Consider the following 144,179-nt stretch of genomic DNA (forward strand, 5'->3'; position numbering starts at 1 on the left):
AAAAATATTAACTTTTGGTAAGTCACTAGAATTTGCTCAGTGTCCTCATGCTATTAGCATGTATGCTATGTGGCCATATGCCATGTATTTGATAGCTTTTTGCTTAAAAACTCAATCCTGTTACTTTCAGTCCTGTAAAAATAACAGGAGTGAGTTAAAGTAACAGGAGTGAGTAGAGTCCTCTGTTTTGTTGATTTAATACTGTAAATATTAGTTGATATAATACTATTCACCTGAATTATGAGTTTTAAGGTTGCAATTACTTATATTGTAGACATTAACATTTATTTTTACAATGTGAACACCATACTTCCAGGAAGCCAGTCCAGCACGAAGTGACTTAAACGTTTTGTCATTATCTTTCTTATATTTTGTAGAAGATGGATAAAACCCATAATATACAGGTGCCAGAAACACCCACTAATGGCATATTGCAAGGGAAGGAGCGAAACACACCCGCAACCCTCTCTTTTCTCCCTTTTTTATCTCAACTTCCCTGTTTCTCCCTCCCTCTCTCTTCTTCTCTCTCTCCTTCTTTCTCTTTCCACCTCCTTCGCTGTGAAGGACTAGCACATAGTACACCACTTCAACACAGAATCCTTATGCACACACAGTCATGTACACTCTCTCTCTCACACATATGGACACTCATTCCTGTTACCCAATGTTCATTCATGTTACTATTTATTTATTTTATTTTTTTTCTTTTTCTATTTTTTTTTCTTTTTTGTTTGGTCCATCATTTATACAATTGTTTAATAAATTACATTATAAAAAAATTATAAACTTGAGGCTTCGGTCTTCTTTAAAATGAAAAAAAAAAGAAGTTTTTTTTTTAATTAAAATACACCTTGCCTTAATATATAGTGATATTTTTATTTATTTTATTTTTTTTGTCACAAATATCAATTATTTGAACAAATAACCAACAATTTCTTTAAAATAAACACTTTCTTGTGGGGAAAACAAAGGAATTAATTGACATGCTTTTAAACATGCTTTTTAAATGGCACATGACTTTCAGTAACAGGACTGAGAAAACATGCGTTCATCTTCTGCTTAGAAACCTTGTAAAAAATGTAATTAAAGTTGCTTGAGATTGACCAATACACATTTTGAATAGTTAAAAATGTGTAGTATTAGATTCAGTGTTAATTGGAAAAAGAAATCTAGCCAGTGTGTGTAGACACTTTTGACCATTTGGTATCAAGGTCATTTTTGTGGACCATGAGGTCAGTTTAAATCATTTTTTAAAACCAACCAAATTAATTAAAAGTGAGATAGATGACGGTATGACTATATGAATAGTCAAAATTTAAAAAGTTATCATCATGAATCACAAGCACATACACTTTGAGATAGGTAGTTCTCTCAGCTTATAAAATTTACTGAGTGAGCTGACAATGTGTTTTCAATTACGCACCACGCCAGCGCGCCTACAGTGAGTGTTTGCATTTGCGTGTGTGTGTGTGTGTGTGTGTGTGTGTGACGTCACCCTCACATCTCTCTCTTTCGCTCTCCTCTCTGTGAGAGTGTTGCTGCTGAGTCTCAGTGCTGCAGTTGTTCTCCGAGTAACGGGACAGAGGTGACTTATCCCAGCTCACATGCCGTATGCGCGCGACTGCGAGGGAATAAAATGAATATTCACAAACAGCCGTGGACTAAACAGCGCTGAACAACAATCGAGCCCTCTCTCTTAACCAGACGCGAGCTTTTAGTACTTTTTTTGAGGAGTTACTATTCAGTTTTGGAATAACTTTTTTGGAGTTCACTGTCACTACTGCAAGTAAGTATTTAATCTCAAGGTTTAATATATGAAAATGATACATGAGATTTGTTTTTCCCCGTGTATTAAGTATGCATATACAGCAAAAGCTAATTTCGTATCTCAGAAACAGTAACGCGTTGCAGTGTTCGGCAGAAGAGGCTGAGGAACTGAAAAAATATATATTTTTACCCTCTAATTAATGCATCCTCCATCATATTAGTTTAGTGATGCATAAATTAGAAGATATAAATCAGACCTTTTGTGTTTTTTTTTTTTTTTATAAAGCTTTTTAGGGGTATGCATAGGTGCCACCCTGTTCCCAAAAGGTGTCAAACTTCAGTGTTTGCCCCAATTTACACTAATACCTCCCCCTCACTTCCACACAGACTAAACACTCACAAGAAGATGGTAACATGTACCTAACAAAAGGGGAATTGTTTCATACTGTGTTGTGTGTAGGTACTGTTGTACCAACCAGTTCTGGTTTGAAATTCAGATTGATAGCAGTCAAACATTCCTGGCCCTTCTGGCCGGCTCCCAAAATACACGCCTTGTAGTATCTTATTTTGCAGTAAACATTATGAGTAGGTGTGTTTGGTCCCGATCTGAGTGGGCTGTGTAGGATAAAACGGAAAATCATGTCAAGGACTTCATTTATTTTCATTTCATTAGCCTGTGTCATGATGTGGTCACACTTAGTTGTAGTAAGATTACACATGAAACCACAGTTAAGCTGCCTAATGGACTGTACATTTGATTTATTAGGCAATTCATAGAGTGAACAGAACCTCATCAAAACTAAATGGAAATTTAAGGATAAAGTTTAGACCCCCCCCAAAAAAGCAAAATCTTCTATTTGACCTTCCTGGCATGCACTGTAAACCCTAACACTCAAAATATTTAATTTGTTTGAGTAGAGTAAACTTAAATTAAACAAATTAGTTCAATCAAATTGACTTATGAGATTTTTTTTGTTTGTTTTTTTACTTTCTTTTTCTTTTGAGTTCATTAAACTGACACATTTTAAGTAATCTGAATTGTTTTATGAACTTGTTTCTTTTCATTTAGACAAACTTAAATTTAGCTGAAACTGCTTTGATTTTAGCATTTACTGAACTAACTAGTTAAAGCTATAGCCAAGTTTCCTCTACTAAAAATATTTAAGTTGAGATCACATGATAATTTTAAGTTAAATGAATGAATGAATTGACTTACTCAAATATTTCAAGTTAGCAATTAAAATACTTGCTTGCTTAAACTTTTCTTAAACTTAAAGGAATAGTTCATTTCGAAATGAAAATTATGTCATTATTTACTCACCCTCAAGTTGTTTCAAACCTGTATGAGTTTTTGTCTTCTGCTGAACACACAAACAAGATATTTTGAAGAATGTCGAAAAAGATACTATGGAAGTCAGTGGGGTACATTACGACGTTCTTCAAAATATCATCTTTTGTGTTCGGCAGAAGAAATAAATTCATACAGTTTTGAAACAACTTGAGGTTGAGTAAATGATGACAGAATTTTCAATTTGATGTGAACTAATCCTTTTTTTTTTAATTATTAGCTTATACAGTTTTGATGTAACCGATCACCCAAATTTTTTTGAGTTTTGACAACTTATTCGGGTTTACATTGTGCAGTCAGGTGTATCTCAGACTTTTGATTGGTAGTATTTGTTTGAACCTAGTGTCGACTGTAGAGTTTTTTAAAATGGGTAGACTTAACATGTTTAGTGCCAAGGTTTTTGGTCTGACGCAAGCTAGACAGAGACAGGAAAGCCTCCCCTTTACAAAAAACACACATGGTACTCCATGGCCTCCCAGGTCAGGACTGGGAGCAGCTGTGGAGCCGATCGGAGCTGGGATGCCAGTGCTGGTTCCTGCCCTTCCTGCTGTGTGTCAGAGCTGCTGAAGGGAGATATCAAACTCCAAAATGTGTTCAGTGGCCTTCAATTATAGATGCAATGGCACTTTCTAAATAAATAGGTCGAAATGGGCATGGCTGGGAGGTCCTGTGACTTGTTGCAAGTTTTGGTTGATGATTGTGCTCTATTGTGTGCTATTTTAATGGCCACCCAGTCAGTGGTATAAATAAGATATTGTATTTTGATATATGTGATCTTTTGAGATGTGTGGTTTGTTGCTTTGAATGTTGCATCTATGCAGATGTCAAAACAGTTTAGCTCAGCTATAAGGTTTATTGATTTCTAAACTGTTGGTTATCTTCATAGGATAATGATTTGTTGTGGTGTTGGTGTCAAGCTGTTATCTTTAGATTGTTTTATGTCCTTACTGGAGTTTATGGCGTCTAGTCTGGTTAACTTCAAAGACAAGCTCACTGTATGTATTGTGGCAGGCTGTTGTAACTTTGTGATGACTTGCTTACTTGTTGGGTGTATCACACACACACACACACACACACACACACACACACACACACAAATGGGGTGTATTCTATACAGTATATAAACAAATATATATATATAAAAAAAAGCCTTTTGTAGGTGTAAAGAGAGATTTAAAAAAAAAATGTTTTTACAATTTTACATTATTTTCATGAAAATTAGTTAATGTTTCTCCCAAACTCTGTTCTGATTTTTGATTTCTATTTTTACAATTTATTTTAACCACATTGAAGTAAAACATTTATGTAATACGAGTTTTTTTTTTTAGTTTTTTTTTTATGTCAGCTTGAATTAAAAGCAGTGAAATACATGATATATAAAATCAATGCAATAAAATTATATTTACTGTAATATTAAGTTGCATCATAGTAATGAAAATATGATTTTCCCCACTGTGGTAGAGAATTATGAGAGGGGGTGGGGAATGGCAAAGTTAATGTTTATGAAAATAATGGTATAAAAGCCTAGAAAATGGAAATAATTATGAAAATAATTGCCTTGTGCAAAAAAGAAAAAAAGTAATGGTCTTAATAACGATATTAAAAATCTACCTTCTTTAGAAAATATAACCTGTACTTGACTGGTTTTCTGAGAGTCAAAGACTAATCAGTAAAACTAGTATTTTAATAAGTTGCAAGTTATTTGTTTGTATTAAAATGTGTGTCTCACTTGGCATATAGTCTATACAAGATGCATTGTTGGAAATGTTGGAGTGTTGAAGCCCATATGAATCCAGGACACACCCATACACAACTGTGACACAACTGTGATCTCATCCAGCCTCATGGTTATGGGGGAAACTTGAGTTTAATAGTTCAGAAGAGTGCATTCAATCACCTTTTGGCTTCTTCCTGAAGTTTTCTTACTTTGATGTCAGTGAATACTCTATTTAAATGATCTGTCATGCTTGTTAAACAACATATCAGGTTCATTAGATCACATTCATTTGTGAATCCAGCTGATTAATCTATTACCCATTTAAGTTATCCTCGTAAAGCTTCAAAAGTCAAGATTATAATTGTTACTGCTAGTTAGCATGTTATAATTCGCTCAGTTCTAACCGATGCCAGCTTAATGAGACCACGTTTAACTGGTTTCAAGTCGGGTGTTCTATAAAACTGTGAATGACACAGGAAGTCCCTCATCTCACGCGGAGATGTTGCCAAGAGAGTTGAGTCAAGAAGATTAACAAGATAGAGTAACTTGTGTTGGGTACACGTTTGACCCTACTTGTAATATCCTTAAGAATGAAAACTGAGTAAACAATTTTGACATATAAGGGTGTTTAAAATAACAGAACCACGTCATAAGGGCTAAAAGTAACTACATTAGAATAACAAATGCAGCTGCAGAGATGAATCACTAAGTTGACTGCCAATTAGCAGTATGTGTGTATAAAATGTCTTAATAACAAAAGAAAACTCGCAGTTCAAAGCAAACAGAGTTGTGGCTCCATGATTCACAACACCAAAATTGCCTCATTTGAGAAGGAAAACCTAATAAGAAATCTCAAAAATAAACATATTTACCCTCATGTTGTTCGAAATTACTTTCTTCTTCCATTTAACCCAAAAGGAGAGATTATGAAGAAAGTTCACGCTGCTTCTCTGTAATGGTTAACATTTATTGATGACACCAGGTTTGTCAATGATGACGGGTGACAACCATTGATGTGTGGTTGACGTCAAACCTGGTGTATTGGATCTTGACCATCTCATATTTGGTATGTTCCTCATGCAAATCCATTATATGGCTTAATACGACTTGGAATACAGTCATATAAACTTATTTTATGATACTTTTATGCCGCTTTTTGTCATTTGTTTGAGCTTGAAAGCCCCTATATCCATCCCAGGGTTATTATTGTTTACTAAAACTATTCCTAAAACTAAAATGAAACAAAAATAAATGAAACCTAAATAGTAATACTAATGACAAAAGCACAAGAAAAAAAAAAAAAAACTTGAAGAAAAAGAAAAAAAGCTAATAAAAAAATAATATTATTATTACTATTGAAATTATAATATTATAAAATAACACTGAACATCCATTCCACTTTCATTTAGATTTTTAAGAGTAGTCAGGGCATTTCTATATTCCTTTTCATTTCATTAAGAAAGATAGTCATATGGGTTTTGAATAAACAAAGACATAATTTTCAATTCTGGATTAACTATTTCTTTAATGGAGACAGATGGATACTTTACAGGATTGGTTATGAATACCACAAAAGTATAACCTCAAACTTACCACAAAATTGAACCCCCGTGACCCACTCTGAGCAAAAACTGAGCAATATCATGTCAGGGAGTAGTCATTTGGAAACCTCTATAGCTTTTTTTTTTTTTTTTTTTTTTTTTTAAAGGAGCACAAAACAATTATGTTTGAGTGATGGGGAAAATCCGAAATAATAATTTATCCTATTTCCTTCATCCAAGTGAATTTTCCAAATGTTAATCATTGTGTTTCATAATGATTTTGGCAGCCATCTTGTGGGAGTCATTAGGTCTGATGATTGTTTTGCAAGGTTTTATAGCTTCCATGGAATATAAGAGCACTTTATAGGACCAGATGCTTCCTATGCAGGTTTAAACACTGTTCGGCCATGACATTCCTATAATTCAGGGAGATAATGCCACCATACACAGCTAAGTTAACTTATAGGTTGATTGCATTCACCAAACAATTCCCATGTTCAGATCTAAAAATTATTGAACCATGAAGATCCAAATGTAGATTCCATCATCTGGACTTTCTGAAGAACTGGAGGATTGCATGCTTGAATTGTGTGATATCTCACTATACACAGTACAGGGCTTCCATGTCAACATTTCCAAAAACAACTGTCCATATTAAGGTTGGTTTGTTTTGACAGTGACTCACATTATGGCAGACAAAAGTTATTTTCGAGTCAATCCTATACAAATCTGAACGATTAGACTTTAGCAAATCTGTCTGAATCTATGGAATTGATTCAGATTGGTGATGCATTTTGAAATTGATTCCTTGACTGTTTGTTGAAAACCATATTTAAGGGTGATTTTACATTTGGTCTAATTGTCATGCTAAGTCCATGTTTAACTCATGCAATGCAAATAACATTTTAACAGTTTTGATTGGATTTGGATTTTGGATTTGGATTATTTCAAACAGTGATGAAATGTAAACACAGCAATGCATGGATTGTGTATAATGCTCTACGTTTGTGCATTTGTGTTTCCTTTATTTGGTTACCTTTTTTTAATCTGTGTATAACTGCACCAATACGATAAATCAATATGACACGAAGAGTACCCGAGGATGTAACAACGAAGAATTAGACACAAACAGTTGTGTAGGACGTCCAGAGCTCTCCGTTGCCCATGTAGGACTGGCTCTACAGACCCGGATATTACAGATTTTTGCACACCAATCATGTTCTATACTTTGGGAGGGCCACTGCCTCCCTTGGATCCCTACGTCTTTTTGGCGTGGTGTGCCACCAGACTAACCAACTCCATTCTCCAGTGAAGTGCCGCCACCAAGTGTTGCAAAGAGGCTTTTGCTGTAGCAATGCTGTAGATCAGGGATGTCCAGTCCTGCTCCTGGAGAGCCAACGTCCTGCAGAGTTTAGCGCCAACCTGATCCAACACACGTGCCTGGAAGTCTGGTTCAGTGTGGCCATCCAGGAGCAGGATTGGACAACCCTGCTTTAGGCAGATGGATGAAGCCCTTACCACACTGAGCCATCAGAAATTGCTTTGTGCAATGTTAGAATGTCCTTCGCTGATTTGCACATAAGAGATACTCTCTTCCCTTGGGATAAAAATAATTTTGAAATACATTTGATCTCCAGGGTGTTCATGATTTTAGTCGAGTCTGACCTTGACTGACTGAACAATAGAAATGAACCGCAGAAAATCAAAGAACCACACCTATACGTAATCGCCACAGACTCATGGTAGTTCAAGAGTGTTTCCCAGCTGGAGTGAACTTTTCTGGAAAGTTTGATTGGGCAAGCTCTTTAAAACTGCAGAAACAAAATGAAAATTAAAGGTTCTTGGTCACTTTGCTTTTTAGCAGTTTGGCCATTTTGCGGTTTTGCTTACTTATGTTTGAACCATGTTGTTAAGGTACTACTAACTAAATGGCTATTTAGCAGGCTGGTTGGGTTTCAGGTTTAGTTGCAATCCACTGGTTGGTAGAAGTGAGCTAGGTTAGGTTTTCCCATTTTCTCTTTTCTTGTGTTTTAGATGAGAATTCAAGGCCACCTAACTTCTAGTACTGAACTAACATTTCAAGGCCAAAACAGAAAACTACACTGAAACTGCCCAGAGTTCTCAGCAAACTCTACTGAACTTCAAAACGATTTTGTAACAGTCCACTCACACATTTGTGGTGCAGATTATGGTTTAAGAACATCAAACCCTTTCTTTAGGGGGATTTGATGCCTAACTTTGATGTTTGATGTTTCCAAATAAATGAATCAGGTTGTGGCTGGTTCTTTGTGACAAGCAATAATAAAGTTGGTACTGTTTTTGTGTAATTTATGCAGTCCATCTGTAATGTTGTAGCCTCTTCCTGAGGCTGTACGCAATACTTTTGATACTTAAGTATATTTTAAATCAATTACTTTTATTTTCCGGATAAGTACCTTTAACTTTTACTTCACTTTCCATGAAGGCATTTTTACTTTTACTCAAGTATGACAATTTGGTGCTTTACGCAACATTGCGCTTCCCTTATTTATTTATTTACACAGTATATGTATTTATCTGTTTTCATAGACAGAGGCTGTCTGAGAATCATGTAATATAGGGACACTGTATGTACTGTGTGCACTCCAAACCAAATATTTGGAGGCTTGTATGAGCCTAAGGGTGCTAGAGACAGTAGGTGAAAGAGACCATCAGCACATCTGCAACCGAGTCCGAGATAAACCTGAGGTTCAAGTCCATGGAAGAACATGTCAAAACAGGTTTTATGACACTTGTTGTCTTACAGAGTTTTGCTCCAGGGGAACAATTATGGTTACAATGTTCAGACTGAAACAAACAACTTCCCCCCAAATTAGAAGTGTCTAATGGGGTCAAATGGATGTGGTTTCTCATGAAACAAAGCAGAAGTTCAACAATTGCAAAGCATATATTTGGCTGGTATAATAATATATAGTATTGTATATATTTAGTTAGCATATAGAACAGTTGGTTACACTATTTTGATGGTCCGCTTTAAACATTCTACTAACTATAAGTAACTTTGCAACTACATGTCAACTAACTCTCATTAGAGTGTTATTTAGTATACTATTAGGTTAGTTATAAAAGTTATAAAGTTAATTATAGTCAGTATAATATCTGTTAAGGAGCATCAAAATAAAGTGTTAGCAGAAATTAAGCAGACAGTCTACTTATACTGAGAGTTAGTTGACATGTAGTTGCAAAGTTACCTATAGTCAGTAGAATGTATTAAGTGGACGATCGAAATAAAGTGTTACTGAACAATTAGTAAATTTCTGCATTATCCAAAGCAACTTGCAAATAAGGAATACAACAAGAGTTTGATACATTATATTACATTACATTAATTGTAATCGAGAGCTTCCAATTTTCACTTTATTTTAAGGTGATATTGTACTTACTCAAATAAGTAACTTACTCAAAACTACATGTACTTACTATAGAGTTATGGTTAGGGTTTGGTTTAGGTTTAGTTACTTGTAATTATGCATAATTTACTGTTATTACTATAGTACATGTAGTAATGTGTAACTACGTCACCTGAAAATAAAGTGTTACCTAGAATTGCCCTCAAAAAGTCGATTTGAATCCACCACTTCTTTACCTGAGTTCCTGAATTCATCCTCCTCATTGTTTACAGCTTTCACATGCCTGCCTAATTATGGCATAAATTAGTAACATTTGTGTCTGAATCACATTGGAGTATTGCTTCACAGAGCCTATGCACTAATGCGAACAATTTATTCTTTGTAAAAATCCAGTTTCATTGTTTGGTTTTTTTGCGTGTTTTTTTTTGATAGGATGGGTGCAGAACAATGCCTGCATTGTAATTTCAGTCAGGCAAGGGACCAATACTGAAATAATTCAAGACTGGTGCCGTTGCTCGTTCCCTAACCTCATTCTCAGAAAGTTTTCCTGCAGAGTATCTATATTGCATAGTATTGTTTGCTTGTGATGCTATTCAGTATTGAGGATTAAGGTCTTTGTCTCATTTATTTAAACTCTTGTATATATATATATATATATAATTTATTTTTTATTTTTTTTAACCAAGATTGTCATTAATATGTCAGTGTTGGGTGTATTGAAACTACAATGGTGCCAAAAAGTATTTGGACACTTTATACCATGTTTTACAAAAACACTGTATGAATGGTCAAAAGTAATTGCAAAAAGGCATCATTGCAAGAAGTCAAATTATTTCTGTAGAAAAGCTCATTTGGGTGAATCAACTGGAAAATGAGAGTGCAAAGTGACTGGTAATTATTTTTATTAATTAAATTATGTAGACCTAAACACTGTTTAGAACAAGTGTTTACTTTCACATAATGTTTCCTTGAGTTGCAGTCTTGCACTGTTGTTTTAGCAGGAGATACAGCCAAACTGTGAAGATACAATGTTATCAAATGCACTCAGCCAAGGCCGTTCTGGAATTTCCTTTTCTCTGTCTTTATCCATTGAGGATGGGTTCAGCAACAGTGCTGAAACTGTGGCTTTGAGCATTGCTGCAGCTGAGAGAGGAAGTTCACAGACATTTGTGCACAGACCGCTCTTGTTCATTGCTTTTAGTTTAGCGAGATCAGAGGCCTGAGGCTATATGATAAAACACATTGACACACAATGACAGGATCTGTCTGTCTGTCTCCCAGCACTATGGACCAATGTGTGGTGATGATAGCTTTAGAAGTACACAATAACTGTGGAAAGGTCATCCACTCTTGCTTGGCATTTGAATTCTAAACAATTGATAGCATGCTGAGCCTGAGATAGCCGCATGTGAGCTCAAAGAAATGTCTGTTTTGAAGTTTTAATAGTTACAATAAATGGTTCTATTTAAAAGTGTTCCTTTTTTTATGATATTCAATGCAACCAGGTTTTCAAACACAACCTAAAACCCACAGTTTATTCAGTTACATGTTGTTCAACTGGAAAACAAAGTGTGCATTTTTGTGAATACCTTGGTCACAGGAAATTTCAATACATCCAAAGTGACTAATAACTAACATCACATGTATGGCTTTTTAAGGATTAAAAGTAGTAGTCTGATCTAGTCCCTATCCATTGTAAATGCTGGTAAAAGAACAACCATTGGTAGTTTACTCAATTTATGTGTTGGTAAATGACAAAATAAAGTAATTTTAAAGGTTTAATAACTTCATGAATGCAATTTAAACAAATTTAGATATTGAGACTGAGATATTGAGACTTTAGACAAATGTTACCACAATGATTCTTGAAAAATAATGAAACCCTGCTGAACTTTACTGATTACTTTCTTACTCATAATAAGGGTTAAATTATCTTGCAATGCCCAAATGCGGCCTATATCCTGTGTCGGGTGTTTGGAGAAGAAGAATCGCCCAATTCAGTCCTGCATTGATGTGTTTAATAGTTAGTTTTGAGAGTTATGCTTCAGACTACCATTTTCCCCATTTGTGTGTTTATGCAAGCTGTAATTTTTTTTTCAGTGTTTAGTTGGCCTTTCCTGGTCAACATTAAGCGTTAGCATGCTAATAAAACAGGACCAGATGGAAACTGCATGCTAAAAAGCTGATATGTGAAACATTTCACTGTGTTCTGGACATACTGTTGAATTAAATAAGTGCACGTTGTTGAGAGGTTTATTACCAGTTAATTTATGTGGATGTAACATGCATTACAAATGCTCTTCTGCACTGTAAAAAACAAACAAACAAAAAAACATCAACACTTTATTTCAGAATCATTGTGCCTATGGCTCTAAATCAATTGGCATCAATGCATGTGGGTGGCAAGTCTACTGTGTATGGCATCAATGTGAAATTACATGTCATAAATAATGCAAGCCTTTAAGCCATATGTGACCTTTCATTAGATTTCAAATAATGCTGAAGCTCTAACACCTTTTTTGATATTTTTTTCAGAAACATAACCTTTCAGGATGGACGACGGACAATGCTACTACAATGAAACCATTGCCTTTTTTTACAATCGTAGTCACAAGTATCTGGCCACAGAATGGAACGCCGTAAGCAAGCTAGTGATGGGACTTGGGATTACAGTGTGTATTTTTATTATGCTAGCTAACCTGCTCGTGATGGTGGCCATCTACGTCAACCGCCGATTTCATTTTCCAATCTACTATCTAATGGCCAACCTAGCAGCTGCAGACTTCTTTGCGGGACTTGCCTATTTCTACTTGATGTTCAACACGGGACCCAATACGAGAAGGCTTACAGTCAGCACGTGGTTGCTTCGCCAAGGACTCATCGATACAAGCCTAACAGCCTCAGTTGCTAACTTGTTAGCTATAGCCATTGAGCGCCACATAACTGTGTTCCGCATGCAGCTCCATACCCGCATGAGCAATCGACGAGTAGTTGTAGTTATCGTCATCATCTGGACCATGTCTATCATCATGGGCGCCATTCCCAGCGTGGGCTGGAACTGCATCTGTGCCATAGATACTTGCTCCAACATGGCCCCCCTCTACAGCAACTCCTACTTGGGCTTCTGGGCCATCTTCAACCTGGTGACCTTCGTGGTGATGGTCGTTCTTTACGCCCACATATTTATGTATGTACGTCAGCGAACCATGAGGATGTCCCGGCACAGCTCGGGTCAACGGCGGAACAGGGACACTATGATGAGCTTGCTGAAAACTGTTGTGATTGTATTGGGTAAGTTCTGCTTTCATTCAGGGTTTCATCATTAGTACTTTAGGCTTGGAGGGCCAACACCCCTGCTGAAAAATCCAGCATAAACCAGCATGAATTCCATGTTGCTTGTTTATTAGAGCTGGTATAGTGCTTGTTCTTAAGAAAACAGAGCTGGTGTAGCAGGTCCAACAGCAACCAGCATCCCATGCTGGTCTCAGCATGCAAAACCTTATTCTGTTGAACAACAGTGCTGGATTTGTCTGCAGTGTTCCTGCATAGTTTAGCACCAGCTTTCCCCAGCATGGGATGGTGGTCCTCCAGGGAAAAATTGGACAATTCTGCACTAGCATATAGACCCTGATTCCTGACTCTTGGACGGCCACTGTCCTGCAGAGTTCAGTTCCAATGCTGCTACAGCACACTTCCCTGTTATGTTCAAGTACTCTTGAAGAGCATGATGAGCTGGTTCAGGTGTGTTTGATTGGGGTTGGAACTAAACTGTGGGATGGAGGCACTCCTGGATCAGGGTTGGACACCCCTGATATAGTCTAGATGGCCTAAATGCTAACAGACACAAACTAAAAATTGGAATTTTGTTGGGTATTAGAAGACTTTTTTTTTAAATTATTATTATTTTAGGACAAGATTTTAGTAATTTGTTCCTTTTTCTTCATATGAAGCAATTTGAAATACAGCTGTCTGAATAGATGAGGAACTTTGTTCAAACTTTGTTTGTTCAAACAAACTTTGCGACCATTAAAAAGTGTGTATGAATGTGTGTAGTATAAATTGAATATGTATGCACTTCATCCCTCATGCTGTCATTGTCATGTGACCAACCAGAATCAGTTTAATTGCTTCATTGTCATTCACAAATCTTTTCCCATGATGTCATAGTAAAGTGTCCACTAGATGCACACTTCAAAACCTTTGTTGAATTAGTGGGCCATCTGAGTACTTTTTCACCTACTATATAGTGGGGAAGTAGGTATATTTGAACGCAGTGTGGGTCAATTCTCACACTCTTTTACTTGCAGATTATTATGATGGTGCAATCATAAGCAGATGGCCAAAAACCACAATGACTTGATCAACAAACAAACTGTCCTCACTGATTTTTATCTTATTTTTAAATGTTGGGAAAAAATCATAAAGGTCAATACTCTTGACCACTAAATCTTTGCAAAAAAGCACATGAAACGATCTTTTTTGGTCAACCGCGTTGTGAATATGAGCATCATGGAGCCAAATTGCATATGTTCTCTGAGAATCTGTCCTTTAATGATGTCAGTATGACATGGAGATTTGCTCTGGGGATCAATTCACTCTCTACAATTGCTGTTCACACTCATTGCTTTTTTTTCTTTTTTTTTGGTGCGATTACATTTGTCCACTTCCTGTCAAGGGAGGTCCTTTAATGATACAAATTTACGCACCAGGCTCCAAGTTGTGGTTAAAAATAACCAAAAGCCCATATTTTTATATATATAAATATATATATATATATATATATATATATATATATATATATATATATATATATATATATATATATGTATATATATATATATATATATATATATATATATACACTACTGGTCAAAAGTTTTAGATCGGTAAGATTTTTTTTATGTTTTAAAAGAAGTCTCTTCTGCTCACTAAGGCTGCATTTATTTGATAAAAAACAATAATAAAAAAACAGTATTATTGTGAAATATTATGACAATTTAATATGACTGTTTAATATTTTAATATATTTAAAAATGTAATTTATTCCTCAGATGAAAGCTGAATTTTCAACATCATTACTCCAGTCTTCAGTGTCACATGATCATTCAGAAATCATTATAAAATGCTGATTTTATGCTCAAAAAACATTCATTATTATTTTCAATGTTGAAAACAGTTGTGTACATTTTTTTATTTTCAAAATTCTTTGATGAATAGAAAGTTCAAAAGAACAGCATTTATTTAAAATAGAATATTTTGTAACATTATAAATGTCTTTACTGTAACTTTTGATCAATTGAATTAATCCTTGATGAATAAAAGTATTGATTTATTTTATTTATTTCCCCCAAAAATAAAAATAAAATTCTTACTGACCCCAAACTTTTGAACGGTAGTGTTTAATGTTACAAAAGCTTTCCATTTCAGATAAGTGCTGTTCTTTTGAACTTTCTATTCATCATAGCATCATGAAAAATGTAAAAAAAAAAAAACAGTTTTCAACATTGATAATAATCATAAATGTTTCTTGAGCATCAAATCATCATATTAGAATGATTTCTGAAGGATCATGTGACACTGAAGACTGGAGTAATGATGCTGAAAATTCTGCTTTGATCACAGGAATAAATTACACTTAACTATATATTCACATAGAAAACAGCTGTTTTAAATTGTAATAATATTTCACAATATGACTGTTTTTGTTTGTATTTTTAAGCAAATAAATGCGGCCTTGGTGAGCAGAAGATATTTATTTTAAAAACATTAAAAATCTTATAAATCTATATATATATATATATCTATAGCTGCTTTACTTAAATGCTACGTAATATGTTACCCTTCACTCTATTGTGCCAACTTCAAGTCGACGAACAATGTAGCCCTTGAGTAGGCTGAGGAACCGTCATAGTGGTCTTGCGGCCAGTTCCACTGTTTGCCTTGCACTGCTTCAGTGTCATGCCTCGCCGGCTCCCCCAGCGAAGCCTGGCCTGGATGAAAAGGAAGCCAGTCATGGTGCTGTGCAGGAAACAGTACTGTTGTTGTTTGGACCAGGCAGAGCTTGTCTCGAACTTCTAGGGAGGATGGATAATAAGGGTTCTGGATGAAAGCACGGTTTGTAGACTGTGATCTCACCCTGGAGATAATAGATGTATGTGTGGTAATTACAGTGTGTAATTAATGTTTAAATAATAGAATCCTTAAGGTGTCATTGTTACAGTGTAATTATATATTTAAGTACTGAGTAATATTAAGCAACAACATGTACTTACTATAGGGTTAGGGTAGGATTGTATGTATAATTATGCATAATTTATTGTTATTACTATAGTAAGTACATGTAACATATGTAACAAGGACACTAAAATAAAGTGTTACCTCAAATTATACTATGGATCAAATATTTTTGTTTTGTTTTTTTGGTGTATATGCTATAGGCCAAATAGCACTTATTCTGACTTAAGTCACACTTTATTTTAAGCAGTCTTTGTTACAGTGTAATTATACATTTATGTACTGAGTAATAATAATTAACTACATGGACTTACTATAGGGTTAGTATGGAAGCTTGTTTCCGCAACAGAGTAAAAAATAAAAAAGGTAATTGTGACTTTTTTTTTCATCTCGCAATTCTGAGATAAAATAAAGTATGATATGATATATTTATGATTTAAAGTCGCAATTGTGAGTTTTAAAGTCAGAAATGTGTGATTATAAACTCGCAATTCTGACTTTTTCTCAGAATTGTATGTTTATATCTGGCAATTCTGACTTTATAACACGCAATTGGGAGATATAAAGTCAGAATTGCATAATATAAAGTCGCAGTTGCATGTTATAAAGTTTATTTTGTGAGATATAAACTCGCAATTCTCGCAATTATAATTGGCAATTGGGAGTTTATATCTCACAATTCTGAGAAAGAATTGCGAGTTTATTTCTGCGTGACTTTATAACACGCAATTTCGACTTCATATCATGCAATTCTTACTTTATATCTTGCAGTTCTGAGAAATTAAGTCAGAATTGCAAGATGTAAACTCTGTGAGATAAAAAGTCTCAATTATCTTTTAAAATGTTTTATTCTGTGGCGGAAACAAGCTTCCATAGGTTAGTGGTTAGGATTTGGTTAGGGTTAGTTGCATGTAATTATGCCTAATTAAATGTTTAATAAGTAACAATGACGCTGTAAAATAAAGTATAACAAATCATTGATTGAATTAAGAATAATGCAAGTTAAAAAGATCCAGTCCAATGAGACATTTTCCATATAAAAGTCTTAAAGGTACAGTAGCAGCTTGTGTATTGTGTAAACTGATAGTGTACATTACAACAAAATACCATATATGTTCCTCACCTCTGTCTCGATTAGTTCTTCATTATCCTGTGTGCAGTCCATATAAACTGTGAATGCTCCAGGAACTATGGAACAACAGAGACGTAACAGAAACGTTCGCTGGAGTTATAGGTGGACTTCAGGAAACAAAATCAAAGGCTAAAGTGTAGAATACAGCCTCTTTAAAATAAAGCCTCTATTTCCCGGCTTTGTCTGTATTAGAGTTCATTGTAATTTCCAAAAATTCTCTTTTGTGCACTACATTCACCATATCCATTAATTATAAATGACTTGAACTTGTTCTGTCAGACCAGGTGCTTGTTTTTCTAGTGAGATCTGCTGTAACATCACTGTGTAAACCAATGATACCAATCCAGGGTTTCATGATCCATCCACCAAAAAGAACTTTCCAGGAAACAATGAGACTCTGCTTCTCCCCACACTTACAAATAACCTCCACAAGCTAAAATGAAATCAGTTTTTGTTACTTCTCAAAGGCATGATTCATCCATTGTTTAGAGTTACTCAAGGGCGTATGAAGTATATTTGAATAACATAGTTACAGTGATGATGAAATCATTGGATCAGTTTCCGCTCCTCAAGAAAACGAGACATCAGGACTCGTGGGGTGTAGAACAGCAGGGTGCTTCATTCTGAACACATTTTGCCAGTGTTGAATTTTCATTTTCAGGCCATTGTTTCTTGCCTTATCAGCATTACTGGATCACATGACATACTCAGATATGCTTACATGGCATACAGATAATTTTGGGGGAAAAAAACACATTTGCTAGTCAATGTTATTTTTTATTTTTTCCTCATCCTAGTTTCTTGAAGGAAGTGACCAGTTCTGAAATAAAAACATAGATTATGATTAGCTGACCGTTGCATCTATCATGTGAAAATATTTAGTTGATTTTACTGGCATCTTGCCCCTTGTAAATCTCAGAAACTGCCATAATCATGATTCCTGGGAAATGTAAACATCACAGCCCATGAAGCAGCAATGAGTTGGAAGTATATCTGCATATCATCTTATCAACCATCCATTAAAATGGTGTTAAATCAGATTTCTTCAACTATGTCAGACAAAAACAACAAGCAACTGCCATATCTTGTTATGCAAGTGATGACTTCAATATCAGCTTCCCATTCACAAATTCAATCATGAAGTCAGTATTAAATTGTGTTCACAGCTCAACCCGATTCTATTCCATATGGAAGCTTGTTTCCGCCACGGAATGAAACAATTTAAAAGATAATTGCGACTTTTTATCTCACAATTGTGACTTTTTTTCTTTCTTGCAATTGCGAGTTTATATCTCGCAATTCAGACTTTTTTTTCTCAGAATTGTGAGATATAAGGTCCAGTTCGAGGGAAAAAAGTCGAATTGTGATTTATTAACTTTATAACACGCAATTGTGAAAAAAAGTCAGAGTTGTGAGTTAAAAAGTCACAATTACCATTTTATTTTTTGACACTATTATTATTACACTATAATTATTTTTATAATTACTTTTTTCCATAAAAAAAAGACAGAAAAAAATCAGCCCAAAACACAGTCATCTAATACTGAATAACCACATAAAATATCAGTTGACTTTTAATAAAACATAGACTTAATGAGCCAATTCCCCAGAAATTCCAAGGAAAAGCTAACTGAAGTGGGAGGGCAGAACAAATGCCCGTGCTCTTGGCAAGTCCTCCAGTCTGGAATCTGCTATGCAAAGCATGCACTAAGCACTTCCACAGGTGTCTCTGTCTCACTGAGTTCCCATCAACCTCCTGCTAATGCTGCATATTTTTGACCACAAACATTTGACCATGTGTTGTGGTGTTTGCCATGAAAAAGATAGCACTTGTTTTGCAGAGATAACTTCTACTCGTGAGTGGATAATGGTGATAGACACTGATTAGTTCTGCATTCTAGATTTTAAAGGTTACATGATGTTTGTTGAATTTGAGTCAGTGTTTGTCATGTGACAGTGAATCATGCAGTATTGTTGGAAGCAGCAGATAGAGGCTGTAAAATTACTACACAAATCAATATTATTTCTGACAAGTTGCTCAAATAACAAATTCTATTTTTAGTCTCATAAAACATGGAAGTTAAAAGTTATGATGATTTGCAATTTACATTTAGTACAACTTGCTGCTTAACCGTAACTTTGTTGCACGTCTGCTGTTTGAACCACGTTGGTTCAACAATAAAACTGTCGTTAATGACGTAATCACATCTTCTAATTAATCGGTTTGAGATCAAATTAATGTGGGGTTATTGTTGTAAATAACGAACACGGCATCTGTGGACTACTTAGCTATTTTTTGTTTTTATACTTTTGTTCTCCGTTGTTTGTTAGGCCGCATTACATGGTTGAGACCCAATTCTGATTGTTTTGTATATGACCCATGACCGTGTAAGCAGGAAAAAAACACATCGATGCCAATATTCTCAGATCGGTTTCAAGCCTCATTCATATGTGGAAGTAAATCTGATATGCAATCGATACGTGCATTTGCATCTGCCATGTAAGCGGACAGATCGTACGTCATTGAAAAAGTGACGGTGGCGAATTACGTCAACTCCGGTGAACACTAAGCGCGATCACATGACTCTCTTCAAAGGCACAGTGGAGGACGAAAGCTCATGCTGAAGTTTTATGTCTTTTGAGCCTTTGGGGCGAAGAGACGGTGACTTTTAAAGATGGTGCGGAAAACACTCCATTTGTGTCCGTTGCAAATTGTGCTGTTTTTCCTTCTTTTTTGGCCTAAGCTTTTCCATGTCAGTATAGGAACTAGCCACCAGGGTGGTTCCCCGGAACTAATGTTTCCCTTAGGAACATTTTCCTGGTTGCATTCGCACCGCAAGTAGGAACTGTGAAGTGACGTAAGATGCGCTTGATCTTGTAACTTTTATTTTGAAAAATAAAAATACAAAGAAATACAAAATCATGTTTGGCTTGGTCCCCTCAAAGTTGCGTTGGATTTTCTCCTTAGCGTAAAGGTTAAGAGGTCCATCTTTCACTGGTTTCCATGTTTGTAGAGTTAGTTTCTGGAGTAAATATATAGGCTATAATCTGCTTTTTTTTTTTAAATAGCGGGCGCTGTGTTTCACATGTGTTCAGCCAATCAGCGTCACTAACGTCACTGGTAGTTCCTATAGTGCTGGTTTAGACCAGACTCTGAAGTAGGAGGTAAATTAGTTCCCCCAAAAGGAGTTCCTAGAACTAAATTCGTTCCTAGTTCCTGCGGTACGAACATGCCAAAAATGGGTACTTCTGCCAATAGTTCTAGGAACTATGAAAAGGTTCCTCCGGGGCGAAAGCCCCTTTTGTCTACATTGGCTTGTTTCGCCAAGTGTATGGTGTAAATCCAGATGTTGGATATAGGTCACTTTTAAAAGAAGATTCAACCAATTGGAATTGGGCATCAACTGCAGTGTAAATGCGGCCTTAGTACCTTAAAATTACACATTAGTACCTAAATGGTGCATATTAGAACCTTTTGAAAAGGTTCCATCCCAGTGGCAGCTGTTGTACCTTTTGTGTTATTTTGCGCAAGACGTTTTTTTAAAAGTTGAACTTCTGAGCGGAGAATGTCATGTCATGTGCAAGATTCTGCAAAAGATCCGAGTCCAATTGTCCAACACGTCTGTCTAGAACATGTTGTAGTGGAATGGAAAAACACATTCTGCATCAGTTGCCCCTTGACGAGACTCTAGAACTCTCCAGCACCAATTGAACACACTAAAAATATAAAGTGGTTATTATTGTGTTGTAGGTCACAATTTAGTTTAGGATCCAGTTCTCACTAACTATTAACTATGACTTTTCCTTAATAAATTCCTAATTCCTACTTATTAATAGTTTGTAAAGTTAAGTTTAGGTATTTGGTAGGATTAAGGAATGTAGAACATGGTCGTGCAGAATAAGGTATTAATATGTGCTTTAATAAACAGCCAATATCCATTGATATGCATGCTAATCAGCAACTAGTTAATAGTGAGAACTGGACTCTAAACTAAAGTGTTGTAAACATGCTGAATAACCAGAAAAACAATAAATCGCTTGGCTTCTACTTTCCAACAGAATCAAGGCATGAAACCATGTTATCCTTTAGATATGGTCAGGCCCTTGCCTTTGTCAAGGAAAGCCAAAAATTGTTCCTAGACAAACCCAACATTCATGTGACTTGGCAAAGTAATTTCGCCTCTGAACCTGAATCTCTTGCAGTGTTCGTCTGAACACCCCAGTCATTGTGCCTGATGGTGTTAATAAGCATTTGCGGAAGTAATAAATCGAAATCCTGCTCTAAGATGAAGCAAGGCTTTGAGCAGCTGCCAATTTAAGCTGCTTATTCAGCTTGTAAGTGGAAGAGAGCTTTAATGGAGGGTGAGGGGTGTCTTTACGGCCCTGTTTGTACCTAACCAATATCCTGTAGTTACGACATACAGAATCTAGGTTGAAATATCATAGCATTACCAAAAAAGCAAAACTCCTCAACTGGGTGCTTTATTAAAGCTGAAATGTTTATTTGTAAGCATGAATCCATGAAGCATTTGGGGAATTATTCGTTTTTGAGGTCCAACATTCAAGGCTTTGAAGTCTTTCTAAACAGCAGTTTCAGTCAGTCTAAACTTGCTCAGTTTTACTCCGTTTAACTCGTCCACACCCATGGTATTGGCTTTCTTCGTATGTCTGTGAAGCACTGGGAGAAAAACTTACCCCAAACACACAGTTATCCATCAAACTAATTGTTATTCCATAAAACGCACTTTAAGGATACAGTGCATCTAATTATTACATCTAGTTGTAAGCGGAAATGTGGTGTCATATCACAATTATGCCACTTACAGAATCACTCAAAAGGGCTGAATTAAATCAAAATGGTGTTGTGGTGGATTCAATTCCAGTTTAACCAATGTCGAATTTCATCCTAAATTAGATAACATAAATATTACTTAGCAAAATCTAGTTAAATATTTCTGAGAGAGCATGTCATCAGTAGATTTACTGTATGCTATAACAGCAGGCTGACAGATTTGATATCGCAGTTCACCACAGTATAAGACCAAATTATTTGATTTTAAGTCAGGATCGAGTCTGAATCCACATGATCCCGACTCCTGAGTCCAAGGACTAACAAGGACTCGGAGTCCTGAACTCGACCAAGACCATAACATTTCTGGGATTTTTCTCTCTTCCAAAACAAGCTGATTCTCTGTTTCAAATTAGTTTTCTGAGATGTTCGTGTAAAAGAAGCTCTCGATGCTGCTTCCTTTCTCACAGCTGAACCCACAGTGAAAGTGCTTGTGATGGAAATCATCTTCGTTGCAAGTATATATTTTTATTTAGAGATTCATTATTCTCAGAAGAATCTAAAGTGGCATCAAGTTTCCGAGTAAAACCAACTGGACGTTTGGGTGTGGGGACCAGTACTGAGGAAACTACGGTTTTGCCTTTGACATACAAAAGTATCAGAATCTCTCACTTCAAACGCAGTCTTCAGTCCCCCTCGTTCACGTCTCTGGTGGGTTTGCTCAGAGAGAGTAAAACATGTGGCAAAGCCATGCTGGAAACAGCTTGCAGTTTATCTAACGGCTGAGAGTCTCCACATAACTTTCTAGTGATGTCAACCATTCAAGAGCAGCTGCGTTTGACTTAAAGAAGAGTAGCGCTTTTGCAAACGTATTTCAATCTTGCAAAATAACAACTGTGGCCACAATGTTCTTTTTCAGTAAACATTTTTTGTTTGTCGAAGTCATGTTAGGTTAGATTCATAAGGAAAGGATATGAAAGGAGAAGTTTGGCACCAATTAAATTTACTATAGGGATTTTTTTTAAACACTGGGATGCCTGCCTGCCCTTCTGTTAGTAATGGAAACGCCAGATATTCATTGTCTTATATTATGAGATATAGGCTCTATCCAAAACTTAGTCTACTGCCTATATAGGGAACTACCTTCTAAGACAGCATCCCTGAAGGAAACCTTCAAATCCTGTCTTCACATGAATCACATCTTCACTTGCAATTGGTTTCAATTCCATTTGATGTTAGCATGTTGCTAAGCTAATGCTATAATACTCTAAAAAGTATAGAAATATATCACACAAATATTGGCTATAATAGATAAGGTTTAATTGGACTATGAATACTTTTCAGCATTTAATAAATATATTTTTAAACAACATTTCTATCACATTGTCCCTTATAACAATAGCAGTATTATTCAAGTTAATTTTATTATTAAATATAAATTGTATGTAATTGTATTGTATGTATGTATAAAATGTAAGTATATTTTCCTCGTATAGGCTACTTTATGTACTATTTCAGTTCTCCTTGGTGCTAAATTGGGCCACTTTTTAGTTTATAAATGTATACGTTCAAGTGTACTTTTATTCTGGGAGCCAAAAGTTGCTTGGCTCCCAGAATATTTTGTTGTGGTAATATCTGAACATGCAATATATCAAAAGAAATAACAGAGCCTCTGCTTAAAAAAAAAAAAAAAAAAAAAAAAATTGTTCTCTTTTTTATCAACAGTTGAATGTGAGTAAGTTTCATTAAAAAAGCAAAATTTTGAAAAATCGCATTTTTGTAAAAGACTACGTCTGGATTGGATTCAGAACAATGATCAAAACATGGATCAAAAGATGGAGTAGATCGCATTCATCAACACCCCCAAAGCTTCACAGTCCTGTAGCTCGTCCTGGGTCGATATTTCATTTGGTAACATTAGGCAGTCTTGATTTATATACCGTCTAATATTGATGATCACGTTGGTATTGCTTGTTTCTGCTGCTTCTTCACATGTTTTTTGATCAGAAGATTCAGTACTCGATCAGAAGATGTGCAATAGCGCCCCCTACTGTATGTAAGCAATAAGGTACGAGAGGCTGTGACGTATCCTGAATAAAAGTATTATTCCTTGCTCCTCCCCCATCATGATTGTACACGCCCCCTACTGCTGATTGGCTACAAGCTCGGTCCGATCCACTTTCAAAAGCATTTCTCAGAAATCTCTTAGTGCACAGTTAAAGTTATCGAGCTTGACTGTGCTACTTTCACACATTGTACTTTTTACAATATATCCTGCAATTTCCTCAAATGAATTGCATCCATTTCCTTTTGTTTTTCAGGTGCTTTTATTGTGTGCTGGACGCCTGGTTTGGTGCTTCTCTTGCTGGACGTGGTCTGTACCAATTGCAATATCCTGACCTATGAGAAATTCTTCCTCCTTTTAGCGGAATTCAACTCTGCCATGAACCCTATCATATACTCCTACCGGGACAAGGAGATGAGCGTCACATTCAAACAGATCCTGTGCTGTCAACGTCAGGAGAACGTGAACGGGACTGTGGAGGGTTCAGACCGATCCGCGTCCTCCATCAACCACACGGTCCTGAGCGGGGCTCACCATAATGACCATTCAGTGGTCTGAGCTTCTACAGGGGCCAGGATCGACATAGTATAAGCAAGCAGAGACTGTGAAAAAGGCATTTTCATCAGCAAAAGACTTTTCTGTCTTCATAATGTTTTGTCACTATATTGAACTATTTAAAGGCTAATCCAAAAGGATTTAAGTAGCCAGTTTAACACAAATCATATTTGTTCCCGTAACGCCTTAAGTATGGTAAAAGGTTGGATGAGTATATTGGCTAGTTGTAATTTTTTGGCCAGATTGTTGTAAATCGAGGAGTTACACGTTGTTGTTTTTTTTTGTTTTTTGTTTTTTTGTCTTGTACAGCAGGTGTTGAAGTGAAGGACGTAGTGAAGTATCCAGTGAATCTGCACTAGAAAGTGTGCATGTAAGGGACCACTGGGAAATAAATTTGGTAAACTATGCGAAGTACTTGATTATTTTTTTTAATTTTTTTTTGCACTGCAGGTTCATCCCTTTGATACCAAGCTGGCACCAAATATAATACCCCAAAAATATTTCTTTCAGCCCATTGAATGATTAAGGGGTCCAAGGGGCTGAGAATGGAGATGAATGCTTGAAATTGAACATGATGAGGAGTATTAAATATTTATGTGAAGCTGGGTAAACTTATACCTCAGTAACTTGAAACAGCTTAATATACGCAACTTGGCTTTATATCTTTCCTGACACAAAACTTGCCTTATCTGTTGGTTATATCATTCCCAGTAATTTTCAATAGGGATCAGCATCCGTGCCTTATTACTAATAATATATATATATAAATAAAATATATATATATATTCATATCTGACACCTTTTTATGAATTATATTCAGTTTTCAAGGTATTCTGTTCACGTTTCTAAAACGCATAATACAAAAATAATAGTTCAAATGAAGATTATTTTTATGGATGTTCAATTTATTCCCACAGAATTGACCGATTCATTGAAGTGATGCAACGTACCTTGTGTCATGGCCATAATCAAAATGAAATGTCATAAAAAAAAATAATAATAATGGTTAAACATGACTGAAATTAAATTATCGAAAAGCGTCTTTACTTCATATACCAACGTATGTACGTATGTATATAATAAGTGTATATATTCATATGTTAGTCAAAAAGGGAATGTTTATTGTTTAAAGTTAAAACATTTGAACCAAGGTATAGCTATTTTTAAATATTTTTGGTTCTAAACTTCTTCTTTAAAATCTAATTTCATCATACAAAATATATATTTTTTGGCCAAACATGGAATGACAAGTGTTTTAGTATACAGTGGCCCAAAAAAGTATTTGGACATTTAGGATACATTTAATGATAAATATGACACTTTGTTAGTCTTTGTTACACGTCACATGTCCTTACTGTAGTAACATTATGCACAATTACATGCAACTAACACTAAACAAAATCTATTCGTAACACTAACCCTATAGTAAGTACATGTAGTTCATTAATGAATTACTCCGTACTTAAATGTAAAGTTACACTGTAGCATGGACACCTTAAAATAAAGTGCAACCCTTTATTTTTAGGTGTACTTGTTACACCTTGTTACAATTTTACATTTAAGTACTGAGTTAATGAACAACATGTTCTTATTATAGGGTTATGGTTACGAATAGGTATTGGTTTAGTGTTAGTTGCATGTAATTATGCATAATGTACTGTTATTACTACAGTAAGGGCATGTGACGTGTAACAAAGATGCTGTAAAATAAAGTGTCATCCAAAAAAGCCTCAGAAAAAAAAAAAAAATGCAATGAAACTTATTCATTGTGAATGAGACTGGTAAGTGTCCAAAACTTGTTGGGGCCACTGTTCAGTTCATAATCTAATTCTAACATCTGTGAAGTTAACAGTTTTATATGTTGTATTGTTTATAAGAGGGAACGCTATTCGTGAAATAACCTCCAGTTTAAAACTGATGTAAAATGAGTGTTGTAGAAAAAGGATTGTCCTTTTGTACCCTATAACATTTTGAACTTAATGACAGTATTGCTTTAATGTGTATTCATGTTTAAAATGGCATCGTGTGTAATGAGAATGAACTTTCCACTTTAATATGGATGAAATTTGAAGATTTGCACTCTGTAAATGAATTGAGGATTTTGGGCTGAGATAATGTAATTTTAAAACATATCAGTATTACCAGTTGTCATACAAAAAAATTAAATAAATAAATACTAACATTGTTATTATCAATTTTACACTGAATATAGTCTATGTGTGACCATTTGAGTTTCTTGAGAACTTTTCATGTTATTTGTCTTTCCAGGAAAACAACCTATAAAACCTCTTTTTTTTCTTCTTTTTTGTTTTGTTTACCAAGTAGCAAATGTTTCAGCATTTTTGCAAGTCTTACTCTGTTGCGCAAGCAAGTTTGAAGCAGTACAGTGCTCCAAATGACGTCCGTCCAGAAGAGACAGCTGTGCTTGACGAGTCATGGGCCATAGGTTCATTCTAGGTTGAAAAACGACACTATGTTTCCTGTTCATTTCAGCAAATGTGACCATATTCAAAAAAAAAAAAAAAAACAGATGCTTGGCTTTACTTGTTCTCTTAATGAAGTCTGAACTCTGAAATCCTGTATGATAACATTCACTTAACAATGTCATTCAATTAGTGAACCTTCTTAAAATAAATCTGTATATGAGTCAAATCCTCATCTGTTGTGCGTCATTTACACATACTTCTCATTTCAAATTACAATGTTCACTTACTTGAATATCAACACAGGCTCATTGGAAAAACATATCAGTGGCATTTTAGCTAATTTTGTTCTTTTGCAAGGGAAAAATGTGTCAGTTCCCCCATAATGTCTTGGCTCACAGTTGACAGATATTTTCCAAATTACAACAAAATGGAGCTTTCCACCTTTCCTGCAAACTGGTAGGAAATCCTTGTGTTCAGGCTGAAGAGTGATGGGGATATTACTCCGTCTGTGCTGATGTCACTAATACAAGAACTATTATAAAACCAACCCTCACCGGCCTCATTTTTGGACGCTATACGGAACATGCCTTATATCTGTAAAAACAATGACTGGTATGTGCAACATACAGCCAAAGAGATTCCACAGGACAATTGCAGTTTTTGCTTGGAGATAGCCAAGTTTATAAACCAGAGCAGCTGGGTTCAGAATTCCTCTGTATTTGCGTTCCTCTTTAGTCATGTGTGATACTAGACATGGAGTTTTTCAAACAGCTATGAAGGAGAGCAGTGTTCCTGTCACTTACGGGCCTTTTCAACACCGATGGCCTGTTGAATAAACGGCTTAGACTAGTTTTACAAGGCTGGTCATAACTTTTTGTCAAGTAAGTAAGTCAGTTACTTAGATTGGTCTAATTTAAATCCAAAAAGTAAGGTCAGTTCTTAAGACACAGCGGCTATGTTTATGCAACTGGCCACAGATGTTTTTTTTTTTTTTTTTTTTTTTTTTTGAATGTAAGGATCAAAAAGGTCACTAGTTGAAATATTCGGTAACACTTTATAATAACTGCACGCTATTCTATTTTACATTATTTTCTGATTCACCCTTGTGAAAAAGAAGTGTGGTTAGTGTGCACTTGTAGTGTACTTCTGTAAAAAAACTGTACTTGCAGATAATACTTTACTGTACATCATTATTTCTTGTTGGTCATGTGTTTGTCATGTGACTTGATTATAATTTTAACTGTAGAGTGTTATTCAATGTTACATTTAAAGTTAATATATTTTAAATGGGTAACATTTTATTTTACAGTCACCTTGTTTTACATTGCATGTACTTAATATAGAAACAACAGTCAATTATGCTTAATTACAAGCAACTAACCCTAAACCAAACCTTATAGAAGTACATTTGAAGTGTAACCTTTTAATGTTCTAAACTGCAACTAAATTATTATTGGTTTAACTTAAAATGTACTTAAAAAAATGCAGTTAATACAATGAATGAGATTGGTTTAATAAATAGAAACTCAAAATATGATGTTATCTGAACCACATTAATAAGTTGATTATACAAGTTGTGATAAGTCATTAAAATACTTTTTACAGGATACAGATGTGTAACTACAAATATATTTAAATATCATGACATACAAGTTTCAATAGAAATGACATTAAAGTATGTTTTATTAAATGCCATAAATGCTTCTCAGTGCATTATGTGTAATATAGAATATATACATAGTTGTAACTTTAACCATATTTGGAAGATAATCAAAGTAATTATGACATGACACATAAATGTATTTAAGTACTTAAGGTAAAAAAGCACGCTAAAGTTCCGCTTATTGCATTTAATATAAATTTACAGTACAATTTATTTTATTTGTACATTCAGTTCACACTTAAGTCTATATTACTATATTATTTCCCAACTCTTTTTAAAAGTATGCTATTGTACTTCTTTTTCACAAGGGTAATACAACATTTTTCATTGTAAATTGTTTTATCTGCATTCATTTTGAGTTTGAGAGCAGACTCTTTATATTATTAATAACACTATAGTCCTGCAGGAAATATGAATGAGGCAAGCACTGTAGCTGGTCAATTCAGTTCCAAGAATAACGCTTTATTTACCAAAAGATACATTTTAAACTTGTACAAGAGCGCATATATGCATGATGTGGTATTCATTAAGTAATTCAATAAGCTTTTAATACAAAATGCAAATATCCAAATACTACTGTTCTGACGTTTAGGAGACCACGGCTATACTAAGCTGTGCGCTCAAGTCCAAAATAAACGAACTGAAATGGGAACAGTCAACATACTGTCCACTTTCCAGGTTTATAATACTCCACCCTCTCAGTCAAAGACCCTGTGTCAGACCCCGAGAAACACCAAAAACTGGCTTGCGATGGTTTAGACTGAAATTGAAGGATAAAAGGAATTCTGTTTTAGAACAAAAAATCTCATCAGTATCTCAGTTGCTATTCCTAGACACCAGTGAGGTTACATGGCGATCAAACAGAGACTGGGAAGTCATTGAAGTTTCCTGCTTTCTCCTCAGAAAATGACCCTAGTAATCTCATGTGTTTCCACTTGACTTTATAAGATCTCAATAAAATATGAGCCAAATGATCTGGCCTATGTTATCTATACATTCATTCTACAGCTCATTCAACATTTGATTTTCTTCTAAGGGATTTTATGAGGAACATCTGAGATGTTGATTCTTAAATGAAACAACCTCAGAGCAAAACAGTTTTTATTCATGGCTGAAGAGAATAATGACATTTGTTTGGTTTCTCCCTTATGCAATCCTTAATGCTATCCAATTTCAATAGGACTTTTTTTATTTTATTATTATAGTGAAGAAAACAAAACCCAGCATTTTTTCTTCTTCTTTTGTCTTTTGGGGTGATCAGGATTCAGGAACAATCAGAATTTGGTGGTTTTCACCGTTACATCACAAGGGTCAGAGAGAGTGTATGGTTTGAATAAAAATCACTGAGGTCCAAATTCACCCGCTCAGTTTTGTTGTGGCCTCTCCGTCTTCTAAACGTTCTTGCTCATGAATCCATTCGTCACTTGTTTTTCCTGGCCTACTACTCGGACGTCTGTGGTTTTGCCTCGCTTACTCCTGGAAATTTCAGGGCCATTAAAAACACTCATGGCAAAGACAATGTATTTCTAGGATTATCAGATATGACCTGACATTCTTAGATGATAAATTAAATGCTGGAATAGAGAAACTGTCCCACACACGTTGAAAGTAAATCCTTCACCATCCCTCTTCATTAAATGCCAGCGTGATTTAATACTGTCTCAGTAAGTTCCTGTTTTGAATGCTTATAGCAAAAACTGGCTCAAATGCAGAGAAAGGTAGTGTCATAAATCATGCTCCATGAGGTCATTGTAGTTCCTGTGATGTAACACTGCCCCCTGCCTGCTAAATTGAAAAACAAGTGTACAACAGACTAGCGATGTCTTAACAGTTACCTATATACCACAAAGTGATGCTATTGGAATTGAAAGGTTTCAAGACAACACCATGAGAATTTTAATAAATAGTTTTATTTCAAGCAGATTCATATCCAACATCTATTCATATAGCTAATAAGCACTTTATTAACAGAGTTGGTTAAATGATGTAGTAATAATAATATAATAACATGATAATAACACAAAAAGTCATGCTAAGCGTGTATAATAACAAATTCTCAAAGCATATTTTTCTGAATTTTTGTCAAAACATCTGTCAAAGGTTTGAATATGCTGAACTGAACTGAAAATGAATTGGTGAGTTCTACCAGACACACAGTTAAGTGTCCAAAATACATGGAAAATTTCATGATTTATTTAACATTTTGGTCACTACATATTAAACATACTTCCGCTTGTGTTATTTCATAGTTTTTATTGCTTTTTACTTTTATAAAATGTGAAAACTGGTCATCAAGAATTCTGCCGTATTACTAAATTTTAAGCTGATTTCTTTGTCTCAATTCATGACAATAAACGGTTAATTCATACCAGTTTAATATTAGTGGATTATGAGATATGATATGATATGATGCAATAATGTTACATACACTTCTCTACAATATTGCCTGATACATTTTTCACTCACTTCTACTTACATCAAATATAATTGAGAACAAACAAATAACCATCTTAACTTGGAATATCAATTAGTGAAAAAGTAAATTAAACTATTCTGTTATAACATAACATAATAAAGTGATGATGTGCCACTTTGGAATAAGCTATTCTACTTAAATGTTTTAAACTTAAATTAAACAATAACAACATTATTCAGTTTACAGCACTATGGCATGTTCTTGAATGAACTTCTTTTATGAATATTACAAAACCATAACAAGATGCACATTACTCTCACAATTTAACTCAAAGTAGATCCAAAGCAAGAAGAAAAAAAAAAGCATTCATACTGTACGTCTCTGCTTGCAGAGATTTCAGTCTAGGTTCTTGCAGTGACTGCACTACATCCGCCTTATTATTAGACGTGGACCTTCTTTACTGGAGATCCTGTTAATTTGAAACCACCTAAAATCTTGACTATCTCTCATCTGATGCCTTCGTACATCTGCGTCATTGAAAGAAAACAATTGAGATCCTATGAACAGATGCAAGCATTCATCTTCAAAGACTTTGAGGGATCAGTATTCCTTAAGGTATGCAAGATTTTCCAAAAAAATGTAGGCTTCTTTCCTCAATGCTCCTCTGGGGTTTTTGAGTATTTGTTGGCACTTTAAGGTTTGTTAGGTCTCCTCTGGGTTGTCTGGAGGTCTTGTGGATACCTTAAAGTGTTTTATCCTTGTTCAATATCCCTCTTGGCTCTTTAAGATTCGAATGAGTTCCTGAATAGTTGCAGCTTTTTGATTTTTTAAACTGCATTTTTAAAAGATCCTCAAGATTTGAGCATCTGGTCATGCATTCTTTCCAGGATGCGGTGAATGCTAGCAAAACTAGGCCGGTCAGTGGGATGAGTGCTCCAACACAAACGCATGAGGTTATACAGCTCTTGTGGGCAGTTTTCTGGACTGGCAAGAACATTTCCATCCCTTACAAAGTAGATGACCTCCTCATGGGCCATGCCGTAGTAAGGCTGCATGCCATATGAGAATATTTCCCATAATACCACACCATAAGCCCACACATCTGATTCACTGGTGTAGCGGTTGTAGAAGATAGATTCGGGTGGCATCCAGCGAATTGGGATGGCATCATTTTCACTGGCTTTGTAGTAATCAGCCGCATAGATGTTGCGTGAGAGACCAAAATCTGCAATTTTCACGACCAAGTTTTCTGCTACCAAGCAATTGCGGGTAGCTAGGTCACGGTGCACAAACTTGCGCTCTGACAAGTACGCCATTCCTCCCGCCACCTGCTTGGAAATGGAGAGCTGCTCCAGGCAGCTGAGGGGTGGGTAACGCTCAGGTTCTGACACAAGACTGCTGCATGTCAAGGTATCCCGACTTAGACTGGGCTGCTGGGTTGAAGAGCGCCGTCTCAGAAATTCATTCAAGTCCCCATAGGCCATGTATTCAAACATGAGACACATGGGCTTCCCCACTGCACAGACTCCTACATGGCAGATACACAAATGACAGGTTTAGTTACACTTCCAACTGTTGATACCTAACCAAAAATAAACTTCTGTTATTCTAACACTGGGTCCTGGCATTGAATCTGGTTCCGGAATGCCATAGAGGGGATTGATCCAGGGTTATACACTGGGTCAACTCTGAAATGGATGAGTCGAGCTATTTTAAGGCTTTTTCGATTGCGGTACCCTTGGGGAATGGGCATACGTGTAATAGGAAGCAGATGTGGTTCATTTTAGGAGTGTCCGCAAGCAGATGTATTTTAAAAGTGCAAGCTTTTGAAGGCATACAATTGTGATACATTACCCAAGAGACGGACAATGTTGGGGTGATCAAACTCAGCCATGAGTGCAGCTTCTCTTTGAAAGTCATTTTGCATATCGGTTGAAGCTTCCTCTTTCAACATCTTCACTGCCACCATGGTGAATGGCTCCATCGGCGAAAGACAAGGGGCTCTATAGGACAGCAGGCACATTGGGAACTAGTAGTTACAGTTTGCTTGCATCAAATTTAAGCAATTTTAGTTAAAATTTGCTGATCCAACCAAGGGATTTGTAACAATATGAATCTGGAATATAAATCATTTGATGACTATTTAGGCAGCATTACCCAGCGTCTGAAGTAATGTACTAGGCAGAGCATTACAACTGTAAAATGACTGTCCAGTTGATAGTGACATGGTAACCCATACTTGGAATTTGTCCTCTCCATTTAACCCATCCAACTTAGTGCACACACATTAGGAGTAGTGAGCATTGAACACACACACACACACACACTGCAAACCGTGGACACACACACCCGGAGTAGTGGGCAGCCATTCACCGTGCCGCCCGGGGAGCGATTAGGGGTTAGGTGCCTTGCTTAAGGGCACCTCAGTCATTTCCTGCCGGAATTGAGAATTGAACCCACAACCTACGGGTTAACAGTCTGACTCGCTAACCATTAGGACACAACTGTTCCTGTACAGCCAAAGCAATGTGTTTATTTACACGCATGCACAAGCCTGCAGAGCTTGGCAGGCAGCATATACAATCTTTACTGTAATGATAAACACTTGACTCTGGGCAGTAGTAGTAGGCAATCCTCACTGATCTCAAACCAAATTCCTCCCTACATCTTGTCACAAATTGTCAAACAGGTCATAACGCCTTTTAAAATAGTTTAAATGGTGATGTCAAACTGTGGAAACAGCATCACAATGGCAGAAACTCAAGAACCAACTTAGAATTCCATTAAGATTACACTTCCTGTGCAGAAGGCTCCTGTGTGTTCCTGGAGAAGTAAACACTTTTCTAATGGGTGTCTATAAATAACCTCCCCAGCAGGGCTTGCTCACACGATAGTGTCTACAGGGAAGTTTCATATTGAAACACATCACATGTTTAGTGTGACCTATTCAGTATCTTATTTCAGGAGATAGCCATATGGTGTATACATTTTACCCACTGCTGTAATTCCCAGGGGTATCTATATACCTGATATAAGGATTACATTGTGGTTTGGTCTGTATACGTCAGACCTTTGCATGCTGATTTACAGTTGGTTCATTTGTTATTTTTTTTATTTTTTCCTAAATCTAAATGGTGAGTCACTAAAGAGTTCAAGTATTCAGTCATTTCTGTAAAAAGAAACTGGATTCATTTAATCATTCACACAATGTAAAAGTTAATTTTGATAAAACCATGCAAAAGAAAACATGATCAGTATAAACACTGACAGTGCCAAACCAGGACAGACATTAGCACCACTGGTGTTGCATTTGCTTGTAACATTTGGTAGCTCTCACCTTGCCTGAAACACCCTACCGAAAGCCCCCTCTCCAATGTCACGGACATATTCAATGTTGTTGCGTGGATATTCGAGACTGAGGAGCTTGGAGTTGAGAAGGAGAGGCAGCCGTTGGTACATGGGGTTGGGGTGAAGTCTGTCCAGCAAGAGCTCTGAGGGGAGGGTGGTCAGAGTAGGTGTATCCAGCACCCTACTGAATACAGAAAGCACAACTTTTTTGTTTTGATATGTTTACTAATAATTTAGGTCATGCAACTTCCAAAGCAACGTCAAGAACACTTTTGGTGAGAGTTTCCAGTAGTAGGGGTGTACTACTCTCAAGGAGGCTTCTGGAGGACCACCGTCCTGCAGAGTTTAGCTGACCAAGGTGTCCAGGGTTACTTGAACATTACAGGAAGGTGTGTCGGAGCAGAATTGGAGGTAAAATCTATATGACGGTGTTGCCAATCTTACCTCTGGAGGGCTACATTCCTGCGCATTTCAGTTTCAGCCCTGCTCCAATACACCTGCCTGTTATTTTCAACTAAGCCTGAACACTTTGACTAGCTGTTTCAGGTGGTTTGATTAGGTTTGGAGCTAAACTTTGCAGGATGGTAGTCCACTTGTGGTAGGCCAATGGTAACCTATGTTCTAGAGCAGGGGTGCTCAATCCTGCTCCAGTAAAGTTTACCTTCAACCCTAATTAAACACACCTGAACCAGTATCTTTCCAGAAATACTACAATCTTCCAGGCAGGTGTGTCGGGGCAAGTTGGAGCTAAACTCTGCAGGACAGTGGACCTCCTGGAGCAGATTTGGACACCCCAGTTCTAGAGTTACCATAGATCAGGGGTATCCAAACTCGGTCCTGGAGGGCCACTGTCCTGCAGAGTTTAGCTCCAACTTTCCTCAACACACCTGCCTGGAAGTTTGTAGAATGCCTAATAAGACCTTGATTAGCTGGTTCAGGTGTGTTTATTTGGGGTTGGTGCTAAACTTTGTAGGACAATGGTCCACCAGGAGCATGATTGGACACCCCTGCCTTAGATTTTGGGTGCTTCTTAATCGGAAGGCTTCATCCTACGAAGGCTGCAAATCTCGGTTGCCACGTCATCAAACGTTGCTGAAGGCCATCTCAATATGAAGGTTCCTTGGAAGGCAGCCTTCGTTTCACGTCCTATTTGGTCTGTTTTGAAGGACGCAATTGATGTATCCTTTGCGGCCTTAAATCACCCACAATCCTTTGCACATATTTAAATTCACGAAAATAAACTGATGGGAAATGAGTCGGTCCTGAGGTAGTCTGAGTTTATTATGAAATGTAAGACAAAAAATTATGTTTTCGGACATGAAAGTATAGATGTTATCTTTTGTTTTGCTGTAAATTAATAATTTAACTCTAAACTGCCAATAATGTAAGCCACTGGGAGACCACAAACGGTTGTCATTCACTGTACTGTAATAAGAAGCCAGTTAATATAAAGATTTGTAATACAAAGTATTTTTCCAAAATTAAATTTAAATAGTATTTTCGTGCGGTGACCGTGAGGTGAAAACATTTATGACGTAGCCATGCACACTTCCTATACCATCTCATTCTAGCGTTTAATGCTGAGGAGGACACTAGCCTATAAGCCTCCGAAGGACTAGACTAGGAAGGATGCAGCCTCAGTAGGATGCAGCCTTCTGTTTGAGAAGCACACTATATGTCTTGCTAGAGTTAGATTTATAAATAAATATGTCGGGATTATGATAGTTTAATAGGAAATGTTTTTTCATGACTAACAATAGATGTAGATACAATACACACCCTACTTGGTACATCTACATCTGTCCTAATGAATCAGCCTTTCTGGTGTTTGAGCCTTCAACCTTTTACCAGCGCAGTTAATTGTATGAATTCTATGAGTGACTATACGACTTAAATTAGATTAATCAGTTCATTATTCACCTTTTCCTCTTTTTCCACATTTTCTTTCTTCTGTGGCACATGAGGATGAGTATGGTAAAGAAGGCCGCCCCAGCAAAGCCAGCAATGACAAAGATGATAACGCTCATTGAGTAGGCTGTGGACACAGGGGGGGGTGGGTATAACTGGACTGGTTTTGGAATCGAGGGGGCAGTCTTCACACTGATAACTAAAGAAAAGAACAACAATGGTGATGCAGTTGATTTGGAACAGCTTTTGTTTTATATTGACTTATGTCAGAGTAAACTGTCAATCTAGGATTAGCTACTCCAGTCAACAATGTATATTATTAATTGCTTAGGTACACATTTATATACCTTCTCCACATTTGGGCACCAGACAGTACTCCCAGCGTACATTAGGGTTTGTGGTGTAGCACCATGGCCTGTCACTCTCTCCACCTGGGTTACGACAGTAGTTTTCTGCATTTCGCAACTCAGGAATTACATCTACAGAGAGTCTATGTTGATGGGGATCCTGAATGGGATAAAAAGAGAGCGGTCAACAAACAAACTCAAACCTGTGGTCACTCACATATCATCTGCGGCTAAATTCAATATCCCCATTATCCCTGATATTTCCAGCATTCCCAGGTTAAAAACCACTGCATGCATTAAACCTGTCACATTGTTTTGAAAAGAGACAAAATCTTCTCCATTCAAAACTTCATTTCAAAGGAAACTTCTGGATTTGTGTATTTTGACCCTCCATTGTTTTTGCTGTGAAAACAGTGTTTCCTGTGTACATATCGTTTGAAGGTCACTGAGCGCATGCCAACATGCAGCATTCGGATTGTTTGGGGTTAGGGTATTGTTTGAGGAAAGTGATGAAAAAACAAGTTAGTATATTTGATTACAGCTACAGGAGGAAACGATAGCATGTTATAATACATTTTTGTTTATTCATTTGTGCATTTTTAACCTTTTGTCCAATATTCTAAATCAGGCATGTCTCTTTACAAGCATCTCAACATACAGTGAGGAAAATAAGTATTTGAACACCCTGCTATTTTGCAAGTTCTCCCACTTAGAAATCATGGAGGGGTCTGAAATTGTCATCGTAGGTGCATGTCCACTGTGAGAGACATAATCTAAAAAAAAAATCCAGAAATCACAATATATGATTTTTGAACTATTTATTTGTATGATACAGCTGCAAATAAGTATTTGAACACCTGAGAAAATCAATGTTAATATTTGGTACAGTAGCCTTTGTTTGCAATTACAGAGGTCAAACGTTTCCTGTAGTTTTTCACCAGGTTTGCACACACTGCAGGAGGGATTTTGGCCCACTCCTCCACACAGATCTTCTCTAGATCAGTCAGGTTTCTGGGCTGTCGCTGAGAAACACGGAGTTTGAGCTCCCTCCAAAGATTCTCTATTGGGTTTAGGTCTGGAGACTGGCTAGGCCACGCCAGAACCTTGATATGCTTCTTACAGAGCCACTCCTTGGTTATCCTGGCTGTGTGCTTCGGGTCATTGTCATGTTGGAAGACCCAGCCTCGACCCATCTTCAATGCTCTAACTGAGGGAAGGAGGTTGTTCCCCAAAATCTCGCAATACATGGCCCCGGTCATCCTCTCCTTAATACAGTGCAGTCGCCCTGTCCCATGTGCAGAAAAACACCCCCAAAGCATGATGCTACCACCCCCATGCTTCACAGTAAGGATGGTGTTCTTGGGATGGTACTCATCATTCTTCTTCCTCCAAACACGTTTAGTGGAATTATGACCAAAAAGTTCTATTTTGGTCTCATCTGACCACATGACTTTCTCCCATGACTCCTCTGGATCATCCAAATGGTCATTGGCAAACTTAAGACGGGCCTTGACATGTGCTGGTTTAAGCAGGGGAACCTTCCGTGCCATGCATGATTTCAAACCATGACGTCTTAGTGTATTACCAACAGTAACCTTGGAAACGGTGGTCCCAGCTCTTTTCAGGTCATTGACCAGCTCCTCCCGTGTAGTTCTGGGCTGATTTCTCACCTTTCTTAGGATCATTGAGACCCCACGAGGTGAGATCTTGTATGGAGCCCCAGTCCGAGGGAGATTGACAGTCATGTTTAGCTTCTTCCATTTTCTAATGATTGCTCCAACAGTGGACCTTTTTTCACCAAGCTGCTTGGCAATTTCCCCGTAGCCCTTTCCAGCCTTGTGGAGGTGTACAATTTTGTCTCTAGTGTCTTTGGACAGCTCTTTGGTCTTGGCCATGTTAGTAGTTGGATTCTTACTGATTGTATGGGGTGGACAGGTGTCTTTATGCAGCTAACGACCTCAAACAGGTGCATCTAATTTAGGATAATAAATGGAGTGGAGGTGGACATTTTAAAGGCAGACTAACAGGTCTTTGAGGGTCAGAATTCTAGCTGATAGACAGGTGTTCAAATACTTATTTGCAGCTGTATCATACAAATAAATAGTTAAAAAATCATATATTGTGATTTTACTTTTTTTTTTTTTTTTAGATGATGTCTCTCACAGTGGACATGCACCTACTATGACAATTTCAGACCCCTCCATGATTTCCAAGTGGGAGAACTTGCAAAATAGCAGGGTGTTCAAATACTTATTTTCCTCACTGTATGCAAACATTTTTTCTTTGTCAAATTAACTACTTTCAAAGATTGGAAAGGCTGCATTACCTACAATGGTAGTCTAAAGCTATGCATAAGTAGCTACTTGGCTAACTATTAGCTAACATTATTTTCCCTACACATGTAGTCTAAGTGACGCCAGCCTTTGGTGAATAGGAGGTAGTACTAGTTATTAATTAAAGATTACGAAGACAAAACATCCTTTAGAGTAACATGTATTGAATAATCTCACAAAATATGAGCAGGAACATTTCTGAGAAAAGTAAATAGAGTCCATTTTGATTTTATGCTGACTTTAATACAAGCATTTACCTGCTGGTTCCATCGCTGACAGGGAATTCCAGATGCGGTGACATTGTGTGTTCCTTGGTAAAATCTTCCTTTGTCATTGTAACATGTTGCTATAGATATATAAATTACAAACGGTCAAGTATATTGAAATGTGTGTTTTGATTATCAAAATTGCTGAAAAAAAATTGTAGTGGAGTCTAAAGGTCTGAGGCTGTTAGTAAACATCTGTATTTTCGTAATTTCAAATAATTTAATTAATAATACTAATTATTTTACATTAATTTCAGTGTTTTTTTTAACAGAGGAATTCACATTCACAAGTGTAAATGAAAATAAATCTAAGATATCTTTATAGACTCTCAGACTTATAGAACCCACTATATGTGAAGATAATATAAAGTTAAACTCATACTTACATGTAACTTGATCTTTATTGATATCTGAATAAAACACAAAAAATAATGAGTTTTTCATTGAAATTCATTTTAATCATTAACCAGTTATGTTATCATGCAGGTTTCTAAAAGATATACACAACATAATACCCACTTTCCTACCATTTTTCATTACCATTTCATTGCCATTTCCCACTGAATTTTGCCGCTTCACAAGTTAGACAGCAGCTTGCAAACATGGCATGGAAACTTTTAGATGGGAACATTTACTCAGCTGTCCAACATCCCCTACTGATCCTTCCTCACATGCTTTGGCTATAAAACACACTAATCTTGTCCATCTACAGGTTCGCTGTCGTCACATTCCTCACGAGGCATTTCACATAAACAAACAAAAAAAAATCCTACAGCATTGTCCTGCCAAGAACCATACGTGGCGTTTTTTCCACTAACACCCATTGTTTTCATGGGACGGATGCTTTATGGACATCACTGACAATCAGCCCCAAAATATCACAGGCTTTTCATAACTAAACAAAGATCGAGCCGAATGTCACCCCACAGGAAGATGTACAGTTATGTAATAGCGTGTCACTCTTACCAACGTAAGGAACTGCAGTACATGAGGATGGGTCTGTTTGTTGGCTGGGTAGAGAGGTGCATTCTGGGAGACTGATGCTATGTGTGAACACTTGATGAGATCTTTCCTCAGCAGAACGCCACTCCTTATAACAGTACAGCTCTTTTACTGCGAGACAGTGCTCCCTGTGAAACAACAGCACAGTTTCTGTTTTATACGTATACTGTATGTACAGTATATATAGCATGGGCGGTGCTGTGGTTAAAACTCAGGGCTAGTATTTGAAAAGTAACTGGTTTCTGGGCCGACCACCATTGTTCCCTTAAGCATGATTTTTAACCTCAGGTTGCTCCACTACTGGTTAGTTATTTTGGATAAAGGCATCTTCCAAATGACTACTTACTAAATAGTGATATGGATCATTTTCTGCATGTGATGCCTGTTCTGTCCATGAGGAAAATCATGTCATTTGAAAATATGGACTGAATTTGATTATAACATTATATATATATTAATATATTTTTTTATTCAGTTTTTCTGAAGTTTTTTTATTCAATATAATGCAAATATACATTGAAGCCTGTATTTGTGAGATACATTTAAAAAAAAGAAATTAAGTCACAGTGACAAGTTAATAGGTATAGGATGTAGGAGTAGCGTAAGCTTAGGTGAGATTTGGCGCCTCTCACGGTTCAAACAAATAGGGCAACAAACTCAAGCTCCTAAGACATTTCTCTTCAAAAATTCCAGTTTTAGACTTCTAATTCATGACCGGTGTTTTGTTTTCCTCTGTGCTTCCGCGTTGGTTAATACGTCAGATGTCACTCTTTTACTGGAACTAGATTCGCGTACGGCCGTTACCAAAAACGCAAACACATATGTTATCAAAAACTTTACAAAAAAAATGTCTTGGCTTTAGAAGACCTTTATTAACCCCTCGGAGTCGTATGGATTACTTTTATGATGGATAGATGCACTTTTGTGGGCTTCAAAATGTCCCATTATTACTATTCACTCCCATTATAAAGCTTGGAAGAGCCAGGATATTTTTTATATGACTCTGATAAAAGAAAAAAGGAAAAAAAGAAAGTCATATACACCTAGGATGGCTTGAGGGTGAGTAAATTATGGGATAATTTTCATTTTTGGGTAAACTAACCCTTTATTTGCATGTATCTTTCGACAAACATACTGGTAATTATTAAATAAACTTTACATACTGGTAAATTAAATTTCTGGGTCTTTAGTGACCCTGATCTATATCTAACACGGAAGGATCACTAACTGCCGTAATAATATAAAACTCTCCTGATATTTAATAACAATTACAAAAGAATAAAATAAAGCATATTTGGTTTCCTTTTAGAACTTGGAAGGGTTCAACTGGAGCAGACGCTTTTTACCGGCATCGCTGTCATCGTCAGCGCTCATTTCCCAGTACATTCAGCATCTGGCCCATATTCATGATCTCAACCATCAACCAAAACTATCATTTTTAACTTCTTCAAAATCAATATTTTGATCGCTGACAGATTCTTCACCAAATCCACCATCAAGTGACAGTGACACTAATGTTTGACTGCGTATAGTACTTGCTAGTTAGGAAATTTGATCCAAGCTACTTTTTATTCAACACTTTTTATTCAACAATTGGTGAAAAGCCACCACATACAAAGAATGACTCATAAAACTCGTTTGTTAGGATAACTGTCCTATAGGATAAAGAGTAGAAAGGAAAAAAGTATATTCTACATGGTATATTACCATGTACCCCACAGAACAGAACCTTTTCATTACCTGCAGACAGGTTTAGGTGCTGGTCCTATTCCCGAAGGATTGCAGTCCTGGAAGGTGGCGTGGCAGAGCAGGGATCTGGCAGCAGGCCTGCAGAATGAGCTGACCCCGTCCAGCTCCCCCCATACACTCTGAGCCAGGTACTCCTGTGCATCCTCTGGGTTCGGGAGAGAGTAGTTGAAGAACACCAGAGCATTGCGACGGAGCAGGTTCCGACACACGTCGCCCCTGTATGTGCTGCAATAGCCAGCGTTGCCTTTGTACAGTCTAAATAGGATAAGACATCACAATGCAGTATTAAAGACAACACAATAATGATACAACAACTGTGTTCTGTGTGGTTTTCATAAGGTTGCTGTGGTTGCAAAGGCTTTTCAAAGGATGGTTGCTGTTCTTTATGCATGTTCTGGGTGATTGATTAATGATTCAAGTAAACCTTTGTGAAAAAGATGTGCGCTTAATTGAATTGAATGTGCTCTTGTAGCACAAACAATTAAAAAAAAAAAACATCATTTTCAACTAAAACTTTCGGTTTCACTTTATTTTGATGGTCCCTTTAACACATTCTGTTTACTATAATGTTGCACCTTCATGTCTACTAACTCTCATTAGAGTATTAGTAGAGTATTAGTAGACTGGTAGGGTTTGAGTTACTTATAGTCAGTATAATGTCTGTTGAGGAGCAAAATAAAGAGTTATCAGATATTAAGCAGACAGTCTACTAATACTCTAATGATAGTTAGTTGACATGTAGTTGCAAAGTTACCTATAGTTAACAGAATGTTCAAAAGGGACCATCAAAATAAAGTGCTACCAAACTTTCAACTCATTTACATGACAGCAGCATTTTGGGAGCCTGACAACTCAAACTTTTGAAAACTGGTTTCAGAGTGCAAGTTTTTGAAAACGACACCATTATCGTCTCCCTGTAAACTACAAAAAACGTGCTTTTGTGAAAATGGTGACCTCATGCGCATCCATATAGTCTATAGATGAGTAGTTTTTCTTTACAAAATTGACATCGCCAACTACTGGCATCGCATCAACAATACAGCGTTTTTAGTTGTTTTCACAGATCCATGTGAACGGGATCGTTTGGACAATGTTATCGTCTGTAAGCAAAAAACGCAAAATAAAAAAACATAAACCATAATGAAAAACCGTAATAAGAACTCGTTTTAAAAGCACGTTTAAGTGCACTTCTTTTTCACAAAGGAAAAAGCCAAGCCAATCTCACTTTGTACATATTTTACGTGGTGGCTAATTCGTACGAATTCATATGTTTGTCGAATTTGTACGTTTTTTGCTAAATCGTACATATTTCATGAGTTGCCCAATTCGTACGAATGACCTACCCCTGACCCCACCCCGAAACCTACCCATCACTGGGGTTTAGACAAATCGTACAAATTTGTACGAATTACCCACCTCGTACTCACTCGTACGAATTCGTACGAATTGGTCGTGAGATAGCGTTGAAAAAGCCCACCTTGAAATATTCTAGCTCCAATACATGACTTGGCTGAATACTTACAGTAAATATCTATTTTTTAATCATACCAGTTAAAACGTCTGATGGCTTTGAAATGTAACAGCTCAACTCTCCTCAACAAACCGCATAATCTGACGCATTAATCATGTTTGTAGTACAAATGGTGCAGGAAAAACCATAACTCTCTGAGAAATAATAACAGTGATGCTTACCCTAGCAAACTGTGTTTATGAGATATGTAGTAGGGTTTGGAAGTTGCCAAAGAGTAACTTTGCCCTCATCATTGACTTCTGCTAAACAGAATGGCTGTTTTGGACTCAAGTCATATAAAGATGTTGCTTCAAGGTTTCCATACACAACTCCGTCTCATGACTATGCGCTGACGCATGTACACACTGCGCAATTGACAAGAATAAAGTGCCGTTCTTACAATTATTTCATTCTGTTTAACTTTGCTCTAATTGCATCCAGATGCTGAATCTGAATCGTTTGGAAAATAGCTTGGTTTATTTAAGTTCATGTGTAACTTAGACCACATGGCGTGTCTGGCTTTTAGGGAAGGAGTGAACTGCGTTATCCAGCACATGTGTATACGTTTGCATTTATCATCTGAAATCAACAGAGACATGATGATTCAGTTTTAGTGGCTATTTCCAGTGAAAGAACTCCAGTCAGCGTAAACGCAAACTTCCGACTGACTTGAGTCACTACACTGTCATGATCTGTCTTTCATTTGTTTTATTGCATACAGGTTTCTTATCAATTATAGCTCCCCATCCAAAGATGATGTCATATTGAATGACAAGCCCTATTAACATGATTCACTATCAACCCTGAGTCTTAGTGTGGTGACTCGCACACGGACAAAACTTACTTACATCTTATCTATTTTAGTGTCCTTGTTACACATGTTACACATACTTAGGAATAACTATAAAATATGCATTGTGCAATAAATATGCAATAATTACATGCAACTATAGTCCTAAACCAAACCCTAATCCTAACCCGAACCCTATAGTAAGTGCATGTGGTCCCACTTCATATTAAGTGGCTTTAAGTACTATGTACTTACATTGAAATTAAATAATTTGATACAATAGACGTATGCATGCATGTTTTTACATTGTAATTATGTTTTAAAAATAGCTGCATGTATACAGCTGTAATTAATGTATGCATTACATTTGTAATTACACTGTTGACCCTTCCCTTACACCTTAGCCCACCCTTAAACCCACCCAATCCACCACACCTGACCCTAACCTTACCAGTATCACACCTCATAGCAGCAAAAGTGTTTTACAATACAACATCCACACAATAAGTGCACTAAGTTTTCGATGTAAGTACATAGTACTTAAAGCCACTTAATATAAAGTGGGACCAAATAAAGTGTAACCTATAATTTCTTATAACTTTTGATTTTGGGGTGATATGACCTACACATGTTTTTAACAGATTTTGTAAGATTCACTCAGGTAGGACTCATATACACTCTTAAAAATAAACCTTTCAAAAGAGTTTTTTTTTTTTTTTTTTTTTTTTTACAGTTATGCCACAAAAGAACCATCATGGGTTTTCTTGGTGAGAAGAACACTTCTGAGCTTTTTTTCCACTATAAAGAACCTTTTGCCCAATGGATGTTAAAGGTTCTTCATGGAACCATAGATGCCAATAAACAACCATTATTTTTAAGAGTGTATATATTATATGCTGAAGTGCCACTCAATAGGATCCAAATTTATTCTTACCTCCATTCTATGGGAAAGTGACAGGATCCAGAGACGGCCACCAGAAACAGGCCCAAGAAGAGAGAAAAGCACAAACAATATCTGTTTAATGTCCGAGAGTAACACATCCACTCTGTCGGCCTGACCATTCTCCTGTCATGCAGTGCTTGGCTCAATGTTTGTGTGTGTGAGAGGAGGACAGAGACAGAACTTGGGGGGTCTTTCTGGACATACAGCAGGTGTGAAGTTTAACAGCCCTCCCTGATTTCATGTGACAGGATTCAAGAATCTCCTCCACAGAATAAACCAGTCTGGCCAAGGCTATCTCACGACCAATTCATATGAATTCGTACTAGTGAGTAAAAGGTGGCTAATTTGTACGAATTCGTACGACCTCACTCGTAGGAATTCATACGATTTGTCTAAACCCCTGTGATGGGTAGGTTTAGGGGCGGGGTCAGGGTACGTCATTCGTACAAATTCATACAAATTGGGCAACTCGTAAAATATGTACGATTTAGCAAGAATCATACGAATTCGTAAGAGTGAGATCGTAGAAATTCGTACGAATTAGCCAACTCGTAAAATAAGTACGAACTGCCGTGAGATCGGGTTGGTCTGACGGTGTCTTTCTTCAAAACTTTTTTTTTTTTTTTTTTTTGGATAAACACCCATAAGAAATAAAACATTAGTCAGGCATTATCACACACGATACATTATTATATCTAACTTTGCAGATGCTGATTGACCAATAAGAGTCAAGTATTCTGGAGAGCCATGTAATAAGGAATATGTGGTAGAAATGAACATCAGATAGACACATATATTACTCAGTTAATTCAATAATTAATTCCAAATTGCCTAATCGTATTGAATACATTCTCTACATGGCTAAAGTGCCACTATAAAGCATTGTGGCATGTTTGCGCAGGGATGCTTTTCAGAGCTTTGAGGAGGCAAACGAACAGCTATGCAAACACAAGGCAAGCTAACTGAAATCCTGGCTCCAGAAACACAGCTGCTGAAACTTAGAGAGCAGTCTCACCATATTTACACAAAGCAGCCAGAGAAACATATGGCTGAAACAGTAGGTCACAGTGGGTGAGTGTTTTACGAAGCCCCGTTTCATGGGCCTTTGTTAACAGAAGCATCTCAAATTGATTTTGCTAAAACATTATGACTGGTGACATTACAGCCTTACAATAATATACTGTGGCAGTAACCTAGAACAGTGACTGTAGTAATGTGACGTACAGTATATCATATTGCCAAATGAAAATGTACCTTGTTTTTTATTTGCATGGTACACTACTGTTCAAAAGTCGGTACGATTTTACAAATCAATATTATAAATCAAACATACAGGAACAAAAGTAATATTGTGAAATATTATTACAATTTAAATAAGTTTTCTGTTGTGATATATAGTAAAATGTAATTTATTCATGTGATCAAAGCTGAATTTTCAGCATCATTACTCTCAGTCTTCAGTGTCACATGATCCTTCAGAAATCATTCTAATATGATGATTTGATGCTCAAGAAACATTTATGACTATTAATTGCTTAATATTATTTTAAGAAACCATGATATATTTTGTTAGTATTCTTTGATGAATAACCCATATAACCATTTACCGTAGTATCCATCCTTCATGCTAAATACCATAGTTGAATGTTACTACAATAAAATAGTTATTTGGTATCACCACTGCTGTCATCTAAATAATATTGCTGTTTACAGGAAGCCCCATTTTTATATAATTGTAGTTATTTTTTACAGTTGAGTATCAATACTTTGAGTAAAGTTGAGTATCAGACTTTTTGGGACAAAGCAGTAGACAAACTATTGGATATAGTAAGACTCCTTAAACTGACCTGAAACAGTTATTTTTGCTGTAACTTTGACGGTATTGGCTCCTCCGCTGTGCTGGTTAGTAGCCTGACAGGTGTAGAGAGCTGGTTTATGAACCACTACACGCAGAACAGATAGTATGACTTCGTCCACCAGCGTCTCCTCCACTGACGCTCCTGAAATCTGCAGATAACAAAATACCATCAGCAACAGCCTAACATGATAAACCATGATAAATTCACTGTAATGTCTGGCCTCTACATTTGATCAAATGCCAATATGTGCAATATAAAAAACACTACCGTTCAAAAAATGGTCTTTTTTTAAAAGACTTTAATACTTTTATTCAGCAAGGATGCATTAAATTATCAAAAGTGATAGAAAAGGCTTTACCACTGCTACAAAAATGTAAAAAATAAATAAATAAAAATAAAATAAATGCAGTTTGAACTTTCTATTAATCAAATAATCTTTAAATAATGTTTACACAAAAAAATATGAAGCAGCACAACTGATTTCAACATTGATAATAATCAGAAATGTTTTGTGAGCAGCAAATCATCATATAACAAAAATGTCTGAAGGATCATGTGACTGGAGAAGTGATGCTGAAAATTCTGCTTTGATCACTTGAATAAATTACATTTTACAATATATTACAATGTAAAACAGCTATTTTAAATAATATTACAGATTTTAACTGTATTTTTGACCAACTAAATGCAGCCTTGGTGAGCAAAAGAGACCTCTTTTAAAATAATAATAAATTTACCAACATCAAACTTTTGAACAGTAGATAATAACAACAATAACAATCACAAACAATTATTATGGCAAGTGATGTACCCACAAAATGTAGCAACTATAAATTAACATAGCTGAATTAATATACAGTTATGCTGATGTACGATGACAGGTGTGCATAGGCTTTTCAAATATGACTTATCTAATTAACTTCTTTTTAACTAACACATTCATGATATTATTTTTAATAGCACAGAGATTCCAGCATGTAATTGGGGGCTATTTGTATTTGTAATTATTACAAAATAGCCACTAGTGTTCTTCACAGTATATGTGCAGAAATGAATAGAATAGAATAGAATAGAATAGAATAGAATAGAATAGAATAGAATAGAATAGAATAGAATAGAATAGATCCGATGGGTCAAATGTAAGTCACATGATTATTCCAACAAATATAACAAATCCCTCTATTTATCGTTTGGATGTGTTAAGACTCCTGCTATTTTGCTAATGTGATTTGTTGAGTTTATGAGAACATTATGAGAGCCTGTAGGAATGTCAGTCTCATGCTGCGATCACGGCTCTATATTTGACGAAGTGCGCATGCAGCTGATTTTAGAAGGCACTTCATCTGGCTCAAGAAAACTAATGAGCTGAGAGTCCTGCCAGAATGACACTCAGACGGAGTAATTTTAATCAACGGTCTAATAACATCTCACAGGTTTCAGAGATGCTCTGAGGGTCAGAGGTGAAAGTTCATTTATCAATCATCATCATCAGCTATGACAGCTCAAACTATTTATCAGAGCAATGTTTTATGTATAAAATGTATTTTCTAAATTATTTCGTAACATTATCAGTGAAAAGAGCACTAAAGGCAAAGTACATTAATGGTAATGATTTGGTCCAAGTAAATTAGTGGATTTAAAAAAAAAAAAAATGTCCACAATTACCAAAAAAGGTATTGCATAGACATATTATTCTAATAACACATCATTATTGAAAGCTGTATTTGATGTGAAATCTTTTTAAACTGTTTTTTTTTTATTTTTTATTTTTTTTTATGCAACATAATAATGATGACATTACTATTATTTTGAAATGTTGAAAATATAAAATATTTAAATAACAAAACAATCAAATAATAAAAACTGCAGATGCTCAAACATAGTGAACATTAAAATGATAAAATGCACATAACCACAACACTAAGTTTGCATGGAAAAACGTGACTGTGATCTTGAATGAAAATTGTTGAGTTTTGTGTCTTTTAGTTTGTGTCATCTATGCTAGCTTACAACAACAAAAACACACTGTTTCAACAGGAAATATGTCAACAGAGTTTGCTCATGCGTCACCTTCATTGTGATGTGTATGCGATGTTTAATGGGACTTTATATACTTGACATCTCCAAAATGTAGACCATTAACAAATAGCGGAACAAGCTGTAAGTCAGTATGTTCATTTTTCTGTTTCTATACTGGCTGATGCTAAAAAGCAATGTAGCACTTGATTGTGTTCAAGGTGAAGCTGCCTCCCCCAGAGATTGTGTTCCCTAAGCAGGAAACTCCTTTTAAGTTCAATGGGTCGAAGCTGCCTCCCCCAGATATCAGGCTTTTTCTCTCTAAGTAGGAAGCTCCCCTATAGTAATAAGGTCGAAGCTGTCTCCCCCAGATATTGAGGTGCCCAAATTAGGAAACCTCCCTTATTTGTCAAGCTTGTAGCTCCCTCCCCCAGATATTTGTGTTTTCTCTCTAAGCTGGAAGCTCCCTTGTATCTCATTTAGGGTCGAGTGGTCTCACCAAACTTTTTTATGGTTTTAAGTGGTGTCCTCTTCTCCCCTTTGAGCTTCATCCTCAAAAGCTTTCGCCCAAGATTCGCAAACCCTTTTTGTTGTAAGGCACCTTTGGGAGTGCTGGAATCTTGAGATTTTGGATATTTTAGAGTTTCCTGGGTTGAACTTATGGCGCTTTTCCACTACACAGTACCAGCTCGCCTCGGCTCGCCTCGACTCGACTCGGCTTTGTTTGGTTTTCCACTGTGTAAAAGTTGTACCTGTACCTGCTTCCATGTACTTTTTTTTGTACCACCTCCGGCGAGGTTCTAAGCGAGCTGAGGCGATACTAAAATGTGACGTGAAAACACGGCAGACTGCTGATTGGTCAGAGAGAATCGTCACTATTCACTGCGTCATCATTGCACATGCCAGACGGAGTATCCTGAATAAAAAACAGCAAAAACAAAAACGAAAACATCCAAAAACAGCATACACTCGATTTCCTCCATTGTGTGTCTCGCGCATAGACAGTAAAATAAAGGTCTCGCGTAGAAGATTAATAAGTCACGGCAGTTTCCTGTGGCGTAGCTATGACGACCAGGTACTATTGTGGAGGTACTATCTGCAATGGAAAACGGAGTGAAAAGCGAGCCGAGCCGAGCCGAGTCGAGTCGAGCTGGTACTGGTAATGGAAAAGCGCCATTAGAGTAGTATCCTCCCCGTTTCTCAGGTCTTGAAGTAGGGTTTTCTGTTCCACATGTCGAGCTCTTCTGATCTATAGAACCCAATGGGAAGTTGCTTTTTCGCCCCAGTTTTTGAACACTTCATGTTGTATGGCACCTTCAGGAGCACTGGTGTCTTGAGATCTGGGTTAGATGGTGATTTCGTGTGGTTGTGGCTAGTGCTTTTTGGGCTCCCCTTGATTTGCTGGTCTTTAATATTCAGTGTGGAGTAGAACCCTTCCCCACTACTGGGGTTTTCTTTCAGTGAGTGTCCTCCGCTCCCTGTGAGAGAGCTTGGTGTGATTCCTTGAATACCATTTCTGATACAGCAATGTTTAGTGGTGTAGCTGCGCTTTTCTGCAAGCTCCCCTTAATTAGCGGGTCCTCAATGTTAAGTGTGGAGTTGAACCCTTCCCCACTACTGGGATTCCTTTCAGTACAATCTCTAGAACCCGACAAGCAATATTTGCCCCAGTTTGTGAACCATTTTTGTTGTAGGGCACCTTCGGGAGTGCTGGAGTCTTGAGATCTTTGCACGGTACTGCAGTTTCTTGAGTGGTTGTACAGTAGCTTAGTAGCTTGCACTTAGAGAGCTCCCCTTGGTAAGCAAGTCTTTTGGGTTGAGTGTGAGTGGTATTGCCCTCACTACCAAGATCGTCATGCTGAGTCCTCTGCTCCCAGAGATACCCATCTCTGAGCTCCGATGAGAAGTGGCTTTTTGCCTTTTTGCATCCCTTCTCATTGGCAAGCACCTTCGGGAGTGCATGGTCTCTTGAGATTGTGACTGTAGTCAGACAAGATGTGAGCACTTTTCTACTGAGGTAGTATGATTTCTAGCTCCCCTGGGGTGTCTAGGGGTAGAACTTCTGATAATGATAGTGACAGGCTAGGAAATTGACTTACTCCCTGAGCCAGTATTCATTTAAAAGGTAACATCTACTATATATATTTATAGCAATACCAGACCTAGTTATGCCCTTGGGACGAGCACTTTCCTTGCATAGGGTATGACGCGTGGGTGGTGGCCATAGGGAATATTGTCACTGACAGTCCACCGGTTACCTGAGTTGTGGAATTTTTTGACTCTGGCATCTAAGAAAGATATTGTTGCTTTTGAACATGTGCTTCAGACACCTACACGCTCCAATAGTGCTACAGACTGCAGTACTGGGTACTCCTCAGGGCTGGACTGGCCATCGGGCATACCGGGCACTTTCCCGGTGGGCCGACGTGCTTTTTGGGCCGATACATCTCATACTCATACATCATTTTTATTATTATTATTATTTTATTTTTTATTTTTAACGGCCCATAAAATGTGTACATCGGCGGCCCATTCGTTTTAATTAAGCCCATTCGTGCTTAATTGGCGGCGCTGGGTTTGTGCCGGTGTAATGCATTGGTTATTTTTTTTTTTCTTACAGACCAGCCCATGAAACACGTAGATCAGCGGCCCATTGGTTCTTTTCTTGATTGACACTGGGCTGGCCCAATCACAACTTTAAACGAGTGAGCGAGCGTGCAGCAGTGGCAGTGTGTGTATCTGTCAAAATAGTCAGCGAGATGGAGAAGAAACGCAAGGAATGTGCAGAGAAATAGTGTGAAAAAATAGAAACAGGCCCTTAAAGCAGACACTGTAAACTGTGTCAACATATATGTTTTCTGACCTTCATCAGCTCCAGTGGCAGATGATGATGGTGAGGAGGATCAGGAGAGAGATGAGAAAGTGTAGAGTCCGCCGTAAGCAGAACTACTTTCAAAACACTTAGGCCATGTCATGAGTGTAGGAACCCATAACCCAGTTACAGATTATTTCCACATCTGCATAGTTGACGATTACCGCAATTCACTAGAAATTTAACGAGAGGCGTTTGTAAACCATGTTTTCCGCCAAAATAAAAGCTTGATGCAGTTTGCGTCAAAATAAAAGATCATGTGCTTATCTCTTTCAAGTATAGAAATGGGTACAAAACTAATTATGAAAGTTTCCTTTATTTTTTAGTGCATTTGTTTTACAAAATATGTCTATTACTGTCATAGGATTAATGTTATAACTATTATTATGTAGTGTAATGTAAATAGACACTGTAACTAAAAGAGGTTTCTTTGTTTAATTTGCACTGAATATGGGTTGGAGCTTTTAATTTTGAACTCTCAAAGTGCACCAGATTGATGAATTTAACATTAAAATGCAAAAATAATTTCTTACGGGGTGGATCATGCCCCCAAACCCCCCTAGAAGGACCGAGGTCCACCCACCACAGTTTTACCAAAAATCCTGTAAGAAACACTGGTATTGCTATGCCAATGCATTCATCACTGTGGAGTATAGTTCAACTGTATTAATAAATGTCACATTTTTACTTATTTCATCTGTTAACTCTCACTTGTTCCTATACTCACTCATTACCTGGCATTAGTGGTTTTAAGGAATAGGAGATGGTATGCATATATTTAAGGGCGTGCAAAGATGGGTGGTATTTATGATCATATAGTGGGCCAGTCTGGGCCAAAATGCCCGGGCCGATTTTTTGTCCCAGTCCAGCCCTGGTACTCCTGCAACATAAGCAATGACATACATCTGAGTGAAAGAGACGCCGGGAAGTTAGCGAGGGAAGGATGCTAGTTTACAAAAAAAAAAAATCCTGTATCAATAGGAAACATGTCAACACAAAAGGAAAAAAATATATTTTTGCACAAGCATGGAAGCAAATCTTGTGCACATACTAGTGCAACTGAATACATTCTGCAAAACAAATGTTCAACAGAAAAGCAAGTAAAGCAACAAGCAAGAACCCATCAATGAGAATATCATGCAAAACAAAAATAAAACACAAAAGAGTGAATAGTGTTGTCAGATTTACAGAAAATAGATTAGTTTGGGCAGTCAAGGGTTAAACCATTCTGCGTCTATACAACCTCACCTGAGAGGTCAGTCTCTGCTTTAGTCTTTACTGCTCACACTGTTGTTCCATATCGTGCCAAAAAATAGAAGTTTCAACCACCGTCGCTTAGCCAAACCAATATTTATCTACGCATATCTAAAAAGTATTCAAATATGATTGCCAGTATCCAAATGAAAACAAAGAGAGCACAGCTTGTTCAGATCTACTCTTTACACCCCCTGACAGAAGCCTGAGAAATTTGAATCTTGGACTCTCCAGGATTTAAAGACTTAAACGCTTGTTTGCAGACAATATCTTCACCTAAGACTGCTGATCAGTTTTCGAGTTCCCTTTGTTTCTGTCTACCAAAATCCACATCCAAAAACGATCCCAAATAATGATAACAGTGCAGAGGTGTTTTGAATTCTTTTCTTGATCTTGATATGGCTTAAACTTTATTGCTGAGGTCTGATCAGCGCCCTGAGAAATGATTGTAGTTTGAATCCTGATAATAGTGACACCGACCAAAGCATTTACAGAACGCAGGCCTCCCATCATTGTACTGGCAGCACATTTGAGATATGCCGTCTGACATTTAACGTGAATGAGCTCTGCTCTCTGTTCCAGTAAGACGAGATGAAAGTACAATTAATTTGCTTCATAGAGCCAAAGCAAACATGAAGAGCAAGAAATGGATGTAGAGGAAAGATGGGGAAGAGAGAGAAAAAGTACTGTAGAGTATCTTATAAAGTAGAGAATTTACCGTATTGCCATTTTCAAGCCAAGTTATAGATGGGATTGGGTTGCCAGTGGCATTACACTCTAATGTAACCTCTGATCCGATCTGAACTTTCTTCTCCCTGGGAACTTTCAGAATCTTGGCAGGAGCTATGGGAGAGACAATGACAAATTAGAAAACAGAAAATATTTTAAAAAGCTTAGAAATCTACCATTTGTATACATGTTGGTTTCATATAGTTTTGAAAAAAAATGTATATATATATATTAGGGCTGTTAATCAATTAAAAAAATTAATCACGATTAATCGCATGATTGTCATGAGTTAACTCGCGATTAATCACAATTCATCACACATTTTTTATTTGTTCTAAATGTACCTTAAATTAATACTTTTCAAGTTTGTAATACTCTAAATCAACATGGGCATGGATAAATATGGATGCTTTATGCAAATGTATGTTTATTATTGAAACCATAGTCAACATAGAGCATGAAGACAAGACATGTTTCAAAGGTCATAGATGTTTTTCAAAGAACTTGTTTATGTCTATTAGACACATGTAGAAAGAACAAAGAAATACCAGGTTCCCATTACTTCTCTTTCTTTGCACTGAGCAATTTACTAACACAAACATGTTTAGATTTTTGCATGACAGGGCAGCTCTTCTGAAAATGCTAAATGTACATTTATTATTTATTATTACATTAGTTTGTCTCTCTCTGTGCCCATTTTGATGAAGCTAAATTCTGAATAAAACTGTTTTCATTGGTATATTTTACTGTTTCTGTTGTCAAACAACGGAATGAATATGAAATAGTGACTGAAACGCGACCCAATAAACATAACCAGCTCTCCTCCAAGACGTTAATCTGCACAAAAATCCTGATAATCGAGCCGTCATCTGATGAAATCAAATACACATAAGATAAAGACAATATTTGTTTTGTGATTTCAGCTATACTTGCATGTAAAATTAGAGAAGCAACATAGTATCTGTGTTTAACTGAATTAAAGCGCTGCTCCTCTCTGCAGCGCGACGCAGAGAGAGAGAGAGAGAGAGAGAGAGAGAGAGAGAGAGAGAGAGAGAGAGGTGCGCGCGCGTCCTGGGCGAACAGTACCGGCGTTTCTCAGAAACTAAATAAGGTTTGGGCGCTTTTTTGAAGGGGAAAAAAAATCGCTAAAGGGGTCTGCAATGTCCTAAGTTGGCAACACTGTGTATCTCCATTTCTCCAACTAGGGGTTGGGCCACGGGTCAAACAGAAAATACGCGCTGCGTTAATCGCCCGTTAAAAAAATTAGTGCCGTTAATATGATTATGCGTTAACGCGTTATTAACGCGCTAACTTTGACAGCACTAATATATATATATATATTCTTGTAAAACATACTCCAATAATCCCCGATTATAATACAAAATGTGATGTGGTACAGTATAAGCATCAACTTAAATGTGATAAGATGTTAGCACATTGTAAAAATATACAATTATAAAAAAAAAAATATATATATATATATATATATATATATATATATATATAGGCCTATTATATCATCAGCATTATATCATTGCATTATATCATTGACTTATAAACATAAAGTGACCCAAAAAGTATTTGGACACTTAACTCATAATTAAATTGCCTGCATTAGAAAATCTGAAGAGTACAATAATAAATGAATGAGGATCAAAGCTATTTTATGACATACCCTGTACTTCAATAGTGACTGGTTTGGAGTAAGCAATTCCAAAACTGTTTCTGGCCACACAGCGATACAGCCCAGCGTCCTCTTTCCTGATGTTGTTAATTTTTAGGGAGCCAGATTCCAAAACTGATATACGACTATTAACCTACAAGACACATGAATGATGGAGATGTTCAGAAAACACACAATGCTTGAAAACCATATTAATATGGATCCAATAAATTAATACTGAGAAGAAAACTACGTTAAGAAGTAAGACAAGTCGTTCCATTTACCCTAATCAAATCATCTTCTTTAATCCAGGATATTTCTGGTTTGGGATATCCTAATGTTAAACATGGCAACACTGCTTTGGACTCCACAACCAATGTCATGTTAGTAGGATGTCTTTTGATTTGGGGCTCTGAAAAAATAATAAAAGTTCATCCTCATACTTAACTCAAAGCAATGCATAAAAAGCAACAGATAAAATCTTAATTTGGATATTCTATTATAATTTTAAAATTCAAACCTAAAATTTGGATTATTCATAAATCAAGCACTGAATAAGCATGCTCTAAGTAGTTATGGTACGAGTTATGAGAGTATTTGAACATACTCATCTTCAGCTGTAAAGCTCCACAGCTCTTGGCTGGTTCTCCAACTCCATTGTTAGCAATGCAGCAGTATTCTCCATTGTCCAGATCCTTTACATTGGGAATGATCAGCATTTGGCCATTTTCTCGTATAATGTATCTGGAATCGTAATACCTGCATTCAAAAAGTAAATGTTGAACATACTTCACAAAACATTGGTGTGGAACTTTGCCAAGGTCTCTTCTGAAACCTCTAAACCAGTTTATTTTGGAGAATTATTATTAATATCATTATTTATTTATTTTATTTTTACTTTACGGATGGCATAGGATAATAATCAAATGTGTGAAGGAAGTTCTAACCGTATTGGGTAATTATTCCGTGTCCATGAAATATCGGCTTGAGGGTATGAATCAACCTCACATATGAAAGTAGCATTATGATCCAGAGAGGCATCCACTGTCTCAAGCAATGTTGTGATTCTGGGTGCTAAAATAGAGAAGGAAAGATATATTTGCATCAACAAATCATAATGAAATGTTAAATTACTGTATACAAAGAGGTCTTTGGTTACAATTGTTACAGTGTAACAATTACATTTAAGACTTAAGTACTAAGTAATATTAATTAACAACATGCACTCACTATAGGGTTAGGTTTATGGTTAGTTTCATGAAATTATTCATTATTTACTGTTATTACTATTGTAAGAAAATGCAATGTGTAACAATTGTGTGTGTTTAATGTGTGTGTGTTTTATTCATCCTTCAGTAATCGTGTTATGAAAATAGGACAGGCTTACAAGACATGCTTTTTATAATTTGACCCTAAATAGTAATAAATCAGACATTGTAACAGTTGTGAAACTATCTTTTCACAACAAAATATTTGACATTCTGAACACCGCGCACAGCTGACCTCAGAGAGGGTGATGGAGGGAGAGCAAGCTTCTGATGGAAATAACTGTGAGAATGTAGTGCTGATGTTTTCCTAAGAATAAATCCAACTGATAAGAAACACATCCCTTCAGTGACTGAGGGCAGAGTGGAGTTTAGGTCTCGTTACACTAACAACAACGTTTTTAAAGGTAACATTGTAATTACATTGATGTTGTTTTTGTGTGTGTGTGTGTGTGGGGGGGGGGGGTTATACCATGTTCCCTTCCGAAGGAACTCAACGCTGCGTCAGATTGACTCTATGGGAACGCTTCTGTGTGAGCCAGTGTCTGAAGCATTTGTTCCATTGCACCAATGAAACATGAAGTAGTCAGGTGACGACATGTAAGTGAGTCAAGCAAGACTATAAATAGACGCACGGACGTATGTCATCAGCTTCTTCGTCTTCAGTAAGCCGCTTTGTCTGACGTGTGAGTCATTGTTTGTCTTAGATTCCATCGGTTGGGAGTTATTATGGCAAGCAAACATTTTATAAGATGCGTGTCTCCGTGCACACGCTTTCTAACAGAGGACGATACACATGATTTGGGCCTCCCTTGTTTGGGAGCAGAGCACATGCGGTCGACTCTTGAGAGAGGCAGCTCCCTGCATTTCACGCTAAAAAAGCTCCACTTCGGCCAGAATCTCTTTAAAGGGATAGTTTACCCAAAAATGAAAATTCTGTCATTAATTACTCATCCTCATGTCATTCCAAACCATTAAGACCTTCGTTCATCTTCTGAATTTTCTTTTTTATATTTTTGATGAAATCCGAGAGTTTCGGACTATCCCTTTAATGATGATGGGAGCCTGGCATCTGCACCCCGCGGTCCGGGTCCCGTGGCTGACAGCTCGAAGATTAAGATTGTGGGGATCGCAGGTTAAGTTAGCGGACAGATCTGGGACGGGAATTTCCCTTTATCAGTCTTATCTTGGGAGTTCCAGGGATGGACTTGGGAAGCCCCCTGTGCAGCCTCTTCCGGCCTGCCTGATAATGTAGTAATGGAGTCGGATGTGTTTGAAGTTGAGGTGCGAGGATGTTGACTTGACATTCAACTGCCCTTCTGGGCAAGATCCTCTGAAGTTCTCGTACGTCTCCTCTTAGAAGGACTGATGGTTGAGCAGGCTGTGAGAGAGATAAGTTGTTCTCTCCTGCCCATGGAGTTCCATTTTGTATTTGTTACCCTAGTTTGGGTTGCTTTTAGGGTCTGCGAGATGGGGTGCGACTTATATAGTCCTCTGCTGCCCACTTCAGCTTCATGATAAGGCCGAAGGTGCAACCCCAGTTCCCTGAGAAAGGGAACGAGACACTGCGTCACTTTGCCATACTGCACACACACCAGGGCGTCTTCCTTCAGACCATTAGAACCTGATAACTGTCACATGTCAGTGCTTGTTTGGACTTTAAGTTTGTGTTTTGATTGGTTCCTGTTTTCCTTTGTTCTTTTCCCGCCACTCCTTCGTTTCTATGGTTACTGTCATTTAGTTCAGCTGTATCACCTGTGTTTAGTTAATCATCATCATCTGTATCACCTGTGTTTAGTTAATCAGTGTCATCTGTGTTTGTATTTAAGTTCTGTCAGTCTCCGTCTGATCTCCGTTATATTTAGTGTGTATTGCTACCTGATCTGCTGTCTTGTGATTTATTATATTAAACCTTCGTTTGTGGAAATATATCTTCATCTCCGTCTGCCTTCCTGCAACCACCCATGATAATAACGTATATTTTTGCAACTATTTATATAATAGTCTCGCTTACTTGCTTATAGGTCGTCACCTGACTACTTCAAAGGCCAATTTCATTGGTGCTTAGGCACACATGCTTCAGATTTCCAAGACTTAGTTTTGTCTTGTTTTAAAATACAAATATCTAAACATTATTAATCAAGATACATTAACTTAAGGAGCAAAATGAAATGAGCTATTAAGTCGTTTTCTAAAAAAAAACAAGCCAAGTATACTTAAAATACTTAATTATACTTTTAAGTATATCTTGATCAAAATATTGAGTACTGTATAAGTCAAATATATTAGACTTCTGTCAGTATAAGTCAAGCATACTTAAGTGTAATTCTAAGTATATTTCTGAGAAGTACATAAAGTATATATCTGTAAAGTACATAAAAAGTAGACTGAAAGTATTTTTTCTCATTTTTAGTTTAAAAGAAGTATTTTAAAAAAAGTGTACAAAAAGTACACTTTTTGTAATGGGGCTTTTGAGAGCAGTTCTGATTATAAACATGCTCATAGTGAATTTAATGTGTAAAATATTAACAAAATAGTATTAGAAACTAACATGTGTGTGCTGTGTATGTTTAAGTTCACAAGTACTAAGTTTTCAGCCTATTAACATGTTAACTAACACCAGACTGTTGAAATGAGTTGTGTCAGGTCTCTCCGTGAGTACTGCTATTTGTTTGTCACGTGGAGTTGTGGCCTATGAAGTCACTAATAAGGGTCCATTTCATTTCATGCTGCCTATTTATGCAACTAGACAGCTCAGGTTTTGGAACAGAACCAATGGTTGTGTATACATATTACATGCATTTTAGGTTCACAAAGTAATATTTAGTCTAATTTTAATTACAGCAAGATCAGCCCTTTACTATTATTCTTGTTAAAGCCATTTTACGTAAACTTAAAATGTAAGCTTCTGGATATCACAGTTTTAGTTCTGAAATGTTTACTCTTTATGTTACATAATATTTGTTTTAAGAGTCATTAAAACAGCATTAAACATTCACTATAAAATCTGTGGTCAGTTTATTGTACTTCCCTGTCTGTCTTGTAATAAATGTTTTAGCTGGAGTTTTATTGTTTAGTCTGGCACTGTTACGTCAAGACACATCAACTCCAGGAACTTCTCGTCTTCTCATTTCTTTTGCAATCGCACTTGCTTTTTTTTTTTTTTTTTCTTCAAAGATTAGTTTCTTCAAAGGGAAATACGACAAGATAAATAGGAATAGCTTAACCCGCCAGAATTTTCCGGGGGAAAAAGACAAACAAAACTGTATTCGTTTTCCAAAAGTCCCCTTTCAAGGTCATAAGCTCCTCTCACATTCAGAAACTGGACCAAAATGGATGCGCTATACTGTGCTCACTAATGTAATTATCACAGGTCCACATGTCACATACATGACGCTTGTGCTAATTTCAGATTTGTTATATTATTAGAGAGAGAACAATGTGCTAACTTCCCCTCTCTCTTTCTCTCTTTGGGCCCAATATGAACGGCATGTACTGCATGACGTGTCTTTGTTCCCATTGCATTTATCTGTTGATTCAGAGGAGTTGAACTGTGAATCAATCAGTTAAGCTACTTGATTATCACCTGATGATCTTTAATGTTCTTAATATAATCACTGAGTAAATTGTGAAGACAGAACAGCTGAAATGTTTGTCTTTGTATCTCCTCTTTTAAGTCAATAATTTTTTTTTATTATTATTTAGTGCAGACCTTTTGTATTGTCTGACTAGAAAAACGGAAATTGGAGTATTATTTATATACTGTCATAGTATTTATTCATATTTTAATTAGCTTTTAGATTTTATTTTCATTTAAATTTTAGTTTATGTTTTAGTAATTTAGTTTTTAGTAATTGTAGTACTTCAATTTAAACTTATTTCAGATAATTGCCAAGACAACATTTTTATTTAATTATTTTTGCTTGTTTTTAAATATCTATTCGGCTTGAATTTATTTTTATTTCAGTTGAACCAGAGTAATTTTAGTAGACTCTTTCAATTTAAAATGATTTTTTTAGCTAGTTGCCAAAACTTTATTTCAACTAACAATTGAAATAATGATTTTTAATATTTTAAAATAACACTGTTTTGCTCTTTCAGTCACTTGGATTTAATGTTAGTTGGTTACACTTTATTTTGATGATCCACTTTAGACAATTCTACTGATTGTAAATAACTTTGCAACAACATGCCAACTAACTCTCATTAGAGTATTAGTAGACTGTAAGGTAAGGTTTTAATTTTCAGGTTGGTAGAATAAGTTGACATGTAGTTGCAAAGTTACTTATAGTCAGTATAATGTCTGTTGAGGAGCATCACAATAAAGAGTTAGCAGATATTAAGCAGACAGTCTACTTGTTAGATGATGACTGCTAGTTGACATACTAGCATAGTTGCAAAATTACTTATAGTTAGTAGAACATCTAAAGTGGACCATCGGACAGTTGTGTTACTGTCATGGCATTATTTCCTTGAATTGTCATCAGTGGAGAAAGATGTGTTTGGGAACCAGACTGTGTACGTCATCTTAGCAGGGGCTAACAGGGCATAGCTAACTAGCAAAACAAGGATTAAACTTGTCGGCCTGCTGGCCTCACATTAATTTCTGCTGTCAACTGCACAAAACTCCTCTATAACCATTCCGGGAGACCAGCTGAGCACTTTAGGTTGGTTCAAAGTTTTTATTTTTTCAGGAGGGAATGCAAAGTTCTTGTCTTTTTAAGGTCTTCTCTGTCTTGTATGCAGATGAGTGATAGCGGTGAAGCTGGAGCCTCGTTCATTTACACCATGACTATGCAAACCTTGTTTGCTGTCGGCTGCGTTTTCTCACGGGGATGCATTAGCACTCCGCAGGAACACAACCTGCCAATTTCCCAAGTGTGAATCAGCGGATATATCACCTGTTCCTCGCAAGAGCATCCAAGGACATCATCATCCCTGACCTGTCCCATGCTGCTTAGGGTTTTGTGTAACAGCCTCACTCTTTGCTTATCCATTTTGATGTTAACAAATTACTTCAATGTACTGTTATTTTTTCTTACATTTAAGAAAAGATCATAGGCCTATATAAAATCTAATTTTATTTCAACGATAACTAGTTCGGGGAAAGTCTTGATGAACTATTATGAAGATGAACTATTTTACATGTTCATCTTTCTTTAGTGTGTAATGTTGCTGTTTGTGGATGAAAAAGGTCTTGAAGCACAAAGTCCCTCCAGCGGGAGTTATTCTCTATATCCAAGAAAGACATACTGTATGCAAAGGGTGAGAAGGAACATTGATTTTCCTTCCGCAGGACACTGACAGCCAGATGAGGTGTGGAACAGCTACTGATGCTATTCATTAGATTAATTTAATTTGAGGTAGTGTGTACGTCAATATCAAATTTATACCTAACCATCTGATCGCATAGCATTTTGGCATCATCTATTGAGAGAGTGATTTATAGCAGTGGTTCTCAGCTGATTTTGTTCCAGGATCCAAGTGGACATTAAGTGGCGACGCTACCGAATGTAACCTACAATTAATGCAGGCTGGGTCTTATTTCCTTTGACATTTCATAGTTCATGGTTTGTTAGGATGAATGTATGTCAATGTACCAAGGAACAAATGAATTTGTGCCAAAAATAAGATAAAGTTTGATTAGATGCAACTTTTGCCGTCGACAACAAAAATAATGTTTTCTTCTATCCTTTTTAGACAATGTATCCAACTATGCCCAATTCCATGTACATTTTTTTATTTTATCAATTGCATTCAGAACAGACCAACAACTAATTAAGACTTAAAATATATTTTTACATATAAGAGTTGTGTCAATAAATGGTATTGTTACAAAAAATAGCACTGGTTTTGTGTAGTATGTTTGTTATGTTTTTTTACCTATCAATTGTTCTTCAAGTACTAAAAAAGTGTTAATGAAATATGATTCTTATCCCTATTCACGACCCATCTGTTGAGAACCATTGCTTTAGAAAGTCAGAGTAAACTTTCTATTTTTGGTCAATTTTAAGCAATTGTGTGCTACATCTTTTATATGTTCGATTGGAAGAAAATAAAATTTCCACCACTGCGTTTCTGGCTATATGAAATATACATTCCAGATCTGGCAAGCATAGCATTACACATGCATCCAATACATTACCTAGCAATGCCACACTCAAACAATCTCAATCAATATTTTCCAACAAATCATTCCAAGGTGTCACTGTGTTTGCTCTAAGTAGAACAATTGATTTTAGCATGCTGTCCAAAACCAATATGCCTTACTTATGACCTCATAAGTTATTTTAAGATGTCGCTTAGTAACCGCATGAATGTATCTTAGGAAAAAAACTTTGGGCGTACAGTGTATCTTCCCCATCTGGAATCCAAAATCATCATAAACATTTCCAGTTGGAAGACATTGAGGTTCAAAGCTCTGAGGTCACATATGCTTTACGGTTCACCAAAAGTCATATGTCACAAATTATAGCTCAGGCTTTACGTGACCTCACTATTTAAATCATAATTACACAAATCGATAATTACACCCATCTGTCAATGATTCTGAGATTGATACTGTAAAACATTAAAAATGATTCTACAATTCAGCTCTGTATGAAATGGCTTCTCTCAAACGGTCAGGAAAACCGGACTATAATAAATGTTTATTCAGTGTGGGTGCAAAGAAAAATGTGAGAAAGTTTTCTTTGACTTGATTTGAAAATGAAAGGTTTGAAGTGCTTGAACTGGGTTTGGTGTGTATATTGTGGAACGAACATGCTGGAAGCTTTCGTCCTCTGCTTTAATCTATGATGACATAAAGTATTTGTTATGAATGGCAATTGATACGGCTATTATTAATACAGCAGCACATGCTGTAGCAAGGCACAGTGGTTGAGTCAAAAACAGCTCCTTTCATAACAATCTTTTGACACTTCATCCATTACTGTAAATATTGCCATGCATGGAATATCTTATGTAGTGCTTTCTATGTTTATGTGCATTTCACACACTTTAAACAAAAAGTTGCTTCCTTAAATTTATAACTACAATCAACTTAGATGTTTAAGTCATTTCAACTTAAATTACATTAAACTGACTTGAATCTTGAGTTGAATGAGTTGAATCTTGTATAACTTATAAAAAAAAACTAAAAATTGCTTAACTTATTGAAAGCAATGTAAAAACACATGTAATAACGTATTGATCATCTGTTTTTACAGTGTATTTGGCTGAATTGTGTCATTGTGTAATACAAAAAAAACATAATACCTCATTTAGTGTGACAATAAACTGTTTACATAATAAACTTTTAACCTGGCTAATACAAAATTGATTTTTAAAAAGTAAAAAAAGTACATATTACTCCATGTTATTCAGCTTGATTTGAGAAGAGCATTCCAAAGAGTATTTTCACATTTAATGTGCCCACACTTCAACAGATCTTTAATCCTAATTTCTCAATAATCAACAAAATGCCTTAGTTCACCATGTGGTCAATGCTTACACAACACAAGTTAGTTCTTCACAATGAGAAGCCATGACTCACCTCTCTGGATCCCTTCACTCAGGCTGAAATATGCCAGAACAAGTATCAGTGGAATGTTTTTGAGGACCTTCATGTTCACCTTAGAACGTTCTGCTTCGAATCAGCTTTAAAATCCATTTGTCAGCCTCATATCAAAGCTGTGAAATGAAGTCCCTGCAGATAGTACAGTATGTGTGTGTGTGTGTGTGTGTGTGTGTGTGTGTGTGTGCTGCAGACAGGCCTGCGATCTGTTCGAGTCACTGTGCTCGTGCGGTTAGCTGAAGATAGACAGGACCAGCTGCTGGATATGCTTACAGTGATATGAGGGGGATGAGGTACAGAAAGTGCCCAGAAAATACCAATAATGCCATTTTTATATAAGGGGAACATCTTGTAGTTTGTACTGGCAAAATTCAGAGCTCATATGATTTAGCATGAACAATTCACAGCATCAATGTAATTGTAGGAAATGTATCCCTATCACAGTGTCTGTGCTAATATCACTAGCAGCATTCAATATATAATCTACACTGCATAATAAATAACTTAATATTTAAAAAAGAAAAAATGCCTCACTTCACTTTAGAAGTTTATTTATTAGACTTGTTTTAGTGGTATTTGCAAATTTCACACAATTCCTTTTGGACTAATGTTATGAATCCACTTTAACTGCTGGATCATATTGCTAAATCATATTTATTGAAAGTCAGTGTGAGAAGTTATGTGTTTCTCTATGTGACTTGGATGGCACTCAGAAACGCACGCCTGCCCTCCCTCACTCATAGCAATAGCATGACAGACACAGCCTTTGCATTCAAGTCGCCTTTGTATGGAAGGACCCACCTGTTGCTCACTGGCCCCTATGTACTGATTTATTTTAAGCTGGAGAGTGAAATTTCCCAAAGTGACTGTTTATGTCCCCATCCTCTGCGCTTTTGCCTTTTATGGGTATATGCATTAGAAAATATTATTCTGAGTGCGTACAACCCACTATATGCAATCTGCTAATTATCACTTCTGAAGTGGTGTTTGTTTTGACAGGTTTTTTTTATGCATAGAACTTAGAATATCCTGAAAGTACATGCGTCACTGAGTCTGACTTAATCCAGTCGGTTCTGCCAAAATGAAGAGAAATTACACCACCTTTTCTTCAGGCACATTATTTCTACTAGTTTCAGTAGTTATCACCTTTTACTTTGCATGGATTGTGTATTACTCGCTCTCTCTCTCTCTCTCTCTCTCTCTCTCTCTCTCTCTCTCTCATACACTAACATGCACACTGGCCACTTTATTAGGTAAACCTGTTCAACAATTTGCAGATGTCCAGTACAGAAGTATGTAAATAAAAGTGCAAAAAATTATATACACTTATAAAGTGCTGACAAATTATATCATCACCCCGACGTTAACTTTACAAATTATCTGCTGTCTGGTCTCAAACACGGTTTTAAAGGGATAGTTCGCCCAAAAATGATATTTAAGCCATGATTTACTCACCCCAAGCCGTTCGAGATGCATATGTCAATCTTTTTTCAGACGAACACATTTTCAGTTATTTTAGAAAATGTCTTAGACCTTTCAGTGGTTATAATGTGAAGCAATGGGGCTCACCTTGTTGAAGTCCCAAAATGTGCGCGCATCCTTCACAAAAATAATCCATCCGGCTCCAGGGGGATAAACGAAGGCCTTCTGAGGGTAATCCGTGCGTTTTTGACGTAAAAATATACATATTTAAAACTTTATAAACGAAAATAACTGGCTTCCGGTAGCGGTCGACGCGCGTTCACGGAGATGGATGCTGGAGTATGACGTATGACGTAGCGTGAGCAGAGCAAAACAAAACTCTACGTTCGTTCTACGTCACGACGCTTCCTACATTACGTCATACGTCATACTCCAGCATCCATCTCCGTGAATGCGCGTCGACCGCTACCGGAAGCCAGTTATTTTCGTTTATAAAGTTTTAAATATGTATATTTTTACGACAAAAACGCACGGATTACCCTCAGAAGGCCTTCGTTTATCCCCCTGGAGCCAGATGGATTATTTTTGTGAAGGATGCGCGCACATTTTGGGACTTCAACGAGGTGAGCCCCATTGCTTCACATTATAACCACTGAAAGGTCTAAGACATTTTCTAAAATAACTGAAAATGTGTTCGTCTGAAAAAAGATTGACATATGCATCTCGAACGGCTTGAGGGTGAGTAAATCAAGGCTTAAATATCATTTTTGGGCGAACTATCCCTTTAAACCCGGTGTAGAATGTCAGCCCACCCAGAACATCATCTGCAATAATCTTCAATCCTCTCTAACAGAGCCTGAAGTAGTAGACGAACTGATCAAAAAATAAATCGAATCAGGTTTGATGATCGGTCCCTTCGAAACACCCCCGTCTGAAAATTTTCGGTCCCTTCGAAACACCTACCAGAAAATATTCAGGGGAAAAGTGCATGATAATTGATCTCTCAGCCCCTCACAACTTCCCATTTCCAAGCATCAATAGTCTTATCCCACTCGAAGAATATTCTCTTCATTACCATGATATCGAACAAGACATAACGATGATCAAAATCGCTGGCCACGGTGCATGGTTGGCAAAAGTGGACATCACTTCGGCTTTCAAAGTAATGCCAATCTACCCGGATTCATGCCATTTATTCGGCGTGAGCTGGCGCAAAAAGTTTTACTTTGCCATGCATTTAACTTTCGGCTGAAGAAAGCAGACCCAAAATTTTCTACACACTATCCGAAGCCATAGGATTCTATCCAATAATTACACAATTCCTTACCTTCTCCATTTGCTCGATGATTTCTTAATCATTTCACCACACGATGCCATCTTTGCAGCATACCTCCTCACGGAGCAAAAGGTTTTCGCAGAGCTTAGGGATCCCGATAGCTCAGGAGAAAACAATGGGTCCAACCACATCCATCAAGTTTAGAATCATTTTGATTGCATCCAATCTCATAGGGGCTGTTTACACGACACCGTTTTCAACTAAACATGTAAAACTTTGTATGTGTTTTGGCTGTTCGTTTACACGACAATGGCGTTTTGTGACAATTTCGCAAAGTTTTGAAAACGGGTTTCATAGTGCAAGTTTTTGAAAACGGTCTCCATGTAAACAATAAAAACGTGAATCTGTGAAGATGATGACGTCATGCACATGCATATTACATCTTCAGTCTATAGTGTTTCATCGCCATATAATGGTCTGGCAGCAGAATACAGGGTTTTTAGTCGTTTTCGCAGATTCATGTGAATGGGAATCGTTTTGACAATAGTGTCGTCCGTACACGGAAAATTCAAAGGAAAAACTTCTCTGTTTTAACCATATCGTTATCATGTAAACGTACCCATAGACTGCCCAAATTGTTCCAAAAGCGAACTCCTCTCGCTTGGCCACCTAAACTATGCTATGCGCATAATTCCGCAAGGCCGCCCTGTCATCGCGCATCTCCTCGCCCTCGCGCTCACACGCTGGAAGACCAAATTATTTTATCTTGTGAGTGCAAAAACGAGTAAAGCTTATGGATAACTTTCCTTAACCAGTGGAATGGCTTAACTTTTTTCTACGACAACTACATCTCTCTCCCCCTTGATATTAAACTGTTCACTGACGCAGACCCTCAATTGGCTTCGGGGGATTTTACCAAGGATGCTGGTTCGTGTCCCCCTGCCCCCCCCCCAGCTCCTAGACACACCTCAGCCCTCAGCCTCCTCTGCCCTTTTTGAGCTCTATCCGATCATCGTCGCAGCACGTTCCAGGCTCACAAAATCAAATCGCTGACTCTCTCTCCCATTTCTCTTTTCAGAAATTCAGGATGCTGGCGCCAGAAGCGGATCCAATTCCAACCCCAATCCATTATTATTCTCAGCTGATCTTCCCATAAATCATTCGCTAAAATCCCTTCTGGACACTTCTATCAATTCCATCCTCCAAGCAGTTTCACCTAGAACCCTCCAAACGTATTACATAGCATGGAAATCTTTCAAAACATTTCACCTATCTCACAACCTGCCGTTTCCCGATTTCCCTCTTTTATCCGTTACGTCCTTCACATCTCACCTTAACAGATAAAAGGTCTCCAAGCCAGGTCCATAAAAAGCTATCTAAGCGGCATTAAATTTTTCCATAATTTAGCCTACGGTAAGCCTGCCCCCGCCATAAATAACTCACAAACTTCCCTTCTCATCAAATTAATTTAAAGGACCCATCCCATCCGCCCGGATACCAGACAACCTATTACAAATGACATACTAACCAAATGTATTTCAACACTCCGTCTCGGATACCATTCCACCAACACCACCCGCACAGCAATGTTTCATCCTGGCTTTCTTCGACACGAATATCCACCCTACAATTTCAGATTTACAGATTGTAGATAACGAAACCATATCTTTCTTCATTAAACAAAGTAAAACCGATCGAGCTAAAAAAGGTCACTTCGTTTACATTTTCAATCTGCCAACTCCTATTCAACCATATCATTCTCTCATAAATTACCTGCAGTATAGACGTTCAATGTTCAAATCCCCACTCGATCCACTCTTCGCAGACGACTACAATCATCCAGCAACAAGATTCTGGTTCCAAAAACATCTTAATGCAGTTCTCATCCAGTCCGGTATTGCAGCAAATCAATTTTCAAGTCATTCTTTTCGTATCGGAGCAGCAAACACAGTCGCCCAAAAAGGTCTTTCTCAACAACAAATTCAAACCCTTTGTCATTGGTCATCAGAATCCTTCAAAACCTACATCAGATCCAGCCGCTTCCACATCAGAAACGCACACCAAGCCCTAACTAATTAAATCATTCATTCCCATCACCTGCGCACCATTCATTCATTCAAAAAAAAAGAAGAGCCAAACCCATTTTTGCTCGCCGTATTCACGCCTGCTATAACACAAATTTGTAATTCGCTTCAGTGTATTTGAAAAAAAAATTAAGTGCCACGGGCACTTCATCCAGGCTCCATCCGGATACTGCGAGGGCCCTCCTGGTTGAACGGCTAAACTCAATTCTGAATCACGCTATAATCTCGCGCCATACTCAAGAGCTTACAGTTCAAGTGCTGGCGGGGCTTACCCATCCGATGCCGCGGGCTTACCCATCCGATGCCGTGGGCATTCAAGTTCCCGTCAGATGCTGCGAGAGCCCTCCTGGTCGAAAGGTTAAGCATGGTTTTGCAAATACCTTCTCGTGCCCTTCACTTTTTTGGGGGGTTAATTTCACATCATTTTACAATTGCTGTCCTGCGCTTACATGGCTTTTTTGGGGAGTACTCTGGGTTCAGGCCAAATTCCGAGCTTGGACCCATCTCCCGGATCACGCCAAATATGCAAAAATTACTATATCTGATTTCATTTATGTGTGAACTCGTGAAATGAAGTTTTATGTAACAAAGTTCGGGAGGAGCACATTCAGGTAATCAACCAATCAGCACAAGAGGAAGCCCATATAAATATAGTCTTCCTTCACCTCTGTCCTATGACAGTTTCACAGCATCCCTCCACCACCCCTTCACCTCACTTTTGGCTGGTTTTCTATCCCAGTCAAAACGGCTGATGACTTTGCAACATTCTTCATAAACAAAACAACAACCATCAGCGGCCAATTCTCCACACCACAAACTGACAAACACATCATAACAAATACACACTCTCTCTCCTCCCTCTCTTCACTCTCGGAGGCAGAAATTTCCAAACTTATCCTTCCAATCATCCTACTACCTGTCCGCTTGATCCTATTCCCACTCACCTCATTCAGGCCCTTTCTTCTTCAGTTATACCTGCACTTACTCACATCATCAACACCTCTCTGCACACTGGTACCTTTCCCACAGTATTTAATCAAGCTCGGGTAACCCAACTGCTTAAGAAACCCACTCTAAATCCAGCACTTTTGGAAAATTACAGACCGATATCTCTTCTTCCATTCATTACAAATGGAACACTTGAGTGAGTTGTGTTTAACCAACTCTCCATGTTTCTAGCACAGCAACCTCCTGGACAACAACCAATCTGGCTTCAAAAGCGGCTCCTCAACTGAGACTGCCCTGCTCTCGGTTACTGAAGCACTGAGACTGGCAAGAGCATCTTCCAAATCCTCAGTATTCATCCTCCTGGATCTGTCTGCTGCTTTTGACACAGTCAACCACCAGATACTCCTGTCAACCCTCATGAAGATGGGTGTCTCAGGAACTGCACTTCAATGGTTCAAATCTTACTTCTCAGGTAGGTCCTTCAGGGTGTCTTGGAGGGGCGAGGTCTCTAAAAGCCCCTTTCACACAGAGATTCCAGAAAATACACGGATAAAGTGACCCGGGTTCGTTTGATTTTGGTTCATTCACACTGCCAGTGATTTTCCGGAATCAGAGAGTGCGTTCACACGCAACCCGTAAAAATCCCGTAAAAACACGTGACATCGATGTGACTTGTAATGTCTCAGCAGCGTCTTAAGTTTGCTTATGAGCTGCGATTTCTCTCTCGAGAGAGAAACCACGCTTGTGCATTTTTTTTCTCTGATTCAATCATAAACTTGCGCATTACTTACCGTTTCACAGCTGGCGAATGATCCCGGCTTCAGCGTCATCACTACGACACGGCATTATTACGGCTTTTGTTCACACAGCGCGCATTCCAGGACTGAACACGGTAATGTTACTAGGTCCCCAACCTGGCATCGATACCGGAATCAATCCCGGGTCGTGTTTGTGTTCACACAGAAGGCGTTCTGGCAATTTCCCAGCAATTTGCCGGGATCATCGCGCTGTGTGAAAGGGGCTTAAGTCACAACTTCTTGCTACTGGGGTTCCTCAGGGATCAGTGATTGAACCACTGCTCTTTTCTATCTACATGTCATCACTAGGATCTGTCACTCAGAAACATGGCTTTTCCTATCACTGCTATGCTGATGACATACAACTCTACCTCTCATTCCAGCCAGATGATCAGACGGTAGCTGCTCGCATCTCAGCCTGCCTGACAGACATTTCTTGCTGGATGAAGAACCATCATCTTCAACTCAACCTGGCTAAGACAGAGCTGTTTGTATTCTCAGCCAACCCAACACTTCAGCACAACTTCTCCATTCAACTAGGTTCTCCAACCATAACGCCTTCCAGGTCAGCCAGGAATCTTAGAGTTGTGATTGATGATCAGTTAAGCTTCACAGACCATATTACTACAACGGCCCGGTCCTGCAGATTTGCTTTATACAAAATCAGGAAGATCAGACCCTTCCTATCAGAGCAGGCCACACAACTCCTTGTCCAAGCACTTGTTCTCTCCAGACTGGACTATTGTAATGCTCTCTTAGCGGGCCTTCCGGCATGTACTATCAAGCCTTTGCAACTGATCCAGAATGCAGCAGCGAGGGTGGTCTTCAACGAGCCGAAGAAAACCCACGTCACACCTCTCTTCATCAGTTTGCACTGGCTGCCAATAGCCGCTCGCATCAAATTCAAGGCACTAATGTTTGTCTACAAGACAACCACTGGCTCTGCACCAATATACCTAAACTCCAGAGGCCTGCGTTCTGCAAGTGAACGACGCCTCGTGGTGCCATCCCAAAGAGGTACAAAATCACTCTCACAGACCTTTTCTTGGATGTTCCCAGCTGGTGGAATGACCTGTCTATCTCAATTTGAGCAGCTCAATTTGAGCCATTTTCAAAAAATGTCTAAAGACACATCTTTCTGTCAGCACCTAATCAATTAATACTAGCACTTACCTTTTCTATTATATTCTATACTATTCTATTTGTTTTGTTTTTCTGATAAAAAATAAAAATAAACCTTGCTATGTGTACTGTGTTAGACTAACTGAGACTTGTTAAAGCACTTGTATACTGTTGTCCTCTTGCTGGTCTGATTGCTTCTATTGTTCTCCTCATTTGTAAGTCGCTTTGGATAAAAGCGTCTGCTAAATGATTAAATGTTAATGTAAATGTAACTTGTTACAACCGAGGTCTGCAGAAGAGCATCTCTGAACACACAACAATCTCTGAAAGTAGATTTCAGAGGGCACAATCTGATGTAAACAACATGAAAGCATGGATCCATCCTGCCTTGTATCAGTGATTCAGGCTGCTGGTGGTGTAATGATGTGGGGGTTTTTCTTGGCACACTTTGGGCACCTTAATACAAATTGAGCATTGTTTAAACACCACAGCCGTCCTGAGTATTGTTGCTTACCGTGTCCATCCCTTTATGACCACTACTTTCAGCAGGATAACACACCATGTCACAAAGCTGAGCATACTGAAACTGACTCCACAGTCTCAAGATCTCAATCCAATAGATCAGCTTTGGGATTTGGTGGAACAGGAGATTCTCATCATGGATGTGCAGCCAACAAGCAGCACTCTTGATGAAAATAATATCACAACATTTATTTACATCAAGAGGTGTATACATTTTTGGTCAAGATCTTGTATTGACAGTGCAAGAGTCCAGCACTCTGTAAAGTCTCCTGAAGCTCATCCCAAAGATTTTAAACTGTGAGAGGTGATGACTCAGAGGTGCCGATTCATGTGTGAAAATGATTCTTCATGCTCCCTCCAAACCATTCTTTCACAGTTTAAGCCTGATGAATCTTGACATTGTCATCATGGAATAAGACCATGATGTGTCTTCATGCTACACACTCCATCAATTAGGGTTAGAAGAACTGTTGCCAAACACATAACATGCTAGAAACATAGTAATCTCACTGTAAAAAGCGACTTTTTTTTTTTTTTTTTTTTTTTTTTTTTCGGGCAGTGAATATACCTGTCATTGTTGATATCAGTATTGTCTCAGCTTTCAAAAGTCTGAACATTTGAGATTTTTTTCAAATAAACCCAGAAATAAAAAATTCTTAGGATTCTACAAAATGGTAAACAATCAAACAAAAATACATAAAATTAAAAAGGAAGAATTTGCACTATTTCTGCATTTGTTTGATCACAAATACAGTAATACTGTGAAAAATACAATGTAAACAAACAGTTTTATATTGTAATATATTTTAAAATGTAATTTATTCCTGTGATGAAACAAAATTCAGCTTTGAATTTTCAGCATCATTACTCCAGTCTTCAGTGTCACATGATCCAGAAATCATTCTAATATGATGATTTGATGCTCAAGAAATATGTCTGATTATTATCTTTGTTGAAAACAGTTGAGCTGCTTCATATTTTAGTGGAAATCATTTTTAATCAGTTGCATCTTTGTTTAATAAAAGTATTAATTTAAGAAAAAGCTTTATGAGCCCAATCTTTGGAACAGTATGTACTGTGGTTCATGAAATGGAGTCTATGTAACAGCAAAGTTAACATCATTTGGAGGCTGAAGACAGCTGCGATTCCTCAGATGTTCCTTTCGTAACCCTAACAGTCACCCAGAGTTTTGGCAGACATTGAGACATTACAATGATCACGCAACAAGCATTCTGCAATACAATATGAGTGAGACAGAACTAGACCGCAGTCTGACTCCAAACGTACCTTTCAAAAGGTCCAAATTCACGCAGGCCTATCTATCTATCCAGCTGTATATCACTAAGAGGCTGAAAATAGTACGTAAATACAAAAACTCCAACACAGTGCCTTATAGTTTCCTTGTAGGTCTTTGTGTCACTTAAGTTATACTGCCATCTCTTGTACAGTTAGAGAATAGATCTCAGTAACGGCACATTCCTATTTAGCAAACTCATAGATTTCAAAAGGGATCCCAATCTGTAATGTGGGCTAACATGTTCAACCAGTTGCACAGCTGTTTTTACTTTGTAAGTTTTAGCAGTATGTGTGTGTGTGTGTGTGTGTGTGTGTGTGTGTGTGTGTGTGAAGCAATTGCAGTTTAAATGAGATGTAATGTAGCAACTTTCTAATTATTAAAATGGAGGGCTAAAGCAAAATCATAGTGTGAAAAAAAGAGATTTCAAAAGATGGTATATTGCGAACCTCTGCGCAATACTTTGAAATAGTGTGGAGCTGTTGATGGGTCTTTAAAAGGCTGGACAAAGGTTGAGGGTCAAAGTGCACTTGTGTTTTGTCATTCTTTCTGAATATTGCAGATTTTGGGAGTGTCTAATTGTTTTATACATCAGAACTTAACACTTTAGCTGCAAACACACACACACACACACACACACACACACACACACACACACACACTCACTCACTTGTAAGAGGGTGGTTATTATTTTTTACAAATGGGCAAAAGAAATGGTAAGGTCAAGATTAATTTAAATGTAAAGATTGCATGGAAGTTAGTCTAAAATACAAGATATCATTGGGTTGTATTATATCATGACTTGAAAGATGTGATTTGAAGTTATGTTTACTATTTAAAACCATAGCACAAATATAATAAAACTGTAACATTGTACAATAAGGTTCCATTTGTTAACATGAACTAATACTGAACTGTACTTCTACATTAATCTTAGCTAATGTTAATCTCAACATTTACTAGTTAATGTACAGTGAACTAACATAACTATGAACATTTTTAAATATTATATTAAAAATATATTGCATATTGTTTATGTTTACCAAAGAATTACTGATTCTAAAGTGTTACCAATTAAAAGTATGACTTTAATTTAAGTTATTTAATTTGACTTTTCTATTATTATTTCTAATTATTTTATAATCTGTCTCCCTGCATAACTTTTATAAACATTTTTTATATTTTTTTATGTTGCTGTTTTTGCTCAACATGAATAATTTAAAAATATATTCAAATAGAAAACAAATATTTAAATATTACTATTTCACAATATTACTGTTTTTGATCAAATAAATGATGCCTTAATAAGCATAAGAAACATTTTTCAAAAACATTAAAGAAACTTACCAACCGCAAACTTTAGAACGGTAGTGTGTTTTATAAATATATTTCTCTAGTGTTATTATTGACTGAGGAAATGTTACTATTATGATAACTCTATCAAATATGTAGCTTTGTGAACATTTTTGAAAGACTATATTAATCAAAAACAAATTTATAAAAATAAAGTGTGCAATATATTTCCAGACCTCTTCATTAAATTAATTTCCCATAAATCTCAAACCCTGCACACAAATTTTTAAGGTAAATGAAATTAGAACTAAGAAGCATCCCAATATTGACATCTAAGGCCACTGCGTCACTAATAAATCAAAAACTTCCTGTTCCGCCGACAAATTCAAACCTATGGGATTCATACCTATGGGTGTGTTCATGCATTCACTGCATTGACAGGCATTCCCAGGAAGCCTTTAGAAGAGGTGAGTTGGATCAAGTTACAGCACAACATTTTCATAACCTCCAGGAAAACACCTGACAGGGACTGTAGTTCTTCATTCTGTCCCGGGCTGTGACACTGCTATAGCCGTGGCCGTTTGGGAAGAGATATGTGACCCCTTCCTTGGTAAAGTCCACTGACACTGGATATAAGCAGACGGCAGGTGAGTGAACTGTGAGAGTGTTCATGTGCCACTACAGTATTGTGTTTAAAGAGCTACGGTTACACTTTATTTTAAGGTGTCCGTGTTACAGTGTAATTAAGTACTGAGTAATATTAATTATATGTACTTACCATAGGGTTAGGAATAGGGGTTGGTTTAGGGTTACTTGCATGTGAAAATGCATTATTTATAGTTATTACTACAGTAACTGCATGTAACGTGAAAGAATACTGTAAAATAGTGTTACAGAGTTAAATCAAGTTGAGAAGTATGCTTTTATATATGTTGCTGGCAGTTGCCCTCATGCAAAAGTGACTTAGTAAGTAGCCTATTATGAAATTGCCAGCTAAGGAAGTCAGAAATTCAATTGAAAACATGCTAATGTTATGAATATACACAAGGGACTTCAAATCTGTATCTAAAATGAGTTCTGAATTGAATCAAACACACACTGTGGCTTTAAATTTCAAAGTTGCTTCAAGCCATTGTTTGTTTGATTGCATTGGCAAAGCACTGCTGACAGACGTATTTACATACAGATGCACAGATCTTTTGTCAGTCAAAGCTGTTTGCATTTGTATCTGTGGTTTGTAGAGAGCGTGCTCTAACTTGAAAAACCACACCACTCCCTCTAACGCACAAATTCACTCAGTGTTCCTGGTCGGACTGAGCAAGCAATGTGAAAGTACAACTCAAACAATCCTAAACACACAAGACTGCCAGTCTATTTTTTCCTCTAATGGCCTCAGGCTGTAGTGTTTTTAAAGCACAGCGTTTTGAAAGGGTCTGAATGCTAATAGCACATTAGCATGGACGCATCAGCTGCATTCACTCAAATACCAGAGACTAATAATGCTGACAAAAAACGTGTTTGGACACAGTTGGAACTCATCTGAATAAATATCTTGAGAGGGATACAGCAGTCTTGACTTGAATGTCTTCATGGCTTGAATGTGTCATAAGTATATTTTAATGGTGCTTAAAAAAATGTACTTTCTTTGTAGATCGGGTTGGTTTGTTGAAATGAATGCAGGTCAGTCAAACTCTGTTGTTCTGATTGGTGCCGGAAAATCGTGCTCCAGGTGAGTGGTCATACACACACATATATATCTTTGTTTTGCTCATGTTTTCATCATTCAAGTTTATTATTAGTATTGGTTACACTTTAATTTCGATGGTCCACTTTAGACATTCTACTAACTATAAGTCACTTTGCAACTACTACTCATTAGAGTATTAGTAGACCATTAGGGTTAGGTGTTTTGGGTTTGGGTTAGTAGAATAGGTTGACATGTAGTCAACCTATGAATGTATAAAGTGGAGTATCGAAATAAGTATCTTTCTTGCTGATTTTTTTTCTGGATTCAAAGGGCTCAGTTTTCCTCTTTATTGAACACCTACAACTGCTTTCTTAAAGACACAACACACCTGCAGCTCACTGTCTATGAGGTAAAACATCATACTTATATCTTTATGTAGATAAAGCATTCATTACATTACTAATGCTCAGTTAATACATGTGAGACAAGTTTAGAGGGTAGCCTATTTGATTGCACCATGTGGTTTTGCACCTGTGTGGACTTTGGGCCTATAATCATAATTTGCCATAAACAGTATTGTACTGCCCTCTGCTGGGACAGAACAGTGTAGCAGATCAGTAATAACCGTGTCATGTCTGCTTTTATAGAATGAAGGGAAGGTGACATTTGAAGGCATCCTTGGCATTTCATGGGGTGTGAAGAAACCCATTCAGTTACAAATACAAGATGAGAAACCGATATTTACAAATGAGTCGTCAGTCAAGTCACCAGACCCCTTGAGTCCACTCGGAAATAAAAGGTTTGTATTCTTTTTTTTAAATTACATTCCATTATTTATGTGTAAAAACCAGTGGTGTGTTTCCCTTTTCAGTTAAAGAAAAAAAAAAAAAATGCTAAGATGTTCTGGTCTATTTAAAGGAATATTTCAGGTTCAAAGAAGCCTGAACTCTTATTGACAATATCAGTGGCATGGACAGTTGACTCGTTCCTGTACTGTACGATGGATCTCTATGGGGCCAGAGTTTAAATTTGGCATGAAACAGAAGTTGCAATAGTCTTTTCTTCTCTAATGTGCCGTATATCCGAGTGAAACTGATTCTCAGACAAGAAAAACTTGATTTTGTCCATGGGGAATTGATTGGATGGTTGAGGTTTGTGATTGGTGGATCTCATGTGAGTGACAGGTTGCTCCGCCCTCATGCCAGTAAACACATCATCAGAGAAGAGATGCTGCAAGAGGGAAGGGAAGAGATTTTGATTAAAGACTATGAGGCACATGAATTGAAAATGATTTATACTAAATACTGTAATATTTCATAAAAAAAAAAAAGATTTGTCAATTTTGAGTTCATGGTGACTTTAAAGACCCCATGAAACCAAGTGATGCTGTATTGATGTATTTTCTACTGAAACAAAGATGGAGTGGGACATATCGAAGACATAATCTCTAGTCTTTAGTTTTAGTTTGCATTTGGATTACATCATAAACATGATTTGCTCATATGTGGAATTAGGGGAGGGACATTCTCATACTAGAGAGCATTTGATTGAACAACATTTGGATAAGCATTTGATGAGTCATCAATATTGTTTGGTTTATTTCCAGAAAGAAAATTACTATAAACTTTAAAATATCAGCTAAAACATTACTCATATGTAAATGAGTATATGAATAGAAATAAGTATGTAATAATTTAAAATCCTTAAGGGATAGTTCACCCAAAAATGTAATTTCTGTCATCATTTACTCACCCTCAAGTTGTTCCAAACCTGTACGAGTTTCTTTTTTCTGTTAGATATTTTATTATTAGATATTTTAAAGAATTCTGGTAACTAGACCCCACTGATGGACCCCATTGACTTCCATAGTAGAAAAAAATATATACTACAATGGGGTCCATCAACTGCCTGGTTACCAACATTCTTCAAAATATCTATTTTCAGCAGAAGAAATAATTCATACAGGTTTGGAACAACTTGAGGTGAGTAAATGATGACAAAATTACATGATAAAAATAAACTGTTGTCAGTATTTCATCAAACAAGAGTTGTTTGCTTTTAAAAAGCAAGTCATTAAATAATTATTACATGAATTAAGTTCATAATTTAATCAGAATTCACAGGTTTACAGCACGATCTTGTAGTCCAATTTTCAACAGAACAGAACTAACTAAACATTGAGTATATCTACAGTGGGAAGATAAGGTTTGAACATTTGTCTGAATAAAATGGGTGAGGCAAGATTATAACAGGAAGCCAGTGGACACAAAACAAACTTTCTGTCTTAGATGAGATTAAGCCATTTGTACAGTCTGAACATGACAAAATGACCTAGAAATCATTGTTAAAGATTTTTTTTATATATATTTTTTTGCTTTCTCATTACAGTATATGCTTGTGATTTAATAAAATGTTATGTTCCATTAGGGGTATGACACGATGGGGAGAATTTGATGATCTTCGTATTGATGAACTGGAGGAAGCTGAATCCACGAAACCTGAAAATCCTAATCAAGGTTCCATTTCTTATACTTGTATTACAAGTACAGTCAGTATAGAGTGCATTAGCGCCCACACCCTTTTTCAGAGGCGCTGATTCCGGAAGTATTTTTTCCATAAATCTTTCCCCATAGAGATTTTCGTTAAAGAGTTGTAAGTCATGAACCAAGACAATCAGCTACGAAGTGAATCACAACTGGCTACAAACTTTGATTTGAAGCAGTATTTGAAATGCGAACAAAAATACAAGGGTACCAGACTTTTGTGAACTTTACGGCTTTAGTCAGGGAAAGAACTACAATCCCATGAAGCACTGCAAACAGCATAATTTAATTAAAAATGATGGAGAAATATAAAATGACTCAATCACAATGTTGAAACAATATATTTTAAGATTATTGCAAAATATGCTTAAACGTACAGTATGGCATTTTTCTCCACTAGGGGTCGCTAACCTATTTACAATAACAAAGGCGTAGTTTGATGACGCAACATTTGCTAAGAATTATGGATCTTGTCGTCAACGTCAAGCCGACCGATCTAATAATGTTTATGGATGACTGAATACATCAATGTTTTTATCATGACTGTGATATGAAGCAGTTCGGGACTGCTAAGAGACAGCTATCAGCTCCACACGCGACGCGAGTCCCGCGGATATAAAAGGAATATGGACATTTCATTCTACCGAACTACACGCAGAATTACTACTCACAGGTCAGTTTATTAGACAAATTAAACTTGTGAGGTAAGTTAACGCAGCGCTGTTTCACTTGGTCTAACATTACACTATCACACTAAACTGCATTTGAATGTGTTGAAATGTATGTGTTAGTCTGTCTGTATGAGACTAACGTTAGCAGTAACGTTAAGCTAGATCAACATTAGAATAACATACAGATCATATTCTAACATTTTATCATTGTTGAACTATAAAACATTGATTAGTTTTATGTAAATGTGCTCACCTGTTTAATAAAGTACATGTAGGAGCGGTCGAAGTCTCGGACGTGGAGCTCTCGTTTATATACTGTCTATGGGAGCTCTCGGCATCTCGAAAACACCGCGCTGATGTTGATTCTCGTTTTAGTTCTCCTTTTTTATTCAAAGTCTGCTTGCCATGGTCCATAACGTTTGAACGAAACAACAACAGCGTGCAAATAGACATTGCGAACTACACAGTTGTCCGCGTCAGTCGCTTTGGTTACTATCAGACGGCTCTGGTTCATAGCTCTGGTTGCCATGGCAGCACGAGCAGAAACCAGGGACAACGCGGATATGACGGCATTGGCGGCGACAAAACGGAAATAAAGAAACAGGACGTTTCTCGAATTAAATTACAAATTTCTCCTGGTTTGAAAGTTGTTGGAAACAGTCGGGATAATGTAAGTACACAACAAAAAAAAATATATAACATAGATATAGTGATTTTTGCTATTTTTAAAGCAAAAAAGTTACATATTGTGCCTTTAAATACAAATATTTAAGTATTTTGTGGGCGAATGGAGATCGATTCGATTAAGCCATTTGCATTGCTTCATGGGAGTGGGCGGAGCTAACAAGATCTTTTTCCGCATGTTGCTTTTTTCTATGGAGAAAACGAATGGAGTTTTTACTTCGGGAACCCAACTGTTGCGCTCTATTTGATAACAGTGGAATTAGCACTATGAAACATATAAAGAAAAACAGTATAATTACTTAATATCATGCAGTTTGATTTCTGCATTAAAAATGGCATTAATCCTTTAATTAACTAAATCTCTCTTTAAGGCTACATCCAATACGAGAGCAAGACTTTAGGGCCTTCCCGGACTGTGCCTATCAGTGAAGAAAGTTCATATCTGACCCGTACCATGAGTGATGCCTCGCTGGTGAAAATGAGGGTGAAAAGTAAGAAGATGGTAGAAAGTCAGAGGAACAGAAATAATCGCTTCTCCATCAATGGACACTTCTACAACTACAAGGTCTGTACCTTATCTGCCATGACCAACATTGAAGCCAGATGTAAATTATCAATAATATTGTTAGTATTATATTGCTTTGATAGGTATTTTATATAGTTTAACTTTTGAAATACACATACTTTATACATAAATCTGTAAAAGGTGAACATGTTTTGTGAACTTTGTAACTTTAAATTTGTACTTGTACTAGCATCTATCAACGTATTTCACCATGATTGTCGAGTTTTATGTAAATCGTGCTACCTTCACATGTTATCAGAAATGTCCTACTTCCCACTTCTGAAATTGTGATTTTGAACTCATCGTATTCAAGTGCTTTGCTGTCAGAAAGAAAAGGAATCATGGAGGACACCAGGTTTATTCTTGCCTATTTATTGAGGAAATCTCATTAAAGCCAGGTGAAAACGTCAGGCACTAAAGTTGAATCAGTGTTGACATTGCAACGTTGTTTCTCCGTCTTGCCTTTCAACATGGGTGAAATAAGGTCTTGTATCAACATTGAATTAACATTGAATGCTTCATTTAATATATGCGGACTCATGAATATGCAAATTAGCCCCGCCTCCATGCAATCACACAAGCTCAGAATACCTCATCCACTTGGTCAACTTAACTGTAGAAAAAGCTGCACAATGGCAAGTGGAAATACTGGTTTAAATCAGCCATGTATGTTTGAACCAGAAACTGATTCGGAAGAAGTAGTGTAAGAGTTAATTACAGGCTTGTTTTCAAGTCAATGCATCAGAATGGTAATGCATTTTATGTATTGCTCTATACAGCATCGGGCACATCACAGTAATGAATACGATTAGCCTTTTGCTTGACTACGTTATCAAACATCTAATAATGTGTTGATAATGTTACACAAACCATGTTCCCATTTGCCACCTCAGCTTCCTTCTAAAAATCTGTATCCTTAGAAACGCTTTGAACAACTTAGAACGTCAGTGGAGAAAGGCATTTAGTTTATCATAACATTGTAAAATACATCATATACATAATTCACCCACTATATTGCTAAATGTACCTGATTTTTCATATCAACAGAAAAATATTCCAAGATAATGTCTCAGGTTACTTGACTGTAACCCTGTTCCCTGAAAAAGCGGGAATGAGATGCTGCACTCATAGCACTATGGGAAAGCATTTTTGTTTGACCAGTTGTGAGTGTGTGGCAAACACGCCAAGGAAGCTTGGGATGTCGTCTCAAGGAGCATGAGCATCCAAGCTATAAAATCTGATGAATGTGTTCGGAGAGGACCAGCCTGCCGCATCACATATTTGTGGCAAGGGTGCGCCCCTTGCCAAAGCTTTGGAGGAAGCAACTCCCCATGTAGAATGAGCCCTAACTCCTAGAGACGAAGCTTGACCGCACATCTTGTATGCTAGGGTAATGGCATCCCTCACCCAGTGTGACATTGTTTGCTTGGTGGAGGCCGCCCCCAGGTTACGACACACATAGCAAATGAAGAGTTGCTCTGACTTAAACCACTGGCTAGTGCAGAGGACGGAAGTCTGAAGAGCACGGATTAGACACATTCGGTGAAGTTTATCCTGCTTCTGTAGTGAAAGGCGGAAGACAGAAGGCTTTAAGGGGCCACAGCTCGGGCCGGGGATGAAATATTGTCCTCTGTGCCTGAGACAGAAGGTTCCTCCTGTTCGATAATATCCTTCCTCTATGTTCGGTTGAGGAGGGATTTTATCACTGAGAACCAAACTTTGATCAGCAAACAAGGTGCTATCAATAAGAAGAAAGACCCTTTTTGACACACCTTGGCAAGGAGAGCGAACGGTGCAAATGCATACAGGCACATTCAGGGCCATGTATGCGCCATTGCATCCAGACCCAGGGGGGCTGGGTGGCTCAGAGAGAAGTAAAGGGGACATTGCACTGTCTCTTGAGAGGTGAAGAGGTCCACTTCTGCTTTGTAGAATCGTTCCCATATCTGTTTGACTATCTTGGGGTGAAGTTTGTGTTTGTGTCGGGGTGAAATCAATGTTTTCTCCAAAGCGGTTGTATAGATGAACTAAATTAATAACTTTTTTAGAAAAAAATGAACCATCACAATGAACTTAAGCTGGACTATCAAAATACTTTCTTCTAGATCTGCTGTATAGCTGAAACAAACTTTGTTGCTTTATTTTCCTGTTATCACTGTAAAGCTGCTTTGAAACAATCTGTATATTGTAAAAAGCACTATATAAATAAAGGTGACTTGAATTGGAGTTTCCATTCTCCGTTTGTCACAGCCTGTCTAGATAATGAATCTGCTCCCACATTCAAATGTCCAGGAATGTAAATCTCCCTGAAGGACAGAAACTCGTCCCCAAAGCAGAACCTGCGGGGCTAGCCTGTTCAGAGGACATGTACGCAGTTTAAGTAGATTACCGTAGTGTTGAGCACCTGCACTAGGATATTGTAGCCCCTTAACTGCTGAAGGAAATCCTTCAGGGCCAGAAATACAGCCATCAATTTGAGACAATTGATGTGCCAATCGAGATGGCCACTCCAGATCCCTCGGGCTGGACGGCCATCTAAGACCGTTCCCCAGCCTGTACAGGATGCGTCTGTCATTAGCATCTTGAGATTACAACACACATCTAGAGTGGGAACCAAGGATAGGAACTGGGATCTGAGCCACATAGAACAGGTGACGATGCCCGTGGCGCATAAACCTTAATTGCCTTTGAGGATCCGCCCTTGAATGAAATCCCCTGGCTTTGAGCCACAACTGAAACAGTCTTATGTGCAAAAGGCCAATAGATATCACAATGGATGCAGCTGCCATAAGACCTACAAATCTTTGAAAGTGATGCAGAGTAATTTCCACAGTTACAGATACAGTTGTGCCCGCATGGTGACCAAGTCCCAGTACGTTGTCCTCTGGGCAGGAGAGAGAATGCATTTCTTGATGTTGAGTCATAACCCCAGATAAACCAGATGAGTGAGGACGACATTCCGATGTCGAATCGCAGCAGAGCTTGAACTGCATCCATGCATTTTGTGTATGTGCGGGGTGACAAGGCTAGGCCGAATGGAAGAACCCGATATTGGTAAGCTTTGCCCCTGAAAGCAGACCTCAGGAACATCCTGTGTTGTCGCAGAATTTCACAATCTCAATGTAGGAGCTTGCCCTTGAAAATATGTGAGATGAGTATGAAGCACTTTAACAATTCACAGTGCTCACACTCGCCATGCTCAAATGCAAGGGGAGCAGACCCTTCCCCCAAATACTCAAAGCAAAAGTCATGCGTCTCGTACTCTGGGATGGGCCCTTAACAAGCAGGCACGAATCGCCTAATTTTTTTCACACTTGAGAAATTTCTGCACACTGACAGCTGGAACTCTAACTCCTAACAAAGTGGATAGACAGAGAGTGTAGCACACACACACACACACACTGCGGTCTCTGAAGACATAGAAACCTGAAGGCGCACCTGTTTCACATCCACATTGACGTGACTGGTTACAATGTTATTTGTGACGTAGAGAACAAGGGTGATTTCAAACTGTGTTTTTGAGACATATATGAGTTTATATTTCACAATTCTGAGAAATTTAATATAGGATTTTGTATAGTGTTCCCTGCATCTCATTTGATTTATTCCATTCAGATGACTCTTCACAAAAACTATTTTTTCTGTCAGGACCACTAAATACGATTAACAATTGGCATACAATTAGGATTGGCGGTATGGTTCTGTCCTGGGCAAGAACTCCCTGCGCATCCATGCAGCCTAGCATGAATAAGAGCAGGGAGAGCAGCAATACAGCTTTTTATAGCATTCTTTGGTTTATTTTGTTTACGCAGACATCTATTTTCACGCCATCATATGGAGCAACCACAAATGTGCACATTACCAGCAAGATGACAACACAAGAAGTCATTACACAGCTGCTTCAGAAATTTAAAGTAAGTATTATTATTACTATGGCAATTCAATACATAACCCCCTTAACATTTTGCTAAGTAATTTCAGTCATTTTGTTGTACTTGACCCATGATTTCCACCCTTAATTTTGATAGACAAATTCACAGATAACCTTTTTTTAATGCAGGTAGAAAACAGTCCAAATGAATTTGCTCTCTACTGCATTCATCAAAGTGGAGGTAATGTAGAATTATTAATTCAGTTTTATGTTTTCACCCTCAATTTATTCCAAAACATAAAAAAATAAAAAAAATAAAAATTCACAAGGAACAAAATAGTTTTAAATCTTAATTTAAATCTTAATTTAGTTCTAATTGTGGCAGTAGTTTATTTTATAATTATATTATATACCCCCCCCTCACAATTTTTGATCCATATTTGATAAGAATTATGCCATCATTCATCCAACATTTGTTCCAAGATTCTCTGTCCTAGAGTTTAGACTTTGCTGAATCACAAAGAATCACATTTCACAGAATCACATTTCTGATTGTTAAATCCATTGTTGGTAGAGAAACGAAGGTTGAGCAGTTCAGACCTGCCACTGTGGGAACGTGTTCTACAGGGACCATCAAACAGCATTATGAAAATCTTCCTCATGGATGCAGACGAACAGGAAGTCAGCCTTGATGTAAGACTAGCTCTCCAGACATGACAGTAATTTGTATTTCATACTCAAATAAAGTTAAACTAATGTCCTGTTTCCACTGCTTTAACAGGTTGCTCAGTACCTCAATTTAGAGATGCCCATTTTGAGAGTAATTCTGCAGAAGCTGGAAGAGCAAGAGCATCAAGAAGAACAAAGAATAATCGCAAAGTAAGAAAAACAAAATGTGTTTTTGCCAATGACTTTAGTGTTGCCTGATAAGCTTACGTGTGTTTTTATCATACAGGTATAAAACGGAACGGAATCTTTTGTTGCAGTGCTTGAAAAAAATGATGCCGGTCAAAACCGAGACAACTGTATAAATGAAGTCTTGGTAATGGAAAACTGTTTTCCACATGAAGTCTCAGGGTACAAAGAGAAATGGAAAATAAGATGGAAACTGGAGTCTTCAGGACAGACATCAGGATTGTGAGATGTTCAAAAGTGCATAGGCCATTTCAAACATGGCTTTAATGTTTGTGGTTGTAGTGTAAATATAATGTAAAATAGTTTTCACATAAATGTAATTACAATATTTATCATGCGAGAAACCAAATAAAATACTGGTATTTGATTTGTAGTTTATTTGTGGATTAATAGCTCTATTGCTATAATGTGGTTTGCTCTCAAGATTGTATTCTTGGAAATGTAAAAAAAAAAAAAAAAAGGTTTGCAAAATGACTTCATAAGTTCCAACTGGCTTACTGTAGAATTCTGGAAAACATCTGTCAATGGCAGATTCTAAACTTAACTTTACCCTTCTTGCCAAAATGTATCACTTAAAATCACATATCATTTTGTCATTACATAATTTGTTTTCAAATAGTTTACATATAAATACTGATCTCACTTTTTCGCTATAAAATTCTCACCATTTATAAAAAAGCTTACGTTTTTAGGTACCTAACAAAATATAAAATTCCTTTCAAAGGGAGGTTTTTTAATCCACATTATAAGTTTTTACAAAAGTTCTCCATTCTACATAAGCTATATATCAGAAAAAAAAAAAAACAATGTTTATGTCAAGAAAAATAATGTGTGGTCTGGTCAACTATCCAAAAGTGCAAAACTGTGGCAACTTGGTGTCCATGTGAAATTCAAGAGGATCTTCTGCAGTTCATCTTCTGCACCTCGTGGTCATCATTCATTGGGTTAAGGGCTACCTCAAACTTGCATGCCAGTTGCTAAAAAAAAAAAAAAAAAAAAAAGTCAAAAATAAGAAAAGTAAAGTAATGTACATTTTTGTTACACTAAAAACTAAAAATGAAGTACATGTACATATATATAATGTATGTATGTATGTATGTATGTATGTATATATATATATATATATATATATATATATATATATGAAACTACCTTTTTTGCCATTCCACAAGCCTCAATATTTGCATCATCTGATTTGCGGCATTTTGTCTTTCCAATAGTGGCCTCTATTTTGTAGTTTATCATATTTGTTACCTGCACAGAAACGTTCATTCACTGTTATTCAATGCTGATTAGAACACATAATACCGGTATACACATGATTCATGAACAGTATAAAAATATGAAATCTGTACCTGAGTGCGAGCCGATGTGATATTGATAAGTTTGAAGTATTTCTTTGCTTTGGACTTCATGTTGAATGCCTCTACAGCTTCTTTAGCAGCTTCTTGAACATCTTCCCTCTCTGGGTTGGCGTCGCTCCAGCCACCGAGAAGCGCCACATTTCCTGTGAGACACGGAGAGGGAATATTAATGCCAGCACTTGGTTTTGAAGAAATGTATTTGCATTGCATTGTTCACTTTACGTCAAATTATATACATTTCACCAACAAAGATTGTTTTTTTGTTAATCCATGTTGCAATTATGATACCTTTTTTTTAGATAGGAAATGTATTCTGTGAAGTACCATAATCGAAATTGAGACTTTTTATCTCGCAATTCTGACTTTTTTCCCTCATAATTACAAGTTTACATCTTGCATCTGCGACGTAGGCTAATCTCTCAATAATAATTACACACTAGCCTAGCCTATAAAAAGTAGCTATAGTCTAGATATCCTATGACAGTTCAAATTCTGATATTTAAAATATTCACATTTAATGCACACGACAATAAAAAAAACACGTTCAACATTTGAAACTGTGTAAATAACCCAATGTAATAAGAACAATATGAGCTTACTTGCTACAACTATTGCTTCCTCCAAAGGCTGGTCAGCAGTGCTGGAGTGAAACAGAGAGAGAAAAGACACGAGGAGAAGAAAGCAGACATGCATGGCTTCGGCTGCGTGATCTCTGAGAGAATGACCCAGGGAATGAGGAGAATCCTGCCATGTAGACACGGAATGCGTGACGCGTCCTGGTGCCGCACGCGCCCTATCCCGCCCGTGAGGGTGGAGTTCGTGAGACGCCCACTGATGTAATGAGCCTGAAAGGGTGAATCCACAAAGACGGTGAGTCAAAGGAAACATTGTGTGTGTGTGTGTGTGTGTGTGTGTCTGTCTTAGGCCGGAAAATGAGGAAATAAATGGTAATCTTCTTACGCCGTAAGCTGCCGGTCTGCTTAGACAGCTTTTCGGCATGTAATTTAACTTCCTGTCACTTACAGGTGAAGCTTACGAAGAGTTTAACCACATTGAGAGCAAACGTCTCTGCTTATTTATTTGTATTGCATGCAACTGCATCTGATTAACAATTCACTTCTTTTTGGGCATAGATTTATTATTTACTTATGTGTGTTTTTTTTTTTTTTTGTTTTTTGAGATGCCTCGTTTTAAATTCAGGCCTTTTCAAAATATATATATGTATGTATATTTTGAATTTGTAAAATCAATTGTAGCCTATGTGATTGATTTTCATTTCAATTTTAAATGAATAAGCTATAATAATAATTTTAAAAAGTAAACAAATCAATTCACTCATGTCCTCTGTTGGCTATATATATATATATATATATATATATATATATATATATATATATATATATATATATTGTTGATTATGGGTGACATTGTTTAAAATATTTATATTTAATGTAATTATATTTATAATATATATAAAATCAACATTAAAGTACCTTGCATATAACAATCATATCATATAGAAACATTTTATATCAGTATTACATATGTTGTAGATTCAAATTTAAACTAAACCTTTTAACATTTAATTCTGAATGGAAAAAGTCAAGGTTTGCATGTATAGTGTCTAATATGGTGCCCTCTTATAATTTCTTCAAAGAAAAATAAAATAAAATAATACATTCTAAATCCCAAAACATGTTTTGCTGGTGGATGATAATCAGTCATTTGTCCTGAACATTGACGTCCAAATACCTCTCACCAAGGCCACATTTAAAAACAAAACAATCTAGAACATGAGCTACAAAAATCACACCCACACTGCCAAACAAAAGCCCAGACAAAACAATCAACCCAGAGTCACATAAAGGACATGCTGACAGAGCACAACAGATATATGAAGAGTTCAGATGCAAAAGCCTCTAAGTGCCATCTGAAATTTTCTTCTAGAATGATAATTTTTATCAAGCTCGTATATTTAAGTTCAATAATTTCACTTAAATGGCAATGTAAATTACCTATTAATTGTCATTTAAGTGAAATTACTTAAATATACAAGCTTGATAAAAATGATCATTCTAGAAGAAAATTTCACATGGCACTTAGAGGCTTTTGCATCTGAACTCTTCATATATATCACCAGTGCTTTATAAAATACTAAAATTCCATCTTCTGTAGGCAGTTCCAGTTTGCCTTGTTTACAATAATCTCTACAGCACTTTTTAGTGGCAATGTAATAGTTCAGTTATCTCATCTGGCCTTATGTCATGTCTGTATGTGGCTGCATTTCGGACCAGTGATGACATATAGCCTTTGTAATTACAGTGTGTGATGTACTATGGTATTATATTCATTTTGTAATATGTATAGTTTGATTTGAATGGTTTACACCCATTAGAAACAAATGGTTACAAAGAGTTGTGCTTATCAGGCCCAAGGATTTTACTTTGTCAGGGAAATATTAGGGAGTAAATGGGGAAACTCATCCTCTAAGATCAATTATGTCATCAAGTATATCAGATGAATACAGTCTCTTTTATAAGGACTATGATAACCTCAGTTAACCCTGTCATGTTGGTCAGTCGCAGTGATAAACTAAGCCCTGTAGGGCTCAGTGCTGTTAAAATGCTCTTCTGTTCTACAAGCTTCTTTAAGGACTTGAACTGACGATGAACTATTAAAACCCCTCTGACATACGCAGACTGATTTGCATGTGTATTTAGGTTAATGATAAACAGAAAGCTTTAAAAAGTGTCACTATCAAATACTGCATATATCTAAGTGTATGTACAATGGGTGCCTATATTTATAGTGTTGTGTTTAGAACAGGTCTTTCTGATTCTGATCAGTGTGTAATGGACAACGTTGATGTATTTTGTTGTAGTCTGAGAGGATGTACTTATAGTTTTAGACAAATCAATCCATTTTACAGTTTATAATAGTCATGACTGAAACAGAAAGTCCTAATCTATCAATTAAATTCAGTGTGAAATGCTGTAAAATTTGCCCAGTTCTATTAACAAACAAATGTTTCCCCAACAGATGGCAGCATATTTGTTTTCATTTTGCATGCATGGACATTTCAGTTCATAAAATTGCATTTATTTTTTATAATAAAAATATTTTAAGTATAATTTTCATATAGCAACAACATACAGTAACATTACAATAAAGATGCACTTCAACCACTGACAGTATATAGGCTAAATCCAGAAAAATGATGCTTAAGAGGGTCTAAATGTGGATCAATAGGCTGTTGGTCCACCAACACCTGTTAAGCAGAACTCGCTCTTTTCTTGAGTTGCTAGAGGGGAGAAAAGTGGTGACGATTCTCACTATTTCAACCAACAGCCTGCACCGGACCCCCGGATACCCTACCTACAGCCCGACTTGTGGTATGAGGCCCACCAATATGAAGTATTAAACCTCAAATATCTCTGGTGTGACGGTTGAACCCTCGCCAGGCCTGGTGGGCATTAGGTGCATTCACACCTAGAATGATAACTAGTAGATAACTGGCTATAAAGATAACTATAGCTATAACTGTATTGGCGTCCACACCAGCGGATGATATTGTTGTTTATTATAAGCACGTGCTTGTCTGTCACTTTAAATGCTCAAGCTCTTTAAAGCAGGATGGATTCTGATTGGCTGTCAATGTTGTTATCATTCGTCAGCTAGAAAAAAATCGTTCTGAAAGTGATTCCAACGATATTGTTTCTCTGTGCTGTTATCGTTATAGCTGTGGTGTGGACTGCTGCTAGTTTATATGAAGGATGATTTTTAGATATATATCTTTATCGTTATCATTAGTTATCATCCTTGGGGTGAACAGGCTTTCATTCTCGTTTCCATCAGACACTCTCACTTATAAGGGTTAGAATTGTTCCATTATATACATAGATTATGATCCACAAGAAAAAAAAAAGAAAAGAAAAAGAATCACAAGTAAATCACTAAATCACTTCTTGTGCATTTGTGGAACACAAATTGATCATCAATTTAAACAAAGCGCCCATAGAATACAAAATGAATCTGTTCCTACCCCAAGTGTAAAGCAAAACGTGATTGGTTGTAGTGAGAATGTGCTACGATTGGTCAGCACAATGTGGCCGTTATTTGATTGGCTTGAGTCGACAGTGGGGTTTTAGTGGATTTGTGTGCACATCTTCATGCTAGAAATGTTTCAAAGTCCACAAAAGTGTGCGGTGATCCACAAGTAGTGATCCACAAATTAATGCCAGGCAGAGTTTTGTTTGTGACATAAAATCATATTTCTTTTTATTTGGAAAGATGGAACAATTCTAACCCCACACTCGCTCCTCCGTGACTGCTACTTGTGGCCCTGTATGTCTGAGGAAGTTCAGTGCTGCCCTGAATATGCAATCTCGAAGTCTCCTCGCCACCTTCCAATGAGCAAGCTCTCTCTGTTGCCTGTCCCACATCACCCCTGGTCACACAGGGCCGTTGCTACGGCACCCGGGTTGTTGCTGTTGGCTCCCCTCCGGGTGGGGAGTCCCCATATGTCTGAAAAGACTGCCTACAGCTCTAGAGGCCACAGAAGCGCTATTCTGTCATTAGGGGCTTTTGCACCGGGTAGTTCTAGGAACTAGACACCAGGGTGGTTTCCAGAGAACTAATGGTTCCTCTAGGGTTGCATTTGCACAGACAGTAGAAACTCTGAAGTGACATAAGCAGCGCTTGTTGTTGTGACTTTTATTTTGACACCGCTGAGAATGCCAGAGCCTGAGCTCACAGTGCGCGCATTTTCTGTGTTTATTAGTTTACGATCTATCTAACAGTCCTGTCTAATACGTTATTAGATAGAACTGTTATACATAGAAAGTAGACCGTAATGAAAAGGTATTAGCGTATGCCGTGTGGTTGATGTCCAGTGTCGCTAGCTGAGCAGAAATACACAACTATGTTTGGCTTGGTCCCCCTTTTCTCCTTAGTGTAAAGGTTAAGAGGCCCATCTATCACTGTTTTCCATGTTTGTAGAGTTAGTTTCTGGAGTAAATATATAGGCTATAATCTGTGTGTTTACACAGCCTATTTTTTAAAATGGCGGGTGCTGGTGTTTTGCGTGTGTTCGGCCAATCAGTGTAAACTAACGTCACTGGTAGTTCCTATAGTGCTGGATTAGACCCGACTCTGAAGTAGGAGGTAAATGGAGTTCCTAGAACTAAAATCGTTCCTAGCTCCTGCGGTGTGAACACGCCAAAATCCGGGAACTTCCGCCAATAGTTCTAGGAACTATGAAAAGGTTGCTCCAGTGCGAAAGCCTCTATTCAGACAGTCTCCCTGAAGGCATGAGGTCCCCAGTTCATCTTCCAAGTCTGGAAGGCATTCTTCTCCCTCCTAGGTGTGTCAGTCAGCCTCTCTTCTGGCAACACATGCATAGATGCATCAAAGCACAGCTGGATGGACGGAAAACGAAAAAGGCCAAAAGCATTGGCGCAACATTTAAATGTCTTGCTACACTGCAGCATAATAAAATGGTTCACACTCCAGTAATATTTCTGTGAATGAATTAATCTTGCACTTGTTCATATTTTTTGCATTATGTCTGAATATATTCAGTTGAATTTTGCCCATACAAATGACCTTATCTGTCCGTGTTGACATCCAAACTCAATGCCTCATATTATTGTCTTATTATTATTTATAAAGATTGCAAAATTTCAGAGATGACAGGTTTATGATATACAACTTTGTAAACAGTATACAAAATGTATTAACAATATGTTCAATGTCACCAAAATACACATGAGAAAAAGAGTTCCTCATATTATTGTCACAAGGGAAACACATTTTCAGTTGACACCTTTTATGTTCCCTGTATGAAATAAAAATAAATGAATAAATATGAATAAACCATATATTGCTATTATTACCTTCTTTAATATTTTTCACATGCAATATGCATGGGTGCAACATAACATTCTAATCGTAATTAATTAACATACAATTTCAGAGGGCACTAATTAAGTCAATCAATTAAACAAGTTAATAAATGGTGTTATAAAATGGGGAGATGACCACACAACATTGTCGCCTGAATTTCTATTCTTGCTGGCACATTCCAACAATGGATCCCAAAATGTATGAGGAAATCATGAACTATAAAACTCAAGGCACATGCCCATTTGGCAAGACCATAAACATGTAATTCGCAGACGTTCCTCCAATTTCCAAATTGATGGTAAGTAATCTATTCTAAATTATAATTATTCTAGACAGTGGAGATAACTCTAGATAACTCCACAGACAGGAGTTGTAGTGTAGGTGTAGTGATACACCAAGACTTGATACAAACCTTCTTATAATTAAGAATCTAAGCCTTCTTATAATTGACTTGCCAGCAATTAGAACATCAAAAATAACCTATCCTGCAATTTCAGTTTAAATTAGCCTATTTCTTTCATTGGGCCTTCAGAACATCCTTGCAGGTTATTGTTTAGATTTTACTAACAATAAAGCTATTTCAATAGATAGACAACTTTACATCTCCTCAAAAAAAAAAATAAAAAAAAAAATGGTATGGGTTTGAGAAAATAAGTGGTTGTTGGACAAAAAGAGGCCAACCAAATATTCACAGAATGCCATGCCAATCCCCACTGAGCTCACTGTGGAACGGAAGAAACAAAGCTTGCCATTTCAGCGAGGTTCTACTGGCCTGGAATGAGGGTGGACATCGATAAATGGGTAAATACTAAATGATTCCCTTTTAACTTTGCTGTGAAACATACAAATGGATTATGTTTTGGAATGCATTTCTCATGTGCTTATTTCTGAACATCAGGTTTTGCAGTGTGCCCAGTGCCGATTCAGCAGACTGTCCATCAAGCAGGAGCCCAAGTACATCCCAATATGTGTATGTAAGCTTGTCCACAGATGTGCATGGGTTTTGAGACCGGTATTTCATGAGTTCACAGAATTTAAATGTATTTATTGAGCTATTTTAATTTTAAGGTGGATAAGCCTCTGGAACTGCTGGGCATGGATTTAGTGGGGAAAGTCACCAAAACCAACCAGTACATTTCTGTCCTCGTTGACTATTATACAAAATGGTCCGAGGCCTATGCAATTCCAAATAAATCTGCAGCATAAATCTACAGGTTTGGGGCAACAAAGAGAACACTCACTGACCAAGGCACTGAGTTTGTAAACCAGGTTTGTAGTTTGTTGAATGAACTATATTCAGTATGCATGGGAATTTAATGGTCTCACACATTCGTTTTTTTTTTTTTTTTGTAGATTAATGTTAATGTATGTTTTGCAAACAGATCAATGAAGAGCTCTGTGCCTTCCTCAATGTTGAGAGAAGCCTCTGTGCCCCATACCATCCACAAACAAACGGGCTCGTGGAAAAACTAAATGGAACCATTCAGAGGTGAACCTTCATTAATATAGGGTTGCTTTGTGGGAATGCAATATTCAGGGAAGTATTGGTGTCTTTGAAAATTGGTTACTCATAACTTTCAACTCCTTTTGGTTATGACTCTCTAGAGCCTTGTGCAAACTAGTGGATACAAGACCAGAAAAATGGGACGAGTACCTAGATGCGGTAATGTTTGGTCTTAGAACCAAGACACAGCTGACAACTAGGTTCTCACCATTCTTCCTAATGTTCGGCATGGAGGCACAATATCCTTGTGAGGTGCCTGAGACGTATGAGGTATGTGATAATTTACATTGTTCCACATAAATATCATGTAGTATCAATTACAAGTTAGTGAAATAATTTCAATCTTCAATGTTTCTGAAAAGGTAAACAGCACAGTGGAATCTGTGATAGCAGAGGAAACCATATCAAAGGCTATTTCTCTGAAGGAGAAAATGGACAACATTGTAAAAAAAAAAAAATGTAAGAAAAAAACAGGAAACGACAGTTATGTACTGCTGTCCAGAGTGGGACCCTATAAACTATTTTACAAAGACCTACAGATCGGCCCTGGAAGGGAGTTGGAGAGTGAGGTAGGCTACACATTTCATTGATTTTGACAGATAAGCCTTTCATCTGCTATGCTAATATTTTTATTAATGTTTAATTTTGCAATGTTTATCAAGGTTATAAATACATATCTTTCCCTGAAAGTGAGAAGCACAATTTGACCTCACCAGGCAAAGCATTCCATATGGACACATTTGCCATGACAGACATGGAAGGGAAATTATGAAAAGCTCAAGGTGTCTTGCAAATTTGATTTATTTTGCATTTTATTACTTGTGCTAATGCCCATTTTGTTCAGGACTTTGTGTACATTCGTTTGTGCTGTTGTTACATACTCAAGGCTTTGGTTTGCAAGGTATAGATCATAATGGTGTTTTATTTTTTTTTATTTTTTTCAGATGGACCCAGTAAACTATGAGGTCATAGTGGGCAGTGTAAATGAGGGCCACCCCTGGTTCCTAGTTGTAAGTATTTGTGGTATAGAAGAGTCCCTTGTAGGGCTGGGTATTGACACAAATTTCACAATTCGATTCGATTTCGAATCACAAGCTTGCAATTTGATTCGATTTCGATTACGATTCGATTCGATTCAATATCGATTATTTTTTATATCAGGTACAATACATTGCAAATTTTCTCAAGGAAAACAAATCTCTTAACTATTATTGTAAACTATGGGAGTCAGTTGTAGCCTATAGGCTTCATTAGCCTACTATAATATTGAAGGTAAAAATTAACTGATTTGTATACAAACACTTAAAATACACTTTTATTTATTTTTATAATAATAAAGTTATATGAAATTATATAAAAATGTAAATGGTGGCTGTCATAAAAAACGTTCCACGGTTGAAACACTGATTGAGCGATTCCATGTGACATGATACGGACTTCGATAAGTTGTACTCTATCTTTTAACACACTTTCAGATGTTTATTCATGTTTATTTCGCGCTGTAACTGGTATTATTCAGGCGGAAGAGAAGATCATGTGCGCTCCGCGCTGCTGCTTCTCTTAAGCTGAGCTGAGCCAGAGCGATCTCACGCCACAGCAGCGCCAAAACGGTATTTATGTTTTTGAATTTCGTAAGACTTTGTTTCATATCAATAATAACAAAGCACAAAGATTATTGCGATTTATTGGATGGGGCGCGTGCAACAATGTTCCATTCATTCATCAACTGAAAACAGGATGACTAATCGATTCTTGGGATTTAAGAATCGATATCGTTTCGTAAAAATGAGAATCGATTAAAATCGAGAAATCGATATTTTTTACCCAGCCCTAGTCCCTTGAGTTTTCCCTTATCCCCTTAATACTGATTTGCAATAATATACCCCTATCATGTTGTCTGGATATTTTTGCATGTTACTAAGGCTGTAGTCCCATCCCAAAAAAACAACAACAACAAAAAAAACATTCTGGAGAGTCAGACATCAAGAAGAAAAGGTGTTTGGAGACAACAAGGTATTTTTCATGCACCACAATTATATGTAGTGTTATTGTGTAATATACTGTTTGCTTGAAAGAGAACCATACCATCTTGTTTGTAGAGCCCTGATGGTAGCAAAGGGTGTTTCAGTTTCAAACTGGGTGTGTGAAAGCTTGCCTCACCCACTTCAGAGGGATGCTCATGTGGTGTGTTCGCTTTTGTAACGGTCACCAGCTGGATTGCCCTTGAGAGCCACCAGAGGGCACTCCACACCAGACTATCATGTTTCACTCACAAACTACATCTCCCATAATTCTCTGCCTGGACTCATCAGCACTCATTATCACATTCACCTGTGTCTCATTATCTTGTTTAGTTCACCCCATATAAGCCTGGTTCACCCCATCACTCACTGTGAAGTCTTGTTTTAGTGTCACACTGCAATTCTGAGCATTCTCCCTGGTTTTTGGTTTTTGGTTTTTGGTTTTTGGTTTTTGGATTTTTTGACTGCCCTGTGGATTACTCCCTTGCCTCTGCCCCCTGCCTGTTTTGTTTGTTTGTTTGTTTGTTTGGACTGCCTGACTGTGTTTGACTTTGCCTGTACTTTGAATTACGCCTTTGGATTGCCCATAATAAAGCTGCATTTGGATCTAACCTTCGTGTCTCGGAGCAGTTCAGCTTTGAAGGTGTGTGATTATAGCATTGTAGCAAATATTAAATGTTCATTAAAATGGGATGATACTTTAGTTAATTTTTCTTGTTACTTCCTCAGTTTGCAGAACACATTCTGCAAAATGCCACAACTGACTTCTCCAATGAGTTACAAGACGTATCACGATTCAGAATGGAGATTGCTTTAACTCTGCTCCGCCAGTCTGGTATGGCTTTATAAACTCATGAATGTTTTTGATGTGCATCACTTTCATTAGTGTTGTACTGTACCTCATAGATGACCTAAGTGACTGTGCCACTTTTGTGGAGAGGCAGAAACTTTTCATGACTCTGCAGATGTTCTTTGGGTAACTATGGCTGAGCATTTTTGGTTGGTGTAGCATACACAAAGTAATAATGAATGGACCATTGCTTTAAAACCCTTTTTTTTTCTTTTTTTTTTTGTTACTCTTATTATAATTATTTTTTTTTAATATAGATTGCCTGTGACTGTGGGCAATGGTGTATGTAAAGTGTGTGGACAATCCATCCACAGAGGATGAATACAAATGTGTTTCTTGTAATAGGCTAGTTATGAAGCCATTGTTTTTGGAGTTTGTTTATTTTTCCCTTAATTTTCACTTTGGTTAAACCTAATCGAAAATCAGACTTTCAAAACGAGCATTATTTCATAAAATGTGACATTTAAGAGCACCTGTGAAGTAATTATGGTTCAAATAGTCCTGCGCTAGATCTATACTAACCAAAGCCTTATTAGGCTACAATGAAATCGGTAATACGTTTTAAATTTTAAAATAAATAATGTGGATTGACAGATGGGAAAAACTCGCTTAGAACTAAAAAAAACACTTTCAAGTTTCGGAAAAAATACAATACATTTTTTTTTTTTAACATTTTGGCATCCAGTTGTGCTTCTTGCTTGTATTCAGTTCTGTGATGGTAGGCTACATATGGTAACTCGGCAACTACGCATAAGCATGACTTGTAGGCCTAGTATAATTGCATAAAGGGGAACAGGAATTTCGGAAGGGAACAGAATCGACTGCTTCTCCTGCCTTAGCCTACTTACCAGCTTCCACACGGATAATGATATCAATTACTGAATTAAAATTCATTTTGATTTTTGTCTTATCAAAAATGTCAGGGTGGTCCAACTGTCCGGATATCACCTGAGAAGAGAAAAAGAAGAAAAAAAAAGAAAAAAAAAAGAATGGTTTGGCATAAGCTTATGCAAAGTCATGTCATTTTAATTCATTAATATTTTATCTAATTTTATTATTGCAAGACTGGTCAGCCAAGACAGGGAGTTCGTTGTAGTTCCTGAAAAGTGGACTCTGTTAAATAAAAGATCTTTGAGCTTACCCTCTTTTTTATGCTCAAACAGCAACACACTTGTTGGAAAAAGTGGGAAAGCAATAGGACCCCTTTAAACAAATACCGGTATATACATTTTCTTCACAAAACGACATACTTTAAGGGCATGCTACACGTAGTCGCATTGGAAAGCATCATGTTTAGGTAATCCTCAGTCGTGTTGGTATCATTCCCGTTCGACTCGCGATTTAATTCAAAGGAACCGATTCGGTGATTCGCGATCACGAATCAAACATCACTAAAAGAACAAACAGTCCGTCCGTCAGACCGGTGAGCTGAATGACATGAGGTGAGGAAACGGCATGTGTTAATATACACTATATCTGGTGTTTTTGTGTTATTCGCAGCTATGCAAAAACAGTATTTGTTTAGGTTTTTATGTGCATGTAATGTTGACTAATAAAGGTAGTGACTTGCTTTGAGCAGTGGATTAGCTGATGAGCTAGTTAGCAGCAAAGCTAATGCTATAAAAAAAATTAACCAAGCTTGACAAATATATCCTATCGCAATACTGATATAGTTATCAATTAAAATGTAAAAGCACCATTGTAGTGCAGTTTTGCGAGACTTAAAAAAAACATAACGCTACATATTTCGGCAATCTTCATGTAACGTTACTTTTAATGCAATGATGATATCTATACTTATTGATTCTTTACACATACACACACACACACATAGACATTACTTAACATGCATATGTGTTTAGACGTATGTGTGTATAAATCTACTATTAATATTCTTACACATGTTTGATCCGTTCATGTCTTTATTGAAGATGTTGTCATGAAAAGATCATGTGTTCATGATTCACAGTTTAATGGAGGATTTAAACAGTCCTGGACAATCTGTTGATGGTGACAGTTTGTCTATTGAAAAATAATTTGTGATATGTTATTAATATGAGATGACTTAAATTTAAAACTGCAACTGAGAGGAAAAACTGAAAGTGCACTGAAACTGTTAAACTCTCATCTGCCCTTAGTCAAGTCAGAACTTTTAGAGCATCATAACTATTAGCCTAAACACCATCTCATTAGCAAGGGCGTGTGCTTTAATTTGTGTGTGCTTGTGTCTTCCAGCAGATCAGGTTTCTGACCCCTCCATGGAAGAGGCCAGTGATGAGGGGTTTTTACTCAAAGCTGGATACCTCATCTTTGGGCATGTCTGTGCCTCTGAACCTGGCCGTGGAGACTGAGAAAGCTCAGGCCCTGCTCCAGACCTTCAGCACTGCCTCTCTGTTAGCCAGCGCAGGCCTGGGCGCTTTCTGCTTCCTCGTCGACCCCTTTCTGACGCTCCCCTTCATCCAACACCATCTGTGGCTCAGGGCTGTCCTTGATAACGCCGTCCATGGCATCATTGGACTCTGGTCCTGGGCCATCGTGATTGGGTTGAGGAAGAAAAGTGACTTCTATGAAGTCGTCTTGGCTGGGTTTCTGGCCTCTATCATTGACCTGGACCACTTCTACATGGCTGGATCGTTGTCGCTCAAAGTGAGACCTGTTTGTGTCTTTTATTAGCATCTGAAAACTTTTTTTTTTTTTTTTGTCACTTGTACTGAAACAGTAATTACTTATGTACGCTGATTCCTAAATATTTAGTTAGGAGCGTGTGTAGGTAAGTCCGTAAATTATTATTATTATTTTTTATTAAATTTAAGTCTTAAATATCTTATATGGTGCAACATCTTCATAATCATTATACAATGTCTTAAGTTTGGGGATGGGCAAACATGAATCGTGATACATACAGCCTAGCCTAATGTGATTATTAAACTTCAAAAGACTATGATTTAATTAAATAAATTATAAGTAAACGCTTGTAAATTTCTCTTTGTATCCCTTATTAAGGAAAACACATTAATTGATACATTTGTATTGTGCCACTAAAGTTTTCTTTTAATCCATTCCTAAATATTTCATTTCAGGAGCATGTGATAACTAAGCATCAAGCCCTGTTATTAATAATATCATAGTCATAATTGGAATGAACAATTCTTCTGGCAAGTAAAATAATTTATTACCCTGACCATAATCTGTATAAGGTTTGCCTAGAAACATAGCAGCTTTGTTCATTAATATAAACATTTGTTTTATTAATTTTAGAGTCTCTTTATGCCGAAAAGTTGGCACAGAAGCGTTTCTGTAGTGGCCTTTAGGTGTCTTTGCATAGACTGTTTAATGCTGCTCGAAGGAGCCATACACAGTTAAATTACAACTATATGCTTTGATACTATGGGCTGAAGTGGGTCAGTGCAGGGATGATTTACTTCTGGCTTTTGTGGCATTTTGTCTTTACACTGAATTTTGAGCAGCCTTAAAGGGTTAAAAATGAAAAGTCCATCATTAATTACTCATGTCATTCCAAACCCGGAAGACTTTCGTTCATCTTCGGAACACAATGAAGATCTTTTTGATGAAATCTGAACGATTTCTGTCCCTCCATTGAAAGATACACTACTACCAAAAGCTACACTAAATTCATAAAGAGATCGTAAAACTAATCCATAGGAATTGAGCGGTTTAGTCCAAATTTTCTGAAGGGACACGATCGCTTTGATGAACAGATTGAATTTAGGCTTTTATTCACATATAAACATTCATCAACTCGTACATCAGTTCTGGTAAACGCTCAAGCATGTTCGCTAGACGTGCAAGAACCAATGAGGTTTGAGCTAATGAGGTTCATTCTTGTGTTATGCAGCACGTTTGAGCTTCTGCAAGAACCAATGAGGTTCATTCTCATGTTGGGTATCGTTTGGGCTTTTTACGATACTGGTGCCAAATCGATACTTTTAAAACAGTAACGTGCCTGAACCAATACTTAAAATCGGTAAAAAAATAAATAAATAAAAAGCCATTAAAGAACTACTTTTTTATTGAAAATAGGTTTAAATTGAACAATATTAGAAGTTTAAAGTATACTTAAATCTATAGATATAAGTAAATACAAAACAACAAATTTACTTAGTTTCACAATAAAAACTCCGCTAACAAACCTAACCCAGCTGCAATAACTTGGTTTATTCTTGGTATGCTACAAACCAGCTTCAAATTTCAGCAATTCTTTTGCAGAAATATGACCAATTTTGCTTTCTCTGGCAAAATACGACACCTCTCCTGACTTATTGCATGTCCTGCACAGGAGAAACCCGCTCGGATGGTGTCGATGACGCCTGTACACACGGGTATGTGTTTGAAAGTGCAGACAATCTGGGGAGGCTACAGGGTCTTGTCCTGATGGGATTGAAGGCAGACTTGTGTAGATCTCAATCTCTTCAGCTATGGAGAGGACACCACTTTTAGTGTTCGTTGCCTGAAGTAGCTCTCGGTCCTCATCCTCAAACAGCTCTTCTAGGGCTGACTTCTTGGCACGCTTCTTGTGAGATGAAGATTGAAAACAAAAACAAAAGTAGTGTTTAGACAAACATGCTTCAAAAATTTTGTTGATTTTAAGTAGCCTATTCCAAGATTATGAACATGCATGTTCCTCTGCCTTGTCCTCCTCATGGCCATCCAATCCTTCCTCCCTAATATACTGAAGGCTCTCCATTGTAAGCTGTAGAAATAATATTGCACACATAAATAGTCATACTTCATCATAGAAACTGTAACATGGCACACATGGGAAACAACACTGAGCATTAAATACCTGTTCTGTTACACTGCAAACTGCTGCTTACTCCAACCGGCCCCAAGCGTCAGCAGCAACGGCACATCCAAGTTTGCCTTTGAAGCGAGGGTCCATCAAAGTGGCCTCCTGGAGGTAGTTCTGAATTTCTTCATCCTATAATAAAAACATGACAAACTATTTATCGTCTTACAGTTAAAATAATGTGGTTTGCCTTCTTTCTTTCTAAGCATAAGCTCTTATATGAAAATAACTGAAATTGTTTCTCCAGATCTCCCTGGACTTTCTCTTTCAAAGCACTGGTAAACAGTGTCCTCTTCAGCCACCGTGAAATGTGCCTCCAGCTTAGTCAGTGTGGGGAGACTTTGGCCACATGTTAGGGACTTCTCACTGGATACACAGAGGGTTGAGGTGTACAAAAACTTCATGATTTTAACAAAATCCTGTGCTTTCTGGAAGTCGTCATCTGTGAGCCTTTCCAGTCTGAGGGAAAAAAAAGATGTGAAGATAAGAATAAAATATCCACTTATGTTCTTACTCATTGTTTCACAAGTCGTTGGTCAAGTGATGATGGCTGGTTACTGCTCCAAAAATCTCTCCACCATCAGGAAAAGGGAGTTCCACCTTGTTCTGACATCCAGAATCATGTTGTGTTCTGGCAGATCTGAAACACACATGCTCATTTTGAATTACAATCTACTGAAGATGTTTGAAACAAACACAAGTTTTTGAGATTTCTAAGGCTACGCTACTTACTGAGAAGTTGCTGCTTCTCCCGCAGGACGGTCTTAGCCATAGAGGACCTCTTCAGCCACACCACGATAGCTCGAGGTCTGGCACACCACTTTGTAGTGGCACTGATGCTGTAAACCTTCTGGGCCGCCAGGTTATGGGATGGGCAAAGCACTCAACCTTTAAAAGCTTCACAGTCTTCAGTGCAACATCCATATTGCTGGCGCCGTCTACTGTAGCAGCTGCAACATTTGTGTTTATCTGGGATTTCTCTAGAATGCAATTTATCTCGTCTTCCACCACGAGGCCTGTCTGTGACTCATACACAGCTGTGTTGTCTGCTGAATGTGGCCATCGCTGGTGTAGTGCACCGTAACTGTTAAATAGTGGTCCTGTGCCACTTGAAGCAAGAACCAATGAGGTTCATTCTCGTGTTACGCAACATGTTTGACCTTCTGCAAGAACCAATGAGGTTAATTCTCGTGTTACGCAGCACGTTTGAGCTTCAACAAGAACCAATGAGGTTCATTCTCGTGTTACGCAGCACGTTTGAGCTTCAGCAAGAACCAATGAGGTTTGTTCTCGCGCGTCAAGCAGGTTCGGTTGAGCTTTTGTTTGTTCGCTGATCAATGATTAAATGTGAATAAAAGCCTGAATTAAATCTGTTCATCATATAAAGCGATCAAGTCTCTTCGGAATATTTGGACTACACCTCTCAATTCACATGGATTAGTTTTAGATGTCTTTATGAAACTTTTTGAAGTCAAAGTGGTAGTTGCGTAGCAGTCAATGGAGGGACTGAAAGCTCTCAGATTTTATCAAAAAGATCTTCATTTGTTTTCCAAAGATGAACGAAAGTCTTGAGGTTTGGAACGACATGAAGGTGAGCAATTAATGACAAATTTGATTTTTGGGTGAACTAACCCTTTAACTCCGTTGTGTAAATATGACTTAAGACATTTTTGACTTGAACACCCCCTGTTGTCCAAAACAATATTTGAAAGATTTCAGGTTACATCTTAATTTTTTTTTTTTTTTTTTTTTTTGCATTTTAATTTTTAGATTTTCTTTTAAATATAGATATATTAATATATTTAAACATGATTAAGTTTCCACTGAGTTAAAAAATAAATAAATTAAATTTCAGTTTTTAAATAAATGTGCATCTGGATTTGACCAGTTTAATCACTTTTGCTCACAGGATGAAATAATCATGGTTGACGACTGCAATTACCGCATTTCTACAGTGACACTTTTGCTACATTTTCACTGCAAGTGCTGCAATTTCAACCCAAACACGGGCCTTTATCCTGATCCTAAGTTTGTGTTGTTCCCCTCCACCAGGCTGCTGTGAATCTGCCGCACAGGCCTCCTCTGCACTGCTCCAGCCTGATCCCAGCGCTGTGCGTGTCTCTGCGCCTCCTCATGTGGGCCTGTCGGCTCAAGGACTCCTGGTGCTCCCTGCCCTGGATGCTGTTCATCTCGCTGACGTCACACCACATCCGCGACGGCGTTCGCCACGGCCTCTGGGTGTTTCCGTTCGGCAACACGGCGCCCATCCCCTACTGGCTGTACGTCACCATCACGGCCACCCTCCCTCACCTGTGCTCTGTGCTCATGTATCTGACCGGCACGAGAGACATGATCTCCACCAAACACGGAGTCGCCATAGACGTCTGATACACTGTCTTAATTGATGTTTGTTTGTCTATTTATGTTTCCCAGCACAAACATGGCACTGGAAATATTTCCATCAGCTCTTCTCTGCAATTATTGCCATTCCAACACTTTTTGTCCTTTTTCCTTCAGAGATTTCCAGTCTGTTTGATACTTTAACTACTGTAGTTGTTCAGGTATCAGTGTGAAATCAGGTTGCATTGACTGTGAAGACTGTGAATATTTTAACATGTATGGTGAGGTTTAGCGTTGGGCGAAGTTAAATTCTAGGTCTATTTTGCAGCATTTTTAGTACAATATTTCCTACAAAAAATCAATCTCAGAGCAAATAGAGAAGTGACATTAAGAATTTTTGCAGGTTTTTGACCAATTAATAAAATAATGTCGGTGTATGTATATACACACAGTAGTCAACATTTGAAGTGGATCAAAACCTTTCCCCAAAGTTATACATGAATTTTGAACAATACCCATTCTTCTCTTAGGACAACTTTGAACTCTTTTGATCCACTTCAAATGTTGAGTACTGGTACTCTGATATTTTTTTCATATAAAAGATGGTCAAAAGGCTTAAAATTACAGACTATTTTGAAAGGATTATTTCTATGTTTGCTCTACATTTGTTCTGATCTGGATCCAGATTCTCATAGTTATAGTAGTAGATAATATTTAAAGTAGTTGATAATATTTAATGTTCGTTAATATTTAATAATGGATTAATTTTAGCCAATATAACAATAGTAATACAACATTTACCCACATACTGTATATTAAGACGCCACACAAAGGCTTCAGTGAGCGATTTGAGTGATAATGCAAACAAATAGCTGATTTATAGTTTTGAATCAATTTTGGCAAAAAAAGGCCATTAAAGTCACTTAAAAAGACTAACTTGAACACTTTGGGAAATCTTTCAGCCTTGTGCAATTCCCGATCACTTGGATTTCTATTACTGCTCATTAATGCCCCTGTTGCTACTAAGGTTTAAAGTTGTAATGATATTAATGCTAATGAGAAAATGAAGGATTGCGAAGTGACTTAAACTTAATGGCTAAATAAAAAGTGCTTTTAAATCTAGTGCGTTTAATTAATTTTAGTAGCAGAATCATTGTGAATATTTGATATTGTCGCCCAGCCCTAGTGTAGATGGTCGGGAAACACCCTTATAAACCTTATTTGAAAGCTTCAGCATTGTTTTGTTCATATTTAGCTTAGACTTGTCTATTCAAATAATGCCATTTTATTGCACTGATTTTCCAAAGGAACCACAGGCACAAGGCTGTGTTCACACTCGACTCATGATGTGTCATGCGTCCAGGAATAGGCACTGGGAATGGATGTGTTGATGGTCTTAGTGCTTGTGCGAGGTGATTGTGTGTTGTGTATTTGCAGTTGAAGGTCACCGTAGGCGTACTTGAAGGATGTTTCTCTCTCTGTAGTGATAGAAAAACACTGCTAACATGGAAAACTACTTAAATGAACACTCCACCGTTTTTTGAAATAGGGCTTATTCACCGTCTTTCCTACATTTAGATGGGTGGGCAAACACATTTTTGTCTCAGTGCATGCATTGTTTTAGTTTGACAGGGTCGGCGCTAGCTTAGCTTAGCATAATGAATGGAATCCTTTGTTGCCAGCTAGCATGTCCTGAGTAAAAGTGATAAAAAAAACAAAAAAAAAAACTAATTACTTCTTGTGGCCTGCGTATTCACGACGAGTACAAATAGTGATGCAGATTAACACTAGGCGATTTCCTAGGCAGATATTGACTTATATATGGACTATATTGGGGCGAAGCACTGCTACTTGGGCGCAGAGATATTGCCACCTGGAATCCCCATAGGGGAATCCCCCAACTGTCTCAACATACCAGCATGAAGCATACAGTATAGGAGAAATATAGCTAGCCCTTTTTTTTTTTCTTTTTTTTTCTTTTCTGTTTGGTTGTTCACGCTAAACAGGTTGAACTCAACATGAGGTTATACTAGAGGAGGCAATTTGAACTATAGACTATAGTCTATATACAGCTTCTCAGCATCTATCATACAACCGAAAAAAGACACAGATTCATGTAAGGAAGAGTGATAAAAGACAATGGGACGGCCGTATCCTTCAGACGTACTACCGTCTTTCTGTGTCCATATAGCATTTTTTCAAAGTAGTCCTCCGGTGCAAAATGCTCTTCGCAAACACGATACTGTTTAATTTTGTAAAGAGGCGTTGAAGTACAGATATCCAGAGCTGCTAGCCTTTGATTTCTCAGTTACACATTCGATGGAATTCTGTGAAACATTACATTCGTATATGACCTTTTACTATTCATGTAATTACCATGTTTGTTGTAGCTGTTACTTCTCAAACTAAACACAATCCAAAAGCGAAGATACTTGGTGCAGGTCACGCTGGCATGTTGAGGAAAGTTGGGGGATTCCCCTATGGGGATTCCAGGTAGAGTGTGATATCTCTGCGCCCAAGTAGCAGTGCTTCGCCCCAATAAGTCAATATCTGCCTAGGAAATCGCCTAGTCTTAAACTGCATTACTATTTGTACTCGTCGTGAATACGCAGGCCACAAGAAGTAATTAGGTTTTTTATTTAATTTAATTTTTATCACTTTTACTCAGGACATGCTAGCTGGCAACAAAGGATTCCATTCATTATGCTATGCTAAGCTAAGCTAGCAGCGACCCTGCGAAACTAAAACAATGAATGCACTGAGACAAAAATGCATTTGCCCACCTATCTAAATGTGGGAAAGAAGGTGAATAAGCCCTATTTCAAAAAACAGTGGAGTGTTCATTTAAGGAATCAGATAACCTTTTAAAACAGTACAGAAATACTTTCTGTTGTTACGGAAGATAATTGCTGCCTTTTTAGCCACAGGCTTTGGAATAACTGTAAATACTTGCCAACTTGGGTTTTATTCCCGAACCACTTGGAACTTTTAAACTATTAAATGAGAACGGATATTAACCGTCTTTGAATACAAACTGCAATTCTGCTTCTTGGCTATTAATCCAGCTCCACCGGTTCATTTTGTTTTTATTCAGTTGTTGTTTTAATACTTCAAAATTGATGTGAAGTGCAAACATGTTCCTGGAAGCTTCAGATCTTGGACTAAATGCTCACCTCTGCTTTTCTCCAGGTCAAATTATAAACCGGACGTTGTTCAATATTAGCGTTTACAGTACAGTGCATTGTTGCAGTTGGCATTGTGTATGTATAATTTGTATTTATTTATTTTTTGGTAAACTTTGTTCTTAATATTTTCAATAGCGTACTGGGGTTATGTTGTGCCTAAAAATATTGAATCAATTTAATCTTCGTTGTCACATTTTTGTCTACATTCACTGCACCCATTTCAAACAATTAATTTCCAATAAATGGACACAGTTTGTGTTTGTCTGCTAAACTAATTCTCATCATCACACATCAAGATGTTAAATATTTTTAAGATTTTGAAAATGTTGATTTAAATGGATCGGGAGACGCATTTATTATCGTTGTCAAATCAGGTGACTGGCTTTGAGTTACAGCAGTGTACTGATATGCTTATTTTAAAAAGTAGTGATAGTATTGCACATTTATTCATTATGGTGTGTAACAATGTTTAAATAATAGTTTTGGTTTGACTGCTTCAGTTGTCAAGGCCTTTTCAAACCTGCAGAGGGAGCTGTAGACCAACTCCAGACAATGAGTTTTGTTCCTTTATATTTTAATCTTCTGTTGTTTTTTTTGTTAATTATGTAAGTGGTGTAAATATTTATTTTATTTATATGCTTCTTTGCACTTAATTGAGATTTGTCAATAATGTGGTGTTGATGCATTGTCAAGAAATTACTGAAAGCGTTATTTCTGTCACCAGTCACACTAAAGGTGCGTTTGCACTCTTCTGTTATAATTGGTTTCGGTCTTTATTTGTTGCTTCTGAAGCTTTTGGTTTTGAACAGTCATAATGAAGCCTTGTTTGATGTGCTTAGAAATGCTGTTGTCTTCTCAGGCATTTGTTTAAAAAAATCAAGTCACAGTTAAGTCAAGATAATAGTAGGGTAAGATTGGAAAATGTGCCACACTTAAAAACAGTGCGTTTACTGGTAAATTGTAACATTTCGAGATGAGTTCAGCATGTACAGGATGGTGATGCATCGTCCAATCTGTTATTAAAGGGATAGTTTATCCAGATTCCAGAGAGAAAAGTGCTGTCTTCATTTACTCACCCCCATGTACGTCCAAACCTGAGATGTTTTCAGTGCTAAACATTCTTCAAAATATTTTGTGTAGTGTGTGTGTGTGTGTGATATGTAACAACATGAGGGTGAGTAAATGATGACAGAACAGAAGTTTAATTTTTGGATGAACTATTCTTTAAGGAATGTCATATGGCAATAAACTATTAATTCATATTGAATGATTATACTTAAAGAACACTACAACAGCATCTAAATATGTCCACACTATTATGCTTTTTCAAATATTACCTTTCATGTAGTGTGTAATACCTGTTTGTTAATGTAAAAGGTCTGCAAAGATCAAAGTGCAGGTAAATGGGAGTTATTGTGTCCTAAAAAAGAAAAGAAAAACGATTCTGAATTGCCTGAAAAGAGTCGTCAGTAATTCCAGTCTTATTTAGAATTACTGACAAATTTGCATAAAGCTTCTTCACTGGCTCCCTACAAACAACTTTTTCTTTGACCCGCCCTCAAACACTGTAGCTGGGACTGGAAGAGTTTGGTTTGTGTTGTCGACATGTCAACCCATGGATGAGTACTTTCTCGAATTGATACAGCAAAACTGACACCATTTTTACTTTTCATACTAGTGTGTATCAAACGCTGAGGAAGATCTGGAGCTGAAATTCAGATATAGTAATGTTCGTTTGGTTTCCAACACGCGTTGTAAGTGGTAGACCAATCACAATAGATGGGGCCCTCTGACCAATCACAACAGACTGAGCCATCTGACCAATCAGAGTAGAGTAGACCAATCACAACAGACTGGTTCATCTGACCAATCAGAGCAGAGTAGACCAATCACAACAGATTGGTTCATCTGACCAATCAGAGCAGAGTAGACCAATCACAACAGGGCTGCGTTCAGCCCCGACAAAACGTTGCACAACGTTTTTTAAACAGAAACGGTGATGCGTTGAACACACTGTTCTGATGACGCAAGAGTTGCAACTATGGCAGCTGAGAAGGCCATTCTTTGTGTTCTTTGTGAAGAATTTTCAGAGCCTGATGAAGTCGGTATAAATATGTGTTTAATACTACAAAATATGCCTGATGTTACAGTAACTGCACTTGCCGCCCAGAACAAAAGAGAACATCCCAATCGAGTGAAGGGATTGCTGAAACTGAAATGGAAGCACACACCTATTCAGACTAAAACACATCTATTTAGTCTCACATACTGACTTTATTTGTAGTTCATACTGTTTTAATACCCTGTATTTTCTTTCTCATTTTTAAGAAAAGCACTTAATTACCTTGTTTATTTCTATACCAAATGTCATACACTTGCAATGAAGCTAAAAATATAAACAACTACATCATTATGTTGATATCCTATATTTTTACAATAAAACTTACGACAAACATGTCTTCTAATATCCTCAGTTGTTGTGTATACCGAGCTGCATCGAACACATTTGTAAATTACTTTCCTTGAACCCATTGTGTGAGTTCACTTTAATACTGCAAGCTTTATATACATGTTGCTGCTGATTGGACTGCAGTTCTGACACACCCACCAAACAAGAGAAAACGTATCTCAAACCCCGTTGCACACCGGTGCACGCCGTTTCCAGGAAACATGACGTTCAACCCGGAAACCGTAGCAAAACGTTGCGCACCGTTTTGAACTTGAACATGCCCCTGACTGTGTCATCTGACCAATCAGAGCAGAGTAGACCAATCACAACAGACTGAGCCATCTGACCAATCCGAGCAGAGTAGACCAATCACAACAGACTGAGCCATCTGACCAATCAGAGTAGAGTAGACCAATCACAACAGAATGGGCCATCTGACCAATCAGAGCAGAGTAGACCAATCACAACAGACTGGTTCATCTGACCAATCAGAGCAGAGTAGACCAATCACAACAGACTGGTTAATCTGACCAATCCGAGCAGAGTAGACCAATCACAACAGACTGAGCGATCTGACCAATCAGAGCAGAGTAAACCAATCACAACAGGGGCATGCTCAAGTTCAAAACGGTGCGCAACGTTTTGCTACGGTTTCCGGGTTGAACGTCATGTTTCCTGGAAACGGCGTGCACCGGTGTGCAACGGGGTTTGAGATACGTTTTCTCTTGTTTGGTGGGTGTGTCAGAACTGCAGTCCAATCAGCAGCAACATGTATATAAAGCACGCGGTATTAAAGTGAACTCGCACAATGGGTTGGAAAGTAATTTACAAATTTGTTTGATGCAGCTCCACTGTCTGTGTGCAGCTCGGTATACACAACAACTGAGGATATTAGAAGACATGTTTGTCTAAAGTTTTATTGTAAAAAATATAGGATATCAACATAATGATGTAGTTGTTTATATTTTTAGCTTCATTGCAAGTATAGAAATAAACAATGGTAATTAAGTGTTTTTCCTAAAAATGAGAAAGAAAATACAGGGTATTAAAACAGTTTGAACTACAAATAAAGTCAGTATGTGAGGCTAAATAGATGTGTTTTAGTCTGAATAGGTGTGTGCTTCCATTTCAGTTTCAGCAATCCCTTCACTCGATTGGGATGTTCTCTTTTGTTCTGGGCGGCAAGTGCAGTTACTGTAACATCAGGCATATTTTGTAGTATTAAACACATATTTATACCGACTTCATCAGGCTCCAAAAATTCTTCACAAAGAACACAAAGAATAGCCTTCTCAGCTGCCATAGTTGCAACTCTTGCGTCATCAGAACAGTGTGTTCAACGCATCACCGTTTCTGTTTAAAAAACGTTGTGCAACGTTTTGTCGGGCTGAACGCAGCCCAGAATGGGCCATCTGACCAATCAGATCAGAGTAGACCAATCACAACAGACTGGGTCTTTTTTTTTTTTCTTTTTTTTTTACGGTTTATTTGACAGGGACAGCGCACAATTTAAACAATTGCACCAGAGTTAGCTAACAGCTAATTTGCATCTGTTGTCCCTGGACAGGTAGACAAAACAAAAGACTCAAAACAACCACTAAACAACAAATACACTACATAAATTTACAAAAAATACATATTATCCATCAATTCAAAATTGATAAAAGCGGTTTGATGTATACACATTAGTCATCTGACCAATCAGAGCAGAGTAGACCAATCACAACAGACTGAGCGATCTGACCAATCAAATCAGAGTAGACCAATCACAACAGATTGGGCCATCTGACCAATCAGAGCAGAGCAAACTGTCAGAAAGGCAGGGTTTACTAAATCCGATCAACCCATTTCAGACACTGTGAAAAGATAATGTATATTCTATATAATTGCATATGTATAATGTTTAATGTATATATGTATAAGATAATGTATATTATGAGAAAAAAATATTATTTTCTGACCTAGGTTGCAAAACAAAATTAGGAACCTTTAAAATCTTTAATCTGAACATTAAAATCGGTGACAATTTTACGTTAAAGTAGGCTACCCCTATTAATAATCACATTCAATAAATGTGTCGAGAGGAATGATCAAGAGGAAAAAATAAAGGTAAAATATTTCACTTTCACTTATTTCACTCAGACAAAACTAAAATGGTGCAGCTATTGACATTATTTAAAACACCATAATCAAGGTCTTAATATGCAGCATAAATGATTCAGAAGAACATGTAAATATTAGGACTATATGATTTAAAGTCAGTATAACATGTAAATCCCAACAGACTACAAATCGCCATACTCAAATATTGGAGGTATATTATTTTACCAAAACCTTGGCCGAGTAACAGCAAGCTAATTTTGCTGTATAAACTCAATGAGCAACTAAATCCCTTGCCTGATTTTCATGATTAAATATTTGTAAAATGGTTGGAAGCGAGTTGCTGAATTTCCCTGTAGAAACAAACTGACAGTATCAGTGAAAAGATCTCTCACCGATCCATGACTAATGTTGTTCTTCACTTAACTTCACGAATAACCCTATGAACCATGTCCTGAATATCATGAAATTAAGAAACTCATACATACTTTTTCTTCACATAAAATAACTTTTATTTCACAAAAATATAAACAGGGGAATAATAAAACAGCTTATGTTGTACAGAAAAATATACTATATACATTTACTGTGGACGCCTTTGTGTTCACCTTTCCCTCTTTAACAGGCAACAGTAGTCCATCTTACCAATACATCTGGATTTGACACCATGCATGCAACATTATTAAAAAAGCAAACGGGAAATATACATATTTTTCTCCAAAAACCTGTCCTGCTTTAAGTATATACTCTCTCCATCCTGCCAGGAACAGATGATTTCTCATCGATCGGCTTGTTTCCTTTGGTTCGGGTTTCTGGAATCGTGAGGTTGAATTTCTCTGAAGCGAGACTTGACGGTCAGTGTGGAGCGACTATAACTGCACGCCAGGCCAGTAACACACCATTAATGAGTCACTTGCAGTTGTATGATAGAGGTCTAAAAATAAACAGAAATCTGATATTTTCGGCCTGTTATGGTGTTCGGACGCTTTGCTGAAGTGGTTCTCAACTGGTCACGACCCAAAGCTGCAACAAAACCATTTGCATATCGATTGCAATAAATTGTTTTAGTAAACATCTGCACACTAGCAAAACTAGACAGACATTAAATTGGACGGGAAAATCAATATGACCTTAATTTGCAATGAGGTTAAACATAATTTGTGGGGCTCATTTTTAGTGGAACCCAAGAGAACAGAAATGTTAATATTTTGTGGGCAGGTTTGATTTTAATAATTTTTGTTTACTTTGTATGATTAACAATTTGGTACTGCATTGGGCGCCACATGAAGTCGGAAGCAAAACCAGTTGAGAACCACAGACTTTCCTGAATGCTGATAATCATATCATATCATAATAATTCAGTCTAGAATAACACTAACCAAATCTATGTACTCTCAACATGCGAGACAACTTTAACAAAGCAGGGAAGGAAGAATATATGACCGACTAAACTTTAAACCAAGAGGTTGGCTAGTCTCAAATATGAATGACTGACAAAACCAAACACTTTTTTTTTTTTTTTACATATCTGCTCTTTTTGCATTGGAAAATACTTTACGCTGCATAGGTTGGAGATTTTAAAGGGTATATCATTACAGCACAGATCCCATAAGCCACTTTCAGTATAAATGCTGCTGTTTTAAAAATACACAAATCATCTTGCTGGTGGAAAGAAACAGGCAAAAAAAAAAAAAAAAAAAAAGGGAACATGAATGCAGAGGTTACAAGCAAATGGTGCAAAAATGCATGAAGATATGTACAAAAAAAAACATCTGGCAAACTTCTTCAGTTAATATTTATGCCGGGTTCAGACTAGATATGTATATCTGTTATGATAGTCACTGTGTCAGATTATGCGATTTCCTAAATTCTTGTCGAGTCGTGGTCAGACCACACATTGCTTCCCAACCAACCATCGTCTACCGTCTTTAACAACGTGTGAGATGTCATTGAGGTGGAACTAGCGACGACTTCTGGAAACAAGAGCGTAAACAATGGCCACCGTTAGCTTAATGCTAATTCCAGAACTCACCCAGTTTCTGAGTGGCGAACGACAGCGGAGACGCTTCAGAAACTGGGTGATATCTGGAATTAGCATTAAGCTAACGCACCGCCTCGAGGAAACATCATAAAGGCAGGAGTATTGTTGATATTTAGTAACTCAACGAACCTTTATGCTAGTGTTTGGCTGTGTTCGAAATCGTCCCCTTTACCCTTAAACATGACACTTTTTGAGGGAATCCGCCATTTTTAGTGGTGTCCGAAAGTATAGTGTATGTTATCGAGTGCACTCATTCAATCCCATAATGCACCGCAGTAATGAGTGTACAACCAATGTACGCTCAAGCGGCTAGAGAATACCCATAATGCACTGTGAGTCGCAGTCTGTTGTTGTCCAATATGACACACTATACAAGATGAAACGATCGATTCTTGCGTCCCGACGCCTGTTGTTGTTTACGAATCACCACGACACACTACGTCAAATGGATCGTGCCAAAATCATGTAGTCTGAACCCGGCATTAAAAGAAATTATCACAGTGACATCTTAACAAATATTTAAAAAATTGCCCTAGTTATTTTTAATTGGACAAGAATAACATTTGGAGATAGTAACTTATACATAAACAATAACCATTTTATGACTTTGTTTGGACAATGTTCATTATTTTTGTTTGTACCTATATGAAGGATACGTATGCTAAAATCTTATAATTCAATAAAATCATACATTTTAAAAGAATTACAAAATAAACGCATGCATTGAGCTTTATGACACTGGAGAGCAATGTACAACAGAGCAGTATGCTGTGTAGAAACTATTATACAGTATAAGTGTATAACACATAATATAAATTTATAGATGAGCTACCATAGAATTTAATATCGCGGATATCTATTAGCTTCAACAGAAACAATCAGCTTTAATCACCTTACAAATGTGTATATGTGACATTGTAAGACTGATTTACATTCATGTCTCGATTCAATGCTTTTATAAAGGAAAAGTCAGAGAAATGAAATGCATTTATTGAAGGTCCTTTTTTTTTTGTTGAACGCCAGCTCACCGAAAGTTTCTAATCGTTACTGGCGTAAACTTTCAAGACATGAACTCATGATGAAATGCATTTTTTTACGGGAGTTTATTACCGAGAACTTGAGGCTGGTTGGAAACTAACCAGACAAAAACAATCAACTGCAGATGCGTCCACCTGTCATTAACTTCGTTTCTTGTGAAGAGATTTCGCGGGAAGAAAGACAAAGCCGTCTTTGTGTCTCCAAAGAAAGTCCACCGCGTCCATCGTTGGAGTGCCAAGACTTTCCGTCTTCCAAAGATAGCAGCTGTCTAAAGGTTTTTTTCGCCAGATAAGTGAGTTTGAGGACTGAAACACTGACGAAGATACTTTCTCCATAATGCCCCGTATGCTGCGCGCAAAGCCAAGCCTTTTCACAGCATTCCATGAGTCCCCCAGTGGAGGATATCGGGAAGAAGGAATTACACAAAAATATGTTTTTCATTTGCTGAGAGCAGAAGAAAGCCAAGAGAGAAAGAAATCCTTGTGTTTTTCCGTTGCGTTGTGCTACATTGTAGACTGTACATGTTTCACAGTGGACGTCCCTCAGAGCTCTGCTGAGAGGAGAGGTGTATTGTGGGTAACGGAGTCTGTCAGCTGTGGTGGCAGTGGTGGTGGTTCCCTATACTGATGCCCTATGAGGGCTGAACTGGAGACGGACAACTTCTCAAATCTAGAGTTAAACGAGAAAAGTAAAGATTTTTTAGAGCCTGATGAACAACAGTTCTGTGATAAAACACAATGTGCAACAATTAATAAATACATAAATAAAAATATACTGCTAAAGACACTATACCGTTCAAATTGCTCAGGTCAGTTTATATATATATAATGCTTTTAACCCTTTAGAACCGGCTGTGTCGTCGCCGACACACACCAGCAAGCTGTATTCATTTTACCGTAACTCTTCAACTGTTTGGACTATCAAAACCATTCAAATTGCCCCTGACAGTAGACAACATGTGCTTTTTGGCAATATACGGCTTATTACCGTCTGCAAATGACAACAGCGCGGGAAGGAAGGATTTGAACAGAGAGATATGAAGCGCGGCAGGTTAGAGTGTTTTGGATTGCATAAAATAATAAAAGAAACGAACAAATACATGGCGAAAGAAGTGTTAGACAGCAGAAGAGGGGATTAGGATGATTTTTAGTGAACCTTGGGAGGCGGATGGCCGTTACTCTTTCACGTATCTTAGCATGTGGTGTGTGCATGTGTATGTGTGCGTGCCTATGAAAAAAAGTGTTCTAAATGAAAACTGTGCAACCCAATGTCATAAAAAAAAACTTGTATATATGCATTATAGTTCATTTTTCAACTTTAAAGTGTTAGTTTCTTTCGTTCATGATTTTTTCAGTTTTTTTTCTAAATAAAAATCAGTAAATTTATTCTCGTAATATTCTTTTGTCCATTTATTCTATTTACAAACTCGCCACACACAATAATGGTCAATAACTGTAATTTGTTGAAAGCTAATCTTTTTCTGAAAAAGATGACACCTTGCACATGAAGATAGCACATTGTTTTAGAATTTTACAGTCAAAAAATCAAAATATGTGAAAAACACCTATTTTAGCTTCAGGTTCTAAAGGGTTAATGCTTACATTAATGCTTTTATTCAGCAAGCATTCAATGAATTGATCAAAAGTATCAAGAAAAAAAATCTTTTTTTTAATGTATCACAAACATATTAAACAGCACAACTGTTTTCACCGTTGATAATAATACGAATTAATAGACTGATTTCTGAAGGATCACGTGACTGTGACTGGAGTAATGATGCTGAAAATTTCTTTCATTTTATTCACATTTTAAAATATATTCAAATAAAAACAGTTATTTTAAATTATCATAATATTTCACAATACCGCTGTTTTTACTGTATTTTTGATCAGATAAATGCAGACTTGGTGAGTTTATGGAAGCTCATTTCTGTCATGGAATATATAAAAAAATATAAAAAAAGGTAATTTCAACTTTTTATCTGAAAAAAAAAAAAAAAAAAGAGTCAGAATTGTAAGAGACAAACTCGCAATTGTGAGAAAATTTTATTGCAAGTTTATATCCCAGAATTCTGACTTTTATTTTCTCATAAAACTTGCATTTTTGATGAAAAAAAGTCAGAATCGTCAGATATAAACTCGTACAGTAACGAGAGATAAAGTCAGAATTGTGAAATAAAAAGTGAAAATTACTATTTTTATTTTATTTATAAGATTCCATATAAGAGACTTTCAAAAACAATAAAAAAAAAAAAAAAAGAATGACCCCAAACTTTTAATTGGTAGTGTATTTTGTTGTACATTTTGTATTTACTTTGATATTTTATATTTTCTTAAAAAAATCATAATTCATTTATCCACCCTCATATCTTTTGAAATATGAATGCTGTTTTTTTTTTTTAACCATAAAAATTTAAATAAAATAAATAACAGCATACAGACTGGAATGACATGAGAGTGAGTAAATAATGACATAATGTTAATTTTCATTGAAGTATTAATCATTACACCATGTGAGAGAGTTTGGAAGATTACAGGCTAATCTAGAGCAGACATTTCTCATATTAATCATCGTATTTACATCTTTTCCCACTTGAGTCACAAATTTAGATCTGAAGACATAAGAAAAGACGCAAAGTTCAAAGTGAAATATGCTGTTTATGTCTTAGTCTTCAGTTTTTAGCATTGCTAATTTACAACATTCAGAGCTCATATAAAGTAGACTACAAACTAGCTATAATGGACCATGTGCTACCTGCTCTATAATATTAATAAGCAAAGTTTTTGTCCTAATCAATTATGGCAAATGGAAATGTGTGGCCAATTTTGAGAGCATAATCACTTACTGTACTTACATGCGGCCTTATTCATAAAACACCAGCAGAACCAATTTCTGTAAATCATATGCAAGATCATTCCTATGTAAATAGGAATTTCTATGATCTCATTGAGTTCAATGTGATTTGACCAATCACTGAGCTCCGCCCCCTGATTCACGTTCAGATCGGATTGGTCCATTTCTACAATGCATTCACTATGTTAATCTGAACTCTTTAGCTGCTATGGCCATTAATATGACATGAACTGATGTACTTTAAATGTAAGTTTCCCTCTTATGAACAACTTGGCTGAGATGTGAAGCTAGAAAAATACAGAATCAGAGGTATTTGTCTTGACTTGTTTGTAAATTACTATCTCCAAACACATTTCTCACACAAGTACTGCAGTCTATCTGCAAACCACATTAAACGACAGTACAGAGAGAGAGAGAGAGAGAGAGAGAGAGAGAGAGAGAGAGAGAGAGAGAGAGAGAGAGAGAGAGAGAGAGAGAGAGAGCTATTTAAATGCAGCGGCTCAACAACAATAACATACACAACACAGAGCCCTTGTTGATTGAGATTTACTAACAATAAAACATCTCAAGTCGCTAATATTACTTACTCAAAATCATCGGGTTAAGCTATTTTTTGTTCAATACGAAAACATTGATTTGGTTATAACTATGTCAAGCACTGTAAGTTCAGGAGTGACTATTATATTCTGTAAACACCTGAAACTATAAATTAGGGGATTCACTCACACATTTATTATGTGCAGTGTGTATCTGGCGCTCCTTGAAGCTAAGGAAAAGTCAAGAGAAGTATAGTTGGTTTTGTTGACTGCATTTTTAACAGTTTGTTTTCTATGCAGTAAAAATGGACGGCTGGACACTGATGATATGCTCCAAGTATCAACATAGTAACCATAAATAGATCGTTTAGCATGCAGTCTCTTCCAGACTGTTTAAACCGAGATGGGCCAATCGCCAGAACAGCAGACGTGAGGAATGTGAGAATGGAGACAGAAGTCTGAGCCAGCTTACTTTAGATCGGGATGGACTTCATCTTCACCATGGAAGTCAGTTCCTGTTTCTTCACATTGTCTTGTTTCCTTTGCCTCGCCCTATAAAAGGAACAGTTCAGAGATCAATAAACGAATTGTCTTTGTCATATAGCTGCAACCGATTTGTATGTATTTAGTTGTGAAATATATAGATAAATGTAGCACAATTTTCACCATAGAAGCACGATGATAGTTAATAACACAGCCACCATGACCGCTGCAAACAGCCCCAACAGAACCAACAGACCGTGGCTTCCGCTTGAGTGTAATGAATCTAAGGAAAAAACAAAATAAAACACATGAAAAAAACAACAACACATAAAATGAAACAACACATAAAACAAAAAACACAACACAAAACACACGAAACAGACAACAAAACAAAACAAACACAAAAAACATAAAATGAAACACAAAGAAATAAACACATAACAACAAAAACAACACACAGACATAACACAAAACAAAACATAAAATTAAACAACACAAAACAAAGAAAAACATATACAAAACAACACCCAAAATAAAAGCAAACACACAAAACAAAAAACAAACAAATACACAAAACAAAATAGTTTTTTGTTTTCACACAAAACGAAATACAAAAACAACACACAAAAAAACATAAAACAACAAAAAACATAAAACAAAAAACAATGCACAAAAAAAACACACAAAACAAAACTAAATGCAAAACAAATAACCAAACATACAACAAAAACACAACACATAAACATAAAAATGAAACAAGACAACACACAAAACAAAGCACAAAAAAACATAAAAGATACAAAACAACACACAAAACAAAAAACAAACACACAAAACAATATAAATTGAAAAATAAATGAATAATAATAATTAAGTGGAAAAGAAAATTAGATAAATATTGATGTTTATTGATTTGCTGTTTTTTTTTTGTTTTGTTTTTTTTGGTAAATGTTACTGTGTATAACATTAGTACAACTAATACCAAAAAAGAAAGAAAAAATATTCTTAAAAAGTGATTTAATTGTAATTATTTTTTTATTTGCCTTAAAACTGCTGTCTACAACCATAAACTACATTATTATATTGACATTTTTAGCAAAAAGTTTGTTTGAGTATTTTATAGGTCAAATATATTTACTTCATTCCAGCCTTGAGCTGATAAATATAACTCAATTGCAATTGTACAGCATGTACACATACTAGATGAGTAGTTATAATTAAATGGCCTGGAAACAGTTAGCTAATAAAGAGCAGAATGAGTCATGCTGGTGTCTGCCACATAACTGCATAACGGGAGCTTTGATTGGTCAAGGCCAGATGATGGGGAAAACTCCGCCCACCACAAACAAGACCAAACCATCTGGATAACATTTAGGGGGTAAAAAAAATAAAAAATCTGGCAAAGATCTCAAATACATCTGATACTTTGTTAATCTGAGAATGCGTATAAAATTCCCTGCCAACACTTCTCAGTTACTGAGCAAAATGCATTTTTAACTAACCAACTAACTAAATAAATAAATAAATAAATAAATAAATAAATAAATAAAGCATATGGAGAATGAAACTGTAAAGCAAATACCTGGGGACTTGCCTGTTGTCCTCACAAGAGATGACAAATTGTCAAATGGATAGTTAAAATCTGGTTCCTCTGTTGGCTCTTCCCAAGGCTCTAAAATTGCAAAACAAATATAATCATATATATTTATACTACTTCTGAATTATTCATGACCAGCTCCCCTCAAAAGTAATGTCAGAATAAGTTTTCCTCAACAGTTTTCCACTAAAAGCTCAACATTTAATCTGCATTCATATTCATACAGCACATATTTTTACTGTCTGACAACCAGCGAGGACAAAACAATATTATGTTGGTACTTTTCTTCCAGTACAGTGAGGCAGACACAGATAGACCGCTCCATTTCAGCACATGTTTCTACACAGCAAACCACAAGACATGTTTCATAAGGAGATCTGCTGAACATGAGTTGCCAACATCTATAATTATCTTCCTTTATTAGATTTATCAGAAATCTGCCTTCGAACACAGTCTAATATATTATGTGATTTACACTATTATTACATTAGTTATCTGAAGGATTTGATAGATGATGGGTTATATAAGGTTTTGATTCATACATGCATTTTTTTTTTTGAGATTGGTTGTGTGGATCAAGAGTTAATTACACACACACACAAAAAAAGAAGCAAATTTTACAGAAAATAACTAAATTTTTTATAGTACTTTTCTATTATTTAAAATTATATTCAAAACTCTGTAAAATATACAAACAATTTATCTAAAACTGTTAAACAGTTTATTAGTATAGTTTATTTTGAATGGTCCTATGGTGTGACAAATTAAATATATATAGAAATATTTGTAATTTGTGTGTGTGTGTGTGTGTGTGTGCATGTGTGTGTGCGTGTGTGTGTGTGTGTGTGTGAGTGAGAGTGTGTGTGTGTGTGCGTGAGTGAGAGTGTGTGTGTGTGTGTGCGTGTGCATGTGTGTGTGAGTGTGTGTGTGTGTGAGTGAGAGTGTGTGCATGTGTGTGTGAGTGTGAGTGTGTGCATGTGTGTGTGAGTGTGTGTATGTGTGTGTGTGTGTGTGTGTGTGTGTGTGTGTGTGCGTGCGTACTGACCGATCCAGGGCCGGGCCTCCACCACATGACTCCACTCACTCCACTGGCTGTGGTTGATCAGGGCGTCCTGAGCTCGGATCTGGATCTGATGAGAGTGACCCACCAGAGCATCCATGATCTTCAGACTCGTGTTCTCCTCCGTCTCCAGCTGAGGGATGATACACACACACACGTACACTTAACAAAATGTTGGAGTCGGTTAGATTTCATAATTTTTTTTAATGTTTAAAATATGTTTTATAAATGTAATTTATTCCTGTGATCAAAGCTGAATTTTCAGCATCATTACTCCAGTCTTCAGTGTCACATGATCCTTCAGAAATCATTCTGATATGATGTTCAATCATCATGTTGAAAACAGTTGTGCTGCTTCATTTTTTTATGGAAGTCGTAATTCTTTTTTTTCCAGGATTCTTTGATGAATAGAAAGTTCCAAAGAACCACATCTATTATAAATAGAAATGTTTTGTAACATTATAAATGTCTCTACTGTCACTTTTGAACAATTGAATGTTCTTTCGCCTTACACTAACCCCTAAACTAGCCCTAAACCATCACACAAAACTTCCTGCATTTTTACGTTCAGAAGACATCACTTAGTGATGTTTTCCTCATGGGGACCAAAGCATTTTCCCACAAGGATGAAGGATTTAGGATATTGCCATCTTTGTGGGGGTAATTTGTCTCCATAATGTATGATTTACCAGGAGACACACACACACACACACACACACACACACACACACACACACAGGGATCTAACGACAGCCAACATCTGGTTGTCTGATGAAAGGCCAAGCTGCCTGGTGAAAGCAGATAAGATCAGCCCATGACTGTGGGGCTCTGAGATATGAGAGCAGTGTGTGTGTGTGTGTGTGTGTGAGAGAGAGAGAGAGAGAGAGTGAGTGAGTGTGTGTGTGAGAGAGTGTGTGTGTGTGTGTGTGTGTGTGTGTGTGTGTGTGTGTGTGTGTGTGTGTGTGTGTGTGTGTGTGTTCTTTTTGAACAACACGAGAGTAAATAATATCTGATTTGTTATTATTCAGTTCAATTATTCTTGTAACTTAGGATGTGTAAAAACAGAGTAATAAAACACTGTAACTGGTGTTGCGGATTGTTCATGCTTATGATCATTTATATTTATTCATTGTTTCATTAGTATTATTATTATTATTATTATATTGCTACATACTTATATGATAGGATTGTCAGACAGTTATATCTACTGTGCTGATGTTCACTGTCAGCACTGTATCAGGTTCTCACCTTTGACCAGAAGTCGGAGCCGATCGGCCGGTAGAGCAGTTGGAATGTTAAGGGAAAAGATGACAAGCTTTCAGCCGGCCAGGATGAAGGATAACTCCACCGGACCAATAACTGTGTGGGCTGACCTTCCAACGGAAGAACTCGAACATCCTCCGGAGGATCCGGTTTTACTGAAGCCACATAATAAAAGACATGAATTCTTATTATGCAGAGCAGAACAAAAGGAAGAAAAAAGATTCTTATTTAAGAATAAGAAGGCATATAAACTTACAGAGTTCATGAGCATCTATTTGGAAAATGGTGGAGTTGGATCCCAGCGGGTTGATTTCGGTGATGTTTACCAGGATCTTTGAGTGGCTCCAGAACTGTGGGTCAGTAATTGTGCACTCCTTCACACCAATGTGCTTCTGCTCGCAGGGTTCGACCCCTCGGCCTCTAACACTGTATAAAACAGCAGAAGTAACAGTGAAGGGAGTGAATCTCAAAAGGCTGCATGTATTTAATCCAAAAATACAGTAAAAACAGTAATATTGTAAAATATTATTACCATTTAAAAGAACTGTTTTATATGTGAATATATTGTAAAATGTAATTTATTCCTGTGATCAAAGCTGAATTTGTCAGCATCATTACTCCAGTCTTCAGTGTCACATGATCCTTCAGAAATCACTCTAATATGATGATTTGATGCTCAAGAAACATTTATGATTATTATCAGTGTTGAAAACAGTTGAGCTGCTTCATATTTTAATTACTTCATTTTTTTTTCACGATTCTTTATAAAGTTGAACATTCTTTGAAAAAGTTGCTAATTAAGCATATTCATTTCTTATTATATTTTATATATATATATATATATATATATATATATATATATATATATATATATATATATATATATATATATATATATATATATATATATATATATACACATACTGTACATATTAAATACATAAATAATATTTAATATTTATCATTAATAATTCAATTCAATTCACATTTATTTGTATAGCGCTTTTCACAATACACATCATTTCAAAGCAGCTTTACAGAAAAAGTAAAGAAAATGCATGAGTCCACATTGCAATTTAGAGTGATCTGTTTTCAGAGGGAATTGTCAAAGTTATGTATTTCAGAAATGTACATATACAAAATCACATTTAGCTAAAAATATTTTTAATTTAAACAATGTAATAATTTAAGGCAGAAACAATGAGCTCATTGAAGTAATGAATACTTGTTTGTTAACAAATGATTGACATAGAAATTTGCAGCATTGGTGCATGTTGATAAGTATTATCAACATAATCATAATTATTATTATTATATATTATAATTTTATACAACACAAGATAAGACTGCACCTGTAGGAGGTTTTGTAGATTGTGGGCAGGTGTGTTGTCTTAGTTTGTGCCCAGGAGCAGTAGATTTTCATATGACTCGGCATCTGGCAAGAAACACTGACGAAATGAGGTGGATCTAAAAAAAAGAAGAAGAAAACAAAAATATCTCATGGGATAAGTTTAGACACAATAAACTCTATCTGTGGACACAATCCAAAACATCCAAACAGACAGACGACACAAGATAACGGTTTATAGCGCATGCGCTGCGTTCAAGGACATGAGGGTTCGTAATACGATAGACTAAATGAACACACATGCAATCTCACCCTTCCTATCAAAAAACTGTGGAGCTGTGATGTACAGTAGGGACTTCCTGTTAGCGGAAGTGCCCTGAGTTAACCAGAAAGGGCGTAGAACTGCACACTTTCTTTTGCAGCTCCCGGGGCACAGAGTGCTTCCGTTTTACTAGTACATTTCCTGGCTTTCCAAGGATTTGTCCTAGTACAAGCACTATTTCAGAGGCATCACGCAATCACGAGACGTAGCTGTCACCGTACATTTCAGTTAATACCATTAATTCTCAATATCAAACATGATCCTCAATATCAACAATATAGAACTAGTCACAAATTAAAATAGTAGCATGTAACATCCAAGTTTTTTTAATTAAGTAAACATAATTATGGAAAAAGTTGAAGTAAAGATCATAGAAATAAATAAAGTAAATAAATAGCTGTGGTTTCCTCTTAATTGTCTATTATTTGATTGATATAATATCTGCATAAACTTCAAATCTTAACAGTGTGTATATATATACACACACACCAACCTGTGATCAATATTTGGGTTGCAGCCCACCAATTTAGAACCACTTTCCCATTGAAGCCCCCTTTTATAGGCCTCAAGCACTTCATGCACTTCTTGGATATATGATCTGAGATGAAATGTGTAATGAGTCTAGACCATGATTCAAAGTGTATCGGATCTGTTATGTTTATGTTGCTACAACACTTTTATTTGTGTAAGCCAACATAATTTTTAAAGACGAAAGAATCAATGGAACTTAGTCGCGGTAGATGCCATATTTAATTTTATATGGATGAAAAATAGGCTATGAGGGATAAACGTTGTTGAACGGTGTTACGGTTAGGAAGGAATGTCTTGGGTTCTGTACAAGTTAAGTTCAATCAAGAGCGTTTTTAGAAGAATGTTGATTGACACAGAAAATTATTTAGATTTGTCCTAAAAGCATAGATAGATATGGCCCTGAGACAATTATTTAAACCCTTTTTCTCATATATTTTATCAAATGATTCACATTGTGAGTCAAAACACGAAACAAGGGACTCTTGTATCACTGAAGTTGACTTACGTCCCAGGCGTAGTTTGATGGACTGCAGTAAAGTTCCTCGTTCATCATGGCAGCTGTAGTTGCCTTCCATTGAGTGTGTGGTGTTCAGTAGTGCAAGCGAGCCCTCGTGTGTTTGCCACGTCGGTACTGAGCTCCCATTGAACCGCCATTCCACCGGAGACCTGACGACCCCATCCAAAACTCAAAGTCAACATCTCAGTCAAGAACCTTCACCTAGTTTCCTTGCAAACCTGTTTTAATCAAAGATATACCTACGACCAAATAACAGCTATCAACGCACACTGGACCTACGTATCGCGTTACTCGTTTGTGTGTTTTGCAAATCTTATTTTTGGCAGCCGTATTCTCTTGGATAGCATCTTTTTTGGCGAGAAATATAATTTCTCAACAACTGCATTTATATGAAACACAAGGCTTGCCAAAATCTGAGGCTGGGGAATCAACCCCCCCCCCCCCATCCCACCCCCCTCTAAATAGCCTCAATGTGTCCAAACCCTATAAGGACTGGCCTCGTGCCCCTACAGAGGGTGGTTAAGCACACTATTATCACTCCTTACAGGAAAGCTTAGCTCTGGAGTCTGATGGATTTCTAGCAAAAACTTAATATAGACTGGAGTACGTACCCGCCATGTGAGCCTCCGCATGTGAGGGTGACCCTGGAGCCCAGTCCACCGAACTGGACGTCTGAAACTGAAAGCAGGGGACATGAGCTGTTCTATTCCAGAGCTGTCAAGTGATTATGTTATCAACAAGCCAATAGCACTGGAATTTTGACGGAGCCAAGTGTGCCGCAGCACACAGCCTAAAAAGTGAAGCCTAAACATTTTGATCGCCCCCTGGTGGCTGGATAGGTCACCAATAATAGGTCATAAACCCCACCCTTTTTTAAATAAAAAAATCCAATTACACTTTTTGTAATTTTGTAATAAAAGATGGTTTTTAGGTAGTTCACACTGAGGTATGTTCAAGTGTTCTTTTTTCCAATAAGTTTGGTTTTAGTTACTTATTCGATGCTATAAAAACAGAGTGTAACATCATGATTGAGTCTTTTACTATAAACTATCAAATAAATAAATAAAGAGCATAAATATGGCTGTCGAATTTAACATGTTAACACATGCAATTGATTAAATGCTTAAAAAAGTATTTTTTTCATTGTCTTTGTAAGACTGGAAAAACTGGAAGACGGCAACTCTCTGAGAGAACAAAGGAAATTAACATTTGAACTCACTCTTGTGCATCATTCGAGATGCAAGTCTCACCTCAGAATCATCCTAATCTACATCTCTTTCCCTCTTCCACCATTCCTTCTCTCTCATGCTGAGATCACCAAAATTCACCCAAGAATCTATATGGTTTAAATGTGAATAATTATCATACAGTATTACACATTTGGTATCTTTTGAAATGTCTCAGTGCGACTGGTACAAATATCTCATCCCCAAAGAAGTAAACCAAAAGGTAATAAGGAATTTAAGAGTTTAGAGATAACACGCACACAGAGGAGGGTGTGTCTTCCAGGCAAATGACATTCTGCTCCCAAAACGTATAAACTCTGAATGCAAATTCCCATTGTTAGCAAATGTTTCCAGGTGAAAGAAGTTTCTGTCTATATAAAGAAATGCAACAAGAGGCTCAGGGCTATTTGTAACTCAAATTAGCCCGTGATGCTGAGTGTATGCAAAACACTTCGCATCATGTATTTTATAATGTCAGGTTCTCATCTTCTCTCTTTATTCCAGAGCATTTGATGTTTTGTATTTATTATCTTTGAACTGATGAAATTGGCATGATACACAGAGGTGGACAAAGTACATAACTTCCTTACTTGAGTGAAAGTACAGATACTACTGGTCAAATATTACTCTGTTACAAGTAAAAGTTGTAAAGACCAATTTTTACTTAAGTAAAAGCACAGAAGTACTTGTTTTTAAAAGTACTAAGGTATCAAAATTAAATGTCAATGCATTGTTTTATTATTGTTGCATTGTTGTGTGTAATACTTACAGTACCTTATGCCTCTGAATCTATGCCTGCCTACCCTCATATCAATATCACATTTATTTCTAGAACACAGTTCCAGTAGTGGGATTGAATGTGAGATTTAATAAGTGCACTCAATAACGTCCACAATGGTTTCGGACACCCAAATGGCTGTTCCCTCAAATAGTGCCCTATTTAAAGTTTTTTGGCTTTTAGTATTAATATGTTAACCTTACTGTTATCTATAAGCTAGTGTGCTCCAAAACAATGACAAAATTTGCATTTAGAAGACCAAACCCAACGTTGAAAATGAAAATCAGGTTGATGTTAGAATCCAACGCTGGATTGACATTAATCTCCAACGTTGGACAGACGTTGTATTGTGGTTGAAAACGAAAATCGTGTTGACGTCAGAAACCGACGTCAGTCCAACTTCATTTCCAACCAAAATGCAACCCCTGCAACCAAAATCATCCCCTGACTGACATTACTACTTTCTACTCAAGGACCTTGACAGAATTGTAGTGGAGTAAAAAGTACGATATTTGTCTTTCAAATGTAGTGAAGTTAAAGTAAAAAGTTTCCAGAAAAAATAATACTCAAGTAAAGTACAGATACTCAAAAAGTGTATTTAAGTACAGTACTCAAGCAAATGTACTTTGTTACTGTCCACCTCTGATGATACATTTACCTGACATAATACATTGTTACATCTGATTTTATTCCAACTGACTCTGAAATTGTTTTCCCAAGTAGATTAAACGGATTTGTGTATTACCGCAAGTTTTGTGTCAGATTAGTGATGACCAATATTTGGCATCAATTCAAGTGTACTTGGTTTGCAAAGACAAGAAGTGAATTTCAGTTTAGGGCAGCAAATGTGCTGCTTGGCCAACCTAAATCTGGGAGTGTCGTATCAATGTGTCAATGTTACTTTAGATAAGTGTATGTGGTAAATTACGGCATGGCCAATCCAAAGCTATTATAAGAGAAGTAAAGTTGGTTGATGTATCTGTAGTAGTGGCCATACCTCTACTGAAGTAAACGTTACGTTAAATTCATGTATATGCAATTCCATGGGGGCTATACCAAAGTAGCTTTGATTGTGTAAGTGTGAATGCGACCAATCTCAGGTATATAGCATTTACCTCTTTTTAGTGACCAAAACTGACGAGCTTGTGAACGTGAGACCCGCGTTAAACAAGGCGTGAGGACCTCTGAGCGACATAGCTTCCTAATCTATACAGGTCAAATATAAGTAAAGAGTTAAATAGAACAATCAAATGTATTGCTAAACTATTATATAATTGACCAATAACCAATTGGCAATCTAACTTAAATTTGATGTTGTGATAAAATGTCAGATATAAAATGGAGTCAGATAAACTGTGAATGCCGATGGAGCTGTGCAGCAAAGCAGCAAAAACACCTTTATGTAAGATTATGTCCATAAAGTGGTGGGGAAAGTTTGTTGCAGTCTAAAGGGCCGTCTAACCAAAGAACGATACCTATAAAGATAACTACAGTAGTCAACATTTGAAGTGGATCAAAGAAATGAATCAAAGTTGTCCTAAGACAAGGACGGGTATTGTTCAAAATTCATGTATTAAATTAAAGGTTTTGATCCACTTCAAATGTTGACTACTGTATAACGATAACTATATTTGCGTCCACACCAACGAACGATAACGGTCTGTTTATTCTAAGCTTGCGCTGCGGTTTCACAGGGTACAACTGAACGTTTTTGCTCTTCTCATTGAATTTACAATTGTTTTCCATGCCAATTTTCTTGAAAAGTGGCTTGACTTGTCAAACAGTGGTGGATTTTTCTGGACCTCGGAGATTAACTTCTCGGCAATACTTCTCGTCTGCCGTTTTAAATGTGCAAGCCCTTAAACTAGAATAGATTCTGATTGGCTGTCAGTGTTTTATAGTTCAACAGCTGTAAAAAAAATCATTCCGAAAGTGATCCCAATGATATCGTTTCTCTATATCGTTATAGCTGTGGTGTGAACTCTGCTATTCTTTAATACTGAGAACGATTTTTAGAACTATATCTTTATCGCTATCTTTATTGTTATCGTCCTTGGTGTAAACGGGCCTTAATAGTTGCTTCCCCCAAATTCCACTGCTTCATACGTTCATCATTAAAAGCCTAGCAGAGATTCTATAGCAGGAATCAAGGTGTTTACGTTACTGTGCTTTTCTGCCTAGTCAGAATTCAGTATTTATATCAGACATTTACTGCCAAGAGTTAAACAAAGAAAGGCAAACACACACGCGCACAGAGACACACACACTGGGAGTGGCGTCGTTCCAGTGGTTGGGGTTTTAACTGCGCTCAAGAAACGCTCGTGCTCAATGTCGGCTTTCAGGAAATATTGGCAAAAGCATATTATTTGAAATCCCACCACATTTCTCAAATTTCTCCCTCTCTGGCCAGCTAAATAGCAGCCATAACACACACACACACACGCAAACCAGAGTGGCTAACATTAATTGAGCAATTCATATGTAGGGCAATGGAGACTGGGAGTTTTAAACAAAGATGTTTATTGTTCTAAAGAACAAGGCCATAGCTATGTTCCTGGTGTGGATTAAAATTAAATTTTCACATGATGAATCTTTTTGCTATCTGGAGTAGTTGTACAGTATAATTTCACCCTGCTTTGACTAAACGAAGACACGCTACAAAGACTTTTGACCAATTCCATATGTAGGAACACAAATCCAAATACTTAGCAGCAACCAAATCCAAATGTTAATGTGACTAGCTATCCTGATGCACTTCGGCTCAAATAAAAGCAATCCGTACCTTCATTGGTCCATATCTCTGATTTGACGTGGTCAGAGAAGAGGATGATGATTCCAGTGACTATTAGATCGCCAAGGCATGACACTAAACCGGGCATCTGTGAGGGAAGGAGAAAAAAACAACAGTTTAGGCTGTTAGTCAAAGGGAAGTTAATGGGTATCATCCTGTGTAAAACGTCCACCTGCTTAGCAACCATCAAGGCTGTGAAACAACATAACATTTAACCGCTCTAATTTTGATATAGGCAAACAAGACACCATGGTAATACGTGCGTGACCATCTGATATGTCTGTATAAACAGCACAGAGAATCAACATCACTGCAAAGCGGTGTTGACATGGATGATGGTCGGTTTTAACAGTTCTGCAGAATTCTGGGAAGTTATTTGGCTAAGTATATTCGCAATAACTAACTGTTGAGGACATTCTGGGTTATGACGTCAAATGAAAAGGTCCCACTATCTGAAAAACGGCCCAAGGGAGCCTTGTGTCAACAGACTGTAAACATTTTAAACAAATACTGTAACTGACAGGACACATCTGTCATGTATGCGGCTGGGATTTGCCTGGCAGGTATTGTTTTATGACAAACGGATGCATCTAAAGCGTAAAGGAAAAGCAAAGTAAAGTAAATGCAGGAAATATCTTCACATTCCAATAGCTGAGGTCACTAAACCTCACAACAAGACTCAGGGGAGTTTATTAATTCATTAATGGCAGAAAATGATTTCCAAACGGAAATGATAAACAAAGGTTATGACCGTATGACTTATTTTTGGGAAACTTAAATTTCAACAAACTACACAATTAGGGAGCAAAAACAAGTAGAGAGGAAAATAAGTAAATTAAATAATTTCTGAATTAATTACATTTAAAATAATAACATTTATTTAAAATAAAAAAAAGTGTTGTGTTGTAAAAAAAATTTTTTTAAAGATTTTTTTTGGAGATTTTTTGTTGGAGTGATGATAATAGTAAACATAAATCCGAAGCAGATAGACAAGGTATCTTGCTTTGAGAATATGGTATTTAACATCATACAGAAGACATTTAAGAGATCATCTAGCTCCATAATTGCCAGAAAAATCACAGTGAAATTGTACATTAATAACAAATTAAACACACAAACAAAAAAAATGGACACTGAAATTTCCAATTTACTGAAAGTTACAGTACACACTGAAATGAGCACTGTGAAAGATTTTTACTTCCATGTTTATTTTACTTCAGGGCATCACCTTACCATATCTGGATAGGGCTTCAGACAGAACATTAATTTGTTGATAAAATCACATTGTCTTGACTCGCACATGTATGACGCATCAGACCGCTGTCAGTTTGGAAAACTGATGTTCTAAAACCACAATGTGTGCTGATAACCACAGAAGATAAACAAACAAAGACACCTTTAAACCACTGGGCTTCCCAGTAAAAACCATGGAACCAAATTTATCTGGGGTCTTTCCTGCTACTTCCGCTAAATGTGAGCAAACCATAGGGTTGTGCGATATGTATTATCTACGATAATATCCCTAATGTTTGTTTTAATGATATGCAAGCCGGCATTATCGAGAATGTCAGTCGCTTTACAAGAGCCAAACAACAAACTTTCAGTTCACGACGTAGTCTGGCCATTTTTCCCTCCTTGGGTTTAGTCTTATATTAAATGATTAATGATAGCAATGTCACACAAGAGTGCTCTTACTGAATATCAACACACATTTCATGAGTGATTCAATGACCAAATGAATCAGCCTTTTGAATAAATGACTCAATGACTCAACTCGTGAAGCAGCCAAATAGATATAGTACAGTATAGTAATAAAATAAACTTCAGAAGATCTAAGAACTGGATTCACTGAAGTTTGTGGCATTACATTTATTAGATATTCAAAGACTTGTTTAATTCAAATAAATCCGTATTTGCTGAATGTCATAATGTCTTAGTCCAAGAATTAATACTTAACCAACTATTTAGCCCATATCATTATCGTCAACTTCTTGAGCATCATGGGAGAGCAGACGGGTCAGAGAAACCCTCAGGATTTTGTCATCATTCTTGGCAGCAGTAACCCAGTAGCCTGATTGTAGAAGATTATATGTAGTAGTAATCAACAGACACATATTTTAGTGAAAACGACACAATCCTCCACAGTAAATCAGTTTTCAGAGGGGAAAAGTAAGACTAAAACTCACAGAGCAGTAAAAACATCCTTGATTTTTATTTCAATATGGTTTAGCCATCATTAGTATCTGACATCTCTTGGTAATTCAGAATATATGAATTTTTCTCAGTGCATCAAAGAGTTTGACTTCTCAAAACCACAGGCTGAAGTTGTTCCCATTAGTTTTATGCTACTTTATTGCAGGACTGCACCAATCTGCAATGTTTTTCCCTCACTGCTAATCTAAAACACAGGCTTATAATGCCTTGCAATTATCATATTATGCTTTTTCAGATTGTATATTTCATGCACTGTGTAATAGCTGTTTGTGAATGTAAAAAGTCTGCAACGTTTTAAAGATTGCAATTATTGTTTCCCCACAGAAAGAAGTGATTCTGAACTTACTTAGGTTTGTAATACATTTGCATAATGCCAGCCTATGGTCTTCATTGGCTGAATGTGAACAACGTCTACTTTAACTCTCAAACACTGTAGTTGTTGCTGAGACTGAAAGAGTTTGGTTCATGTTGTTGTCATGTCAAGAAGACACTGTTTTCTGTGCTGCAAAAGCAACTTCCAAAGGATGAGGACACGTGCTAAAATTGAAACGGTAAAACCTAGCCTATGTCATGGTTACTGTTTGTATCTCTGTGTATACAAGTGCTGAGGAAGATTGAAATTCAGATATGGTAATGAGTGTTTGGTTTCTGACACATGCTGTAAACGGAAGACCAGTCATTGCAGACTGGGCCATCTGACCAATCAGAGCAGAGTAAACCAATCACAGACTGGGCCATCTGACCAATCAGAGCAGAGTAGACCAATCACAACAGACTGGGCCATCTGACCAATCAGAGCAGAGTAAACCAATCACAACAGACTGAGCGATCTGACCAATCAGAGCAGAGTATACCAATCACAACAGACTGGGCCATCTGACCAATCAGAGCAGAGTAGACCAATCACAACAGACTGGGCCTTCTGACCAATCAGAGCAGAGTAGACCAATCACAACAGACTGATCGATCTGACCAATCAGAGCAGAGTAGACCAATCACAACAGACTGGGCCATCTGACCAATCAGAGCAGAGTAGACCAATCACAACAGACTGAGCGATCTGACCAATCAGAGCAGAGTAAACCAATCACAACAGACTGGGCCTTCTGACCAATCAGAGCAGAGTAGACCAATCACAACAGACTGAGCGATCTGACCAATCAGAGCAGAGTATACCAATCACAACAGACTGGGCTATCTGACCAATCAAAGCAGAGTAGACCAATCACAACAGACTGGGCCATCTGACCAATCAGAGCAGAGAAGACTAATCACAACAGACTGAGCGATCTGACCAATCAGAGCAGAGTAAACCAATCACAACAGACTGGGCCGTCTGACCAATCAGAGCAGAGAAGACCAATCACAACAGACTGAGTGATCTGACCAATCAGAGCAGAGTAGACCAATCACAACAGACTGGGCGATCTGACCAATCAGAGCAGAGTAAACCAATCACAACAGACTGGGCCGTCTGACCAATCAGAGCAGAGAAGACCAATCACAACAGACTGAGCGATCTGACCAATCAGAGCAGAGTAAACCAATCACAACAGACTGAGCCATCTGACCAATTAGAGCAGAGTAGACCAATCTCAACAGACTGGGCGATCTGACCAATCAGAGCAGAGTAGACCAATCACAACAGACTGAGCCATCTGACCAATTAGAGCAGAGTAGACCAATCACAACAGACTGGGCGATCTGACCAATCAGAGCAGAGTAGACCAATCACAACAGACTGGGCGATCTGACCAATCAGAGCAGAGTAGACCAATCACAACAGACTGAGCGATCTGACCAATCAGAGCAGAGTAGACCAATCACAACAGACTGAGCCATCTGACCAATTAGAGCAGAGTAGACCAATCACAACAGACTGGGCGATCTGACCAATCAGAGCAGAATAGACTCTCAGAAAGGAGGGGTTTAGAGAGGCTGAATCTTTGATCTTGGATGCATGTAAACATATTGAAGGAGGCCTTCAAAACAAAATTAAGAACCTTTAAAATAGCATTTAGCATCATAAAAATAGCACTTTAAAAGTTTCATAATGTGAGTTAAGCTCACAGAATGTACAATTAATCCTGTACAAGTGTATCTTAGGGTGCCAAACCTGAGGGCATCTCAAAGCCAGCAGTGGTCATTCTCTTATTTGACGTAGTTTGTTATCTGGATGGCCTCCATGTTCTCCACTCTCAAAAGACTGTCAAATTCAGCATTGAGGTGCAGCTCCTTTCACGTTCCATAAAAACCTTCTGCATGTTATCATCAAGCATTTGCAAGAGTAAAGTGTTTTTCTGTTGGTCTGAAATGGGACATCGCACTTTAAACCACTTAAAGGCTGTCTGATTATAATAACAGTGGTTGGACAGTGTGGACTGAATGTTTCAGGGAGAAATTATAAATATGTTAAGTGTATGTTGTTGTTGGTAAATGATTTTATAAATCTATACAGTTTTGCCTGTTTTAAGATACTGTCAACTCTAAGCATTTGCTTAAAATCAGGCCTTAATCATTACAATATACAGTTGAAATAATAATATTTTAGCTCTTTTGAAACTTTTCAAAAGGAAAAAAAATAATAAACTAATTAAACAAAACAATTATAATATTAACTGTCAATACTATACCACAATACTATTACTATATAAATATATAATATACAGTACCTGTATGTATGTAAGATTTGTCAAAAAAGTCAAAAAAGGTTTATATTTGAAATCATTTATGTTAGATTGTAATAATTTTTACTTTTTTTACAGCATTTTTGATCAAATATGAGAGACTTCTATCCAATCCATTAATTATTCCAAATATTCATGTGTGTGTGTGTGTGTGTGTGTGTGTGTGTGTGTGTGTGTGTGTGTGTGTGTATTATGTGAAAAAAATAATTATTGCTAAATGAGAAGAAAAAAATTATAAACACTAACTGTGACTAATACAAATATGGTAACCATAGTATTATGCATGTTATGTTGTTTATTACTTAATTTAAAAATATATAGAAATTATACAAATAAAATGGATTTACACACATTGCATATTAGACAGGATCATATAACACACCATCAATTGTTCTGTCACAAGATCTGTTTGCCTTTCGAATCTCTCGCAGAGTGGATGCACCTGCGGCTCTTTGTGACAGAGCCAAAAAGGGCAGAGTTATGATTCCGGCTTCATCACCCCCACCCAATGGAATGCTTTGACTTTTCCTTAACCACAAAAATGCATCTCCACACAAGAGCTCTACCTTCAACATGTCAAACCCACAGCGTGAAAAACCAAGAGCTAAGCGGTGACCACAAGCCAGCGGTAAATTATATATCAGTGGCATATCCTTATATATTATTTAGTCTGTTGCCTGTTGTTGTTCAGGATGGCTGGTTCGAACGCAACAGAACAACGGAGCATCTGGCGAAGATAAACATAGAGCTGTTAATCCATGTTAAAAACAGACCCTCAGTACCCATAACATCCTTTAACTTTTCCCAACATTATGGGCAGGTCTAAAGGTTTTTAAATAATAATAATAATAAATTATATTATATTATATATATATACTGTGTATAATTATTTTGTATATATAAATACACACACATGCATGTATATATTTAAGACAAATGTGTTATTTATATCTAAAACATTTATATTATAATATATACAGAGATTATTATATAATAATAATGATATTATATAAACAAGAGATTATTATATTTATAATAATATACTTTATATACAGTAATCATTGCCCAGCACAAATAAATATATTCAACAATACCCATATTTTAAAACTAGTGGCAAAAATAGTACCCAGTAAGATCACTCACAATACAAATTTTGCTATAATAATGGAGTATCTATACATGCTATGAATATCCTATGACAATCATTCATAAAAGTTTTGTTTATGTGCCATTACAAGATCTTATTGAACAGTGGTACCAAATGTTCCTAAAATTGCCATTTATGAAAATTGAATGGCTTTGGAGAATTTTTCCAACCACACGTTTTCATATTTGAATACTCAAAGCCAAAACAAACACATACACACACACACATGCACATATGCCGGCCAGATGTTGAGTTTGCATATTCAAGCATGTGAAAAAAAAAAAAAATGAAAAAAAAAAAAATAAATTACAACCACAACGCATGACAACTATCAGGTTCTGGAACACAAAAACACACACACACACACACACACACACACACACATATGGATAGCCTTCCCAAAATATGAATCATCAGAAAACCCACACGCAACTGTAACTCTGCTCATACATTAGAATCAACCTCACTTCACTACACCAATCGAATCAAATACCAGCCTATGGCTCTGTTCCAAAACCTACATATAGAAAACTTCAACTTAAAATTACAATTTTAAATGTTGCCTTGGCAACTAACTAAGATAAAATAATTTTAAGTTGAAGTACTAACATAACTGAAACTAAAATAAATAAAATAATATAAACATAAAAACTAAATCAACATATAAAAATATGTTGGCAGAGGCTATTTACACTAACTGTCTGATTGAGCCAGACAAAATTACAAAAGAAACAGGAGCAGGAGCATGGAGAGCCTGCGTTTGAAACCACCTTTTCCCAAACTCATTCTTCTCCATTTTCCCTTCGCACAGATTACACTTAGTTACGATAATTTTACACTTAGTTACGATAATACACAATACACATAAAAATACATAACACACAAAAGTATTTTTTGTTGAAAGGACCACGAGCTGGCACTTGAACTCGGGTATGTATAAAGTTACAAAAGCTATTCGGTCAAGAGCAGTGAGTGATTTCCTTGTCTTTTGGTGTTTGATTAAAAACACAGACAGCAGGAATATTAGGCTACTGTCACTTTAAGAAATAATACCCAGATCTAATATACCTAATACACGTGTGTTGTCTTTCTCTACTGTTTACGTTCACTTAACCTACTATGTTTGCTAGGATACTCACAAAGACGGGCATGCTGACATAATTTTTGTGTGAATTTGTTAGTTTAAGCGCAAGACTTGAAAGAGAACTCAATATTTGTGTGCTTTCTGTGTGCGTGCTTCGGATGAAGTCGCGTAACGTTGTAACGTACAGCAGCTCAACAGCTGTAGCAATTGAACTGCATTTTGCATTGTACCTAATGAATACCTTTTCATATACAATACCTACATTTTTTTTTGCCATCTTGTGTAACTAACTATGCAAATACTGTGTTTAAAAAAAAACAAAAAAAACAGAGTAGCAAGATATTTGCTAATATATTTCCATGAATGCACAGAATACTATCCTACCACCGAACATTAGCATTGTCTTTAAAACTATTTAAGTCCTATTCATTTAGAATGATTTCATAAAATACTTCCCTTAAAGGTCAAATTAAGTCCCCAGTACTTAGTTACTAATCGTTTTGCAAGAAAGACAATCGACCAGAAGGGGAAAAAAAGAGAGGTGGAGGAGGATAGGGGGAACTTGAGGGAATCAAGTTGCCTCAAAGTAGGAAAGACAGCCAAGAAAGTGCGAAGGAATGTGCAAGTCTCGCCAACATTTTATGTTTCTTTCCATTGAATTCCAGCGTTTGTTCCGTGGGGTTGCTACGCCTGCCAATAGAGGCCAACTCTCAAAGTGCTATGATAACAAGAGATAAGACTCTTATATGAGTCTTTTCTGATATAATATCATTTTCAATGTCAGCTGAGCTGCAACAATTGTATCTCCATCTGCTTCACAAGCTTATCGCCCATTGCCGATGTTTGTATATGGAAAATTGAAAAGGCATTGTTGATAAAAGGCGTAGAAGTAAAGACATCCTGTGGCCTTGTGTGAGGTATTGCTCGAAAAAAGAACAATGCCTTCGCCGACTCCAAGCACACTTTTCGGTACGCAAACACTTTGCAGCATCTTCTGTTTGGACATCTAAACAAGTTCACTCATTTCAGAGGTCGTTTGTCTTTCTTTCCAGCTCTAATCATTAGGACCCTTGCAGTGCAATGCAAGTCTAAGCACAGATCGCAAATATGACTCATGAAGTAACATGCAGTCTTTTTACGAGGGAAAATGCAGATAGGACGACTGAAAATAGACAGTGTTCCCTCTTTGGCACATTCCAACTCATCCAACACGCCTGAATGGAAAACAGACTGCCTGACAAATGGAAAGGCTCACGTGAGGAATGTGAGGCACATTTACCCTGGTTTTCATGCATTCTTCTCTGACAGTTGTTTCCTAACCCACATGCATATGCAAGCGGCGTTTCAGACAAAATAATTAATCAGTGCAAGTGACATTTCTCTAGATTATCACCTTTGCAAAGGGCAGCGGTTGAGAACAATAACCCTACGAGAGAGCTGATGGTGCACTGGACAAAACTGCCATTTACGTTAATCTCCTGTGTGTAATGAGCCTGGTCAACAGGAACATAAAATGTGTTTGAACTTTAACACTTGATCTGGCACCAGCTAATTTCGGCAACAGATGCTTGATGGAAGCTGACAATGGCAGCACGGAAAACCAATATAGTTGTTCTTAATAAAGTTAAAGTACGCTTGAATGCTTTAAGCATATTAAAAAGACAGCTAAATCAATGATTAGCCGTGATTAGTATCACAACTGCAGAAGTTACATTTATATCTTATAAATAAGAAGGTCAGACTTTGAATTCTGACTGGAATCACTTCAAAACAATTGAATACACCTCTACTATGAGCAGCATGTTTTAAGCTACTGTATTAAAATTAATTGAGCTATTTTTTAGAGCATAAAGTTAAATATGTTGGGGTGACACTGTAAAACTCATTGATAATGACAAAAAAATATGTTTTTACTTTATGCTTGATGGTTACACCACAGGACATTTCAATTTTAACTTTTCTTGAAAACGGATTGAGTTTTCGGCACATGTGTTTTACATTAGATTTTCCCTTAGTTCTCATGACCCTTATTCCAAGTTGCTATCCAACCAGAAATGTAAACACAATTACTTATTTAATCTGCAAAAGTAAATAATACAGATAGATAAATATAAAACACTGGTAACACTTTTGTTTGGGTCCAATTCTCACTATAAACTAATTGCTTATTAGCATGCATATTACTAGGATATTGGATGTTAATTAGTACTTATAAATCACATATTAATGCCTTATTCTGCATGACCATATTCTACATCCCTTAATCAAGCCAATACCAAAACTTAACCACTACCTTACTAACGATTAATAAGCAGTAAATTAGAAGTTTATTGAGGCAAAAGTCATAGTTAATAGTGAATATGTGTTGCCCAAACTAAAGTGTGTCCAGAACACTATATTAGTTGGGGATTAATACATTTTTCGGTAACACTTTAGTTTAGGGTCCAAATCTCACTGTTAACTAGTTGCTTGTTAGCATGCATATTACTAGGATATTGGCTGGTAATTAGTACTTACAATGCACATATCATTCTGCATGACTATATTCTACATTCCTTAATCCAACCCAATACCTGAACTTAACAACTTACTAACTATTAATAAGCAGTAATTAAGAGTTTATTGAGGCAAAAGTTGTAGTTAATAGCTAGTAAATAGTAAAAAAAAAAAAAAAAAAAAAAAGGACCCTAATCTAGTGTGACCAATTTTTCCTATTATATTATTATTAAAATACCCCTTCCTCATACTTAAATAACTTTAAGTGGCTCTTGAGGCGTATCGCTTTAATCTTGTTGTATTCACTTGTGAACAGCTAAACAACATAAACATATTGTTTAGCCAAAGAAAATAAATGAAATATATAAAAACAAACATTTCTTTAATGTCTTGCTAATGTTATCTAACCACGCCCTTCTTGAAAAGCCATTTATCTAAATCTTGAAAAAATTGTTTGATTTCCTACTCGTGTCCTTGTAAGTTTGAGATGATTGGATGCGTTTTCCCAGAGTTGCCTGCGGTGCAGGGCCACTGCAGGTCTTCGGAAAAAGAGAGAGAGCGGTTCAAGCACATCTTCGCAAGAGACGAGTTTCAAGGGATTCAAGGAAAATAAAGCTGTAAGTAATCTTCCCTGTTGTTTGAATGGGCAGAGGTTGCTAAACAGCCCAGGATGTGGACACACAGGGGACCAGGGCTTGAGTTCTGTCTTCGTAACTTGAATATAGACCACCCAGGGCCCTTCAGATAAAGGTTTGCAGATAATTGACTGGCAGTGCTTGCAGAATATGAGCCCAAATTCTAGAAGAATGGTGATGGGGTCCGGGTCTATTGGGAGAGAGGTTGCCCATTTCAGGAAGAATGGGTAGGGATGTTTTTTTCATCTGAAGATATGGACTTTGTCCAAACATAAACACTAGGTACAAGATTAAGTCTAGTTGGCCAACAACTGGTGGTTTTCAGTCTTACAAAGGAATACTGGAATTTTTGTTACCATGAGAACAGCACTGAAATGATGTTGTGTGCACTGCCAGCTTACCTAAGGCAAATAAGACTTAATGACTTTAACTTCTTCTGGATCTGGAAGGACCTGGAACTCAACCTGACGTAACTTTGAATATCACAAATCAGCCTATCAATCTCCTTTCAGAATTCATCGAATATCATCGCTGTCAGGCAGAAACCTTGCATCTCCATGTTTCGTAATTTTTATTTACAGCCTTCACGTATTTCTGTGGGTTTTACAAAAACGTAACCAATGAAAAGTATTTAAAAAAAACTTGTGACTACACCTAGTATTTCCATTGGATCTTCAAACTCAAACTGTCAATCAAACCTTATAACTCCGCCCCCGCACGGTGGAAGGGTAAATAAAGTACTGGTTCCTTAAATAAGTACAGCATCTTCTTTACTCAAGAAACACTATAAATATATAAAGACTAATGTTTTATGTATTTGAGGAGCGGAGAAGAGTGTTTTATTCTAGCATTTATCATCGAGTCGTAGCCAATAAATAAATAGCTTGCGTGTGGCACTTCATCTTTAATAACATGAGATTGTGGCCAAATTATAGAAAAAAAAAAAAAAACTGACTGACTGACTTCATAACTACAGTAAACGTTATAACCTGTAAGCTGGTGAAAACTTAATGCGATGCACTTACCACCGAAATTCGCTGGTCAAAAACCTTGTGACTCAATTTGCAGCTTAATTTTGGTAAAATGTTAATAATTGAATGGCACATGCAAGTGTCTGACTATATATAAAGCCACAATGCTGTGTTTAATTATTTAAAAACTACAGTGTTTTTTCCATTTCTTGAAAAGTAGCGTTTTTTGCAAAACAAGGACTTCAGGATAGATTATTAAACACTTGTGTGCACTTGACTGTCCAGAGATTAACATCTGTAGAAATCTACCACAAACTTCCAATGTCAATGTAGGTTACAGGAACTGTTCATCTAAAAATGGAAATTTTGTTCTTATTTACTTACTTTCATGTAATTCCAAAGCTTTTCCAATTGATTTACTCCATGGGACACAATGATTAATTTTTGAGGAATATGAATGAGGACTGGGGTGGTCCTGAAAGAAGTGTTGTACTTCAGATAGTTTCATTGAATCAGTTAACACAACACTGTCTGAATGATTAATTTCTGAATTGGACTGATCCAGGTCTCTGTGACTCAGTACAACAATGTATGACTTTGTTAGTCATGTGGAATAACTTATATGATACTTTTATTGAGCTTTTGCACTCTTTTAAAGCCTGAAAGCTCTGGTCCCCATTCATCGTAATTGTGTGGAAAAGAATGACCAGTGCTTAATTCAAAGTCTTCCCTTTTCAGTTCTATGAAAGAAAGTAATGATGAAAAAAGAATGAAAGAATTTTTAATCTTTAACTAATCTTTTAGGTTTAGTTCAATGGCAAATTGTTGCCAAACTATGTAGACTGGATAAAATCCATGACAATAATGGTTGCGGATCAAAAGAAAAAAAAGTTATCATCCACATTGTCAAAAGACGTCAACCTTTCTGCAAGGCTCCAGTGTCTCTAAGGAAGTGTAGAAGTAAATTTAACCTGGGTAATGACACAGAAAGCAAATAAACAAGTGAGCCAATGCATTTTTCAAGTTGCCCACCCAAAGCCTCTGTGATCCCCTTCTACATGGGGAAAGCAGATGATCTAACTAGTCAAAGAAAGAAAATAGCATCTGTTTGTGGACTGCTCACAGTCAATGTTTGTGCAGTTTGACAGACACAGCTAAAAGTCTCCTCGAAAGGGGTAAATTACGCACATTTGGACCTGGCTTTGAAAACAGGCATCAGTTTGACGTGAAACGGGGATAAGGCTGCGGAGCACAAGAGCTATCATAGCCACTCAAGGCTGGAATTTCCTCAGGCACTGGCCAGAATAAGATGGCTACCAGATGCCAGCTATTCACTAAGCTTTTGGCTGGTTTCCCAGGAGAATTGCAGCCTCAGCCAGTTCTGCTTGAAGGTAGACTGTCCGTGAACACTTACCCTCATTTTACTCAACACAGGATTAAACAGAAAGGACAAAAGCATCCTCCACTGATTGATTGCCTTGTTCTTTGGTTCCAAACATGGCCTGAAGACTTGATTACAACTGAGTATGGCACAAACTTTCTCTTGGAAGCAGCACCTTTCATGGAAGTTGCACTTTGGAGCATTCTTGGTTTATGACACCGGTCCATTGCCTCGAACAAGAGGTTTTCATAGACCGCAGTTGTGAGTCACAGTTAAAGCCAAACTTGGAAACGTTCATTGACCCATCAACCTCTGCACCGTGTGAAAGCCACTATCTGCTCTTCGAAAGCAGACGTCGCCGTGCTCAAGGAATTAGAAGATCTCTCTGAAGAAGGACCTCATCGACAATGACAGCTCAACACCAGCCTCGGCTGCTTGGCATTTAAAATGGCGCCACAGTCCCGCTGCATGTAATTATGGAGGCCGTACGGGCCAAAGCTCACTTCGACAA

The 144,179-nt window shown here is 37.0% G+C and overlaps 7 protein-coding genes and 2 long non-coding RNA genes across 16 annotated transcripts in view; 5 read left to right on the plus strand and 4 right to left on the minus strand.

Moving 5' to 3' along the window:
• Positions 1-1,534: 1,534 nt before the first annotated feature.
• Positions 1,535-24,944, plus strand: lpar1 (lysophosphatidic acid receptor 1). Its single transcript, XM_084104307.1, has 3 exons — positions 1,535-1,786; positions 12,298-13,053; positions 24,239-24,944. The coding sequence occupies exons 2-3, from the start codon at positions 12,315-12,317 to the stop codon at positions 24,538-24,540; spliced, it is 1,041 nt and encodes a 346-aa protein (XP_083960433.1). The 5' UTR covers positions 1,535-1,786; positions 12,298-12,314; the 3' UTR covers positions 24,541-24,944.
• A 5,571-nt stretch (positions 24,945-30,515) lies between these two features.
• Positions 30,516-64,668, minus strand: musk (muscle, skeletal, receptor tyrosine kinase). Of its 2 annotated transcripts, XM_084105221.1 has the most exons (16): positions 64,431-64,668; positions 56,579-56,705; positions 56,239-56,390; positions 55,916-56,043; positions 55,644-55,785; positions 53,958-54,082; positions 47,082-47,245; positions 41,987-42,250; positions 40,211-40,374; positions 39,631-39,654; positions 39,236-39,324; positions 36,646-36,805; positions 36,311-36,497; positions 34,380-34,574; positions 32,897-33,045; positions 30,516-32,570 (listed from the first exon to the last, which is right to left on the minus strand). In XM_084105221.1, the coding sequence occupies exons 1-16, from the start codon at positions 64,501-64,503 to the stop codon at positions 31,894-31,896; spliced, it is 2,820 nt and encodes a 939-aa protein (XP_083961347.1). In that variant the 5' UTR covers positions 64,504-64,668; the 3' UTR covers positions 30,516-31,893. The 2 variants fall into 2 exon arrangements, with proteins under 2 accessions (XP_083961347.1, XP_083961346.1); XM_084105220.1 differs by lacking the exons at positions 47,082-47,245; positions 53,958-54,082; positions 55,644-55,785; ... (2 more) ...; positions 56,579-56,705; positions 64,431-64,668 and adding an exon at positions 45,230-45,388.
• A 4,844-nt stretch (positions 64,669-69,512) lies between these two features.
• LOC311076606 (uncharacterized protein) lies at positions 69,513-73,751 on the plus strand (the record flags this gene model as incomplete). The annotated part of the gene is made up of 3 exons (XM_084104941.1): positions 69,513-69,590; positions 70,413-70,653; positions 71,288-73,751. The coding sequence occupies 3 exons, from the start codon at positions 69,513-69,515 to the stop codon at positions 72,136-72,138; spliced, it is 1,170 nt and encodes a 389-aa protein (XP_083961067.1). The 3' UTR covers positions 72,139-73,751.
• Positions 73,752-75,611: 1,860 nt separating this feature from the next.
• rassf6 (Ras association domain family member 6) lies at positions 75,612-86,511 on the plus strand. The gene is made up of 11 exons (XM_084104120.1): positions 75,612-75,856; positions 76,861-76,938; positions 77,227-77,305; positions 77,544-77,695; positions 79,324-79,412; positions 81,166-81,359; positions 85,172-85,273; positions 85,420-85,471; positions 85,805-85,923; positions 86,012-86,109; positions 86,186-86,511. Exons 2-11 carry the CDS (start codon positions 76,880-76,882, stop codon positions 86,259-86,261), a joined length of 1,020 nt encoding a protein of 339 aa, XP_083960246.1. The 5' UTR covers positions 75,612-75,856; positions 76,861-76,879; the 3' UTR covers positions 86,262-86,511.
• Positions 86,503-88,421, minus strand: LOC311076170 (cystatin-C). The gene is made up of 4 exons (XM_084104121.1): positions 88,109-88,421; positions 87,501-87,652; positions 87,298-87,399; positions 86,503-87,122 (listed from the first exon to the last, which is right to left on the minus strand). Exons 1-4 carry the CDS (start codon positions 88,395-88,397, stop codon positions 87,036-87,038), a joined length of 630 nt encoding a protein of 209 aa, XP_083960247.1. The 5' UTR covers positions 88,398-88,421; the 3' UTR covers positions 86,503-87,035.
• Positions 88,422-93,021: 4,600 nt separating this feature from the next.
• LOC311076260 lies at positions 93,022-95,397 on the plus strand. The gene is made up of 5 exons (XR_014604636.1): positions 93,022-94,383; positions 94,482-94,682; positions 94,796-94,902; positions 95,019-95,187; positions 95,280-95,397. It is a non-coding gene; the product is annotated as an uncharacterized lncRNA (long non-coding RNA).
• A 2,054-nt stretch (positions 95,398-97,451) lies between these two features.
• tmem267 (transmembrane protein 267) lies at positions 97,452-108,380 on the plus strand. 4 transcript variants are annotated; one of them, XM_084104310.1, is made up of 4 exons: positions 97,452-97,581; positions 97,668-97,773; positions 100,024-100,434; positions 104,648-108,380. In XM_084104310.1, the coding sequence occupies exons 3-4, from the start codon at positions 100,063-100,065 to the stop codon at positions 104,981-104,983; spliced, it is 708 nt and encodes a 235-aa protein (XP_083960436.1). In that variant the 5' UTR covers positions 97,452-97,581; positions 97,668-97,773; positions 100,024-100,062; the 3' UTR covers positions 104,984-108,380. The 4 variants fall into 4 exon arrangements, with proteins under 4 accessions (XP_083960436.1, XP_083960437.1, XP_083960438.1 ...); XM_084104311.1 differs by having other exon boundaries at positions 100,027-100,434; XM_084104312.1 differs by lacking the exons at positions 97,452-97,581; positions 97,668-97,773 and adding an exon at positions 99,154-99,230.
• LOC311076263 lies at positions 100,457-104,099 on the minus strand. The gene is made up of 3 exons (XR_014604637.1): positions 103,110-104,099; positions 102,593-102,727; positions 100,457-102,499 (listed from the first exon to the last, which is right to left on the minus strand). It is a non-coding gene; the product is annotated as an uncharacterized lncRNA (long non-coding RNA).
• A 4,777-nt stretch (positions 108,381-113,157) lies between the features above and the next one.
• The window catches only part of il11ra (interleukin 11 receptor subunit alpha), a 37,253-nt gene continuing 6,231 nt past the window's right edge, over positions 113,158-144,179 (minus strand). Inside the window, exons 1-12 of one of the 4 annotated variants that reach the window (XM_084103984.1) lie at positions 131,226-131,339; positions 131,045-131,141; positions 126,870-126,936; positions 126,247-126,407; positions 124,893-125,007; positions 123,797-123,966; positions 123,526-123,695; positions 122,263-122,410; positions 121,215-121,292; positions 119,804-119,903; positions 119,610-119,689; positions 113,158-116,417 (exon numbers count right to left, since the gene is read on the minus strand). In XM_084103984.1, the coding sequence (XP_083960110.1) occupies positions 119,611-119,689; positions 119,804-119,903; positions 121,215-121,292; positions 122,263-122,410; positions 123,526-123,695; positions 123,797-123,966; positions 124,893-125,007; positions 126,247-126,407; positions 126,870-126,936; positions 131,045-131,141; positions 131,226-131,264 (1,224 nt within the window). In that variant the 5' untranslated portion in view covers positions 131,265-131,339 and the 3' untranslated portion in view covers positions 113,158-116,417; position 119,610. Of the gene's footprint in view, positions 116,418-119,609; positions 119,690-119,803; positions 119,904-121,202; positions 121,293-122,262; positions 122,411-123,525; positions 123,696-123,796; positions 123,967-124,892; positions 125,008-126,246; positions 126,408-126,869; positions 126,937-131,044; positions 131,142-131,225; positions 131,340-144,179 lie in introns of those variants that run through there. The other 3 variants (XM_084103983.1, XM_084103985.1, XM_084103986.1) reach the window with 3 other exon arrangements.

The sequence above is a fragment of the Abramis brama genome (assembly GCF_963993115.1).
Source record: "Abramis brama genome assembly, chromosome: 25".
Classification (NCBI taxonomy): Eukaryota; Metazoa; Chordata; class Actinopteri; order Cypriniformes; family Leuciscidae; genus Abramis; species Abramis brama.

Coding starts and splice junctions, on each gene's coding strand:
- tmem267 (XM_084104310.1), top strand. CDS start 100,063: ATGAGGGGTTTTTACTCAAAGCTGGATACCTCATCTTTGGGCATGTCT. Junction 100,435..104,647: donor CTGGATCGTTGTCGCTCAAA/GTGAGACCTGTT, acceptor CCCCTCCACCAG/GCTGCTGTGAATCTGCCGCA.
- LOC311076170 (XM_084104121.1), bottom strand. CDS start 88,397: ATGTTTCCTTTGACTCACCGTCTTTGTGGATTCACCCTTTCAGGCTCA. Junction 87,653..88,108: donor GGAAGCAATAGTTGTAGCAA/GTAAGCTCATAT, acceptor CGTGTCTCACAG/GAAATGTGGCGCTTCTCGGT. Junction 87,400..87,500: donor TCACATCGGCTCGCACTCAG/GTACAGATTTCA, acceptor GTTTCTGTGCAG/GTAACAAATATGATAAACTA.
- musk (XM_084105221.1), bottom strand. CDS start 64,503: ATGAAGGTCCTCAAAAACATTCCACTGATACTTGTTCTGGCATATTTC. Junction 56,706..64,430: donor GAGTGAAGGGATCCAGAGAG/GTGAGTCATGGC, acceptor TCTCTATTTTAG/CACCCAGAATCACAACATTG. Junction 42,251..47,081: donor AAAATAACTGTTTCAGGTCA/GTTTAAGGAGTC, acceptor TATCCTATTTAG/ACTGTACAAAGGCAACGCTG.
- rassf6 (XM_084104120.1), top strand. CDS start 76,880: ATGAATGCAGGTCAGTCAAACTCTGTTGTTCTGATTGGTGCCGGAAAA. Junction 76,939..77,226: donor GCCGGAAAATCGTGCTCCAG/GTGAGTGGTCAT, acceptor CTGGATTCAAAG/GGCTCAGTTTTCCTCTTTAT. Junction 85,274..85,419: donor AGCTGCTTCAGAAATTTAAA/GTAAGTATTATT, acceptor TTTTTAATGCAG/GTAGAAAACAGTCCAAATGA.
- lpar1 (XM_084104307.1), top strand. CDS start 12,315: ATGGACGACGGACAATGCTACTACAATGAAACCATTGCCTTTTTTTAC. Junction 13,054..24,238: donor AACTGTTGTGATTGTATTGG/GTAAGTTCTGCT, acceptor TTTGTTTTTCAG/GTGCTTTTATTGTGTGCTGG.